The sequence below is a fragment of the Lynx canadensis genome, chromosome C1, assembly GCF_007474595.2.
Source record: "Lynx canadensis isolate LIC74 chromosome C1, mLynCan4.pri.v2, whole genome shotgun sequence".
Lineage (NCBI taxonomy): Eukaryota > Metazoa > Chordata > Mammalia > Carnivora > Felidae > Lynx > Lynx canadensis.
In genome coordinates this window covers 103,650,431-103,794,609 of record NC_044310.1, presented here as the reverse complement: position 1 = coordinate 103,794,609, position 144,179 = coordinate 103,650,431, and the positions used below count along the sequence as shown (strand labels likewise).

At 42.4% G+C, this 144,179-nt stretch overlaps 3 protein-coding genes across 10 annotated transcripts; 1 reads left to right on the top strand and 2 right to left on the bottom strand.

Annotated features, from left to right (window-relative positions):
• Positions 1-1,385: 1,385 nt before the first annotated feature.
• CD160 (CD160 molecule) lies at positions 1,386-20,507 on the bottom strand. Of its 5 annotated transcripts, none has more exons than XM_030326129.1 (5): positions 20,272-20,507; positions 10,646-10,790; positions 9,635-9,961; positions 5,049-5,183; positions 1,386-3,177 (listed from the first exon to the last, which is right to left on the bottom strand). In XM_030326129.1, the coding sequence occupies exons 1-5, from the start codon at positions 20,317-20,319 to the stop codon at positions 3,170-3,172; spliced, it is 663 nt and encodes a 220-aa protein (XP_030181989.1). In that variant the 5' UTR covers positions 20,320-20,507; the 3' UTR covers positions 1,386-3,169. The 5 variants fall into 5 exon arrangements, with proteins under 5 accessions (XP_030181989.1, XP_030181991.1, XP_030181988.1 ...); XM_030326131.1 differs by lacking the exon at positions 20,272-20,507 and adding an exon at positions 19,429-19,511; XM_030326128.1 differs by lacking the exon at positions 20,272-20,507 and adding an exon at positions 19,429-19,510 and having other exon boundaries at positions 10,646-10,915.
• Positions 20,508-32,023: 11,516 nt separating this feature from the next.
• Positions 32,024-76,987, top strand: PDZK1 (PDZ domain containing 1). 4 transcript variants are annotated; one of them, XM_030324713.2, is made up of 10 exons: positions 32,024-32,253; positions 36,900-36,965; positions 51,162-51,373; positions 52,041-52,290; positions 54,496-54,632; positions 55,461-55,656; positions 58,287-58,483; positions 65,000-65,242; positions 74,774-75,064; positions 76,377-76,985. In XM_030324713.2, the coding sequence occupies exons 3-10, from the start codon at positions 51,164-51,166 to the stop codon at positions 76,428-76,430; spliced, it is 1,578 nt and encodes a 525-aa protein (XP_030180573.1). In that variant the 5' UTR covers positions 32,024-32,253; positions 36,900-36,965; positions 51,162-51,163; the 3' UTR covers positions 76,431-76,985. The 4 variants fall into 4 exon arrangements, with proteins under 4 accessions (XP_030180573.1, XP_030180574.1, XP_030180575.1 ...); XM_030324714.2 differs by lacking the exon at positions 36,900-36,965 and having other exon boundaries at positions 32,029-32,253; positions 76,377-76,987; XM_030324715.1 differs by lacking the exons at positions 32,024-32,253; positions 36,900-36,965 and adding an exon at positions 48,116-48,198 and having other exon boundaries at positions 76,377-76,821.
• On the bottom strand, positions 76,796-138,518 carry LOC115520397 (Golgi pH regulator). The gene is made up of 14 exons (XM_030324717.2): positions 138,316-138,518; positions 128,488-128,547; positions 127,175-127,278; positions 122,815-122,921; positions 122,278-122,379; positions 115,917-116,037; positions 114,925-115,005; positions 98,015-98,124; positions 95,630-95,718; positions 94,623-94,715; positions 81,530-81,625; positions 79,342-79,431; positions 78,164-78,229; positions 76,796-78,034 (listed from the first exon to the last, which is right to left on the bottom strand). The coding sequence occupies exons 1-14, from the start codon at positions 138,355-138,357 to the stop codon at positions 77,828-77,830; spliced, it is 1,368 nt and encodes a 455-aa protein (XP_030180577.1). The 5' UTR covers positions 138,358-138,518; the 3' UTR covers positions 76,796-77,827.
• Between the last annotated feature and the right edge of the window lie 5,661 nt (positions 138,519-144,179).

Here is a 144,179-nt window from a genome sequence, read left to right as displayed (position 1 = left end):
ATTGTGAAATTGGTTTCCATACAACACCCAGTGCTCATCCCAACAGGTGCCCTCCTTGTTCAGAGTTTTTAGAGCTGATCTAGAAAGGCCACTGACATCTGTGAAGGAAGACAGATGTTAGGAGAAGGAGCAGGGCTGGTAAATAGATAGTCGGATGAGAGGGAAAGCCCTCTTTGGCTTCTGAAGTAGGGACATGGGAAGATGAGTGCTTTTTACCAGAATAAACCAACAGGGATTTGGGAGTTTGGGGACTAGCGGAAGAGCATACTCTTTTTTTTTTTTTTTTTTTTTAAATAATTCTACACTTGTTTTTTGATTTTACTTTTTAGAGAGAGTACGAGTGGGAGAGAGGGGCAGAGAAATAGAGAGAGAGAGAGAATCCTAACACTCCACACTGAGTGTGGAGCCCGAAGCAAGGCTCGATCCCATGACCCTGGCATCATGACCTGAGCCAAAATCAAGAGTCAGACACTCAACCAACTGAGCCATCCAGGCACCCCAGGAAGCATACTCATATGGAGAGTTTCCAGAATGATTCTCACGTAAGTTCTGAGGCAGGAACTTGAGGGAATATATCACAAGTGGCCATCCTGTGGGGGGAAAGTATAGCTTATAGTAATGTCAGCGTCTTAGCACTCAGCCTGGGAAGCACAGGGCTGCTCCAAGGGTTTAAAGGAGACTGTGTACAGTGGAGATATTTTCTAGGATCCACTTAGAACCCTTGTCTTATCCAAAGGACATTATGAGGTTTTGATCTCTCATACTTGCCAGATACATGGAATTATAGTCATTCAACTCTAAGATTATATACATACAAACTTTATAACGTTTTGCCAAATTGCACTTAGTTGGTATCCACGGAAGTAGAGTCTATATGTTTGTTGCCTTTCCTGTTTCAGCTGCGTATTTGTGAGTCATGGGGTGTAGGATTGTGGTTCTTTACCTTTTCTAATAAGATGTACCAATTTTAGGGTCCAAAAATTATTAGACTCCTCATAACAAGATGATTGTTGTATTTTTAGGATTTTTTAATGAAAAAATACATAACAAAAGCTGCTGTGATTTCAGTAATGCTTTTATTTTTTTTTAGTATTTTTCAGTAAATTTTTTTAAATTTAAGTAATCTCTACACGCCATGTGGGGCTTGAACTCACAACCCCGAGATCAAAAGTCATATGCTGTTCTGACCAAGCCAGCCAGACGCCCCTCGGTAATGCTTTTAAATCAGTTTGTCTTTATTAGTAACACCATAATCTATATCCAGTTGAAATATAGTATATAAATATTTGTAAGCTAGTATTATTTATTCAGACTGAAGGTAATGCTGAAGTAGATTCCTTGTAATAATTCCGTGGCCTCACAGAGGTTCACATTCCATGCATGGGTTGTGAATCACTCGTATAGATTGAGGTTAAGATGTGTGTTCAGAAAACGACCTATTCATGGATGGAAATTTGTAGGCTTATTTGAAATCAGTGGTATCAATAATTTTTGAAGGCAAGATAGAAGTATTTCACATTTCCATTTTAACCAAATCTTTAGATAAGCAGAATAAACAAAACAAATTCTTTAGAAATGAGACTTCTAACTTACTGTTGCTTTACTTATTCTGCTTAGTTCAAGTCAGAGCTAATAGTCTAATGTTCTTGAATGTCTTGACAAGCTTTTGCAGCAATCATGTATCCTTTTGCAGATATTTATGTGTGACCTATATTAGTATAGCAAAATGGGTGAAACTTTTTCCATAGCTTCTTTGTGAAATTTCCAGTGATTGTGTAATATTGAGAAATTTCAGAAGATTCTTTGAATAGTAAAAAGCAAAAGATGTCATCCATGTGAGCTTAAAATTTAGAAACACAGAACATACATAAAACCGGTAGAGAAAGATTAAAGTGAACATAATATAATGGAGAAAGCTTTGGAGACTTTGGAGTCCGTATTCAAATGGCTTTAGGTTTAAAATCCAGAATCTCATTTGAACCTCAGAGCGATCCTGTGGAAACAGAAGATAGCGTAGGCAAGATCCCATTTACAGATAAGTAAACAAACAGCATATCAAAATTTCATTGGCCCAAGGACCCAGAGCTGGTACATTGCAAAGCCAGAGTGTGAATCCAGATGTTTTGACTCCATGCCTACTCTTTTTACCTCCATAAGGCACAAAATCCAAAATCCTTACTTAGTTTGAGGGTCAAGCCATCACTAATAAGGGTTTAACCCATCTTTTTCAGCCTTTTCTCTCCCTCTTCCCACAAACCGTAGCTCCCACATTTGGCAGGTCCTGGCCAAGGATCACAGGTAAGGTGTCTGTTTGCTTTTGATGGCTTCCCATTTAGCTCCAGTTAAATTGTCTGTGTTCCTATCTGTTTATTCACAAAGTTTCTCCTGTCAGGAATATCCTGCCATCCCCCCAACTCCTTCTCTCACTCCTTGCTTAACTAGGACAAGAGGTCATCTGTCCAGAGAGAAAGACAAGAGGATTTGTGACTTTAGGAGAAAAGAGAAGGCTGCAAATATTGCTTTGGGCATTTATTTAAAAGGAAAGAGATGTGACCAAAGAGATGGACAAAAACATGGTTGAAGCTGGGCACTTATGCTCCGTGTTGCGGCTTGGCACACAGCTGTTTCTTCCTTCAGCTGCACGGGGGGGGGGGGGGGGGGTTTTGCCCAATGCCAGGGTCTCTTCATTTCCTTGGTTTCGTGCTGAGTCAGTCACTGGCTCTGGCTTTCTTCTCCTACCTATCTTTGCCTGTTTCTTCTCTCTTCTTTCTAGTGTCAAATAAAAATCTCTTCCAAAAAAGTTGGTGTTCTCATTTTGTTTGGCTTCCTTGTTTACTGTGTTGGAGGAGGGGGAAGGAAAACGTTTTTCTTGGGCACAAAACCACACATACTTATCCAATATTTGAGTGAGAACTGTACACCATCCACTTTTGTAACAGCTGTTCTTTTAACTGGTGACAGGGTGGGAAGAAAGCTTTGATCTGGTGGTGAGGAGAGCAGGTCAAGGAATATGCTCATTTGCCCCACCTTCTATTCCCCAGATTCTTGGCGTATTTAGCATCTCTTTCCCTGTGCTGTCTTCTTCTCTGTATGTGGCAATGTGAAAGGCAGCAAGCTACAGAGTCAGGCTAATCTTGCTGTAACTTTTTTTTAAGTTTCTGGCACAGGCTTACAAAGCTGTAGGAAGAAAAAAGAAAGTTGGTATTACTGCCACACAACTTAGATACCCGATGTAATTCATTATTTGGTCCTTGTGACTCAGGAGGGAATGGAAAGGAAAGAAGGAAGGGGTTATATGAGTTGTATCTTATTGCTAACATTGCACTTGCGTCCTCTAGCAAATCTGGCTGGTTTTGGTGGAAGTGGGGAGGACGCCAACCTTTGAGGTTTCTTTGCAGGAAAGTAGGGCAATCAAAGAAGAAATCAGTGCCACTCAAAAAGTTGCAGGTGGATTCTCCATGTGTAGCACCAAAGGCTGGCACAGTGTTAGGAGAGGGACACTCACTGAAGGTGGTTTCATGAGCGGAGGGAGGCCCAGAGATCCAGGGAACTCCCTCATCATCGTTTCGATCATGTGTAAGATGGTAACTTGATCTGCGTAATCTCTTTGGACCTGAGAAAACGTGTGTCCAAAAGGATGCCTCCTGAACAGTGCCTCTTCCGTAGTTCTGCTAGGTCTTGAGTTGGGGGGAGAAAGATAAAAGGCACCAACTATCAAAAGTTCATTCTTAACACCTGATTGGAAAGGGGGAAGCAGAGAGATTCTTTGCTCTAGCATAACTTGGAAGTCAAAGGTGGTAAGCGGTCATAGATTGCAATTTCCTTTTCAGAGTTTTTATTTATGAAGAAATGACATTTATTTTACTGACAGAGTAGCCTGACCATCTGAGGGAATTTAGATTCAGTAAAGAATTCGGTCTAAAGGGTCAGACTGCTTGATATTCACCAGTTTCCTCTTGACAACTGTCACAGGCTTCCATTTGGCAACTCCTTGCCAAGGATCACAGATAAGGTCTTTTGCTATTTTGCAGTTAAGGGACTGGAGTAGGGAGTTCTAGGTGGTCCTCTTTCTGGAAACGGGAGGAGGCAATCTCAGAATGGGGAGGGTGGTAAAGGAGGGAGAGAAGGTGCTTAGCATATAGTAGGTAATTACTGAGAGCACACGGTTTTAGAGTGAGAAGGTCCTGTGTTAATTCCCATGAACCGGAGAAACAATCTCTTTGTGCCTGTTTCTTGATCAGGGAATGTTTGCCCGGAAGAATGAGATGAGGTTAGAATCCCCATATGTAAAACCTAACCCATCATACGAGTTTTCTTTTAAAAAAATTTATTAAGAGCTTACTATGTGCCTGGTACTGTCTTTGTTGGGGTAAATGAGACAAAAGTCCTTGCATTTATAGAGCTTACATTCTGGCGGCACACGAACTGTGGTAGTTATTGATTTGAGGAAAGCTTAAATAAAATGGAATTAGGAATGCCAAGGACAGGCAAAATCCTGCATCAGTGCCGATTGTACAAAAATGTAATGGCAAATCATGAGTTCCAGTCTCTGTTACCTAATAGGGAAATTTGTGATCTGCAGGGGACTCAGTTCCAAGTGTTTATATACTCTGCCCATCACCCTTTGCCAAGGAGCTGCACTTCTACAACCCACCTCCAGACCCAGTCTGTCTCTTGCCTTGTTCTTCACCTAATAGGTAAATACCTCTTGCCTTTACTTGTAGCCTGCTGTTGGTCCAATGGGGAGAGGCAGCTGTATTTATTTATTTGCCTCTCCTACAAGCTTTCTTTCCTAACAGGTCTGACCTCCTATCCAGTGGAAAATGTGTTTCATCCATCTTCCTCTGGGTAATATGAAGTCTTGAGTCCCTTTGGACCAGTTTTGCCCTCGTGTTGGTTCGATGGTTTCCTGTGGATGGCCAGGGCTTGAGCAGCATTTCAGTCTCCCACTCTAGTCTCCCTTTCCACCCATCACCTCCTGGAGGATACTCCAGGTGTCAAAGGTGTAGCACCCTCATTGTAGGTGCTTCAGGCTCTTCTGAACATACCTTGAAGGGCCAGCAGGCTAGTGGCCAGCATCACCCAGACCTTTTGCAGGAAGCCTGAACTGGGAGTGCCTTGACTGTGAGTGAACTCGAGGTGTCTTCTTTGCTTCAATCCTTTGACTGTGTAGTTCCCTGCCTCTGGTTCAAAAGAGAATCAGTGGATCAGGTGAGGGTTTCAGAAATCATTAATACCTCCTTTTGCATCATCTCAGGACGGTTGGGTTTTTTTTTTGTTGGTTTTGGTTTTGGTTTTTTGTTGTTTGTTTGTTTGTTTTATCTCCAAGGATAGCTCTCAGCACAATTTATTCCCCAAATAAATATTTTTTAACATTTATGGGTAGTGATGATGATTTAATTAAGCAGCAGTGAACTGATACAGAATCTACTGTGTGTCACACTGGGGATACAAACAGGCCTACCTTAAAGGAACTTTATTATTTTGTTTCATGTTTATTTTATTTATTTTGAGAGAGAGAGAGAGAGCATGAGCAGGGGAGGGGCAGAGAGAGGGAGAGAGAAACCCAAGCAGGCTCTGTGCCGTCAGTGCACAGCCTGATGCAGGGCTCCAACTCACAAACCATTGAGATCATGACCTGAGCCAAAATCAAGAGTCAGACGTTTTTTTTTTTTTTAATTTTTTTTTTTTAACGTTTATTTATTTTTGAGACTGAGAGAGACAGAGCATGAATGGGGGAGGGGCAGAGAGAGAGGGAGACACAGAATCGGAAGCAGGCTCCAGGCTCCGAGCCATCAGCCCAGAGCCCGACGCGGGGCTCGAACTCACGGACCGCGACATCGTGACCTGAGCCGAAGTCGGACGCTCAGCCGACTGAGCCACCCAGGCGCCCCAAGAGTCAGACGTTTTTTAACTGAGCCACCCAGGTGCCCCTTGATTGTACCTTTTAAAATCTGTCTTATTTTCTTAAAAAATGTTTTAATGTTTGTTTATTTTTGAGAGAGAGAGTGCAAGCTGAAGAGGGGCAGAGAGAGAGAGGGAGACACAGGATCCGAAGCAGGCTCCAGGCCCTTAGCTGTCAGCACAGAGCCCGACATGGGGCTTGGGCTCATGAACCATGAGATCATGACCTGAGCCAAAGTCAGACGCCTAACCGACTGAGCCATGCAAGCGCCCGAGTCTTGTTAGACAGCTAACATAGCTTAGTCACCTTGGACTTGATTGCCCCCAAATCTCATTTAAAAACTATCTTCTGGAGTGTGTCAAGCAGTTTAGCAGAAGTTAAAATCTTGGGCTTTGGAATAGATCTGGGTTTTTATCTACCATTTACTAGCTGAATGAACTTACCCAGATTAGCTTTGAGCCTGACTTTTCACGTGACAAGATTAGGCCCAACCTCAAAAAGGCCATGAAGATCGAAAGAATTGATCTATCATTCAGCGCAATGCCTGGCACACAGTAAGCACTCAGTAAATGGTAGACAGTGTTTACAGACACTATGTTACCTGTCCAGCTTTGTTTCACCCTCCAAAAGGAACCTCATCTCTGCATTTGGTGAGCATCCATATGTGCTGACACTAATACTCAAATAAACCGAGAGGATGAGAAAGGCATTTTATCTCACAGCCATCACAAGTAGAAATGCTTAGGGTGTATTAGGAGAACGTGACTAGGTTATAGACTACATAGATTAGCTTCTAAGGAGAAGGGCTTTTCTGCTCCGATTGGGTTCTGCAAGCTTAGCACTGTGCCTGTGGGATGCACAATCAACAGGACAAGTATGAGAAGAACGACAGAGGAGTTTCCACTAGTAAAATCAGCTGGAACAGGATTCACATAAATGGTAAAATGAAATTGTATAGAGTGTCCAATACCAGGCAAAAGTGATTCAGACATCGTCCCGTAGACACTGGAAAGCCCTTAACACTCTGTGAATAGTGGTGTGGCATGTACAAATTAGCATTTTAGAAAGAGATCAGATGGCAATGTGGATTGAAGACAGATGGTATTTAGAGTTGATGGACTATTAGGTAACGGCTCGGTTCCAGGTCCAGAGGTAGGATGTGGGAGGAGAAATAAAGATGAACGAGACACACTCGGATTTCAAGGGGCTTGTCAGTCAGGAGACTTGGAATATTTTCAGTGTGAGATGATGAAGACTTGGAAAACCCCTTTGGGAAGAAAGGAATGAAAGTAGGAAAGAACTAGTAGTATTTAGTAACTGGATGGGGAAGAGAAAAAAGGCACCAAGATTTCAACTGTAAATCATGGGCAGAAGTAGGGTCTCAGGTTGAGTGTGAGGAGATGGCAAGCGGGACAGTTGTCAGTGAAAACATTAAATTGAAACTTAGGAAAGAAGTTAGAGCTGGAGAAATTGATTCATGGGTCGGTTTGCAGGGAGGTGCAGGTTAAAATCAGGAGGGTATGAGAACTTAGGAGACAGCACAAAGATCGAAGAGGTGAGGAGTGAGTCTGAGGGAATGAATTCACACGTTTGAGAGGTGGGAGGAGGAAATAGTGACAGACGAAGAGAGAACATACAGGTAGGAAACCTGGGAAGTACAGAGTCACAGAAGCTGATAGAGATTGGGAGTTTGGTAAGGTGGGCTGACTGGAAGCAGGGTCAGAGAGGAAGGTACCAGGAAGCAAGGAAGAAACTCTAAATTAGTCTAGACTGCAGTAGAAAATGTGGGTTAACTGCTAACCATAGGAGATGATGAAAGCATTTGTTAAAAGGTTCCAGGCTGGGTTTTTATTTGGGAGGGAAGTAATTTATTTCTATTTTTCTTAAAGTTAAAACATAAGATAGTACTTGAAAGTTCATAGAGCATAATAACAGTGTCCTTTAGTCTTCCTATGCTTATTCCCTAGAGAATAGTGGTTGCACTGTCAACTCTGAGCTGTTTCATTCACCATATTCTGAAATCGTGTGCTTATATTGCCACTTCTTGATGATAAAGTTTAGACGTTATTGATTTTCTGTTAAAGAAGATGAGGATATGTTTCTCTTAAACCTCTACCTCCTTCCCCATTTCTGCATCTTTCACAAATCATTATATTACACATTTTAGTTAAATTAATTTTTAGATGATCTGGTTTCTGTAAATGTTACCTATTACAGAGCCAAGTTGTGTGCCATGATTAGGCTTCCTTTTGTAAAATTTAGTGTTTTCCCTGGAGATAATGATGACTTTAATTTTTTTTAACCAGGCAAAATTTTCCATATCTGTGTCTTTAATCCTTCATCCAATCTATCACAGGCCTTCAGAAAGAAGACCTATCAATTCAATTTTTACCCACTATACATCTTCCAGAGTCCCCTTTCTCTTGTTCCTTTTGGACTAATTGCCTGTTTTGGCCCTTTTCCATTCCAGGGTTTCCTTATCTCTTTTCCCTATTAGAGTCCTTACTTTCCTGGATCCCATTTTATCCACTCTACCTATTTACTTTCCTGTTTTTTTGAAGCAGACCTCTGGTGGCTTCTTAAGATCACATTGATGGCTTTTTTTTTCTTTTCCAGTCATTGCATGTCTGTCTTTATTCTTTCCTCACATTTGATTGGTAGTTTGGTTGGGTATACAATTCCAATTAGAACATAATTCTCGGGGTGCCTGGGTGACTCAGTCAGTGAAGCGTCCGACTTTTGGTTTCGGTTCAGATCATGATCTCACAGTTCATGAGTTCAAGCCCTGCCTCAGACTCTGTGCTGACAGCATGGAGCCTGCTTGGGATTCTCTCCCTCTCTTTCTACCCCTCCCCTGCTTGCTCTTTCTCTCTCTCAAAATAAATAAATTTTAAAAAGAACATAATTCTCAGTTTTGAAGGCTTGCTCCTTTCGGAATATAGAAACACGGAGTCACGCACTGCGGGGTATATGAGGAAGTCATATATAAAGCTGAGGCTGGAGTAACCATATTTAGGTTTTGTCAAAGTAGTAACAGAATAGGGGAGTATGCACAAAATGAAGGAAATATGCAGAGATGAGAGGCCTTGCTGCCCCAGAGACATTGAGATCGTAACTCTTTTTAAGTTCTGTTGGATTTCTGGTGTCTGATTCCAGAAACAAAACTCATAAATGCCAGCTATGCTTCCTGTTTTATTATTTTTTTCCTTTTAACCTATGGCAGCTTGAGTGGGTTTCTGTTTCTTAAAACTAAGATCTTAAAACTAATGCTCTTAAGACAACCATCCGTTTTATCTAAAATCCATATCTATCACAGCCTGAAGGCTCAGTGCCTATATTTAGAAATAGAACCACATTTGTGAGAGATCTCTGAATCAGAACCAAGAAGCCTAAATTCCAGACCTCTATCTGCTTCTACTGGCACTGGTCAGTGAGACAAATTGAACGATTTGCTTTACCTTCTTGTGACTCAGTCTCAGCGTCACTCAAAATTGAATGGCTTACCTCAGTAAGATTTTTAAAATTAAAGACAAAATGAGACCACTTTTGTATCCATGCTTTGAGGAGAGGTGGCATTTGCTGGTGGGACTGGTGGGAAATGACCGAGTCATGGGAAAGACTCTTCCCCCAAGGAGACTCCTACCCAGGACCCGAAGTAACTACTTCTGGCTCCAGCCGCCGACCCTGCTTACTATCTCATCTGGTGGCATTTGGGAGATCAGAGCTTACCTGTGACTAAAACAGAGAAAAAGTGGCCCTGAAGGCGCATATCTGGCCTCTGGCTTGTGGCACAACACTGGTAGGTCCCGCTGTCCGATGGTGTGGCATGGTTTATGGTGAACACCAACTGAGATGATCTTTCGCTGATGCCATCTTCCCTGGGATCCCGTCGAAGTCTCAGTTGCCGCAGGCTGGTCTCAGGGAAACAGCCCGAAGACCTGTCCTTGCACAAAAACACTATAGCACCCTCAGCCTCTTCTTTTGTATGCCGCAAAGTACAGATCAAGCTTAATTGCTTTCCATCCTGGGAAAATGAGCTGAGGATGTGCAAGCACCCTGGAAGGGGAAGGGGGAGGAATTAGGCCCAGGAGGCCGGGTATACATGGCTGACTAATTCATTCACAGAGAAATGTTGAGCAGACGTGGAGGCTAACAGACATTAAATACCACCCCTTAGACGAGTAGTCTACAGCCTATACCCCTATCTGAGGGAGACCTGCAATCCCAGTTATTCATTAATTCAGAAATGACTTCTATTTTATTTCTACTCTCCAAATGGAACTTGCATAGGACCTTTACTAAAAGTACTTTTGTATACATCTAATCCTCGGTATAGCCCTAGACACATGTGTTGTTCCCATTTTATAAACTGAGGTACATGGGGGTTAAATGGGTTATATACTTGACACATATTGTAGTATCTGAGTCTCAAACCCGGGATTCATAAAGTTGGAAATGTGTAAGATGCTGAAAGAATCTTCGATTGAGGTCCAGATTACCAGGCTCTCAGCAACACATAGCAACACACAGGGGCAGAATGTCTGATGGGGTGGGCAACAGTATTCGTTTTAACAAAAAACATGAAACTATGTTTTTGCCCTTTCACTAGTGTCAAGAGGCAGTGGGTTCTTTTCTTCCCCACCAGAGAAAAAAATCTTGGGATCCATTCCTTCTCACGAGTACGGGATTTTCCCTGATGGCTGTCTCTGCTCTGGGGATCTGGGGGTGGGCTGTCCTCACCACCAAGTCGGATGTCCACCATTGCCAGCAGAATGGCCAGGACCAAGCAGCCTCTGCCAGGTGCCATCAGGGTCTGGCACGTTGTCAGCAGCTGCAGAAACTCAAAGCAAACGTTGGCTCCAGTGATGTCCTTGGCCTCGATTTCCTGAAAGCACATGGGGATTCCTAGACAAGGCCTTCCGGGCTCCAAGACCATCTCCCTGTTCCAGGCACTAGCTTAAGTTGGCTTAAGTCAGGTGGAGGAAGGCTTGGGCATGAGGGTCCAGCTGGCTGGGAAATGAGATAGTTTATCAAGTGAGGTATGCTGGAGAGGAGAGAGGACAAAAGAGGTAAGACACCTATACAGGGAGACACTAAAGGCTCTATTGTCAGAATACTTTTTTCTAAATTAAGTTGGATTACTGGGTCAACGAATATGAACATTAAAATTTTTTCTGCTGGACGCCTGGGTGGCTGAGTCGGTTGAGCGTCCAACTTCAGCTCAGGTCATGATCTCACGGTCTGTGATTTCGAGCCCTGTGTCAGGCCCTGTGCTGACAGCTCAGAGCCTGGAGCCTGCTTTGGATTCTGTGTCTTCTCTCTCTCTCTGCCCCTCCCCTGCTCATGCTCTGTCTCTTTCTCTCTCTCTGTAAAAAATAAACATTAAAAAAAATTTTTTTTTTAATTTTTTTTCTGCTATATATTATCAGATTGCTCTCCAAAGATATGGTTGAAACTCAGATGTTCAAGAATGTGCTTGTCAGCACTGGATACTGTCATATTTTTTCCAATTTGATGAATTGGATCAATTTGAGATCTAAAAAGTTAGATCTCACTGTTGTTTTATTTTGCATTTCCATATCTAGTGAGGGGGAGGATCTCCGCATACATTTATTGGTCAATAGTATTTCCTCTTCTATGAATTGCCTGTTCATTTTTTCTGCATGTTTTTCAAAATCACCTTTTTAAAAAATCAGTTTTTTCTCTGTTAGAGATAGTAACCTGACTTTTTTGTTTTAACAAATATTTTCTCCCAATTCATTGTTTATCTTCTGATATGATGTTTCTTTCCATCAGGAAAATTCACGTTTGTGTGTAGTTAAATACAGTGCATCTATCTTTTAAGTCCTCTGTTTCCTGTATTAAGAAGTTTCCCTCAGGTTGGACTTAAAGTTTTCTTCCAATATTTTTATTGTTTTACCGTTTATATCCTCTCATCCTAGCTAAGAAAAAGTATCCTCATGTCAAAAAACCCCAAACTGAACCAAAACAGTATATTGTGAAAAATTTCAGAAATGAAATTGAGGACAAGGAACAAGCCACTGTAACTGTAGGGGTCCGCGACATCATGACCTGAGCTGAAGTAGGACACTTAACTGAGCCACCCAGGTGCCCCCTATGCATTGAATCATTTTAATCTTCACAGATACCATTACCTCCTCTTTTCAGGTAAAGATACTTTGCATTTCTTTCCTTCAGAGTGTTTCTTAAATTTTCCTAAACCTAGAAAACTTGGTGGCACTCTGATCCCAACTCTTGATGATTCTGTGCTCTCGGGCTTGTCTCAGGTCCTCACCTGGCCCGTCCCTCACCTGTATAATGAGGTGGCTGTCTACTTCAAAATATTGAAAAACAAGCCTCAGCAACACAGATCTGAATGTGGCATTCTCCCCAGTTAAAAGATCTCAGTGACTCCACACAGTTGATATTTATCATTCTTCTGGCTACCCAGTAGTATCTTCTGGTGGAACCAGCCTCCCTCTCTTTTCTCCTCTCGGTACCTCCCTGTGAGTCCTCATAGAAAGTAGAGCTCCGATGCTCTCTCTTCAGGAGCCCAAAGGACCAGATACACTTTCTTCCTACCCTCCGAAAGCTGGGGTTGGGCCAATGAGGTGTTCCCATCAGGCATTTGGGTCCTGAGGACATGCTGCAAAGATGAGGTAGAGGTAGAATGACACTCCCTGGTGGGATTCCTTCCTAGTCTGGTGCTTCCTCCTCCCACCCCTGAATCACCATCCTAGCTGACCCAAGATACAATTCACTGAATACCCTAAGCTATTTCAAACCTGCAGATTTCTGCCCATTTTGTCTACTCTTTTGGAGATGCCTTCCTTTCTGTCTCTGCCTGAGAAACTCTTTTTTTCATTTCATTTTTTTTTTTAATATTTATTCATTTTTGAGAGAAGAGTACAAGTGAGGAGGGGCAGAGAGGGAGACACAGAATCTGAAGCAGGCTCCAGGCTCTGGTCAGCTCAAACTCATGAACCATGAGATCGTGACCTGAGCTGAAGTTGGATGCCCAAATGACTGAGCCACCCAGATGCCCCTCTTTTTTTTTTTTTTTAATTAAAAAAAAAAGTTTATTTATTTATTTTGAGAGACAGAGAGGAAGAGAGAGAATCCCAAGCAGGCTCCACACTGTCAGTGCAGAGCATGATCTCACAAACCATGAGCTCATGACCTGAGCCAAAACCAAAAGTCAGATGCTCAACTGACTGAGTCACCCAGCTGCCCCTCTGCCTGATAAACTCTTAATCATCCTTTAAATTCCAGCTTATAGCCCTATAAGGGGAAACCACAATAAAATAAAATGAAAATAAACTAATGGAATAAAGGGAAAATGGAGGAAAGTGAAAATTAGGAATAAGAAAGAAGAAAAAAATCATAAATGTAATTGGAACTAAAAATGAAAAGGGATATTTTTGTATTACCTTAAGCTGAAGAGTTAGAAAATCTGGTTGAAATAAATAATTTTCTATGAAAATACAAATGGCCAAATTGACTCAGAAAAATAGAGGAAACCTAAAGGGCCCAATGACCATGGAAGAAACAGAAAATTATTTGGTACTATCTTTCCAGAAAGCACTACTTTGGATAGTTTATAAATAAATTCTTTGAGATATTTTGATGTTGTTCAAACTGATAGCATAGAAAAAGAAGGAAATCTCATTTCTTGTTACTAACACCAAAACATTAAAGCCTAAAGAAGACTGCAGACCAATCTGACTTATATGAACATTCGTGTAAAATCCTAAATAAAACGTTAGCAAATCAATCAAGCAGGATATTAAAAATGTAACACACCATGACAAATGGAGTGGAATTTATCTTAGAAATTCTTGGATGATTCAATATTAGGAAATCTATTAATATCAGTTACTATGTTAATAAATCAAAGAAGAAAGTCAATATTCTGATAAAATCTCATATTCATTCCCATGAAAACTCTAAGGAAAATGGTGACAGTTGAGTATTATTCAACATAATGGAGAAATATATATCTCAAATAAAATTCTAGAATCATATTTAATGGTAAAATATAAGATCATTTCTATTAAGATTAGGAGAAAGGCAAAGGTGCTTCCTATTACCTTTATTATTTTCTATTTTTCTGGGAACATTAGTCATTGCATTTAGACAAGAGAATAAAGTTAAGGGTATAAATACTGGAAATCTTGAGGCAAAATATTTCCACTTGATGTAACTTTTTTTTAAATGTTTATTTTTGAGAGAGAGAGAGAGAGAGAGTATGAGCAGGGGAGGGGCAGAGAGAGATACACAGAATCTGAAGCAGGCTCCAGGCTCTGAGATGTCAGCACAGAACCCGATGCAGGACTCAAACCCACAAACTGGGAGATCATGACTTGAGCCAAAGTCAGACACTCGACTGACTGAGCCACCCAGGCGCCCCTGATGTGACTTGCATTTGGAAAACCCAAGAGAATTAAGAATATTAGAAACAATGAAAGAATATTAGAAACAACAGATATTCAGGGAATATCTGAATAGGCAGTTCACAAAATAGGAAATGTAATGAAAAGTTGTTCAGTCTTAATAGGGAAGTGCAAAGTTTTAAAAGTTCAGAGTCCAGGGGCACCTGGGTGGCTCAGTCGGCTGAGCATCCGACTTCAGCTCGGGTCATGATCTCACGGTCTGTGGGTTCGAGCCCTGCATCGGGCTCTGTGCTGACAGCTCAGAGCCTGGAGCCTGCTTCGAATTCTGTGTCTCCCTCTTTCTCTGCCCCTCCCCCACTCATGCTCTGTCTCTCTCTGTGTCAAAAATAAACATTAAAAAAAATAAAAAAAAAAAAGTTCAGAGTCCAGAATTTCAGAATTACCACCCAACAGATGAGCACAAATGAAAATGATCAATAAATCCAATTCAGGGTGCCTGGGTGGCTCAGTCCGTTGAACTTCCGACTCTGGCTCAGGTCGTGAACTTGTGGTTCGTGAGTTTGAGCCCTGCATTGGGCTTTCTGCTGTCAGCACAGAGCCCACTTTGGATCCTCTGTCCCCCTTCTCTCTCTGCCCCTCCCCCACTCATGTGCACGCACACGCTCGCTCTCTCTCTCTCTCTCTCTCTCTCTCTCAAAAATAGATAACCATTAAAAATAAATAAATCTGATTCTACTGAGAGTCTTAGGAAATACGTACAATAGTTCACCCTGGGTGAAAATATACCCTGGACTTTTGGCTCTGCTTATAGAAATAAAAACATGAGTGTGATGGAATATATGTTTAAGGATATTTGCTGCAATAGTATTTACAATGCCAAAAAACTAGAAAAAAGGTAAACACCCATCGGTCAGAGAATGGTTGAATAAATTATGGCATATCCATAGTATAGAGTATTATGTATTTATAATTTACATAAAATAATAAGATAAACATATAACATAAATAAAATTTAATCAGATACAAAATAAATACATAAAATTATAAATATTTCCTGGATACAACTGCTAGTCAGAAAATATGATAGAAGTAGAAATGCCACTCATAGCAACAACAACAAAAATCCCATAAAATTCCCAGGAATTTAAAATGTAGCAAGATTGTATTAGGGTCTATAGGATAAAAACTGTGAAGTGCTGTTAGCAAAAGAAAATCTAAATAAAGACAATTGTTGATTTTCTCTATACTTCTCTATTAATGTGCCACGATCCTAATAAAATCCCAGTGGTCTGGCCCCCAGTGCTGCTGCCCTAGCCCTGACCTCTTGTTCCCTGTCCTGTGTTGTTATACTTTCATGCTGTTCTATGTCTTCATCAGAATGTCTGGTTGACTCTTGAAGCAAAACATTGAAACATTTAGTGACATGCTTTTGTGTCTAGCTACAAAGTAACATCTGATTTGAAAAGGAAGATAAAGAAGGATTGCAATTACTCATTTAGCCTAGGTTTGTAGTTAAAAGCATAGACTCTGGAGGCATCTAGGTGGCTCAGTCAGTTAGGCGTCCGACTTTGGCTCAGGTCATGATCTCACAGTTTGTGGGTTCAAGCCCTGCATCAAGCTATGTGCTAACAGCTCAAAGCCTGGAGCCTGTTTTGGATTCTGTGTGTGTCTCTCTCTGCACCCCCACCCCACTCACGTGCTGTCTCTTTCTCTCTCAAAAATAAATAAACATTAAAAAAAAAAAATGCATGGGCTCTGGGGCCAGACTGCTTGTGTCTAAGACCGGATCCAAAACTTACTAGTTGTGTGACAAGCAAGTTTCTTAGGCTCCTGGGACAGGAACTGTGCTCAGCCCTTAATAAATAAATGGGCATATTTGACAAACACTGAACACCTCTGATGTGTCAGGCACCATAGAGCACAGAGAGATCATTAAAACCGAGGCAGACTGTCCTCGTGGTTCTGTGCAGCCTTTAGTCAGAAGGACAGGTCTATAATCTGGCTTTGACACTTACTAGCTAGCTGTGTGATGTTAGGCAAGTTTCTTAACCTCTCTGAAAAACAGCTTACTGAGCTATACAATGGTGCTAATATTCTCTTCCCAGGGCTGTTGTTGGGGTTAAAGGAGGCAACCATGTAAACTAGTTACCTGGTATAATGCCAGTATAGTGGCTGGCATAGAGTAAGGGCTCAGTAAATGTTAGCTATGATTATTTTTATGCTTCCTCATATTGGGGGCAATTTACAGTGTCCCATGCAACATCCACATACACAATTGTGTTCAGTTCTTCTAAAACACAGCTATTATGGTTATTTAAAAATCTGTCACTTTTACTAAGCATATGGAAGATTAGAGAGGCACTGTGAGTAGCTTAAAATCACTGCTTCTAAGTAAAGGAGCTAGGATTCTAATTCCCAAGGTATGTGAGTCTTTCTCATGTCCTTTGTCCCTCTTCTCACAGCTATCTAGCCATTCAGGAACACCTGCAATCCAAGGAGGGCTTTGATGACAATAATAAGGTCATAAAGTATATCAAGGAATAGGAAAAGAGAAATTCTGAACGAGGGGTCTGGAAAGGCTGCAAGAAGGGAGTGCAGTTAGGCCTTGACAGATGGTTGCTGACTTTGGGGAGCCGGTGGTGAGGGCTGGGGAGATTTGGCCTCCAATCCGGGCTCTGCATTAGCTGTGAGATGTTGAGAAGGTCATGTTCCTTCTCTAGGCGTGTTTCCTGAGGGACTGGTGCAGTGGGATGGGAGGGGGCAGGGTAGGGACTGCTTCCAAGAAGAGAGCTGCAGACTGGCGGGCCGGCTGGCAGGCGCCAGGCTTTTCCCTGTGGCTGGGCCTCGCGGTGCCTAGGGCCGAGCTGGAGCAGAGAGTGTAAGTCTATCGTGGGCGGTTCAAGAGGGCCGGGACGGGTGGGGGCCATGGGGGAAAGGATGCTCTTGGTGTAGGTGACCTTGGTGCCCGGAGGGGGGGCACCCCGGCGTGACGCGGGCAGGGCCCGGCGGGGTAGGCACAGCCGCTTCTGCACTCTGACCGCTAGAGGGCGCTGCTTTCCAGATGGAACAGGGAAGGCCCGTGAGCCGCCGGGGCGCGAGGCAGAGCGTGCTGCCACCCGCGGAAACCCTGAACTACTGGGAGAGGTGTAGGGGGTGCAAGGTCGCGTCCGGTGGGTCCTGGGGGCGCAGCCTGTGCTAGAACAGCAACTGGCCCTCCACAGCGGGAAGAGATGGTGGACAGGGAAATGGGACTCTCTGGGCAAGCCCCGGAATCGGCAAGGGTGACAGGTGAGGATGGCATCCTCAACTTTCAGCCTTCCCTGGGCCCCCTGAACTATGCTGGCTGCCCAGCGCAGCCAGGAGGATGCGCCTCCGGAGGTAAGCACCCTCCTGGCCCCCGACCTTGTAAGGTGGGGGCACGTGAAGTCCCAGATTCCAATCCAAGCTTCCTGTGGCCTCCGGCGCGTTACTAACCTTGCCCAGCCGCTCATTCCTCTTGTGTTTAAAACTCCCTTCTGCGAAATGTTGCGATAATTAAATGATGCATGAATCTGTGCCCGAGGTTTTCTGGGGCGTGGGGACTGTCGCTGGTGGGGACGCGACGGTAAGGAAGAGGCTCTTCTCTTTGCTGCTAAAGCCCAGATCTGACCTCTCAGAGGGGCTGGAAGGTTAGCAATCAGCCTCACAAATACTTGTTTGCAACTCTCCCACGAAGCTGAGAATGATGCCCCCAGACCCAGAGATGGGATTTCATCCACCTCAACCCCGACTTCCTTAAACTAGAAACAGATTAGTAAATACACTGAGGTTAGCATATTAGGAGGCCCTGGAGCAGTTGCCTGCTTTCTCAGGCTTGTGGCTCTTAACCTCCTGGGCACACCCAGCCGGTAACCATCAGTAACCATCATAACTTCATAGTAGTGATGAGCGTAGGCAACATTTTGAGAAATCCATGACAATTGTAATGAGATGTGAAAATATTTCTGATTTCTGTTGATGGCAAATTCTGTCGAGGCTTGTTGCCGACATTCATAATCGAAGCAAAGGCTAACTTTCAGCTAGAGACTGGTGGAAATAAATAATGTTTCTCCCAGATTCAGGAATCCCATGAATGGACCCCCCCCCCCCCCCCAGTTAAGAATTCCTGTAGAACAGGCTCCTCATTTTGCCGTTAGGGAAACTGAGGCAACCAGCTCTCCTGATTTTGGAGTGAAATGTCTTCCACTAAAGTGCATAACTCTGGAACTTGGAGGAAAAATATTTATTTATTTAATTTGAGAGAGAGAGAGAGAGAGAGAGAGAGCTCAAGCAGGGGAGAGGGTCAGAAGGAGAGAGAGAGAGAGAGAGAGAGAAAGAAAGAGAATCTTCAGCAGGTTCCATACTCAGCATGGACCCAGACTCAACTTGAGCTCACGGTCCTGGGATCATGACCTGAGCAGAAATCAAGAGTTTGATGCTCACCGACTGAGCCACCCAGGAGCCCGAAGGGAAACTGTTTCTAAACCATTATTTTCACCCTGAAATTCCCAAGTTGACTCTCCAAAACATGCCAGTTGGCCTGAAGCCCCCTCCTGTTGGTGTTACCCCCAGAGCAAACATCTGCAGTGTGAAGTTCCCTCCGGGGTGCCTTACAGGACCAAGGAGCCCAGAGGCTTGTCCTAGGCCAGGCTTTGAGGGATTCGGAGGAGAGTTGATCCAAAACTTGGTAACTTCCTCTAGTAACCACCTCCTTTTTCTTGGTGAGAACGACCCTTTGTCACTCATCACCTGTGAGCACTGAACAAAAGACAGTGGCCTAGAGGCTCCAGGACCACAGGAGAGGCTCCCTCGCGTACAGTTGCTTCAAGGAGCTCGCCCAGATTTCCCTGCCCTGAACACACAGTACGGTTCTTTCTCACTTGAGGTGCCAGAATGGGGCCCGTACCCCTGAAAGCCTGCAGGGGAAGGGCGAGCATGGTGGCCCAGCTGGCACCGAGCAACACTTCTGTTTCCCAGGCTCCCGAGGGTAAAGGACATTTCAAAAATCAGGGTTTCTCAGGGACCCCACCGGGAGCCTGTCCTTACGTGAGCAGTTCTGTCAACTGTCCCATCCCTGCTCCTGGACCCCGGGTCCCCAGCGGGCCTTATTACCTCCGGACTGACGTCCTTCTTTCTTGCTCATAGGCCGGGGGCTCTGGTGAAGGCACTTTGATGGAGCCTCAGCCCCTGACTTGCTCCTCGGGCGTCTCCCACTTCCGTCACTGCTCACACCTTCACGGCTGGTATATATGGTCTTTGAAAACCACAGCATGGGTTTTTGTAGCAGGCAGGGGTCGGCCTACTTCTCTCTCCTCCACCCCCACTGTGCCTTTTTTTTCTCTACCACCCCATCCTCTGCTCCTTTCTCCTTTTCCTCTTCCTTTCTTTGTGTGTTAGGGACAGACTCTAACTGTCTGCTGAGAGGGCTGAGAAAAAGTGCTCTTGGAAATTGCTTTCTTCACATTCGGGGACAAAGGTTTTTCACTCGGTGATTCAGAATAAAGACAAGACGGGTAATAGAATGACTAGGAGATGTAAGGACAGCCACGTGCTGTCACGTATAAAGAAGAGTAGCAAGTCTTCCTGAGAGACTTAAAGACAGAACAGAGTAGGGGCACCTGGATGGCTCAGTTGGTTGAGCGTCTGACTCTCGATTTTGGTTCAGGTCATGGTCCCAGGGTTGTGGGGTCGGACCCTGCGTCGGGCTCCGCACTGAGCATGGAGCCTGCTTGGGACTCTATCTCTCCCCTTTGCCTCTGCCCCCTCCCCCTCTCACACACTCTCTCAATCTCTCTCTCTCTAAAAAAAAAAAAAAAAAAAAAAAAAAAAAAAAGGACTGGGCAGAGTAGAGAGCAGCTCCAGGTTGAAGGGGGAGAAGGAGGGTGGGGCTATGAGGGAGGCTGGGGCGGGCACCGGAGACAGGGAGCGGGGCAGCCCAAACAGTCCTGTACGTACCGGTGAGCAGGTGGGTGGCTGACCTATGACCCCTCGAGCCATTTCCATTCTGCTCTGTTCTGTTCCTTCTTGGTCACTGGTGGCTGGAGGGATTGCTGGGATTACTCCTAAACTCTAGTGTTGTGCACTTTGGTGGGAAGAGCACCGATCTGAGTGAGAGTGAGAAGCTAACTTCTGCAAGGTCCTAACTTCTGCAAGACTGGGCCAGGCTCCGTGCCAGGGGGCACCCAGAGCAGCAGGAAGCCCCGTGGTTCTGCAACAAACACCCAGCATGATTGCTAACCAATGGCAGGCTCCCCAGGAGCCCAAGAGGTGTCATCAGAAGTGGGGTTGGGGAAATTTTTCATGACTGATCTAGAGTCACTCTCACCCGTGTGCGGCCAGGGAGTTCCTGGTCTGGGGCCCTCTGTGGTCCCCAGTAGAGTGCTCTGGGGTCTGAGGTCCTTTAAGGAGGCCCCACCAAAGTCATCGTGTTGTCAGGATGTCATCTGTCTCCTGATTCTGCTACACTGCTCAGCTTTCACAACACAATGTGCTGGTTCCTGGGGGATGGAAACCAGCGTCGGGCGTTGGGGTGGGGGGGAGGCCTTTGCTCCCATCTACGGTCTCTCACCGCCACCCGGGGCACAGGGTGGTCCACCGCAGCCCAGAGGATGCCTGGCTCCACGGACGTGAACTGCTGAATGGGGCCAGGGGTTTGCTAACCCAGTCCCCACAGCAGCGGTCACATTCGTGACTTCTCTGTTCCTTCAAATGGAGATTTGTCCATGCTTGTCTCTGTGGATACTCAGAAGGCTGGCCATGACAGCCTTCAGCCTGTCTCATCGGCCGGGAGGCTGTGCAACAGTGAGGAGGATGTTGAGGGTAAGAGGAGCTGAAGGTGAGAAAGCCGTGGATATGCGAGCTTGGGGCCCCACGGAGCACCGGCGGACACTCGTGTGCTCGCACTTAGTTGCAAACCCCGCCACTAAGTTGCACTTAGTTCCAAACCCCTCCACGTTCTGCAAAGAGCTCAGGCGTGAAACTGAACGGCAGAGGACTGCTCTCGCACCAGTCGGGGAGCGTCTGTCCATCGTGCAGACACTTGCGTACGTGATTTCCTTCAAGGGCTGCTTCTGCTCCCTCCTCACTGAAGCTGTTGTGTCCTGGGCACCGTGGGGTTGGCATGACCGAGCCCCGGCTGGCCCGTTCTCCAGCAGAGCGCGCTTTGTTGGGTCTACGTGGTGTGGGACGAGGCAGAATGTGCCCGGTGCTGTAAGCGCCCCAGAAGTGGGAGAAAACCCAGGAAGAAGAGACAGAAGGGAAGAAGAAATGGAAACGGCCCCCATGCTAGACAGGCGCTTTAGTGGACAAAGTGACATTTGAATTGAACTTTTAAAGAAGGTAGGATTTCAAAAGGCAGGGGAAGCATTTTTCAGATGTGAGAATGATAGGAACATACAAGGTGTAGGGGGCACAGCGGGCTTGTTGGGAAACCAAGGAGGCGACAGAAATGGCTGGAGTGTAGGCTGCCTGCTGCCGGTGGCTTCAGGGACAGCCCCTGGCCCACAGCCTCCCAAGTATTTATCCTGTCAGCCTTTGGATATCTAAGGTTCCTGAGGCCAATTACACAATGTAGCAACTGATACAATGTTTTCCAGGTATTACTAGTTAAGTGCTCAACATGAAGAGAAGATCCGGTTGGGTGTTAAATCATATCCCACTTCTGCAGCATTGTGAGGCCTGGCCTGGTCCCTGGCAGGGTGCAGAAACTTCGATGCCAGGGGTTCTCAAACTTGAGTGTGTATTCAAGTCACCGGGTGATTGTTAAAATACAGATGGCCGGTCCCTGCCACGGAGTTTCTGATTCAGTGGGTTTGCGGTGGGCTTCAAGAGTATGTGCCCCTAACAAGTCCCTGCCGCTGCTGAATCGCTCCTTGCAGACTCTTCTGTGCAATACCTCTTGCATCGTCTGCTTTCGTCTCCCTCGTGCTGTGTAGCTCACTGCCACCCAGAGCACCCACTCGGTACTCTTTGTTGCACACGTCCAGTTTAAAAATTCATTCTCGGGGCGCCTGGGTGGCTCAGTCGGTTGAGTGTCCGATTTCGGCTCAGGTCATGATCTCGCGATTCGTGAGTTCGAGCCTCGCGTCAGGCTCTGTGCTGACAGCTCAGAGACTGGAGCCTGCTTTGGATTCTGTGTCTCCCTCTCTGTCTGCCCCTCCCCCACTCACACTCTGTCTCTCTCTCTCTCTCTCTGTCAAAAATAAAATAAAAAATAAAAATAAAAATTCGCACTCATCGTGCCTTCAGATCTGCCTCCCCTTAACTTTCAACCATCGCTCCCAATTCTGCGGGGAGGCCTCCTCATGGAACATGTGTCCGGATGGGGGTTAAGTCACAGGCACAAGAGTCACACTTCGAGGTCCATCTCCTGACTCCACTGTTTATTATGTGACCTTGGGAAAGTCACTCAACTTTTCTTTCTTTTTTTTCAAATGTTTATTTATTTGGTTAGAGAAAGAGAGAGACAGAGAGAGGCAAGGAGGGCACAGAGAGAAAGGGAGAGAGAATCCAAGCAGACTCCATGCTGTCAGGGCAGAGCCTGAGGCGGGGCTCCAACTCACAACCCATGAGATCACGACCTGAGCCAAAATCAAGAGTCAGATGCTTAACCGACTGAGCCACCCAGGCGCCCCACTCAACTTTTCTTAATTTCCTCTTCCACAGAATGGGCCTGATAATGGCACTTTTGTCATAGGATTGATGTGCAGTTTCAATGAGAAAATGCACGTCAAATAGTGTGGTACTCGGCATGCCTGTTTTGTGACTGCTGGGACCGCCAGCATCCCAGGCGACCGTGAGGAAGTACGTCAGAAGCTGCAGATCTGCTGCCCTTCTGTGTCTGGGTCTCGGCCCCTCTTGGCTCCAGGGGCTTGGTGGGCGACCCAGTGTCTCCCCTGGGGTAGGGTGAATTGACCCTCAGGTACAGCCAACAGTTGTCTGGAAGGAAACCAAACCTCAGAGCAGGAGGGCACCAAAAGCAAAGCTGTGTAGGCATTTTGGCCCCCACCTCCAGCCGCTGTCCCCACCGGCCTGTTGCCCAGAGTCCCTGGCGATCTATGAGCAGGACGTCAGGACCGTTTCATATGGAGACGAGGTGGCAGCCTCGGGGGTTTGGTATCAAGGCGACAGAACAAGCCTTGGGAAGAATGCGTCTCTCAGTTGCAGTTTTAATTTCCAGTCTGTAGTGAGTGGTTCTCCAGCAATATCGACCTCAAGTTCTGTCTTTTTAAATTTTTTTTTTCAACGTTTATTTATTTTTGGGACAGAGAGAGACAGAGCATGAACGGGGGAGGGGCAGAGAGAGAGGGAGACACAGAATCGGAAACAGGCTCCAGGCTCCGAGCCATCAGCCCAGAGCCCGACGCGGGGCTCGAACTCGCGGACCGCGAGATCGTGACCTGGCTGAAGTCGGACGCTTAACCGACTGCGCCACCCAGGCGCCCCAAGTAAAGAGAAGGCAGAGAAAATCCACTCCGGTCACTGTGGCGTGCTGGCCAGTCTGCCTTGTCTCTCCCTGGTCACAGGGACACCAGGGGCCTTTGCAGCCAGGCCTTGTGCTGACAGGGGCCCCGGGCCTGCAGGACCGCTGGCTCACCTGCCCCACCACAGATCTGCACGGTGTGGGGGGTGGGGGTGGGGGGTCCTGACCTTCTCCAGGACATTACTGGCCTCATGCTGGAAATGGCTACAGTCACAGGTTTGTCTGTTCTCTGGGCTGGTGTGCCCTCTCTCACTGCCACTGTGGAGCCACACCGTGCCGTGTGAACAAATAGGAAAAAGGCTCCTCCTGGCAGCTCAGGGCCACACTGCCCCCTGGACCCCAAAGTCACGTAGCACGTGGGCCTGTAGCTGCGGATCCCCCATCGTCCTCGGTGTCTCGCCTCCTGGGAGCACCTGTGTGAAGCCAGTAAAGGCCGTGTGAATCCAGTGAATCCAGCCTCCCTGAGGCTCCTGCCAAGCTCTGTCTTCCACCAGAGGAGTGGAGGAAACCAGCCTCTGAAGGCAGATCTGAAGTTGGGGTAAAAATTTGGGGCTCTCAGGGATGGATCTCAGATACTGTGTGACATCTGTGCTTTCTCGGCCTCCCCACAGCCACCAGGGACCCCAGGCCTTCCTGATGCCTAGTGCTTTGAATCAGGGACTACCATTGTGTCCTCCAGGGTATTTCCAGTCTGATCTAGGGGAAAGGAAAAGATAGTGTTCAGCAGAGGATTCTTCTCAGGCCCTCGTCTGGCTGGCTGGGCACAGAGGCTGCTCTCCACCTTCAGGCAGAGCCTTGTCTTTGTCCTTGTCCTGACTTGGGCTTCTGAGAAGAAAGCATACATTCTTCAGTGGATAATGAAGGCAAGCATTGCTTTTATCTTTTTTTTTCCTGGCACGTTAGAATTCTAAACAATGGGAAACAGGAGGAGGCACACAGATGAGTTTGCCCTCCAAGCTGGGATGTCAGGAGACACTAGAACCGTCCCAGAGGAGGCCATACTTTGAGGCAGGGGTGTCTTTGAAGTCGTGCCACAGACTTGAGCCCACTAGGCTGTTACTGGTCCTGATTCTCTCTCACTGCCCTTCCCCCCCCCCCGCATAGGCTGGTCCCCAGTGTCTCTGTGAGGGGTACGGTCAGGCCGAGGCTGTGGCCTTGAGAAGCCCGGCACTTTCCTTGCTGTTCTCCTGTTCCAAAGCATGTCCCTCGGGGCCCTGAGAAGCTACTAAAAAGACAAGGTAAGACGGGTAGGCAGATCGAAGATGGGGTCCAGACTTCCCAAGGACCACTGATCTTCTGTTTCTGTGTCTCTCAGAAAGAGGCAAGTGAAGACCCCAATCCATACCCTGAGACTGCCGGGACTTCTGTTCAGGCAGGAACCCAGGGCATGGCCCTGTTCTTGCTCTGCATGTCCGTTTTCCTTTTAGGGGAAATGTATTGTGTATTCTGCCCCCTCAGCTGGGAAAGGGAAGAGGGAGAAAATGACTGCTAAAGTATCATTTGCAAAGGTTAATAATTCGCAGCTCTCCAGGGGTACTCGGGCCTCCCTTGACCTGCCCCCCGGTTGCTGAGAAAAAACACAAAAGTTCAGATCAGCAATCACGTGGGGCCCAATGTGTGAGACATGGCAGAGCCGAGTGGCCTTGCGCTGCTGTAAAACATTTATCTCAGTTCTGCATCTGGACCCTGGCCTAATAAATTCCTCCAAAGGTATGCGGACTGCCTCTTCGGGTGCAGGATGAGGCCAGGGTCACCTGGGTAGTCAAAGGAGGGGACTGTCATAAACATGGACTCAGGACAGGGACAGAAACCCACTGGAGCTTAAAATTCCAGGCTCCAAGTTAATGAGCTACTAAAAAGACAAGGTAAGACAGGGGTAGGCAGATCTGAAGTTGGAGTGAAAATTGGGGCTATCGGGGATGGGCCTCAAGTGTGAGGGAGGGAGGCTGGAAACTTGCACTGAGCCAGGCAGATGGGTGTAGTAGAAAAGGGCCTAGGCCTTGGAGACAAAAGCGTTGGGTTGTAGCCATGGCTCTGCTATGAACCTGGGGTGGCCTTGGCTGGGTCACCTCCCTTCTCTGGGTCTTTGTTTCCTAGTCAAAAAATTGAGGCCGTACAACTCAACAACACAAAATGAAATGAGCGGATTAAAAAGTGGGTAAAAGACTTGAACAGGTGTTTCTCCAAAGGAGATACGCAAGAGGTCAATAAACACATGAAAAGATGCTCAACAGCGTTCATCTTTAGAGAAACGCAAATCAAATGAGACGTCCCCTTGTGCCCATTGGGATGACCATTATCAAAAAACCCCGAGAAATAGCAAGTGACGGTGAGGATGTGGGGAAATCGGAAGCCTGCATGCTGTTGGTGGGAATGTAAAATGGTGCAGCTGCGGCCGAAAACGGTATGGTGGTTCCTGAAGAAAATTAAACATAAAACCACCATATGATCCAGCAATACCACTTCTGGGTACATGCATCCCAAAGAATTGAAAGTGGGGATTCGAACGGATACTCGGACACCCATGCTCATAACAGCATTACTCAGAAGAGTCAAAAGGTGGGAGTAACAAATTCATCACCAGATGAGTGGACAAATAAAATGTGTGTGCACACAGTGCAGTGTCACTCAGCCTTAAAAAGGAAGGGGATTCCAACACGTGCTGTACAATGTGGATGAACTTGAGGACATTCGCTGAGTGAAATAAGCCAGTCACAATAAAACATACCGTATGGTTTCACTTATCTGAGGTACCTAGAGTAATCACATTCATAAAGACAGAGAATAATGGTGGTTGTCATGGGCGGGGGGCAGGTGAAAATGTCATGGGCGGGGGACAGTTGTGGTTTAATGGGTGTGGAGTTTCCCCACGTCGGGCTCCGTGCTGACAGGTCAGAGCCTGGAGCCTGCTTTGGATTCTGTGTCTCCCTCTCTCTCTGTCCCTCCCTCACTCACGCACTGTCTCACGCTGTCTCTCAAAAATAAATACATTAAAAAAAAAAAAAAAAGATTCTGACCAGGATGTAGAGGTGATGCCAAGGTATTGATCCCTTCCAATTTTTTACAGAGCAGGCAGGACCAAGGGCAGCTGACACCCTCAGGGTAGGTCACTTGCAGCCTTGAAGAGGTTTCTCTGTTTACCCCAGTGTGCCTTACACATAACTTTTAAAATTTCTTATTTCTTAACCTTAGTGATCATGAAACATATGTATAGGAAAAATGCATAAAAGCAAAATGCAGAGCTCAATCTTTAATCATACACACCTGTGTAACCACCACTCAGTTCAAGAGCTGGAATCTTGTCAGCATCCCGGAAGTCAGGAGATTGTGTTACCACCTAAGAGACATCACCCTAAGTCCTGCCTGATATTTGGGCCTTACGTACATAAGTGGAACCCCAGGATGAAAACAAATGGACTATAGCTACACTGAGCACCATGGATAGATCTCACAAATATAGCGAAAGCAATAAATCAAAACCAAGAAGAATACACCAGAACAATTTATTGAAGACCAACCTTTCCCTCTGTTCTTTGTCATAAATCAATTGTTTTTATTTGTATTGGTCTGTGTGGAGGGTTTCTAATCAATTCCGTTGGCCCATTTGTCTATCTTGTGCCCATGCCAGATTGTAGTAATTACTGTCACTCTCCTGTCTTGTTACCCTTCCTTATTTTTATTTTTTGGAACTAGCTTGTCAACTTCCACCAAAAAACCCAATCAAACAAATAAACAAACATGCCCTGTGGGAAGTTTGATGGGAAATACATTCATGTGTAGATCGGGGCACCTGGGTGGCTCAGTTGGTTAAGCGTCTGACTCTTGGTTTCAGCTCAGGTCATGATCTCACGGTTTGTGGGATCGAGCCCCTGTACTGACAGTGTGGACCTACTTGAGATTCTTTCTCTCCCCTTCCCTCTCTGCTCCTCCCCTGCTTGTGTGTGTGCCCATGTGTGCATGCACTCTCTCTCTTTCTCTGTCTCTCTCTCTCAAAATAAATAAACTAAAAAAAAAAAAATCTGTAGATCAGTTTGGGGGGAATGAACATCTTTACAGAGTTGAAGTTTCAATCCATGAGTATGGTATGATCTTCATTCACTTAAGTTTTCTTTAGTTGCTCCCAATAATGTTTTATAGTTTCCTCATGGTGTGGCAAAGTATCAATCCCTTTAAACTTTGAGGAGTCTGGGAAGGCTTGGGGCAGCTGGCCCATTGTGAGTCACTCCAGCTTTGAAGGGCTTCATCCCCTAGTGAACTAGACAACTATTATCAATTTCTCTGTGTGATACGATGGGAAAAAGTATTGGGAAGCCCTGGAGGTCTTTGTACTTTTCTGTTTCTGACCGGTTGCACAGAATGCTGTGTTGTGGGTGGGCAAGAATGCTATCCATAATGCCCCCAAACATCATGAACTCCTGAGTTGCCCATGGTGTACTCCCAGCCCGTTTATTTGCATAAGCTCGTTTGTACAATGTGTGCCCATAAATCAAGAGGGCATAACTTACAAAAACAATAGTAATAATGTTAGTATACACTGAGTATTTACCAGGTTCTGGGTGATCTACAAATGTCTTCTTACTTAAGTCTCCAAAATATCTTATGAGGTTGTTAATATCTCGTGCTCTTTCTCTCTCCCTCAAAAATAAATAAACATTAAAAAATACATGTATCAAATTCTTTTTCAATAGATAGCTAAACTTGGAGGGAAGGAAGGAAGGAGGTCTCTAAGGTCCAGAAGTGAAGAGGAAGCTGAAACAGCAGTAAGTAAGCGGTTTGTCCTCACAGAGTCACTTTGGGATAGGAGAGAGGACCTAGGGACTGAGACCCTCAAAAGGTTACATTCTCAACGAAAGGGTGGGATACAAGCCAGTCATGCTGGCAGAATGAGATTCCATTTTTTGAAAGCTTGCTGTAATTTAGACTTCTATCCCAGGTACTTGGGATGCTGTGACAAATACAGATCCCTGACCCCGGGAATTTATATTGTGGTGGATGAGAGACAGAAAATAATTTAAAAACATAAGATATAAGTATGATGAAGAGGGACCTATTTAGAGTAAAAACAGAACAGGGAAAACCCGATCAGGGAGAGCAAGGAAACCATCTATCTTGGCCTGCACTCTGGGAAGAAGAAAGAATTTCCTCCTGTGAATTCCCAATCATAGATTTGCTTTCAGAAGGGGCTGGGGTTGTAGCTGGGGTTTTGTCGCTTTGCATGGTCTAGAAACACCAACATTGGCCCCAGGTTGTTAGCGGCTTTCTTCCTCATCCTAGCGGTATGGAGGGGTGCTGCCTCACAAAAACAAAAACAGACCCTCCACCCGGGCTGCTATCTATCTATCCGATAGATAAAGGCCAAACTTGAGCTCGCAAGAAAAAAAAATACAGAACTATTCATGGGTTCCATGCTCCATATTCCAAAGCCCACACTCACACCTCTTACCTTCATGCCCTTCTACCCACACACCAGGCTTATCCTGCACACCCTCATGACACTGTTGTCTTCGATCCATGGTGTTTAGGGTCACAGAAACTCTGAGCTGGAAGAGACCCAAGCTGGAAGACCCACGTCTACTAGCGGTCTACTCCTTCCCCCTACACCTACTCTGAGCTCCCCAGCGGTGCGGGATATCTCTCTGTAACAAGATACAGAACCATCAGCCTCCATTGGCATACCATACCCCTAGACAAGGAAAGCTCAGTCCCTCCCCGGACTGTCCCTTATCCAACAGGCGCAGTGACACTCACAGACAGGCTCCTTAGTCCTTCTGAACCGAGTCATCTTGGGCAGGATAATTGACCAGATGAGTCTAGGCTTTTCTTATCTGTTAAATGGAGACAAGTGTCTCAAAGGGTTGGGTTGAGGATTAAACAGAATCATAGATATAAAGGCTTAACAGTCACATAATAGATGTTATTTTCTCTTCTCATTAACGTCTAGATCTAAGTAATCATTAAAAAGACTGCTTTGCGTTCATCAGATCATATCCATTTACAGGCATGAGAGCTTTTAAAATTCAAGTTTTAGTGAGAGCAAACCTCATTCCGTTCAACCAACATTCCACTGGGAAAGGGTTTTGTCGCTTAAAAAAATAATTGTTTGTTTCTATTTGATTTTGAGCCAAAACTTTCTCTGCATTTCTCTGCATTTTCTATTTCCAGTCTCAAGGCTTGTGGCGATTTCTCCATAGTGCTGGGGTAAAGGGCAAGTCTGAGAAGTCTCCTGGTTAATATACATGCCACTGGGAGGGCTGTCTTTATTTTATTTTTGTCCAACTTTTTTTATTTTAGAAGTTTCAAGAATAAACATTACTGACTTAGGCTCCTTAGCAGTGAAGATATTATTTCCATGCAGTGTAATTCACCTATTTTACGTGGATAGGTTGATGAAATTTGGTAATTAAAAAAAATTAAAAAAAATTTTTTTAATGTTTTATTTATTTTTGAGACACAGAGAGACAGAGCATGAGCAGCGGAGGGGCAGAGAGAGAGGGAGACACAGAATCCCAAGCAGGCTCCAGGCTCTGAGCTGTCAGCACAGAGCCTGACGCGGGGTTCGAACTCACAAACCATGAGATCATGACCTGAGCTGAGTCGGACGCCACTCGACTGAGCCACCCAGGCGCCCCTAAAAAAAATTTTTTTTTAACATTTGTTTATTTCTGAGAGACAGAGAGAGACAGAGTGCAAGTGAGGGAGGGGCAGAGCGAGAGGGAGACACAGAATCCGAAGCAGGCTCCAGGCTCTGAGCTTTCTGCATAGAGCCTGACGCGGGGCTCACAAACCGCAAAATCATGGCGTGAGCTGAAGTATGTTGCTTAGCCGGCTGAGCCACCCAGGTGCCCCTGAAATTTGGTAATTTTAGACAATTACATAGCCACGCGCACACTCATGCTATAGAACAATTCCCTCACCTTAAAGCTTCCCTTTTAGGCCCTTGATTTTAAGAGAGACATTGACAGATTGGCTGGGGTCCAGGGTGAGAAGCCATGAAGTCATGGCCAAGGAATAAGGGGTATTCACAGAATCCCAGAGAAAAGAAGGCCTATGGAGGATGTAAGGAGCCTTTTAATACTCAAAGGGCTGCTATGTAGAATAAAGAGTAGACTTAGGGTAGCTCCGGAGGGAACCATTTGGATTTATGGGCAGAAGTAAGAGACATTTTGATTCAATAAAAAAAAGAAAATCTCTGAAAACAATATAATAACCACTATTTATGGATGATAAAGTGAGTCTCGGAGTTGGAGTGGATTACTCTAGATCAAACAGCTGGGAGATGGCAGAGTCAGCATTTGAACACAGGTGTTCCAGTCTTAAATTCAGATTTCCCCATTATGTCCTGCCTCTTGGGAAGACATCCACCCAGGAGGCCCAGGGCACATGGCAATACAGCTGAAAATGACCCGTTTTGAGTTAGCGGCTCAGATGTTTGTCGTTTTTGACCATTTACTCTGTGGCTTGGCCCCTGCCTTTGCAGGGGAAAGCCAAGGCCCAGCTGAGATCAGCAGCCCCTGCGGCTTGGGTGGAGGAGGGTTGAGGCCACCCGGTCCTCCCTGGGCTTGTGGTTTGCTTTGCCTTACTGCCTGGAGTGATTTCTTGCCCCGATTTCTAGTGTGGGTCAAGGATCCAGGTCAGTCAGCCCTCTGGCGTTGGGGCCTGCCCTTGTGGGTGCTGCTGCTAAGGGATCATCTGCTCAGGGCGGCTGGGGGGCGAGGGGCTGACGCAGGGCCCCTCCCCACCTCCCAGGCGGCCACAGCTACACTGAGGACTTGTGGTAACACCTCCCACCTTCCCCGGCTGGGCTTGCCTGAGAGACTCTCAGTGGGTGCGAGAGGAAGGCAACTGTCCGTAGTTTGGAGAATAGAAACAGAGCAGCCTCAGGTGAAAAAACTAAGGGGTGAGGAGAGGGCATCTGAGAAGAGGAAGGGAATCTGGGAAGTCGGAGCAGGGTTTGTCCTGCAGGCCTTCTACTCGGCGGGGGTTGCATGGGTTCCCCTCCCTAGGAAGGTCTCAGCATGAGGATGCCTAGGGGGTGGCCCTCAGCCCTGAGCCTGTGCTGGGGCACAGTGGACATTCTTAACACACTGCATATGGAGGTGTTGGTTGGGGTGACCATGACACCTGGCACGGAGAGGACCGAGGAAGGCAGAGGCGCCTCCTCCCCAGCTGCCCTTTCCCTCCTCCCCCTCCTCTTCTCTGGGAGGGGCGGACAAACAGTCGCATCCCCGCAGGGTTAGGCGGGCCCAGTGCTGACTGGCGTTAACACCAGCTCCGGGCCCACCAGCTGGCAGGAAGCAGGACAGAGGTCACTGGAACTCAGACCACAGGTCCCTGTTAAATACATCAGCTTTTAAATCAATCTTTGTTCAAAGTCCAGTGAGTTCCAAGACTAGAGCCGGCCAGCAGAGAGAGAATTCCCTGGTGAGCGGACCAGCTTTTCTTCTTCCCAGATCCAGGTAAGAGCTGACACTGGGTCCCCCTGCCTGAGGGCGCCGGCTGCCTGGGCCTGAGCCACCTTCTTTCTCTTCCTTTCTCCTTTTCCAAGCATTGGCTGGCTGCCAGGGCACAAGGGAGGCTCATGGGGAAGGAGCTAGGGCCCTTTCGTGGGGTGGCGGGGTATTGCCCACACTCTGAGATCCTCTCTGCTTGTGACTCCTGACCCTCGCAGGTCAGGGTCTGCTTCACAAAGGGATTGGCAAACTGATCCTCAGAAAAAGCTTTCCCAGGGTTGCCTGGGGGGGTGTTGGCGTGCACCCATAAGGGAGTGTGACAACGGAGCTCCCAGGAAGAAATGAGGAAAAACCAGGGGGTTTCTAGGCTGGCTGAGTTTTAAATCGACTTCTCCAGGCTCCACCCTTTGGAGTTTATAATTCTAGGGTCTTGTGTGGGGCTGAAAATCTTTGTTTCTTTAACACGCTTCCAGATGATTTAGGTGTGTAGCCACATTTGGGAACCACAGGCCGCTTCCTCAGCAGAAGGAAGAGTCAAGGGACTTCAGTGTGACTTCACCTAAGGGCTCACTGGCCGAGGTCGGGTCTGGGCTGGTTCCTCCCTCCTCAGCTGTCCCCGCAGGGTTGCACCCACGTGTTCTCAGGCCCGGATCCAGAAGCCACAGGGGCTGGGTGTCTAGTCACCTGTAGTCACATGTTCTTTTCCTGCAGCAAATAACTCAGGGACTTTGAGTTTGTGTGTTATGACTAAGTAAATGGTTCTTATCTTTGACTCTTTTGTATGTTCTTTGCACTATAAACTATGAAGTAGCTGGTAATGATGTCTTGTGTTCTAGACTGCTGGCTAGGCAGCTCCTTCTCCTCCAGGGAAAAGGACTTGGGACTAGAATTCAAAGAGCCTGCCCTGGGATTTGGTTGTTAGTGACAGACCGTTGGAGGAGTCAGCCAATTGGGGCTTCAATTTCATCATCTATCAGTGAGGGCCTCTCCTTTTTCCCCAGGGCTGTACTGAACATAAAATTATAAACAGGATGTGTTTGAGGAGATTTAAAGCACAAAGGTAAGGTGTGTGCATTTCCAGTGTGTGTGTCCCAAGGCTCTGTGGGAAGAAACAGGCTCGTAGTCCGTTGGGACTCCTTGTCCTGGTGTTTCATCACGAAGAGCCTCTTTACTCGTAAGTCAGGAGTCGAGAGTGGATTGCTGTTAATGACTAGCTCACCAAGTGTAAGGTGGGGCTCTAAGTATTCGGAGCTTCCCGGCTGCTTGGAAGGCTGGCTCTGTCCCGTCATCTGGGTCTGAATCCAAATGTTACCTTTCCAGGACGTGCTAAGCCTACCCGCTCACCCCCCCCCCCCCCCCCCCCGCTGTCCCACCACTGACTCCCCTCACACATAGCCTTTGTCACCAGAAATCCTCTCGTTTACCTTCTACTTGTCACCCGTGCCAGATGTCAGGCTTCAGGAGAGCAGGGATCTTGTCCTTTGTGTCACCTGCAGTAATCCCAGCTCTTAGGGTGGCTCCTGGCAGAGAGTAGACGCTTAGATATTTGGCTGAATGGAAGTTAGTGTGGCAGGGAAGGAGCTGCAAGAATAGAATCAGGATGGTTTTTTGTTGTTTATTTTTGAGAGAGAGAAAGAGAGCAAGCTGGGAGGGGCAGAGAGAGAGGCACACACAGAATCCGAAGCAGGCTCTAGGCTCTGAGCTGTCAGCACAGAGCCTGATGCGGGGCTTGAACCCATGAACTGCAAGATCATGACCTGAGCTGAAGTCGGCGGCTTGACAGGGGCTTAACCAACTGAGCCACCGGGGCGTCCCAGAATCAGGATGTTTTTGATAAACTGCTCTTAAGGAGAGGACACTTAAGGACTCTGACACTGTCCGATCATCTGAGGTCCTGGGTCTGATCACGTGGGCATGGGCATCTCTGGGTTGCATCTTGGTTAAATGATTTTCATATTTGTTGCATAGGAGTTTGAGGAGGGTAGCAAGTTCAACTGGACAAGTTTCCTCAAGATCTCAGCAACTCCTCTCCTTGGCATTTCGTGAAGGACCGTCCAGCTTTTCTTAATCTCGTTGCCTGGTTGTCCAGTGGCTGTGAAGGGTATGGGCATTGGCATTGGCAAACTGCGTGGCAGAGCAGACACATTCTTATCCTCTGAGGCTCTGTGTCCGCATCCACCAAATGGCACAACAGTACCTCATTCTAGTGTTAGGAGGATCAGAGAGGGGAAGGCACACAGGGCCTCGCACACTGTCAGTGCCGCTGTTTTGATGATCTTCGGACACCTTTGCCACAGGCAGGACCCCAGGGGAGGAAGGAGCTCAGGCCGTGGCAAGGAGTGTTGATAAACAGCAAAGATAGCCTTGAGGCAGCAATGCAGGGTTTGCTCTGGGTCTGCGATGGCCTCCGGCATCCGAGGCTCTAAGCCTCGACTGCTCTCAGCACTGATGCCCTCGCTCGCTCACTCTTCTGTAATTGACAGGACGCTCTTCTGTAATTGACAGGACGCTCTTCTGTAATTGACAGGACGCTCTTCTGTAATTGACAGGACGGATCCTAAGATTCCTCACAGTCTCACCTGACCTGCTTCCTCCTTTCAACATATACCTGTTGTCTGGGCTTGCTGAGCCATTCACGTTCCTGAACATCGCGCTCTTCACCTGCGCTGCTTTCCTCCATCCAGCCTAACTGCGTGCGTCCCCTAACACAGCATAGGCCTCATGGTGGGGAGGCTGGGGAGATGACCGAAGGAGCCCTGTCTCAAGTGGCTTTGAATCCAGGCTCTGTCGCTTATCCGAATAGCCATGGGAAACCGACCTAACTTTTCAGAATCTTTTTTTTTTTTTTTTCCCTTGTAGAATGGAGCATTTGGATTGAATGCAAACTCGTAACAGGTACTGAGGCTGGTGCTTGGTGCTTAGTAGGAACTAGATAAATATGTAAAACAGCAGCAAAGCATTTTCTTTTAAATGTTCTAGCACCTATGCCATTGTTGGGTAATTATGCTTGTGACTTTCTGCGCCTCACTAGTGGGCTCTGTGAGGGCAGAACAGTGTCTAACCTGGCTGGGGACTTGGTATCTGTCCCACAGTAGGAACTGAATGTAACTTGTTGATTATATAAATGCTACTTGAAATTTGGATGATGGAGTGATGCCTTCAGATGGTAGTGGTCAGGAAGGGATTTGTGTTTAACTTAAAATTTGAAAATTTCAAATGGGTAGGTTTTGAATTCATTGACTTGGAAAGAATGTTTGCTTAGGAGCTACTATGAATAAGTAATCAGAGTGAGGAAGGTGCTTCAGGCAGAGCAGGTAGCACGAGCGAAGGGCAGGCTGGGTGTCGGTGACCACGAGGAGGCCAGTTTGCTGTCTGCTGAGGAGCTCTGGGGAATGAGACAGGGCTGGGTTATGCTGAGCCTGAGCAAGGGGTTTGGATTCTGTTTCTTCTGTTTGTTTTTAATGTTTATTTATTTATTTACTTTTGAAACAGAACGAGAGAGAGCATGTGCATGTGAGTGGGGGAGGGACAGAGAGCGAGGGAAGGACCGAGAACTCCAAACTGTCAGCACAGAGTCCTACACGGGGCTCGAGCCCATGAACCGTGGGATCGTTTCCTGAGCCGAAATCAAGGGTTGGACATTTAACCAACTGAGCCACCCAGCTGCCCTGGATTCTGTTTCTTACACAATTCTTTTAGCGCCTGACAAGATGAGGGCAAGATCTGAAGGCAGTGACCAGGAGAGCCCGGGGGCAGGAGGACTCTGGCACACACGAAAACAGGGAAGGGGTAGAAATGCAAGGTCAAGGGGCGCCTGGGTCGCTTAGTCGGTCAAGCGTCTGGCTTCGGCTCAGGTCATGATCTCACGGTTCGTGAGTTCGAGTCCCACGTCGGGCTCTGTGCTGACAGCTCAGAGCCTGGAGCCTGCTTCGGATTCTGTGTCTCCCTCTCTCTCTGCCCCTCCCCTGCTCACACTGTCTCTCTCTCTCTCTCTCTCTCTCTCTCTCTCTCAAAAATAAACAAATGCTAAAAAATAAAAAAAAAAAAAAAGAAATGCAAGGTCAAGGGGTCTTGTGATACAAGATGCCAACTTGGGGGGGATAACCCCTGTTCCAGCTGCCCCTCAGGGCGGTCTGGCTATTTTCAGGTTTTCTCCGTTTTGCAGCAGTTTCACCCACAGCCAAGGGGTACCCTCTCGGACAGCATCTTTGTTCCTACCCGGGATCGATTCCATCCCTCTCCCAGCTTGCAGAACTCTTAGGCAAGCAAGTGGAGTATGAAAGACCCTGACCTGCAGCCCAGAGTCCTGCTGTATAGGACAAAGTATCATTCGTGGTGCCTGGAGGTTGGGGGGTGGTATTCAGCAGCAGCAGGGCCAGATGGATTTTGAGACCAGCAGATTCATTCCTTATCATAAATGAGAAGTAAGGATCACTCACTGGGCCGGGGGTCACTCTTCTCTACGTAATGCTCAATGGAATGCCCTCCATTAATTTCCTGCATTTGGAATCTGTGGCTGGCTAGGCCCAGATGGTAGCTGTGATGGTGGGAAAGTAAAGTCAGCAAATACATGTTTTAGAGCCCCGTTTATCCTTCTAGTTTTGAGACTGATTCTTTGAAATGAATACACGCGAGTGTTTGAATTTCCACAGGTCTTGCTTTTCCAAGGAGGAATCCAGGTGGCCTCATCTGTGGCGAAGACACAGGATCTGCCCCAGGTGACGTGTTTTTGAAGGAAGATTTATGTCTTTATGTCTGCTTTGCCGGAGACGTCTGTCGGTACCAGCTGAGACACAATAGGGTTCCTCCTATGCTGTTGGAAGAAATGGCACTTGTGAGGCCCTGGGGCTGGCTCTGAAGGAAGGCGGGCACGCGGGCACAGGGCAGGAGGGGGCACCAGGAGGCCCTTGGGCAGGGCCGGTGGCTGTAGGGAATTCTCGGCCCGTCTACAGTTGCTGACTTAACATCTCCGTCTCCACCAACTGTGCTTTTGCGACGGGAGTCTGGTGTTCTGTTCATCTCACAGATGCACTCCGGTGGTGTAGGAGCCCCGTGCTCCACGCGGGCCCAGTGTGCGGCCATTCTCAGCCTTGCCAGTGACGCTGTTTCCTCCTTGCTGAAGTTGCAAGGCTTTTCTAGACCAGCAAGGCGTTCAGTGCAAAGCGAGTGGCATTCGGGCTGAATGTTCTGCTGGGCCCCTGCCCTCTCTGCCCGGCCCGCCTTTGATGAAACAGACATAATTTACTCTTCGGTATCTCCTAGGTATACAATCAGATATCTATCCACAGTCACAATTCCTAGGGTTAAACATTATTCACCTGCTGTCTCGTGAAGGTGTTGTTGTTTAGTTTTTTCTTGGCTCCGGCGTTGGTTACGTAAGTGCCTTGCGAAGAGAGGCTGTGTTTTGTACTCGCTGCACCACTGGTTCCCAACTAGGAGAGAGGGCGGCACTAGACCCATGGTGCTCGTGGCTGGCGGTTGCAGGGTACCCTGTTTGTGGAATAACCCAATTGTATCCTCTGCAGAAGACAGTCCCGGGGCCCCTTCTTTGCTCCTGAAGTCACTGCACCTGGCTGTCACCAGTGACAGCCCTCTTCTGTTTTTCTGCCTCCAAACAGAATGCAGCTCCCCCTACATCCTTTCTGTAATCTTCTGGAAAGTCAGTGATGCTACGTGGCCAGTGGGCCTTAATCACTGGTTACTCCTTGGCTACGGATGATCCACACCCGGACCAGCTTTCTGTATACTGGGTCGTGCCTCCCTCATTCCATCTTCTCTACCCTCGTCTGTCCCTTGGTCCCTGTGCTGGTTACCTCGTGTGCATGTCTGTTAGAGCTCATCTGCCTCAGGTGCCGGGACCCCCTGGCCCACTTAGCCTTGAAGTTTTATAAAGGCTCCCTGGCACTTTTTTTTTTTCTTAAATGTTTTATTTATTTTTGAGACAGAGACAGAGAGCAAGCAGGGGAGGGGCAGAGTGAGAGGAAGACACAGAATCCAAAGCAGGCTCCAGGCTCTGAGCTGTCAGCACAGAGCCCGACAGGGGCTCAAACCCACGGACTGCAAGGTCATGACCTGAGCTGAAGCTGGACGCTTAACTGAGCCACCCAGGCACCCCATCCCTGGCACTTTATACTTCCTTGATAGGTGGTATTTGGTTCTATTTTTGTAATTCCCTGGCTATCAGACTTACATGAAACTTCTGGGTTCTGAGGAATCTGAATTCATTAAGTTCATTATTTGCACTTTATTCCGTGAGGAACAAAATCCTCAGCCCTGACTTCCTAACAGCTAAAGCTGACTTTACAGAGATGGCATTCAGGCCACGGATGGAAAATTGCCAACCTTCTAATCAAGGGGCCTGCCTACCCCCCAGCCCATCCCTCCTTGTCTGCTTCAAAAAGAAAATGGGGAACACTGTTCAAATATTCTCACAGAGGAGGGGGTCCCCAGGGCATCGGGGCTCCCACCAGAGGACAGGGAAGATGACGCAGTGGCCTTCTGTGCTCCAGACACTGTGCTTAGATGCTCCACAGGTTCTGTCTTAAGCAGTCTTCACAGTGCCCATATGCATCTCTGATTTCAGGCACACTTCTGTCTTTCAAAATTAGGGAAGTCACCCATATTCTTGGTGCTAGTAAGTGCCAACACTGGGATTAAGAACTGGGTTATTTTTTAAAACTCTTTTTCTTACTGATATCCTTTACCCAGACTCGAGTGATGTGGGAAGATGGAAATAAAACTACAACTTCCTGGGGCACCTGGGTGTCTCAGTCGGTTGAGTGTTCGACTTCGGCTCAGGTCACGATCCTGTGGTCCTCGAGTTTGAGCCCCGTGTCGGGCTCTGTGCTGACAGCTCGGAGCCTGGAGCCTGCTTCTGATCCTGTGTCTCCTTCTGTCTCTGTCCCTCCCCTGCTCATGCTCTGTTTCTCTCTCTTTCTGAAGAATAAATAAACATTAAAAAAAAATTTAAAGTATAAATTTCCTTTCTATCACCTGCATACCTAGACATTTCTTTTAGACTTTTCATGACTAGAAATTACTCTGTTTTAAAGATCTTAAAAAAAAAAGTTTACTTCTTTACTTTGAAAGAGAGAGAGAGAGAGCAGGGGAGGGGTAGAGGGGAGGGAGGGAGAGAATCCCAAGCAGGCCCCAAGTTCAGCGCAGAGCCCAACATGGGTTTCGATCTCATGACTGAGATCATGACCTGAGCTGAAGTTGAGAGTCAGACGCTTAACCAATTGAGCCACCCAGGCGTCCCTGTTCTGAAGATCTTTTAAGATGACTTTTCCAGGTCGATCCCTTATTTTTTTGGAACTACTCCTTCAGTACCTCCTTCCTTCTCCTCATTCACCCTGCTGAGTCAGTCCCTGACCGCTCCTCTCTCTAGCCCTACACTGGTCTCCCGTTCCTGCTCTGTGCTCATCCTAAGTATAGAAATCCTCATCTTCTAGCCTTCTGTTTTTTATATAGGTCAAACCCCACCTTAGGGTAAAAGTTACCACTTTCTCCTATTTTTTTTTTTTAATTTTTTAAAATCCAAGTTAGTTAACGTATAGTGTAATAAGGGCTTCAGGAGTAGAATTTAGTGTCTCCTTCTCTTGTTGATGGACCCAATGGTGAGAAGAAGCCATGAGAAACCATCCTGATTGGTCCGCTATAAATTAGTAAGATCGACCTAACTATCTGAGGGGAAAAATTTTAACTGAAGTTGTTTCTTAGAACATTGTATTCAATTTGTTGACTCATTTTAGTGAAACAATGCTGTGGCTACTGGAAATCCTTTTGGCCAGTGGTTAATAAACTGCCAGCTTGATTCTGTTGCGTTTACATGGAGTTTCTTAAAAAACTGGAAATAGCTGTCATTTTTTTTTACAATGGGGACATTCTGCATACATCCAGATTTCCAGATTCTCTTGAGAAGTCGGCAGATCCAGCTTTCTGGGTTCCTATTTCCTCACTGCAGCTGTCTTTTCCTGCCAAATACCAGCTAATTCACAGGCCTCTCCCGGCCAGCCTCTGCTATTTGTCAGTTTGAGCCCATGGACACTTGGTCCGTGTTCCCAAAGATCCTCATTTGTCTCAGCTACTTTGCAGGAGGGATTGAAGGTCAGGTGAGTGGCCTTATTTTCCTCTTTCTCTCATTTTGTTTTTAACTTCTGCCCCAGTGGAAATATTTCATCCCATGGAGGTTAAACCCATTTCCTATCCTGCCTTGATGGCAACATGCTGCTCATTTTCTTCACGTTGAAAATAAAACCATCATCTCTGCTTTCCCCTATCCCGATGCTGCTATCCCGATGCTCTCCATCATCCCCCTTTTTTTTTTTAATTTTCTTTAATGTTTATTTTTGAGAGAGAGACAGAGTGTGAGTGGAGGAGGGGCAGAGAGAGAGGGAGACACAGAATCCGAAACAGGCTCCAGACTCTGAGCTGTCAGCACAGAGCCCGATGCAGGGCTTGAACTCATAAACCTCGAGATCGTGACCTGAGCTGGAGTCAGACGCTCAACCGACTGAGCCACCCAGGCGCCCCGTCTCCATCATCCCTTTCAAGATGAGTCTATATTCATTGCCTCTGTTATTTACTATTCTTTTGCTTCTCAGGCCCACTCCATCCTGGGCTCCTGCAATTTTTTTTTTTAATGTTTATTTTTGAGACAGAGTGAGAGTGTGAATGGGGGAGGGTCAGAGAGAGGGAGACACAGAATCTGAAGTAGGCTCCAGGCTCTGAGCTGTCAGCACAGAGCCTGATGCAGGGCTCGAACTCACGGAGTGTGAGATCTGACCTGAGCCAAAGTCGGATGCTTAACCGACGAGCCACCCAGGCACCCCTGGGCTTCCATGCTATTTATGTATTTATTTTATTTTATTTATATTAAGTTTATTTATTTATTTTGAGAGAGAGCATGCACGTGTGGGTGGGTGAGGGGCAGGGAGAGAGAGGGAGACAGAGAATTCCCAAGCAGGCTCCGTGCTGTCAGCACAGAGCCCAACGTGGGGTTTGAACTCCTGAACTGCGAGATCGTGACCTGAGCTGAAATCAAGAGTCAGATGCTTAACCGACTGAGTCATCCGGGCGCCCCTTAGACTTCCATGTCCTAAGCTTAGTGACATTTTCCGTTCTCCTTCTCTCTACCTCTTGCCATCATTTCCCACTGTTAATTACCTGATCTTGAGATTCTTCTATTAGTTTTGACTACGCTGTAAAATCTTGGCCTTCTGATTGTTCTTTCTCTGCTTCCTCTTCTGGTTGCCCAGATATAGGATTACCCCAGGCTTTATCCTGCGTCCTCGTCCTTTCGTGTTCCCACTCAAGGAGCTTCACCTTGCTCTGCCGTGCACACCCAGGCCACCGTCTTTGAGCCCACACTCCTATCTACCTGCAGATGTGCTGTCCAGTCCTCTGATCTAAGCCCATCACAAACTGACTTTGCCATAGCATTCGTTACCATGACACCATCTTTTTAAAAACATTTTTTAAAGTGTTTATTTATTTTTGAGAGACAGAGGCAGAGCACGAATGAGGGAGGGGCAGAGAGAGAGGGAGACACAGAATCTGGAGCAGGTTCCAGGCTCTGAGCTGTCAGCACAGAGCCCGATGAGATCATGACCCGAGCTGAAGTCAGATGCTCAAACAACTGAGCCACCCAGGCGCCCCACCATGACACCATCTTTTAATGGTATCGCTTTTCTGTCAGTCACCAAGGCATGAGCTTGGTTTTCTCTGACACCTTCCCTTTGCAACACTGAACTCAAGCAGAAGCCTTGTGAGTCTCCCCACTGCCATAGTAAGAATACCATAAACTGGGCGGTGGAGTGTGTGTGTGCTTAAACAATAGAAATTCATTTCTTCACAGTTCCAGAGGCTGAGAGTCTGAGGTGAAGGCATCAGCAGGGTTGGTTTTTCTGAGGTCTCTCTACTTGGCTTGCAGACGGCCACCTTCTTAGTGTGGGCTCACCTGGCCTTTCTGTGGGTTGCACTCCCTGTGTCTCTTCATCATCTTGTAAGGATTATTGGATTATTTCCCTACCCTGTGACCTTATTTAACCTTAATGATCTCTTTGTAAAGTCCAGTCTCCAAATATCATCACCTTGAGGGTTAAGGCTTCAACAGAAGAATTTGGGGAGGGACACAGTTCAGTGCATAAGAGAGGGGAGTCTGGGGCTTGAAGCAGGAAAGGCATCACAGTTGGATAGTAGGAAAAACTGAGCTAAAGTAATAAATCTGGGAAACAAACGGCCTTCCTGGAGCAGCAGGTAGAAGGAGACGGTGATGGCAGAATTAGAGCGATCTTGCAGCTCAGAACTGCGAGGAGCCAAAAGCACCCTGTGCGGGAGCCGGCTGTTCCTTGTGAGGGCAAACCACAACCCAGCTGCGTGTGAGAGAGGTCAGATTAGGGGGAGGAACAGGGGCCATGACACCCCTGGGGACTGCCAACCTGTTGCACCTGTCCTCTGGTCACAGTGGGTGTAAATGAGTATTGTGGACACGGGTGCTGTCGAAACGGCCCTGGCTGTGGCCACCTCTGCCTCCGGAAATCTGAGGGAACAGGACTGAAGGATTGATATAATCTGTCGCTTTACTGCTGTTGCCTCCACTCTGTTCTCACAGCTGCCGTGCCGGGTCAGGGCCTGACCGTCTGTGAGTAGGATTATCACAACAGCCTGTGACCTGGCCGCCCCACGGGGCTTCTTGGCTCCAGTGCATCCCGCCTGCCATTCTCGTGGAGCTCAGCTCTGAGCCTGCCCTTCCTCTGCCTGTAGTGGCGTCTGCTGACCACGAAACTCAGGCCAGATCCTCGGGCTGGAGTTCAAGGCCAAGATTTTACAGTGTAGTCAAAACTAATAGAAGAATCTCAAGATCGGGTAATTAAATTTTTTTTTTTTCAACGTTTGTTTATTTTTGGGACAGAGAGAGACAGAGCATGAACAGGGGAGGGGCAGAGAGAGAGGGAGACACAGAATTGGAAACAGGCTCCAGGCTCTGAGCCATCAGCCCAGAGCCCGACGCGGGGCTCGAACTCACGGACCGCGAGATCGTGACCTGGCTGAAGTCGGACGCTTAACCGACTGCGCCACCCAGGCGCCCCAAGATCGGGTAATTAACAGTGGGAAATGATGGCAAGAGGTAGAGAGAAGGAGAACAGAAAATGTCACTAAGCTTAGGACACGGAAGTCCAAGGGCCCGGGTGGCTCAGTCAGTTGAGCATCTGACTCTTGATTTCAGAAAGGCAAATTGGCCGTCCTTTTTGTCGTGTTGGGCCTTTAACTCTTCTCTGACCACACCCAAGCACGTTCCCACTTCCACACCTGACGTCCACATCGTTCTCAGTGTTTAGAACATTCTCTTCCTACTTCCGTACCTATTGAAGTCCTACCTATCTGTTGTCAAGATCTACATCAAGTCCTACCTAATCTGTGAAGTCTTCCTGAATTTGCCCCACGTTGTAGGTCTTATGGCGTTTAGATTGTGCTCATAGAGGTAGCTCTTTTTTTTTTTTTTTTTTTAACGTTTATTTATTTTTGGGACAGAGAGAGACAGAGCATGAACGGGGGAGGGGCAGAGAGAGAGGGAGACACAGAATCGGAAACAGGCTCCAGGCTCCGAGCCATCAGCCCAGAGCCTGACGTGGGGCTCGAACTCACGGACCGCGAGATCGTGACCTGACTGAAGTCGGACGCTTAACCGACTGCGCCACCCAGGCGCCCCGAGGTAGCTCTTTTTGTACTGAAACTTTTCCTTTGCCCCTATTCAACTATAAAAGTCCCTTGAGAATAGAGGTGGTGTTTAACTTTATCCCATCAACCATTTAAGAGTATTTTGCATTTTTAAAAATGTTTATTTCTGGGGGGTGGTGGGAGAGAGAGAGCACATGCCTGCATGAGCGGGGGAAGGGCAGAGAGAGAGGAAGAGAGAGAATCGCAAGCAGGTTCCTCACCGTCGGCATGAAGCCCGACATGTGGTTCAAACACATGAAATGTAAGATCATGACCTGAGCCAAAATCAAGAGCCAGACGTTTAACCCACTGAGCCACCCAGGTGCCCCAAGAGTATTCTGCATTCAAGTCAGGGTGAACATGGGTGGCCTGGACAAATGAAACCAGGGTCATATGTCTTCTTCTTGATGTTCAGTAGAAAGTGGAAGAATCTTTGATCACGATCCTAGGTGGCCTTCACCCACTCCAGTATGCTAACTGAGGAAGCTAAGGAGGGGGAAAGTGCTTGGAAGGGAACAAGAAGCTGAAGTAGAGCTGTCACGCACTCCTCTTGCCCAGGGGCTCACAGGATGACTGGAAGAACCACAGGATAACTGGTAGGGCCTCAGACAGGAATGGAGCTTAAGACTCCACCCACAGGGTGCTGGGGGAGGAGGCATGGCTTCTGCTTTTAAGGTTGGTTAGATTTAGGGGGTGGACAGTGGCCCCACAGACTTAACCCATAGAGTGAAGACCACATGGGAGCCGTTCAAGGTTGTTTTCACCTGCTTGATCCTGTTTGCCTGGCTCAGAACTGGAACTTGGGGAGGGAGGCATGAGGCACAGGCTTCAGGTCACCATGCACTCCTATACTGTTGGCCAAGGCATTGACTGGTCAGAGCTGGATCCCGAGGACCGCACATGGTGGCCAGGGCCTCTCCTATCCCAGCTGCCCCCTTGGTTTCTCATGTTGGGTAAAGGTGAGCTTAAGGTGGCTGTTAATAGTTCACCCAACCTTGACATTCTTTTCTGATCCATGAGGGTGTTATCCCAAGACTGAGGAGAATAAGTGGGAGTTAGGAACAACAAAGGGTGGTTTTAAGCACTAGTTTCTTAAGTTAGTGGGGCGTTCTAAAAAGGCTCCTGTTCAGGTTTCAAGCCTGGAGCCTGAGTCAGTAGATCTGGGGTGAGGCGTAGGCATCGATTTCTAGAAATCTCTATAGGTGATTCTGGGGGCCAGCTAGGGTTGAGAATCCAATCTGTAAGGTGCTCGGGAGGTTCAGTGAGGTTGTGTACATGCCTGGCACACAGAGAGTTTTCAAATGGCAATGTGATTTATTATTGCATCACCTGAAGGTCTATAGATGTATACTCTTTTGACGAAGTATATCTGTTCACTCAGATGAAAGCGGATGGGGCCTTTGGGCATGAGTGGACAACTCCCAGGATTGAGGAGATGAACGAAGATCTTATAATTCTTGCTTTACTTCACTTTGCTAGGAGCTGTCCTTTCTTTTCCTTCCTTAGAAGAATTTGATCTCCTGACTTGTGTTTTATCTGATCTTTAGCAACTTCAGGATTCCTTTATGAAATACCTGGAGGCTCACAGGAGTTACACAAATAACTCTGCTTTGGAGTAGGGCACGTTTCAGAGAACCCCATGTTCACTTTTGTATTGGGAAATGCTTTGTGTTCTTGTCAGGCTCCTACTGACTTTGAGACTCTCAAATATTTCTTAGGAGATCATGGAGTTTTCATGAGCTAAGTGGCTTTAAGATCCCTTCACTCCCACCCATTTCCTGCACTGGGTAGGCTTATGAGCATTCATGTCTATGATAGTTTTCTTTTCTTTTCTTTTCTTTTCTTTTCTTTTCTTTTCTTTTCTTTTCTTTTCGTTTCTTTCCTTTTCTCTTCTCTTCTCTTCTCTTCTCTTCTCTTCTCTTCTCTTCTCTTCTCTTTTAATTTTTTAGAGCATGAGTAGGGGAGAGGGGCAGAGAGAGAGAAACAGAGAGAGAGCAAGCAAATCTTAAAGCAGGTTCCACGCTTAGCACAGAACCTGATGTGGGGCTCGATCCCACGACCCTGGGATCATGACCTGAGGCAAAATCAAGAGTTGGACGCTTAGCAGACTGAGCCACCCAGATGCCCCTGTGATAGTTTTAAATTAGAAATTTCCACATATAACAATATTCTTAGAACAGAGAATGTTTTATTTTTAATTTTTGTCTTTTTTGTAGTTGGCACACAATGTTATATTTTTTTCCGGTGAATATAGTGATTTGACAACTTTATACTTTACGCTATGTTCAAGTGTAGCTACCGTCTCTCACCATACAACACTATTACAGTACCATTGGCTGTATTCCCTATGCTATACCTTTTATCCCCATGACTGATTCATTCCATAACTGGAAGCCAGTATCTCCCACTCCCTTTCCTCCCTTTTGCCCATTCACCAACCCCTCCCATCTGGCAACTCTCAGTTAGTTCTCTGTATTTATGGGCCTGCTTCTGCCTTGTTCACTTTTTTAGATTCTATGTATAACTGAAATCATATTGTATTTGTCTTTCTCTGGCTTATTCACTTAGCATTATACCCTCTGTGTCCATTCATGTTGCTACTAATGGCAAGATCTGATTCTTTTTAGTATATGTGCTGCCAAAGCGAGCACAAGATCTCATTCCTTTTTATGGCTGAGTAATATTCCATTATATAATATAGTTAATATATTACATATTAATATATTAACAATAAATATATATTTGTACATTATATATTAATATATCATAATATATCAGCATTAATTTATTAATATTATATATTAATATAATGTAATTAAATTATATATAATATATATATTTCCATCTTCTTTATCCATTTGTCTATTGGTAGGCACTTGGGCTGCTTCCATATCTTGGCTATTGTAAATAATTCTGCCATACACAGGGGTGGACGTATCTCTTTGAATGAGTGTTTTTGTTTTCCTTGGGTAAATACCCAATAGTGAGATTACTGGACCGTATGGTAGTTCTCTTTGTAATTTTTTGAGGAACCTCCATACTGTTTCCCACAGTGGCTGTACTAATTTACATTCCCACCGGTAGTGCACGAGGGCTCCTTTTTCTCCATATCCTTGCCAGCACTTTTTATTTCTTTTTGTTACTGGCCGTTCTGGCAGGTGTAATGTGACACCTCTGTGGCTCTGACTTGTGTTTTCCTGATGATGAGTGATGCTGAGCATCTTTTCACGTGTCCTGTTGGCCATCTGAATGTCTTCTTTGGAAAAATGTTTATTCAGGTCCTCTGCCTATTTAAAAAGCAATCAGATTATTATTATTATTATTATTATTATTATTATTTTGTTTTGTTTTTGTTTGTTTTTTGTTTTGGTAGAACAGGGAAATTTCTGATGTGCAGGGTGACAGGTAAGGCACACTTCACTACAAGTCCTGTCGCCTTCAGGATCAACTGAGTGGAGTCTCACTGCTTCCCCAGCCAGCCCTGCCGAGGAAAGTCCGGCAGCTTCCAGACCCAGACACACAAACTGAGGGGAAAATGAGCCGACTTCTGGGCCTCGGCCAACCAAATCGGACTCTCTTGGCTTTTTGGGCCTGGTTTTTGTAGATCATGAACCCTTAGGAACAGCTCCTGGCTCAGACTTCTCTGTGTGCAGGCTGGTGGTGAGGGGGTGTTGACTCGGGGTCAGAGATGGGCCCATGTTGATGGTTGTCTGAGAGGTTAGAACCCTTGGCCGGCTTGGAGCTCAGAAGAGTCCTCTGGGTCCCACCAGCTATTTCTTTCGTGTGGTAAATAGCCCAGTGGCTTCAATTCTTTCTTCTCTGGCCACATCCAGAGGTCCTGTGTGCCCTCCTCTGTCGTCATTGCCTTGCCTTCCCAACTTCTAAAATGTGCCGCGTTTTTCTTCTGGGCCATGGGCATATTATTCTCTTTCCTCGTAGCAATAATCTACTCCTTTTGGAAGAAGCTGGGGTCTAAAGGTAAGATTAATAATTAAGATTGATTAGAAAAAATATCTGGCTCTCAGCCCTGAGTCTCTCCTGTCCACCAGCCAGCACTTTGTTCTCTTTCCCACAGACAAGCAACTTGGTTGCCAAGAATTGACTTTCTTCCCAGAGCTCAGAAATGGTTACAGCTTTCTTTCATTTCTAGGGTTTTATTTTGGCAATGTGAACTGGGGGAATAACGCCTGTTGAAGATTTAATGGGCTCCAGCACTGGATGATTGCTGATACGGTATTATAGAAATCCATATGCTTTCGCTAGTTAAACACTTGTCCACCATAGGGATCTGGGCTGGATTTTCTCAGGAAGCAGAAGACGGAGATTGGGGCTGAAGAAACAGGGAATGAGCACCCTTAAATACAAAGATCCTTCCTATTAGGCCCTGTGTTCCAGAGTCCCAGGCATCCTCATCACAAAGCAGCAGGTCGTCGTGGATCCCAGCCCCTATTTTGGGGCCAGTGTAACACCAGGATGCGGATTAGATGGACCCAGGCCTGGGGGTGGACTGGAGCCCAGCCCCTTTGACTCCTAGCTGAATTGTCTCTCAGCAAGATGGCCAAGGAAATAGTTCTAGGGCTCTGAGGGTCCAATGGAAGGCCCGGCTTTGGGGTTTCGATATGTTTTTCTCTGCTGCTGTGGTGGAAGGAGTTACATATTTATTTCATCAGTGTGGCGTGGGCACTGGCATTAATCCTTCAGCGGCTGACCAGTGGGGAGGGCTGACGGGTGGGAAGGGCTGACAGGTGGCAGGAGGATGTAGGGGGCCAGCGCCCAGGTTTCAAAGACACAAGTGCGGATCTGAGTGATTGCTGTCTGGCTGTTGGAAAACTTTCATCAAACAAACAATTTGGGATTTTGCCAAGAAGCAGTGATCTGTCTTTTCTTGTGTGTTGAGCTTTTGGGTCTCTACTGAGACCCAGGAAAACATTGCCTCTTCCCCCCTCCCCAAACACAGGACTAGTCTCCTAGCAAGGTGGTTTCACGTTCTATCCTCCCAGACCTGCAGAGAAAGAGATTTTGATCCTGTGGCTGACTCCCAGGGTGGGAGATCGCTGAATTTTAGGGGTGAGGGCCTGAGAAATGGCCTTTATTTTGATTATAAGGGCTTGTTGCAGATTTTGCAGGATTTGGTTGAGGCTTGTTTACAATTGCTCCCAAATTTCGGAGGGCTCTGGGTTTTTTCTAGCTTTTCAGCTCTATGAAATTGCAAGTTGAGAGGGATCTAGAGGTGAGTGGACAGTGATGTGGACTCAAGCTGGAAAATGGGAGTGATACTTGCAGGCCAGATGCTCAGCAGAAAGAAAAAGTAAAGGCCCAGGGAGCCCGGGTGCCTGCATGCAAGGAAGCCCTGCTCTGGTGATGCCCAGTCCCTCCTAATGCCCTCCCCTGTCTCCTCCCAAAGCGGTGCTTTCCTGGTGATGGGTCATGCTAGGAGGGCTGCGAAGCTCCCCCACGGGTGGGTGATGACCTCACGATTGTGGCTCTATTTTTCTCTTCGTGGGAGACACAGCGGGGAGGGCTCAGCCCCGGGCCCTCGGTGAGAGATCACTTGGAACAGTGTCTGTTTGTTTGTTTTCTTGGCCGCTTAGTCATTCAGGCCGCTGGTGGCGTGGCCGCCAGACTCCGCTGAGACTGTCTGTAATGGCCAAGTTGTCAGGCAGCGGGAGGCTTTCTGCCAGGTTTGAACTGTATGTCTCTGTGGGCATGAAGGTCAGAGATGGCTATCTGGGATCACCATGGGGTGGCTTCTAAGGAGCCTGGAGCACTTTGCTGTCTCTCCTCCACGCCCCACCCCCCATACCCCACACGGTCATCTGTTCCTGTCCCTCCAGGAGGGAAGGGACAGACGGTTTATTCTCTGATTTACTGGTAGGGAACTGTGATGAGCTGAGCACGAGGCTTGCGCAGCAGGCAGCGTGACCTCAGAGTCCAGACTTCTGCTCCTGGACCTCTGCCCGGCACCAGCCGATCTGGCTTCTGTTCTCACTCTCCTGTGGAAGAAGATGCTTACGCTAGGAGGGATCGATGATGCTGGCAGGAGCCTTCCCCGTACGAACCGAGTGCCAAAGTCCCAGCTGGTGGTTTTCATACTTGTCCTTGCTTCCTCCTGTGGCCCGGGGCCCTGCTCTGGCAATGGGGCAAGAGGAAGGGCAGGATGGATGGGAACAGAAGCTGCTTCAGACAGGAGAATCTGACCCGGCCACAGGAGTCCTTTCTCTGTTGGGTATCCCTACTTTGCTCTAAAACTTCAGGGTCCTGGTTCTCTGTCTCCTCTCCAATAGGCCAGGCCAGCTCTGAGGCCTGGCTTCTCTGGTTTTTAGTTGTTTGAGGTCTTCCTGATCCTGTCCTACCTTACCTGCCTCCCACTAGTCCTTCAGGTCTTGGGAAAGGCGTTTTCCCAGGAAGCCATTCTTACTTCTGCCTGTCCCAGTCCCTGCTCCCAGCGCCCTCTGTTATAGTCTGCCTTATCACTGTGTTCTTTCCTAGCATATCCCTCACCACGTGTTGTTGTAAAAATGTGTGCTCCTCTGTATGAGAGGTGAAGTAAAGGTCCGTGTTGTCCACAGATTTATCCTCAAGGCCTACTACTTGGGAGGCTCTTTAAATATTTGAATGAAAGTGGGCTTGTATCTTTCTTTCTTTCTTTTTTTTAAAGTTTATTTATTTATTTTGAGAGAGAGAGAGAGAGCATGAGCATGAGCAGAGGAGGGACGGAGAAAGAGGGAGAGAGAGAATCCCAGGCAGGCTCCATGCCATCAGCACAGAGCCCAGCATGTGGCTCGATCTCACGAACCATGAGATCATGACCTGAGATCAAGAGTTGGACGCTTAACTGACTAAGCCACTCAGGTGTCCTGGGCTGGTATTTCCTTAAAATATTTAGGTCAGGTGTTAAACCTACTTTCTTTAGGAAACAAAGAGGAATTTGGGTTTGGAGCTATTGAAACTGAAAAATCTATGTCTGGGACCCAGCCAAATACATGGGTCTGAAACTCAAGTAAAAAGGTCATCCTTTGGGAAATAGATTTGGAAATCCTTGGCAGGTCCTGGAAGGCGGCCTCCTAAACCTCAGTGTTGCTACAGTCTAGATTTGGTGTGATTAGAAGAAGAGAATTATGGGAGATGGAACACACGGGTTCTTTCTCCAAGGGGATTTTCTGTCCCCTGGGTTTATCCGATTTTTTTCATCACAGAAATGGCCTCCACCTTCCACCCACGAGAATGTGTGCTGTCTAAACAAGAAGGGCAAAGCTATGGCTTCTTCCTGCGAATTGAGAAGGACACTGATGGCCACCTGGTCCGGGTGGTTGAGAAGGGTAGCCCAGCGGAGAAGGCGGGCCTCAAGGACGGAGATCGAGTTCTTAGGATCAATGGTGTCTTTGTGGACAAGGAGGAACATATGCAGGTGAAAGGGACATTTGGGGTTCTTCTAGGATCTCTTTGGCTCCCACATATCTGCTGATTAGTGTTTGGGGTCAGCAGAGGTCTCCCAGCTGCCACTGGCAAGGCAGACGCCCTATGGCTGTACTTTCTGCCAGTTAATCGTCTCCTCCAAATTAACTGAGAACCACAAAATGGTTCTTAGATTGAATAGTGTCAGAGCTAATAGGCATTGTGCTTGCTCTAGGCTAGGAACTCTGCTGGGCGACTTCATAATCATTATTTTGTTGAACCTTTGTCACAACCCATGAGGTACGTATTACCATTCTGCAGATGAGGGCTCAGAGGCTCCGATGACTTACTAATGTCTTGATGCAGTGAACATGTGGGACGGTCTGACCTCACCCCACTTCTGCCTGCCTCCCCATGCACGCCCTTTCCACCACACCATGCTGTTTCCATGAGCCCAGCTGGGATCGGGGCGCTCTAAGTTCTAACAGTGCTAGAGCCCCGCCCCCTCCAGCCCGCACCTGGTTCTTGGGAGGGGTGGGGTGGAGACGGCTGGACACTGTGCTGACTGTTTGGGCTTCAGAGACCAGCATTCGGAATCCTCTGGATCCAGAGACTGAGCCAGATGGTGAGCATCCCCTGGAATCGTTTCTTGGTTCAAGTTATCTTTTTCTTCCTCCTAGGTTGTGGATCTGGTCAGAAAGAGTGGGAACTCCGTGACTTTACTAGTCCTGGATGGGGATTCCTATGAGAAGGCCATGAAAAAACGGGTAGACCTGAAAGAGTTGGGTCAAAGTCGGAAGGAGCCGAGTTTGAATGATAAGAAACTGCCCCCTGTGGTGAAGGAAGGAGCAGAGACTTGGACGCAGCCACGACTCTGCTACCTGGTGAAGGAGGGGAGCAGCTATGGCTTCTCTCTGAAAACTGTCCAAGGTGGGCTTGAGGGCAGGATTTCCAGAAGAAAGATACTGTTATTGGCTAATGGCTTCTTTGACCACCTTTTCAGATGCTATGGCTGTCTAATTGTAGCTTCTCCCTCCCCTCTCCCTCCTTCCCTGACCCTTCCCTTGCTTTGACTATTGTGCAACAAGGGATCAAGACACTGGACCCATCATGGGGTGACGAGGGGCCACTGGGCACTCCTGTCCCCTAGTGTTAGGCTGAGCTTTGAGATCAGAGTGTTAGAGGGCTGATGCTTCTTTGTTATTCTTTCCTAGCTTCTTTAGGGTGAGGGTGGAGGGGAGAAGGGGGAATAAAAGGCAAGAAAAAGGAAATTTTTCATAATAGCTACTTTTGAGTAAGGATGCTGTCTTCCCACTTCAAGTGCCCAGGTGATCACACATTCAACAAATTCTTGAGGGCCTGTTGATGTGCCAGACACCATTCTAGTGGCTGAGGATGCTATTAAAAATCCCACCCTCCTGGGGTGCCTGGGTGGCTCGGTCGGTTGAGCGTCCAACTTCGGCTCAGGTCACGATCTCGCGGTCTGTGAGTTCGAGCCCCACGTCAGGCTCTGGGCTGACAGCTCAGAGCCTGGAGCCTGCTTCGGATTCTGTGTCTCCCTCCCTCTGCCCCTTCCCCGCTCATGCTCTGTCTCTCTCTGTCTCTCAAAAATGAATAAACGTTTAAAAAAAATTTTTTTTAATAAAAAAAAAATCCCACCCTCCTATGACATTTAAATAGTACCTTCTCAGCTGTGGCCCAGCCTCAACTGCTCTGAGGTACATCCCTGACCTCTGAGAGGTACATAGTGATTTGAAAACTCCTGACCACCAGAAAGTACTAGAAGCTCTGTTTGTAGAGTTTCAGAGATACAGACTATGCAATTGACTGGTTCCGTAATGGTGTCTCTGGGATTTAGAGCCATAGAGGCTACTGGTTCCACCTTGAATTTGCTCCTGCCATGTTCCTTCTGATACTGGAGAGGCACTGGTCATAATTGGGTAAGTGATAAAGAACAGACCAATAGTAAACATAAAACTTGTTTCCAAGGCCTATTTAACCTATAGCAAGAGATATAAACTAGGTAGAAGAGGCATTTCTCAAGTTTGTCCACTATTAAACATAGTGGTGTAGGTGGTCAAGGGAAGCCTGGCATTTCTTAGAAGTCCATTATCAGCAAAATGGTAAAAAAATTATCATAATTCAGATTCAATCCATTTGGCCCTTGTGTTAGTGAACATAATGCATGGTTTAAATGAGCTTTATGAAGAAAATGTTTTCTACATGACAAATATATAACAAGAGAAATTGTAATGGGAGAAATTTTAAGACAGCAGTTTCTACTGTTATTCCTTACAAGTGATTTATTTTGTCATTATGAAGCTGCCCTTTGCCTAGGTTGAAATATTAATATCTTGAAAGAATTGATATCATTTCTCTATCTCTATCTCTATCTCTATCTCTATCTCTATCTCTATCATCTCTATCTCTATCTCTGTCTCTATTTGTATCATTTCTATATCTAGCTGCCTTCTGTGGCTCTGTCCTCCTAGGCTTGCGTCAGTGAGATTTGGTGACCTCATTGGTACATGACAGTTGGTGATAGAACTAATTAAAGAGGACAGGGGGCACCTGGTGGCTCAGTCAGTTGACTGTCCGTCCGACTTCGGCCCAGGTCATGATCTCACGGTCTGTGCGTTGGAACCCCACGTCGGACTCTGAGCCCTGACAGCTCAGAGCCTGGAGCCCACTTCCGACTCTATGTCTCCCTCTCTCTCTGCCCTTCCCCTGCTCACGCTCTGTTCTCTCTCTCAAAAATGAATAAACGTTAAAAAGAATTAAAAAAAAAAAATAAAAGGACAGAATGGAACAGATGCTTTCTAATTCCACAAATGCGAAGAATGGGAGTGTGACAGCGATACAGCCCGGGCACAGCTCGGTGCTTTTCCGGTTCAAAAAGCCAGTGCCACCTGAGATTCCTTCCTTGCATTTAGTTGGGGTCAGAAGTTCTATTAGAATCAACAAAACCCAACAAAGCTCCTAGCACAAAGCCAGGAGCTGTAATTATAATTCTAGATCAGAAGGCAAAGTTAGCCTTAAAATTGGAGGTTGTAATTTTTACGTTATTGGGAGGAAATCCCTTATTGTTGGACTTTCTGTGTGATGGAGTTGTGATGCTGGTCCACTCCCTTTCAGGCAAAAAGGGAGTGTACATGACTGATATAACACCTCAAGGTGTGGCTATGAAAGCTGGTGTCCTGGCCGGTGATCACTTGATTGAAGTAAATGGAGAGAATGTAGAAGATGCCAGCCATGAGGAAGTCGTTGCAAAGGTATAGCCCAAAGGGGCACTTTTCTTACCTTTCACTCTCCTCCTATTGGAAGTGACAGGAAGACAGGAGTGGTAGTTTATGATGGAAGGAATATAATGATGGGAAGCTAATCCTTTGTTTTCAGAGTGAATAGACTCACTAGTGGTGTCAGCAGGGTTAGCATAGGGTTTTGGAACAAGGCTAATTTCGTGTTATTTCAAAGAAAAGTGTTCTAAAGAACTGTCAACTTTATCTTTTGGATCTTTTTGTACCTGATTGGGAGCTCCGTCTGAATTTATAACAAATTGAGTGTTTCACTAAAATGTTTTAGCTCAAACTGGCAGATAAGCAATGTGATGATGAATATAGAGCTACGTGTAGGAGGTGTTGGAAGACCTGTTACCCCAGGTCTTATGTCCTGGGTCCATGACACATGGATTACGCTCTCAGGTTTTCCTTTGAGGTCACGTGGAACCATGAAAACTGACCAACTTCTCCTGGTAGAATAATTTTTCACAGTAGACCTTTACCTTCTTTTCCAAACTCCTTCTCTAGACGTAAGTACTTCGCTTAAGTACCTTTCTGGGTTTTCTGAATCCCAGCTCTCACTTGGGTTCAGTTAGCATCTGTGTGGGTGAGGTCATACTTAACAAAGGGGAAAACAGCTGTAGAAGTGGGGATCGAGAAATCCCAGGGAGATCAGGAGGTAGTGTTATAGTTCAAACTCAGGCCTCACACTGCATATTTTCTGTCGAACCTAGAGACTGTGTGCCTCTGCGCAGAAGCTCTCCTCCTCCCCCGTGCTGTTCTTGGAGACCGCTGTCAGTCTTATTGTGTGTGCTGTTCCAGGTGAAGAGTTCTGGAGGCCACGTCATGTTCCTGCTGGTGGACGAGGAGACTGACAAGCTCCACACCGAGCAGAAGACCAGATTCAGGAGAGAGACGGCCAGTTTGAAACTGCTACCCCACCAGCCCCGGCTCGTGGAGATGAAGAAGGGGAGCAATGGCTATGGTTTCTACCTGAGGGCAGGCCCGGAGCAGAAAGGTGAGGCGCTAGACGAGCAGAAAGCGTGGCAGTGGAACCAATTGAACAATGAAGTCCAATTCTTCATCCTAGTTCGACTCCAGAGTTCTGTTAAGCCCCCAACTTCCTAGCTGCTGCACGAGGAGATAGTAAGAGACTAGAAGGCATAGCCGGGTCATTTTCCATGGGAGCCTGACAACGGGTCTCTCAGGTTTTCCTTAGCAGAATGATAAAGCAGAATTTTAGATCTGGGCGGTAGTGTGCTGTAAATTTGCTCTCCGGGGGGAAAAATTCCACCTAATTTGTAGCATTTGTTGATCTATTTTATTTTATTTTATTTTATTTTGGTGGTACAAATACTCCCATTACATCTGATTTCAAGCTACCAATGTGCTGTCACAGAGTGCAATGTTGAGAAGTATTGGCGAGAAAGGGTTCTCACGAGCTTGGACGAGCCAGCTCCAGTATGCCACCAGATCCGAGGCAGAGGTGTGGGCTGGGGCCTGGGAATCCAATAGAACCAGGAATCTTTCTGATTCCTTGCAACTCAACAAGAAAAGAACTACAGTCCTTCTAGGGAAGCTGAATATGTAAAAGAACGCAGCTTCAGGCCATTTTGCAAACTGTTATTCTCCTAGAAGTTGCTATGTTCTGTTCATTATGTATATTTGAATTAATCAAATGTTAATTTGATTCATATTATATAAAAGCATCCTCAGGGCCTTCTAGAATATCACGTGGATCAAATAGGAGTTCTTCAGTCAAGGAGCCTCCTGTTTAGTAGAGGAGATGCAATACTTATGTCCGTAACTGAAGGTAGTTGTGAGGAGAACCTTAATATGGGTTAGATAAAATACTGTTGGAATTCAAGGTTGGAACACATTTTCCTTACTAAAAAAGTACAGGAAGACCTCATTGTAGAGATGGTACCTGAGCTCAGGCTTTGAAGTATGAATAGAATTTGGACAAACAGATGGTGTGGGAACAACGCAGGCCATTCCATTAGGATGGGATTGTGTGAATAAAGCAGGGAAATATGGGCACAGTTTGGCATCTGAGGTGTAGCACAGGAAACCATGTTAGAAAGGTAGGTTGGAAAGAGATGATGAAGGGCCTTTAATACCAGGTTGAAGAGTTTAGACTTGGCTCTGTGGTCGATGGGGAGTTAAAAGTTTTTTCAACAGTGTGATAAGAAAAAATTAAGCCTATAGCACCTTGGGGGCTTACACATCTCAAACACAATCCTAATAATTCTGCAAGAAGAATTTCTGAACTTAAGGGCTTGGAGAAGATACAGTAATTATTATAAAGTCAAATAGTTGTGGTTTAACTGGGACCAAACTCAGGTCTGTTCTGTTCTTTTTTTTTTTTTTTAATTTATTTTTATTTTTTAATGTTTTTATTTATTTTTGAGACAGAGACAGAGCATGAGCTCTGGGGGGGGGGGGTGGGTGGCAGAGAGAGAGGGAGACACAGAATCCAAAGCAGGCTCCAGGCTCTGAGCTGTTAGCACAGAGCCCGATGCGGGGCTCTAACTCATGCACTGTGAGATCATGACCTGAGCCGAAGTCGGATGCTTAACCGACTGAGCCACCCAGGCGCCCAGGTCTGTTCCGTTCTAAAGCCCACACTTGGGAATGACTTGGTCTGACATTGCATCAAGAAGAATCTGAAGGCAGATCTGTATTGGAGAAGGCAGAGATCAGGGACAGGGAGAGCAATTCATAACTGAAGGTAGGTAGAGTTTAAGGCAGGAACTAATACCACCTGCATTGAGGGTAGAGGAATAGGCTCCAGAGAAGAGGAGATGTGTCAAATATTAAGGCAGCAACAAAGGACCTAGGAGTTGATTGGAATATGGGGAGTGGACACTGAGGAGGAATTGTTCCTACGTGTCAGTGACTGGAGTGATGGTGCTCCCATGAACAGGTGACCTAGAGGAGGAGCTTTGGGATGGGGGTGATGGGCAGAGATGGCTTTTGGTTTGAGTATGTTACATTTGAAGGATCTACGGGATACCTAGTTGGAGATGCCCAGCAGCCAGCTGGAAAAGTGAAACTGGAGCTTGTTACAAAAGTGGGAGGGACAACAAAAAAGACAGTGTGGGAGATCTGAAGGCATCTGGTAAAGACAGTTCAAGTCGGGAGAGGAAGGCGGAAGACACATTGTCGAGGCACGCCCACAAACACATTCACAGTCAAATACACCTAGTGGCTACTAAAATGCCAGCATGGGTTTCCTAGGCTCTGTCTTCTTTGGTTTTGTTCTTCTTTCTTCTTTCAACTCCCCTTTTAATGGCTTAGCTTCTCCATAAGATGTATGGGTTATAAGAGCTTCCTGGGAACTAGCTGACTCCTAACACTTAGCATGTTATTTTGTCAAGATTGAGCCTCAGACACTTTTAGTAACATGATTTTTTTTCCTTAAGGTCCTTTCATAGGTAATGGCTAAGTTTGTTCCTGGAGTAAGTTCTGGGCAGGGAATGAGGCTGGATAGGGTGCTCACAGGCTTTCTCTGATGCCAGTGGGAGGGGCAGTAGTATTCAGCATGCCTTTTACATTTATTTATCAGATCCTTGGGCTCCAGCAGAAATGCCACAGTTTAATTTAGGGATCTTTCTGATAATTTTATTTAATTTTTTGGGAGGGTAGGTCAAGTCGTCAAGGACATAGATTCCGGAAGTCCAGCAGAGGAGGCCGGCTTGAAGAACAACGACTTGGTAGTCGCTGTCAATGGCGAGTCTGTGGAATCCCTGGATCATGACAGTGTGGTGGAAATGATTAGAAAGGGCGGAGATCAGACTTCACTGCTGGTGGTGGACAAAGAGACGGACCACATGTATAGACTGGTAAATAATTCAAGGCCATGCATTCGTGCATTAAGGTTGGGTCCATTCCCTCAAGTCCTCAACCTTTGGCTAAGTTACCACTTTGATTTTCAAACTGGAAGGGGTGTAACGGTCATCATTAAGGCTGCACTGAAGGTCAAGTTGGTAGTGACAATAGAATGCCAAGTGATTGGTACATGAGTTTTAAATCCTTAGATTCAAGATTTTGAAAGAATTTGCGAATGTAACTACAGAATTACTCTTGCTGATCTGAGAAAAATCTACGAACATTACCCTGGAAATAGGCAGATATAGCCCTAACTGTGCCAAATAGCAAACAACTGGATTTTAAACTATAGACCAATAAATGCCATTAACCCTGCATAAAAGCCTAGAAAGGATTATTAAATAGCTCCTGAGCCCTTAGCAAGGGAATAGAAACATGGATTCACCAAGACTAACATTAGTGTCACATTAACCTTATTTGCTCTTAACTTTAATCACAACAGGTGTTACCTGCATGTCTTTTTTTTTTTTTTTTAATAATCTTAATTTTATCACGAGAACTGAGGTTCAGTCTAGTTTAAGAGACATTCAGGGGCCTTCGATGTACCATCCGCCTTGCTAGGTGGTGGTCACACAGATGAACAAAGATGAACTTATTCTATGTGATACACAATAATGGCAGCATCCGAAGGTACATAAATGATAGAGAGCGAGGAATATGATAGGGGTGGAATTAGCCCCTTTTTACAGATTTGCAATTTCTTAGTCTCTCTAAACTTCATTTTTTTAAGTCACCCATCCCAGCCGGTATTTGAACCCAAGTTGTTTTGCTGAGTGCAGGGCTTGAACTCAACGACCCTGAGATCAAGACCTGAGCTGAGATCAAGAGTCGGATGCATAGCTGACTGAGCCACCCAGACACCCCTGAACCTAAGTTCTTAATTCATTCCACCATATTCCCTCTCAGCACATCTTGATTAGGTATTTCAAGATACTTGTGTAAAGAAAATTGAAGAGTAAACTGGATGATAGAAGGATTTGTGGGTTTTTAGCTAGTTTACAGCCATACTTGAAGGAAAAATTGATATTGGAACAATGTCGTTCTGCATAGATGTCTCCAATGGTATTCTGCGTATCCTAAGCTGTTTATAATCCAATTTGGAAACATGGAAAACGTTTAAGATACTTTAGTCATACAGATGGCTTAATGTGTTGATGGGTAATTAATTTACTAGAGATTATAATATTCAAAATATCCAGTCAGGATAGAAAGAAGCATAAAAACTAGTAAGTTTAACTTTAAACAGGAATAAATTTCACATACTAATTTAAAACTAAATTGTATGGATATCAAATGGTGAGACCTGATTTGAGGACTATAAAAAAAAAAAAGGGGCGCCTGGGTGGCGCAGTCGGTTAAGCGTCCGACTTCAGCCAGGTCACGATCTCGCGGTCCGGGAGTTCGAGCCCCGCGTCAGGCTCTGGGCTGATGGCTCAGAGCCTGGAGCCTGTTTCCGATTCTGTGTCTCCCTCTCTCTCTGCCCCTCCCCCATTCATGCTCTGTCTCTCTCTGTCCCAAAATAAATAAACGTTGAAAAAAAAAATTAAAAAAAAAAAAAAAAAGAACAGAAACCTGATGATACCCTACATAGCTGCCCCCACCCCAAAAAGGCAATTTAAACGGACACTTGGCTTTTGGAGAGGACAGTTGGTCAGACCGTACTTAAAATGACTAGTAAGTAATGTATGCTTGGGCAAGTTACCCTGGCTGTACTTGTTTCCTTAGTTGTAAAGTGGGGATAGCTACTGTGCAGTGTTATATGAGCTAATATTTAGAACATTCAGAATAATGTGTGGCATATAGAAATGTTGTTTCAGTCAACATCGTGTCCAGTTCTGAGAACATGACTATAAGAAGTCCAGTATCAAGAAAGGTAATTGGAGCAGAGGTTCTAGAAGTCACAATGTGAGTATTTAGCTTGAATAAGCATAGACTTTTGGGGAGGAAAGGAGAGTATCTTCAAGAATTCTAAAAGCAGGGGTTCCTGGGTGGCTCGGTTGGTTAAGCTTCCAACTTTGGCTCAGGTCATGATCTCAGGTCTGTGAGTTTGAGCCCTACATCGGGCTCTGCACTGACAGCTCAGAGCCTGGAGCCTGCTTCCGATTCTGTGTCTCCCTCTCTCTCTGCCTCTCCCCTGCTCACGCTCTGTCTCTCTCTCTCTCTCAAAAATAAACATTAAAAAAAAAAATTCAAAAGACTAAATGATAACATGATGACTGTGTAAGGGGACAGATATGTTAATTAACTTGATTGTGGTGATCACAATGTGTATGTATATCAAATCACACTGTACATACACCTTGAATATATACAGTTTGTCAATTACACATTAATAAATCTGGAAAAACCATGAATCACAAATTGACAAACTTGGAAGTGGAAATAGACAATTCCACAATAATAGTTGGGAGATTCCTCGTTCTTAATCACGGATCGAGCCACCAGACAGAAGATAAGGAACTCAAGGACTTGAACAAAATTAACTAGATCTAACAAATATAGAGCACACTCTACCCAACAACAGCCCCAACTGAAGCTGCCAGGAATAGGGTGAGCCATTTTTGCTGAGTGGTGACCTCCCAGCTTGTGGAAAAGTTCAGACAGAAGTCAGGAAGTCACTTCTCAGGCTGCTATAAAGGGGATTCTAGCATTAATTCTTTTCCACTCCCTCCTAATTCTATGACAATGATTTAACCATAATGTTTTGGTTAATACAAGAGAGAATTTTGAAAAACATGTTTTCCCCATCTTCTTCCTCCCCCTCCCTTCAGCCCCTCTAAAGCAGGTTCCACACAGGGGTGGGTGGATCTTTGAGATATAACCGTGAATGAAACAAACACCTAAACAAGTTCCTGGCACGTACTAGGCACCGAGATATCTGAAAGTGAATGAAAACTCACTAAGTGTTTAATGTTACTATGCTTGTCCTCAAGATTAGCTGCTGTGATCACATACAGTTGATTTGCCCTTTGGGTAGTGATGTTGGAGGTATTTTTGTATGTAACAAGTCACTGATAACTTTCCACATTTCATTTTATTTTATTTTTTGTTATCATTTTCAAAATAGAATTCATTGTCAAATTGACTAACATACAGTGTGTGAAGTGGGCTCTTGGTTTTGGGGGTAGATTCCCGTGGTTCACTGCTTACATACAACACCCAGTGCTCATCCCAGCAAGTGCCCTCCTCAATACCCATCACCCACTTTCCCCTCTCCTCCACCCCGCCATCCACCCTCAGTTTGTTTTTTCTCTGTATTTAAGAGTCTTGTGGTTTGCCTCCCTGCCTCTCTGTTTGTAACTAGTTTTTCCGCCTTCCTTCCCCCATGGTCTTCTGTTAAGTTTCTCAAGTTCCACATATGAGTGAAAACATGATACCTGTCTTTCTCTGACTTATTTCACTTAGCTTAATACCTTCCAGTCCCATCCATGTTGCTGCAAATGGCATGATTTTATTCTTTCTCATGCCAAGTAGTATTCCATTGAATATATAAACCACATCTTCTTTATCCATTCATCAGTTGATGGACATTTAGGCTCTTTCCATAATTTGGCCTTTGTTGAAAGTGCTGCTATAAACATTGGGGTACATGTACCCTATGAATCAGCACTCCTGTATCCTTTGGATAAATTCCTGGTAGTGCTATTGCTGGGTTGTAGGGTAGTTCTATTTTTAATTTTTTGAGGAACCTCCACACTGTTTTCCAGAGTGGCTGCACCAGTTTGCATTCCCACCAACTGCAAGAGGGTTCCTGTTTCTCCACATCTGCACCAGTATCTGTTGTTTCCTGAGTTGTTTATTTTAGCCACTCTGACCAGTGTGAGGTGGTATCTCAGTGTGGTTTTGATTTGTATTTCCCTGATGATGAGTGACGTTAAGCACCCTTTCATGTGTCTGTTGGCCACCTCGATGTCGTCTTTGGAGAAGTGTCTATTCATGCCTTTTGCCAATTTCTTCACTGGATTATTTGTTTTTTGGGTGTTGAGTTTGATAAGTTCTTTATAGATTTTGGATACTAACCCTATATCCAATATGTCACTTGAAAGTATCTTCTCTCATTCCATTGGTTGCTTTTCAGTTTTGTTGATTGTTTCCTTCAGTGTGCAGAAGTTTTTTTATCTTGATGTGGTCCCAATAATTCATTTTTGCTTTTAATTCCCTTGCCTTTGGAGACATGTCGAGCAAGAAATTGCTGTAGCTGAGGTCAAAGAGATTGTTGCCTGTTTTCTCCTCTAGGGTTTTGATGGTTTCCTGTCTCACATTTAGGTCTTTCATCCATTTTGAGTTTATTTTTGTGTATGGTGTAAGAAAGTGGTCTAGTTTCATTCTTCTGCATGTTGCTGTCCAGTTCTCCCAGCACCATTTGCTAAAGAGATTGTCTTTTTTCCATGGGATGCTCTTTCCTGCTTTGTCAAAGATTACTTGGCCATCCATTTGGGCCCAATTCTGGGTTCTCTATTTTATTCCATTGGTCTATGTGTCTGTTTTTAGGCCAATATCATACTCTCTTGATGATTACAGCTTTGTAGTAGAGGCTAAAGTCTAGGATTGTGATGTCTCCCGCTTTGGTTTTCTTTTTCAACATCACTTTGGCTATTCAGGGTCTTTTGTGGTTCCGTACAAATTTTAGGATTGTTTGTTCTGGCTTTGAGAAGAATGCTGGTGTAATTTTGATTGGGATTGCACTGAATGTGTAGATTGTTTGGGTAGTATTGACATTTTAACAATATTCTTCCAATCCATGAGCATGGAATGTTTTTCCATTCTTTGTGTGTTCTTCAATTTTCTTCATAAGTTTTCTATAGTTCTCAGCATGTGGATCTTTCACATCTTTGGTTAGGCTTATTTCTAGGTTTTTTATGGTTCTTCGTACAATTGTAAATGGGATTGACTTCTTGATTTCTCTTTATGTTGCTTCATTGTTGGTATATAGAAATGCAACCAACTTCTGTACACTGATTTTGTATCCTGCAACTTTGCTGAATTCATGTGTCAGTTCTAGCAGCCTTTTTGGTGGAGTCTTGCAGGTTTTTCATGTAGAGTATCATGTCATCTGCGAAAAGTGAAAGTTTGACTTCTTCTTTGTCAATTTTGATGCCATTTATTTCATTTTGTTGTCTGATTGCTGATGCTAGGACTTCCAACACTATGTTAAACAACAGTGGTGACAGTGGACATCCCTGTCATGTTCCTGATCTCAGGGGGAAAGCTCTCAGGTTTTCCCCATTGAGGATGATATTAGCTGTGGGCTTTTCATATATGGCTTTTATGTTGTTAAGGTATGTTCTTTCTATCCCGACTTTCTTGAGGGTTTTTATTAGGAAAGGATGCTGTATTTTGTCAAATGCTTTTTCTGCATCTGTTGACAAGATCATATGGTTCTTATCCTTTCCTTTATTAATGTGATGTATCACATTGGTTGATTTGCAAATATTGAACCAGCCCTGCAGCCCAGAAATGAATCCCACTTGATCACGGTGAATAATTCTTTTTATATGCTCTTGAATTCAATTTACTAGTATCTTGTTGATAATTTTTGCATCTGTGTTTGTCAGGGATATTGGCCTGTAATTCTCCTTTTTTGTGGGATCTCTGTCTAGTTTGGGAATCAAAGTAATGCTGGTTTAACTTTCCATATTTTAAAGACAGAAAGAAATGTGGAACATTTGCAAGTATATAACTGAAAGGTCTGAAATGTAGTTGAATTGGGTAACTATGAGGTTCTTGGCTATTCTTGTTTAGAAAGGAAGATGTGGTCTTGTGGTTAGTCAGAGAATTGATAACCAGAGGACCCCAATCTAATTTTAGCCAGGCTGCTGAACAGCACAATTTGGGGCAGAGCACACATTGTACTCACTTTCAGTTGCCTGATTTTGTACTCATTGCCTAATAAAAGTCCTGGACACTCGTGGGCAGCAATTTAACTGCTGGTCCAGGATCTTGCCATACTCAAATCTACCTTTTTGATTCTCTCAATTAAAACCCACAGTCTAAGCTGTTAATTCTATTTAAAAAAACCAGTCATATGTTTCCTGTTCTATGCCTCTTTTGTATTCAAGACCATCACACTCTTCTTCACATGGATGGTCTGGGAGTTGAGATGATTAGAAGTATTTAAAGATGAGTTTGGCATAACAGAAGTTTCAACTAATGGTTACAACAATAAAGAATAAAAACGAGTATAACAAATTAGTACGTGTACTTCAGATGGTGATAACAGCTTTTATTTTATGTATATGCGTATTTGGTTACATGTTTATACACATTACTCATGACCAAGCTCAATATTTCTTTATACCTTTTCTGGTCAGGGTGGTAGAGAAATTTTACTGCCCCCAGTCAGACGTATCTGCAAGAGCTGTGGACCATGTATGACACCTTGTAAATTAAGCCAGCACATTTAATAAAATATAACTACTCATACTTACAATTCATGGTTTTTTTTTTTCCCTTTCCTTTCCTTTCCAAAGGCTCACTTTTCTCCATTTCTCTACTATCAAAGCCAAGAACTGCCTAATGGTTCTGTCAAGGAGGCTCTGGCTCCCGCTCCGGCTCCCGCTCCAGCTCCCGCTCCTGTGGAGGTTTCAAGTCCAGATACTACAGAGGAAGTAGGAGATCATAAGCCTAAACTCTGCAGGCTGGTTAAAGGTGAAAATGGCTATGGCTTTCACTTAAACACCATTCAGGGTCGGCCAGGCTCGTTCGTCAAAGAGGTATGGTAATCTGGTTCTAGCAGCCCAATGAACTCGCCACAGTTAGGAGGGTCCTAGTCTCTCCCACTCATTGATGGCTTAGGTTACATTGAAGGCCTACATTGATGGTTTCACTTGGGTTTAAATAAATGCTGTCATGGTCCCGTACCCTTTAAGGTAGTAACGAGTACATCCTAAGCTCACATCTTTTATTTTTCTTAAACATCTAATTGTCTTTAGGCACTTTCAAGTCAAATAGAGTGAATCGACATGACTGTAGTTGACAGTCACTACCAAGTCTGACTGGGAGTGATACTTGTTTACTCCTGTGCATTTGGCGTAATGCCCCCAGCCTATAGGGAGTGACAGCGAGACTATCCCCATAGCTCTCAAGTTGGGAATGAAGAAGGGGAACCTATGAAATCTAATTAATGCTCCAACTCAGAAGACCTACAATATGGTACTCAACCACTGTAATGCTACTTATTTTCTTCTGATGATCTTCATGATTTTTTAAAAATTGAAGTATAGTTGACATACAATGTTCTATTAATTTCAGGTGTACAATGTAGCATTTTCACAATTATATGCATTACGAATTCTCATCATTGGTGAGTGTAGTTACCACTGTCACCATACGGTTATTAAATATTATTGACTATATTCCCTAAGCTGTACTTTTAATTCCTGTGATTTACTTATTTTACAACTGGAAGCTTGTACTTCTTAATCCCCTTTGCCTATTTTGCCCATATCCCTCCCCCATCTGCCTCTGCTTTGGCAACCACCAATTTTTTCTCTAGATTTGAATGTTTGTTTTGTTTCTTGGATTCTACATATAAGTGAAATAATAAGGCTGATTTCTGTCTGCCTTTGGTCCATCCATGTTGTTGTGAATGGCAAGATTCCATTCTTTGTTATGGCTGAGTAATATTCCATTGTGGACCCCTCCCTCCCCCATCTTCGTTATCCTTTCATCTATTGGTGGACACTTAGGTGGCTTCCATATCTTCGCTATTGTAAATAATGCTGCTGTAAACAAAGGGGTGCATAGATAGTTTCAAATTGGTGTTTTTGTTTTCTTTGGGTAAATACTGAGAAGTGAAATTGCTGGATCTTATGGTATTTCTATTTTCAATTTTTTGAGGAATCTCCATACTGTTTTCCATAGTGGCTGCACCAATTTACATTCCCACCCACAGTGCACAGGGGTTTGTTCCCTTTTCTGCACATCCTTGCTGATACTTGTCATTTCTTATCTTTTTGATACTAGCTTTTTTGATAGGTGTGAGGTGACATCTCATTGTGGTTTTGATTTGCACTTTCCTGATTAATAATGGTGAGCATCTTTTTATGTGTCTCTTGGCATGTGTATGTGTTTGGAAAAATGCCTATTCAGGTCTTCTGCGCATTTCTTTTTTTTATTTTTTATTAAAAAAATTTTTTTTAACGTTTATTTTTGACAGAGAGAGACAGAGCATGAGCGGGGGAGGGGCAGAGAGAGAGGGAGACACAGAATCTGAAGCAGGCTCCGGGCTCTGAGCTGTCAGCACAGAGCCCGACGCAGGGCTTGAACTCACAGACCACGAGATCATGATCTGAGCCGAAGTTGGACGCTCAACCGACTGAGCCACCCAGACGCCCATTCTGTGCATTTCTTAATTGGATTATTTGTTGTTGTATAAGTTCTTTATATATTTTGGATATTAACCTGTCATTGGATGTATCTTCTCCATTCAGCAAGTTGCCCTTTCGTTTTGTTGATGCTTTACTCTGCAAAACCTTTTTAGTTTGATGTAGTCTGAGTGGTTTCTTTTTGCTTTTTTCCCCTTGTCTGAAGAGACAGATCTACAAAAATGTTGCTAAGGTTGATGCCGAAGTAATTACTGCCTGTGTTTTCTTCTAGGAGTCTTATGATTTCAGGTCTCCCATTTAGGTCTTTAATCCATTTTGAGCTTATTTTTGTGTATGGTATGAGGAAGTGGTCCAGTTTCTCCAGCACCATTTATCGAAGAGACCGTCTTTTCCCCACTGTATATTCTTCCCTCCTTTGTTGTAGGTTAATTGACCATAGAAGTGTGGGTTTATTTCTGGGCTCTCTGTTCTGTTCGTTGATCTATGTGTCTGTTTTTGTGCCAGTACTACACTGCTTTGATTACTGTAGCTTTGAGGATACCTTAAAATCTGGGATTGTGAGACCCCCAGCTTTGTTCTTCTTAAGATTGTTTACCTATTTGGGATCTTTGTGGTTCCACACAAATTTAGAATCTTTTGTTCTAGTTTGGAGAAAACCACTATTGGAATTTTGATAGGGATTGTATGGGATCTGTAGATTGCTTTGGGTATTATGAACATTTTAACGCTATTCTCCCAATCTATAAGCATGGAATGTCTTCCCATTTAAGTGTGCCATCTCCACTTTCATCAATGTCTTACAGTTTTCAGAGTACAGGTCTTTCAAAACTCTTTCTTAACTTCCTTGGTTAAATTTATTCCTATGTATTTTATTCTCTTTGATGGAATTGTAAATGGGATTGTTTTCTAAATTTCTCTTTCTGCTACTTTGTTATTAGTGTATAGGAACACAACAGATTTTTGTATATTAATGTTTTCACTTTTGCAACTTCATTGAATTCATTTACTCTAATAGTTTTTGGTGGAGTCTTTAGGGTTTTCTACATATAGTCTCATGTCATCTGCAAATAGTGACAGATTTACTTTTTCCTTGCCAATTTGGATGTCTTTTATTTCTTTTCCTTTTCCAATTTTTGCAGCTAGAACGTCCAGTACAATGTCAAATAAAGGCGGCAAGAGTGGACATCCTTGTCTTCCTCCTGATCTTAGTGGAAAAGCTTTCAGCTTTTCACCGGCTACGTTAACCAAGGGTTTGTCATATAGGGTCTTAATTATGTTGAGGTATGTTCCCTCTAAGTCCACTTTGTTAAGTTTTTATCATGCTGAATTTTGTCAAATATTTTTTCTGCATCTATTGAGCTGGTCATTAGATTTTTAACTCTCATTTTGTTAATGTGGTGTATCACATTGATTTGTGGATATTGAACCATTCTTGCATCCTTGGAATAAATCCCACTTGATTGTGGTTAATGATCCTTTTAGTGTGTTGTAGAATTTGGCCAGTTAATATTTTGAGGATTTTTGCATCTATGTTCATCAGGAATATTGGTGTGTAATTTTGTGTATGTGTGTGGTGTGTTTGTCAGGTTTTGGTATCAGGGTAATGCTGGCCTTGTAGAATGAATTTGGAAGCTTTCCTTCCTCTTTGCTTCTTTGGAATACTTTGAGAAGGATAGGTATTAATTCTTCTTGAAATGTTTGGTGGACTTCACCTGTGAAGCCATCTTATCCTGGACTTTGGTTGGTTGAGAGTTTATGATTCCTGATTTTGTTACCTGTAATCAGTCTGCTCAGATTTTCTATTTTTTCCTGACTCAGTCTTAGACGATTCTGTTTTTAGAAATTTATCTATTTCTTCTAGGTTGTCCAATTTATTTATTTTCATTGAAGTATAGTTGACACATGTTCTATTAGGTGTACAACATAGTGCTTCAACAACTCTAAATGTTATGCTGTGCTCAACCACAAGTATAACTACCATCTGTCCCTGTACAACACTATTACAATATCAATGACCATAGTCCTGCTGTAACTTGTTCTGTTACTTGTTCATTCTATAATTGGAATCCTGTATCTCCTACTCTCCTTCACCCATTCTGTCCATCACCCCAATCCCTTCCCCTTTGGCAACCATCAGTTTATTCTCTATTTATGGATCGATTTCTGCTTTTTTTTTTTTTTTTTTTTTAGATCCTACATATAAGTGAAACTATATGGTATTTGTTTTCTCTTATTTTACGTCTAGATCCATCCATGTTGTCTCAAATGGCAGATTTCATTTTTTTTTTTTTTAATGGCTGAGTAATGGACACTTAGGTTGTTTCCATATTTTGGTTATTGTAGATGATGGTGCTATAAACATAGGGGTGCATGTATCTTTTCAAATTAGTGTTTCCAGTTTCTTTGGGTAAAATACCTAGTAGTGGAATTATTGGAACCTATGGTATTTCTATTTTTTTTTAAATTTTTATTTATTAATATTTAATTTATATCCAAGTTAGCTTATAGTGCAACAATGATTTCAGGGGTAGATTCCTTAATGCCCCTTTTAGCCCATCCCCCATTTAGCCCATCCCCCCTCCTACAACCCCTCCAGTAACCCTCTGTTTATTCTCCATATTTAAGAGTCTCTTACGTTTTGTCTCCCTCTCTTTTTTTATATTATTTTTGCTTTCCTTCCCTTGTGTTCATCTGTTCTGTGTCTTAAAGTCCTCATATGAGTGATGATATTTCTATTTTCAATTTTTTGAAGAACCTCCATACTATTTTCCATAGTGGCTGCACCAGTTTACAGTCTCACCAACAATGCATGAGTGTTCCTTTTTCTTTTTTTTTTTTTTTTTTTAATTTTTTTTTTTCAACGTTTATTTATTTTTGGGACAGAGAGAGACAGAGCATGAACGGGGGAGGGGCAGAGAGAGAGGGAGACACAGAATCGGAAACAGGCTCCAGGCTCTGAGCCATCAGCCCAGAGCCTGACGCGGGGCTCGAACTCACGGACCGCGAGATCGTGACCTGGCTGAAGTCGGACGCTTAACCGACTGCGCCACCCAGGCGCCCCGAGTGTTCCTTTTTCTTCACATCCTTGCCAACACTTGTTATCTCTTGTTGTTTTGATGTTAACCATTCTGACAGGTGTGAGGATATCTCATTGTGGTTTTAATTTGTGTTTCCCTGATCATCAGTGGTGTTGAGTATCTTTTCATGTGCCTGTCAGTTATATACATGTCTTTGGAAAAATGTCTATTTAGGGCCTCTGCCCAATTCTTAATCAACTTATTTGTGCTGGTGTTATCATTTGCAAATATCTTCTCTCATTTAGTAGGTTGCTCTTTCATTTTACTGATGCTTTCTCTGCTGTGTAAATTTGTTTTATTTTGGTATAGTCCCAATAATTTAGTTTTGCTTTTATTTCTCTTGCCTGAGAGCATGTATCTAGAAAAATGTTGCTAAGGCCAATGTCAAAGGCATTACTGCTTACATTTTCTTCTAGGATTTTTATGGTTTCAGGTTTCTCACTTAGGTCTTTAATTCATTTTGAGTTTATTTTTGTGTATGGTGTGAGAAAGTGGTCCAGTTTCGTTGTTTTGCATGTAGCTGTCCAGTTTTCACAGCCCCATTCATTGAAGAGGCTGTCTTTTCTCCACTGTATATTCTTGCCTCCTTTGTTGTAGATTAATTGACCAAATAAGCATGGGATCATTTCTCGCCTCTCTATTCTGTTCTATTGATCTATGTGTCTATTGTTTGTGCCAGTACAACACTGTTTTGATTACTGTAGCTTTGTACTATATCTTAAAAAAAATTTTTTTTAATGTTTATTTATTTTTGAGAGAGGGAAAGAGTGTGAGCAGGGGAGAGGCAGAGAAAGGGAGACACAGAATCTGAAGCAGGCTCCAGGCTCTGAGCTGTCAGCACAGAGCCCGACACAGGGCTTGAACCCACGAATAGTGATAGTTTCTTTGGTGGAGTCTGTAGGGTTTTCTATGTATAGTATGTCATCTGCAAATAATAATTTTACTTTTGCCTTATCAATTTGGATGCATTGATTTCTTTTTCTTGTCTGATTCTTGTGCCTAGGTTTTCCAGTGTTGTGTTGGATAAAAGTGGCAAGAGGGAAGGTTGTCCCATTTATTGGCTTCTAACTTTTCATAATAGTCTCTTATAATCCTTTGTATTTCTATGCTGTTGCTGGTAAGTTCTTTCATTTCTCATTTTGAGTCCTTTCTTGATGAGTCTGCCTACAGGTACACAATTTTGTTTATATTTCAGAGAAGTAGGTCTTGATTTCATTGATCTTTTCTATTTTTGTCATCTCTATTTCCACTCAGATCTTTATTTCCTTCCTTCTACTAACTTTGGGTTTTGGTCCTTTTCTAGCTTTTTCAGGTAGAAGGCTAAATTGAGAATTTTCTTATTTCTTAGGGCAGTATCTCTATAAGCTTCTTAGCACTGCTTTTACTACATCCTGAAGGCTTTGAATTGTGTCTTTATTTTCATTTGTCTCCATGTTTTTGTTATTTTCCCCCCTTCTTGATTTCTTGGTTGACCCATTCATTGTTTAGTAGCTACATGGAGTAGCAAACTCCATATTGGTGTTTTATATATTTTTTTTTTTTGTGATTTCTAGTTTCATACTGTTGTGGTTGGAAAAGATGTAGGATATGATTTCAGTCTTAAATTTATTGAGACTTGTCTTGTGGCCTAACATGCGATCCTGGGGAATGTTCAATATATACTTGAAAAGAATGTGTATTTAGCAGCTTTTGGATGGAATGTTCTGTATATGCCTGTTAAGTCTGTCTGGTCTAATGTGTTGTTCAAAGCCCCCATTTTCTTATTGATTTCTGTCTGGATGATTATATCCACTGATCTAAGTGGAGTGTTATAAATCACCTACTGTTATTGTATTACGGTCAATTTCTCCTTTTATGTATATTAAAAATTGCTTTATGTATTTTGGTGCTATGTTGGGTGCATAGATATTTATAATTGTTACATGTTGGATTGTTCCTTTTATCATTATGTAGTGCCTTTCTTTGTCTCTAGCTATAGTCTGTTTTAAAGTCTATTTTATTAGGGTTCCTGGGTGGCTCAGTTGGTTAAGTGTCCAACTTCAGCTCAGGTCATGATCTCATGTAGTTTTGAGCCCCATGTTGGGCTCAGTGCTGACAGCTCAGAGCCTGGAGCCTACTTTGGATTCTGTGTCTTCTTCTCTCTCTGCCTCTCTCAAAAGTCAATCAACATTAAAAATTAAAAAAAAAAAACAAAAACATTAAAAAAAGTCTATTTTATCTAATGTAAGTATTGCTACTCTGGCTTCTCCCCCAGCCCCCTGCTTCATTTGCATGGTATATGTTTTCTAGCCCTTCACTTTCAGCCTGTGTCTTTAGGCCTGAAGTGAGTCTCCTAGAGGCAGCATATAGATGGGTCTTGTTTTTATATCCCTTCAGTTACCCTCTTTTGATTGGAGCATTTAGACCATTTACATTTAAAGTAATTATTGATAGGCATGTACCTACTGACATTTTGTTACTTGTCTTCTGGCTATTTTTGTAGTTCTTCTGTTTCTTTTGTTCTCTTCCCTTGTGATTGATGACTTTTGTGTTATGCTTGGATTCCTTTCTAAGTTTTTGTGTATCAATTATAGTTTTTGGTTTATGGTTACCATGAAGTCCCTACATAACATCCTAAATATATAGAAGTGTATATTAAGTTGATGGTCACTTAAATTCAAGTATATTCTTTTTTTTTTTTTTTTAACGTTTATTTATTTTTGAGACAGAGAGAGACAGAGCATGAACGGGGGAGGGGCAGAGAGAGAGGGAGACACAGAATCGGAAACAGGCTCCAGGCTCTGAGCCATCAGCCCAGAGCCCGACGCGGGGCTCGAACTCACGGACTTACGGACGGTGAGATCGTGACCTGAGCTAAAGTCGGACGCTCAACCGACTGAGCCACCCAGGCGCCCCTAAATTCAAGTATATTCTAAAAGCACGTTTATTCCCTCCTCTCTGCATTTAACGCATGTCTTATTTTACACATCTTTTTATTTTGTAAATTCCTTATTTTTTTTTTTAAAGATATGATTGATTTTACTACTTTTGTGTTTCAACTTTCATATTAGGTTTAAAAGTGACTGATTACCACCTTTACTATAGGTTTGCTTTTATTGGTGAAATTTTTTCCTTTCATAATTTTCTTCTAGTTATGGCCTTTTCTGCTTAGACAAGGTCCTTCAACATTTCTTACAAGGCTAATTTAAGGGTTGTGATTTCCTTAACTTTTGTATGGGAAACTCTTTCCCCTTCAATTCTGAAAATAATCTTGGTTGGTAGAACATTCTTGCATGTAGGTTTTTTCCTTTGAGCCCTTTACAGGCCCGAGGGAGAGTGGTATCTAGCTCAAAGTTTCTACTGAAAAATCAGTTGAGAGCCTCACGGCATTTCCCTTGTATGTAGCTAGCTGCCTTTAAGATTCTCTATCTTTAATCTTTGAGATTTAAATTATTATGGGTCTTGGTGTTCCTCCTTGGGTCCATCTTGTTTGGGGCTCTCCTGGACCTGAGTGTCTCCCCAGGTTTTAGGGAGGTTTTCAGCTATTATTTCTTCAAATAGGCTCTCTGTCCCTTTCTGACAGGAATGACATGAGTGTTACTATGCTTGAGATTTTCCCAGAGATTCCTTAACCTAAACTCAATTACAACTTTTTCTTTTTGTTGCTCAGTTTGGGTGCTTTCCACATTACCTGTCTTTGCAGATCACTTACCTGATTCTTCTGTATCATCTGTTGATTCCCTCTGGTGTATTTTTTCCAGTTATTTTAAGAAAAAACCAATCAGAGTTAAAGAGATAGAAAATATATTCTGTAAGTTCTGAGTTCATCCACTCAGCAGGTTGATTGCTCATCTCCATTTTGTTCAGTTCTTTTAAGTTTTGTCTTCTTTCCATTTGGAGCATATTTTTTGTTCTCATTTTGTTTGACTTTTGGTGTTTGTTTCTATGAATTAGGCAAGACAGCCACCTCTCTCTGTCTTAAAGGAGTGGCCTTGTGTAGAAATGTCCCCAGTGCAGACTGTGTGTGCCTGGTGGCTTTGGTTGGAGCCAGCGTCGGTGGCATGGCTGAAGCAGGCCTGGGCTGGGGGCGGGGGATGGTATTTTGGGGTGCTTTGTGCCCTGGCAGCACAGCTGGAGCTGTAGCAGGCAAAGGCTGAGGGTGTCCTGGTGGGTGCCATCCTGGGGCTACCTTGCGCTGGTGTGGGCTAAGGTCCAAGGGCTTGCCGAGGTGGCAGGATGGCTAGAGTGCCTGGCCCTGGGCCCGTCTGCACTATCAAGGTGGAGACAGAATGTAAACAGTGGTACCTGCCAGTAGCTGTGACGCTGGAGAAGTTCAGCAGTTTCCCTCCCATTTGGTGGATGCTCTAGGGTTAGTGAGTTGGTTCCCTTTAGTTAGTCTAGCTGCTCTTTAAACTGCTTTTTTGCTGCACCCCAGTCTGTGTGCAGACCCCTCCGTGCTCTGTCGCTCGTGCAGCGCGGTTTTCTTCATGACCGTGTCTCCATGTCTCCTGCCGTTCCTTATGTGGTCTCTCTGTCCTTTATTGTGCAGATACTGTTCAATCAGCCCTCAGTTCTTTAGGAAGAATTGCTCTGTATGTAGGTATAGATTTGGTGTCCGTGAGGTGGGGTGAGTTCAGAGTCTTGTGCTATCATCTTGGACCCCTCCAATGGTATTCATTTGAGTATGGAAGTTGAAGCTTTGAGAAGCAGAAAAGCATTAGAGCGCCTTTCTTCTGTACCTCAAGGAGAAATAACATGGTTAAGAAGAAATTCTCAAAGCCCTCTCTCCTCTGAAGGGAAGCCAATCTAACATTCCCTTATCTGTGCCTGGAAGTGATAATTCAGAACCTCTTTTTCACAGGTACAGAAGGGCAGCCCTGCCGAAGTGGCAGGGCTGGAGGATGAGGATATCATCATCGAAGTGAATGGAGGGAAGGTGCTGGAAGAACCCTATGAGAAAGTGGTGGACAGAATCCAGAATAGTGGGAAGAATGTCACACTCTTAGTCTGTGGAAAGAAGGCCTATGATTATTTCCAGGCTAAGAAAATCCCTATCGTTTCCTCTATGGCTGATCCACTGGATGCCCCCCCTGATTCCAAAGAAGGAACATTGGCAGAACCAGAGCACGACTCACACGTGGCAAAAGAACGGGTGAGTGGTGATAGGTTTCTCTCAGTGATCTAACCTATCAGAGTATGATAAAGTCTTTCATAAGTACACCTCAGGTCTATGTTTGCCACAGATTTCCTAGAATACGAGAAAATTGCAATGTAAAGATAAGTCATTTTGGTGGAGAGGAAGTGGTATGAGGACAAGTTTCTTTTTCATAGCATGGAGTTGACAGTAACTGTCCAGAGAAGGTAAGTTTATCAAAATTATAATGGAACCACCAGAAGAACCTGAATCAGACTAGCTATGTACAAATTCTGGTTCTGTCACTTAACGTCCTTGGGCAAATGGATTTATTCTCTCTTTGCCTCATTATCCCCACCTGTAAAACAAGGAGGATTTGTAGGACTGTTATTAGGATTATATTATCTAAGACTACTAAAGCACTTCAAACAGGGCCTGGTTAATGGTAAGCATGAAAATGAACTGTGGTGTTTAGGGACATGTTGTTTTTAAGATCATTGGCGGTGTATTATTGCTAGGGAGGAATAAGCATGACTCTGTATTTGGATTAAATTCCTTGATAAGTCTTTTGCATCATTCTTCTTTCTATTACCTTTAATTCTACTCTATTTACAATTAATTATTGGTAATATAAATTAAATACTATTTGTTAATGAATACCCACTTAGTCTGGAGGGCTATAATAAAAGACCATACACTGGATGGCTTATAAACAACACAGATTTATTTCTTACAGTTCTGAAGGCTGGCAAATCCAAGATCAGGGCACTGACAGCTTTCGGGTCCGGAGAAGGCCCTCTTCCAGGCTGCAAACTGCCAACTTCTTGCTATGTCCTCACATGGTAGAAGGGGATAGGGAGCTCTGGGGGTGGGGGGTGGGGGCTCTCTTATAAGACATTAAACCCAACCACAAGGGCTCTGCCCTCATGACTTAATCACCGCCCAAAGGTCCTACCTCCTAATATCATCACCCGACCTCAGGATTAGTATTTCAATAGACGAATTTTGGAGACATACAGTCAGACCACAGCACACATAATAGCCACTGACCTTGCATTCGTGACTGCTTCACGAAGAAAGCATTCTAGTTGTCTTTAAAAAATTCAGTGATAGCTCTATAGCAAGTCAATTATAGGACTGTGCTAGCTTTATAGAAAAGATATATAGACATTAAGAAATTTGTTAGTGTCAAACAGCAAGCTGGAAACAAAGCCAAATGTAAAATCCAGATTACCTGGCTTCTAGTGAGGGACTCTACTCCCTGCCTCAAGTCATGCAACTGCTGACATTCATACTCGCACTTACAGATCTTTTGTTCTCTTTTGCACAGGCGCACAGTACAGCCTCACATTCTTCTTCCAATTCTGAAGACACAGAGATGTGATGAGAGCAAATAATGGCTTTGGCTGACAGCTGTTTCTGGGCGTTCAGTAAGAATCCTTTCCTAAGGAATGAGCTGCCACCCATTTACTGTCTCTGTTAGAGAAGAGCTCCTCTGGGAACCAGTTCATCACGTGTGACTGTCTTCTGTTGTCATTTGCCTTGGGGGCAGATACCGCAATAGATGGCTTATTTATGGTCAACTTAAGGCAGGAACCAGATTCTATTCAAGTGATCTCTTTCAAGCTTCAACTTAACTACATTTCTTTGTATGATGCTATCTCTTAATTCTATAGGCTCCTTGAGCACCAAAGATGATTCACAAATCTGTACACGTGAGAGCTCATTATAGTATCTGAGCAGATAAGCCTATTAAAATTATGGTTTTGTAAGAATGTTGTGGTTGCTAAAACAGATGCCATTAAGAATGCCTTTAGAGTCTTCCTTGTTAGCTGATCAAACCTTAATAGTGCTTTTGTTTTTGGTAAACTTGCTTTTATGCTTTAACTTTCATTTTGCCTCTGGAAGTCCCAGCACAATAAAATTCAGGATTTCCTTAAATTGCATTTCTGAATATTCTATAAACTTTCCAACATTTTCCTTTCACAGATGGAGAAAAGTAGGGTCTACAATAGGAAAACTTATTCCAGTTAACAGTTATTCATTGTTTTACCCCACAGCATGAGGGAGCAGATGGAAAGAAAAAAAAAAACTGAGACATCATCACCAACTTGAATGCACAGTAATTCACTCTCAAATACGGACTTAAAAGGAAATCAATAAAGATGATATACCTGACCTCTCTCGGTAGAATCTATTTCAGTAGCACACCATTCCATCCCCGGACAAGAACAGATAACCTGTTGGTAATTTTTATGGGGCGGGGGTTGGCTGGGGGATGCCAACTCACGTTAGATCACACAAGCACACTACCAAGCTATCCTTGATAAAATGAAGCTAAGGCCAAAGGGTTCCAATCTGATTTTAATGATTGTCAATCTTAAGGGAAAGCCAGAACCTCCTCCGTGTGAGCCTTGACAGAGATCCTGTGTGTTTGGCCCAGCTACCTCAGACTTCCTCTTACCCTAGGGCTCCAGTGTATTCTCCCAGACTAGTTTCTTGGCTCTTTTCCACCCCTCTTCCGCCATGCTGCATCGGCCTCAAACCCACGTGGGATGCGCTCCGCTGAGGGCTAGCTTGAGTTTACTTCACGCTCATGTTCTAGCTAATGCTACATGATCACAGTATCAGCTGAGGAGGAAGGCATAAGCTGGAGGTAGAATCTGCTACCTCAGTGTTTTGATTGTTTAAAAAATATTAGGCCCTGGTCCCCTCCATTGTTTTCTCTTAAATCCAAATTCTGACGCTACTGGCCCGTAGCAGTCTGTAACAGGCATGAGTTCAAGGTGCCATATGCTTCTCTGGTGCCTGTTTGTGAGCCAAATAGAGGAACAGTATGCTGGAGAGAGCACTGACCAGGAAGATCACATCAAACCAACGGTGATAGAAGTTGAACTGTAGCTCCCCCAGGACTTCGGTGATTATGGTACGATATTCTAGAGGCATGCTCATTCGAATCAGCAGCACAGAGGAGACAAAGTACATGCCCTAGAAGTTAAATTAACCCAGAGGTCACTTTGTGGTCAGGGATCAAAGGGAATTGTTAAAATATTCAGAAGTACAAAGCACTTCTGGTATTTTACAGTTGTAATCATAAAGCTAGTTCGTGAAACTTACCATTATCTGTGCTAACAGCAGGACAATGACGTTGGAGGACTTACTGCTAGAGATGGCATAAAAGAACTGTCAAGAAAGGGAGGAGAATTTATGCGGTACTGCTACACACTTGTGTCAAGAGCATTAAGTAGCATAATTAAAAATGTCTCTTCCGGGGTGCCTGGGTGACTCAGTCGGTTAAGTGTCCGACTTTAGCTCAGGTCTTGATCTCATAGTTCATGGGTCTGAGCCCCGCGTCGGGCTCTGTGCTGACAGCTCGGAGCCTGGAGCCTGCTTCCGATTCTGTGTCTCCCTCTCTCTCTGCCCCTCCCCTGCTCATGCTCATGCTCTGTCTCTCGAAAATGAATAAACGTTAAAAAAAATAAAGTCTCTTCCATGCAGCAATCCCATAAGGGAATGACTGATACAGTTAACGCCATGAAGGGAAACAGACTGCTTGCTATGTTGTGCTCAGAGGGATATTTGGGGGTTTTAAGAATTACGTTATGACATGAAGGGATTCCAATCTGTATCAAGTTTGTCAGAAACTATGTGACACATATGACTTTCATATCATTATGAAATATTAGAGCAGATTACCTCAGGCCACTCCAAGCTCTTATAATTATTACTAGGCTCCTGAGCTCTTCCCAAAATTGTGCGAGATGCCTGTAGATCCATCCTTCCTCCTCCCCTCCCAACCTCTTCACTCGTTTCATTCAAACCCTTCTTGGATTTCGAGATTCCCCACCTCGTCTCCAAGAGAAAATTTACCTTCTGCCTCCATGAAGCTTTCCTGTGTTGATCAGAAAATAGCCAAACATTCTGCTTCTCCTACTCCCATGTCCTCCTTATAAGGGACCCTCACAGTTATTCTAACCTCAAACACCTCAAATACTCAAATTCTAACCCAAATACCTCCAATCTTCTTCATCCATTCCAAGTATCCCTGGAACACCTACTGCATGCCAGCTTCTGTTCCCAGATGCTGGTGCCGTATCAGTGAACGCAACGGACCATGATCTCGTTCTATGACCTTTGGTAAAAGTACGCATCTGATGGGCGTGGGATGTAAATCCAACTATTTGTGACTGTTGTTTAAGATCTCAGAAGGCAGAAATCTTAATTAGGTAAAATTATCTTGTGGTGCCACGTGTAATTAAGCAAATAAGAAATTTAAACTCAATGATACAACCTACCTTGGTAAGAGTGATCAGCAGTCCTCGGATAGATGTAACGATGATGATTCCAACCAGAATGAAGGAAATGTGTTGAGACCAGAACTTCACCTGGCACCATGGAAAGAAGGAAAAGTATCTGTGAAATCTCTGTTGAGAGACACGTGAAGGCTATTCTCCTGATACATTCTGATTGCTTATGTGACTGTGAGAGGGTACTTCATTGGGCCCTACCTGATTAAAAAAAATTTTTTTTAGGAAGGGAGAAGAGTAAGGTGCAACTAACAACACCTAGGAAGGTGGCAGTGCAAATCTTTTTTTTTTTTTTAATGTTTATTTGAGCAAGAGAAAAGGAGCATGAGTGGGGGAGGGCAGAGAGAGGGAGAGAATTTCAAGCAGGCTCTGCACTGTTAGCGCAGAGCAGGCCCAACGCGGGGCTTGAACTCACCAACTATGAGATCATGACCTGAGCTGAAATCAAGAGTCAGACACTTAACTGAGTCACATAGGCATCCCTGCAGTGGATATCTTAATGAGACTTAATCAAGACAGGACAGAAGCAAGTGCAGTGGAGTGATGAAAATAACACTAGTCAGTCTGAGGAAACAGAGATGGAGCTAATGATGCAGCTTCAATGTATTACGTGAAAAGCACGGATTAAAAGGAAATTAAATAGCAGCTAAATTACTTTTAACATCTGTGAAGGATAGTCCCCTCATTGCCCATAACTTTAAGAAATTATTCTTTTTATAATAAAAGAATATGTAAACATTCTCAGCTACAGTCTAGGACATAATTGACCTTCACTTGAATTACACGAGGGTACCTTTTTCTCCTCTTGGACTGCTTCATAGTGGCAGGCAGCTTTGGAACCCTGTGCTTGACTCGGGTCTGAAAAGTAGCTGCCAGGGAAGTGCTATTACTAACATCTAAAGGTGTTACTCAGAATTCTGAAACGTGGAGTATGCAGATGAATTGTAGATTAAATATATATATACACACACAGCAACTAAGTAGCCTCACAAAGCACTGATAAGGAAGAACACTTCTAATAACTGAGCCCAGGAAAAAATGAAAAGAGGAGAAGAAAACACATATGTAACAGTGAAGCATGGGTTATGGGATATTTTATAAACTACTTGAACGAAAGGTACCATGTTCCTTCATGTGAAAAAGTTTACACCATTGGTTTATCATCAAAAAACGTGCTTTGGGGTGCCTGGGTGGCTCAGTCAGTTACGTGTCCAACTTCGGCTCAGGTCATGATCTCACAGTTCGTGGGTTCAAGCCCCACGTCGGGCTCTGTGCTGACAGCTCAGAGCCTGGAGCCTGCTCCGGATTCTGTGTCTCCCTCTCTCTCTGTTCCTCCCCCGCTCATGGTCTTGTCTCTCTCTCTCTCCTTCAAAAATAAATAAAAACATTAAAAACAAAAACAAAAACATGTGCTTTGAATTGTTTCTCAAGGACTGGAGCTCATTTTGCTCTGGTTCATTTTCATTTTATCCAGCATCTAGCTACCAGGAGCATGTCCAGCTGAGACGGATGGCTGGGGGTAGCATGCAGTCTGTCACTAGGATCCTAGCCCAGCTAAATGGTCCTCACAGGGACTAAGAGCATGACTCTGGGCTTACTATCAAAGTGCTAATCAACTAGAATCATTGGCTATATATGTGTGTGTGTGTGTGTGTGTGTATACATATATATATACATATATATATATATATTTTTTAAATATACTCTTCTATTAATAAAGACAGAAAACATAAATTGGGACAAGAGTGTTTAATGATAGTGGTATCATAAAACAGGTAGAAAGAGAATTAAAACTGCACAGGTTACACTTACCATCTTTAGCTCAAAGTCCACATTAATTGATAAAGATAAATTTTTTACAGCAGACATAATTTCACTTCTAACGTGGAACGCTAATTAGTAGTTAATTTTCTACTAGAGGAATCAAAGGTGAGTTTTGGATTTGAAGATCTCATTATATATCACAGAGAGAAGTATCTAATTTTTGGTGGGGAGAAACTGGTGAGGAGCAGTCAGCTACAGAAAAGCAGAAGACGAACTATAGAAATAATCGGCATCTAAGTCAGTAATAAGTACCAGCCATCACTTACGGTTTTATGCCCTTTACAAATTTGCTATAAGAATATGTCAAAAAACAATGGAGAATGGGAAGAACAAAAACAGACTTAATTCTTACATCAAATTGGATCCCCAGATAATTCACAGTGATCTCAATGCCTCTTGTGACAGGATCAGTTTTCCCAACCCGGTCAAAAACGATATTAATCGTTGCCTGTAAAGACACAGACCTTTATATATTAGAGCATCTCAATAATCACTATTTCAAAAAGTGACTCAAAATAATGAATTAATCAATATAACATCCTACAGGTAGATGTTCCATCCTACCTATCCTATAGGTAGATGTTCTTAAAAATTCAATTCTACTCTCAATCTAAATCACATATAAAACATCTATTATAGTTATTCACATATAGGCAAACAAAAGTCCTTATGTACCCTATCTTTTCTGTAAAGAATAAAGAGAAAAAAAGGCTATGGCATATGGCATGTATACCTTCGGTTAACAGAAGTCAGAAAGGTAACATTCTGGTGATACAGTTAGAGTGAAATCAAGGAATTCCAGGGTCATTCCCTCTGGTTATTTTCTGAATGCTCTAAGAGCAATCACTAAAATAATGAAAAGAGAGTTACAGCTGACAAGGCAATAAGAGATCAGATGGAATTATGAAAAATATCCAATTAATCCAAAAGAAGGCAGAAAAAAAGAAAAAATGGAAAAAAGAACAGATGGGACAAATAAAAAACATAATAACAACATGGCTGTTTTCAACCCAACCATATTAATAATTGCATTAAATGTAAATGGTCTAAACCAGGGTTGGTAAACTCTGACACTGTACTGATAGTAGCCACAGATGATACGTAGATGAATGGCCTTGGCTGTCTTTCCAGTAAAACTTTATTTACAAAGGCAGGTGGTGGTTGGATTTGATCTGTGAGCTATAGATGGCTGACTCCTGGTCTAAACATGCCAATTAAATGGCAGAGACTGTAAGACTGGATAAAAAAGCAAGACCCAACTGTATGTTGTTTATAAAAATCCACTTTAAATATAAATATACAAATAGGTTAAAAGTAAAAGAATGGAAGAAGATATACTAACACTAATAAAGAGAAAGAGAAGTCTGTATTAATATCAAAGTAGATTTCATAGCAGAAAATACTGCCAGGGATTAAAAGGGTCATTTCAATAAGGGGTTCAAAATGACCCAGAAGGTGCATGTACCAAATAACAGAGCTTTAAAATACGTGAAGCAGAGGTGTCAGGAAGATGGTAGAGTAGGATACTGAGCTCACTGTGTCTCAAACACATCAAGATAACAGCTATATCTGTGCAACTAACTCTACTCTGAAAACCACCGGAAGATTGGCAGAACAGACCATCCATAGTTAAGTGTTGGGAGGCCACATTGAAAAGGGTAGGAGGGGCTGAGACACGGTTGGGAACCAACCCCCACCCGTCTGTGAGACTAACCACAAACAGGAGGGACACCACAAGCACAGAGGAGAGGATCAGACCCCACCCTAGGCACCCCAGGCAGTGGGATGAGGAATTCCGGTAACATGTGGCTTTGAAAACCAGTGGGGCTTAACTTGGGGAGCTTGTAAAATCAGCAGGGCTAAACTCCAGGTACTTTAAAAATTAGCAAGGCCTAACTCTGGAAGAGCCAGAGGGCAACAGGAAACGAAGTCCCTGCCCTTGAAGAGCTAGAATAAATAACTTGGCCTGAGAGACAGCAAAGAAGCAGCAGTTTGAAAAGTGCCCAGGGTATATGTGAAGAATATTCATTTATTAATCTCAGTATGTGCTGGAGGTGCAGGGAGACTTCAAGAACAAAACTGCTGGGCACCATTTCTCTGCTCCTCCCCCAGCCTAGATAGCCAGACACCTGTGGGCACCAGGGCTAATACTCCCTACCTATCTCGCTAGCACCAAGTGCCCTGGCCCCATGTTCACCTGGGGACCTGCCTGCCTCGGCAGGTGGCCCTCTAGCACAGCTCCTGCCCTACTACAAGCAGCCTTAGCAGGGACCAGCACCACTCCAGAGGGACTGCTGTCTTGGGGAAGGGGAGAGATTACATCAGTGTGCCCATAGTTCCAGCAGCTGAGCCTCTTAGTTGGCTGTGCAGGGACCAAACCCTGCCCAGTGTGCCCAGAGCAGGCAGAGCAGGTCACTGCAGCCATCTGGGCTGAAGGCAAATGCACTCAGCCACAGCAGTAGGGTGCATGTTTCCCACAGAGGAGACACCCTTGGAGCACCTGGTTTTGGTGACCAGGGACACTGCACTACAGGGCCCCACCGGGTCTCTTCTACACAAGGCCATTACTATCAAGACCAGGAGTCACAGCTGGCCCCCAATACACAGAAACAAACAGAGAGCTAGATAAAATGAGGAGACAGAGGAATATGTCCCAAATGAAAGCACAGGACAAAATCATAGTAAAAGAGCTAATCAAACTGAGAAAGGCAATATACCTAGATAAAGAACTCAAAGCAATGGTCATAAAGATACTCATTGGACTTGAGAAAAAGTGGATGAACTCAAGGAGAACTTCAACAAAAACATAAAAAAGAACTAGAGATGAAGAATGCAATGACTAAAATTAAAAAAAGCACACTAGAGGGAAGGGCAGATTAGAGGATGCAGAATGGATCAGCAATCTGGAAGACAGGGTAATGGAAAGCAACAAAGCTAAACAGCAAAAAGGAAAAAAAAGGAATAAAAAATGAGAAAAAGTTAAAGGAACTCAGCAACTCCATCAAGTGTAATAACATTCGTATTATAGGGATCCCAGAAGGAGAAGAGAGAGAGAGAAGGGGGCAGAAAATGTCTTTGAAGAAATAACAGCTAAAAACTTGTCTAATCTGGGGAACGAAACAGACATCCGAATCCAGAAAGCACAGAGAGCCCCTAACAAGATTAACCCAAAGAGGTCCACACCAAGATGTTAATAATGAAAATAGCAGGAAGTAATGATAAAGAGAGAATTTTAAAAGCAGCAAGAGGGGTGCCTGGGTGGCTCAGTCAGTTGAGCGTCCGACTTCGGCTCAGGTCATGATCTCACAGTTCATGGGTTCGAGCCCCGCGTTGGGCTCTGTGCTGACAGCTCAGAGCCCAGAGCCTGCTTCCGATTCTGTGTCACCCTCTCTCTCTGCCCCTCCCCCACTCACACTCTGTCTTTCTCTCCTTCAAAAATAAATAAACATTAAAAAAAAATTTAAAAAAAAGCAGCAAGAGAAAAATAAAACCAGTTACTACAGAAGGGGAACCCTACAAAGCTATTAGTTGATTTTTCACCAGAAACTTTGTAGGCCAGAAAGCAGTGGCATGATACATTCAAAGTACTGGAAGGAAGACCTGGAACCAAGAATACTCTACAAGCAAGATTATCATTCAGAATAAAAAAAGATACAAAAAATCTCCCAGACAAAAGTTCAAGGATGAAATCACCACTAAATAAGCCTTACAAGAAATGTCAAAGGGAATTCTTTGAGTGGAAAGAAAAGGCCATAATTAGGAGAAAATTATGAAAGGAAAAACTTTCACAGGTAAAAGCAAACATATAATAGACAGTAGAGGGGCGCCTGGGTGGCTCAGTTGGTTGAGTGTCCAACTCTTGATCTCAGCTCACACCATGATCTCACGTTCATGGGACTGACCCCTGCATTGGGCTCTGAGCTGACAATGAAAGCTTGCTTGGGATTCTCTCTCCCCCATTGCCACCCCCCCACCCCCCCGCTTCTCCCCTGCCCGTGTGCACTCTCAAAATAAATAAATAAACTTAAAAAAATTATACACATAATTGATTAATCACTTGTAAAGCCAGTATGGAGCAAAAGTAATAAAATCAATTATCTCTACAAAAACCAGTCAAGGAATACACAAAATAAAGAGATGTAAAATATGACATCATCTACATAAAATGTGGAGAGGGAATAAAAATGTACTTTTAGAGTGTGTGTGAACTTAAGCTTGATCTTAAGTTTGATCAACTTTACAGACTGCTATACACCTAAGATGTTATATATAAACCTAATGCCAATCATAAATCAAAATCCTACAATAGATACATAAAGTAAAAAGAAAGGAATCCAAGCATAACACTAAAGAAAACCAACAAAACACAAGGGAAGAGAGTAACAGAAGAAGAAAGGAGCAGAGTACTACAAAAACAACCAGAAACAATGAACAAAATGGCAAGAAGTACATAAGCATCTATCTATCTATCTATCTATCTATCTATCTATCTTTATTTAGAGACAGACAGACAGACACAGACAGTGCATGCTCATAGCATGCACATGAGTGGGGGGAGAAGGGCAGAAGAAGAGAGAGAGAGAATCTTAAGCAGGCTCCATTCTCAGCGTGGAGCCCGATATGGGCTTGATCCCATAACCCTGGGATCATGACCTGAGCTGAAATCAAGTGACATTCAACCAACTGAGCCACTCAGGCGCCCCTCAATAATTACTTTGAATGTAAATGGTCTAAATTCTCTAATCAAAAGACAGAGGGTGACTGAATGGATAAAGAAACAAGACCCATCTATATGCTCCGTTAAGAGGCTCACTTCAGACCTAAAGACACATACAGACTGAACATGAAGGGCTGGAAAAAATGCACCATGCAAAAGGTAGAAATAAAAGGTAGAGTAGCAATACTTACATTAGATAAAGTAGACTTTAAAACAAAGACTATAGCAAGAGACAAAGAAAGCCACTACGTAATCATAAAGGGGTCAATCAAATAAGAGTATATAACAACTAAATATCTATGACCTCAACACAGGAGTACCTAAATACATAAATAATAACAGACAACTAACACTCCACCTATATCAATGTAGATTATCCAGACAGAAATCAATAAGGAAACAGTGGCTTTGAACAACATATTAGACCAAATGGACTTAAAAAAGATATACAGAAAATCCCATCCAAAAAACCATTGAATACACATTCTTTTCAAGTACCCATTGAACAGTCCCCAGGATAGATAACATGTTAGGCCACAAACAATCTCAATAAATTTAAGAAGACTAGATCATATCATGCATCTTTTCCAACCACAATGATATGAAACTAAAAATTGATCACAAGAAAAAAATCTAAAAAGAATACCAATACATGGAGGCTAAATAGCATGCTCCTACACAATGAATGGGTCAACCAAGGAATCAAGGAGGAAATAAAAAAGAATACAAGGAGACAAATGAAAATGAAAACACGATGGTTCCAAGTCTTTGAGATGCAGTAAAGAAAGCCATTCTAAGAGGGAATTTCATAGCAATACAAAACTAACTCAAGAAACAAAAAAATCTCAAATAATCTAACCTCACACCTAAAAGAGCTAGACTTTGAAAGAACAAAGCCCAAAGCTAGCAGAAGGAAGGAAGCAATAAAGATTAGAGCAGAAATAAATGAAATAGAGGGAAAAAAAAAAACCCACACAAAACCAAAACCCCACAAATCCAATGAAACCAGAACCTGTTTCTTTGAAAAGATCAACAAAATTGATAAACCTTTAGCCAGACTCATCAAGAGAGAAGACTCAAACTCAGAAATAAAGGAGGAGAAATAACCATTGACACGACAGAAATACAAAGGATTAGAAGAGACTATAATGGGGGTGCCTGGGTGGCTCAGTTGGTTGAGCCACCGACTTCGGCTCGGGTCCTGATCTCACAGCTCGTGAGTTTGAGCCCCGCATCGGGCTCTGTGCTGACAGCCTGGAGCCTGGAGTCTGCTTTGGATTCTGTCTCCCTCTCTCTCTGCCCCTAACCCACTCGCATTCTGTCTCTGTCTCTCTCAAAAATAAAGAAGCATTAAAAAATTTTTTTTAGAAAGAAGAGACTATAATGAAAAACTATGCCAAAAAACTGGACAACCTAGAAGAAATGGATAAATTCCTAGAAACATATAATCCTCCAAAACTGAATCAGGAAGAAAGAGAAAATCTAAACAGAGCAATTAGTAGCAATGAAATTCAATCAGTAATAATAATAAAACAACAACAACAACAGAAGCCCAGGATCAGATTGTCCCACAGGTGAATTCTACCAAACATTTAACAAAGACTTAACACCAAAGAGGCGAAAGACCTACACTGTGAAAACTATAAAGCACTGATGAAAAAAAGTGAAGATGAATCAAATGGAAAGATATTCCATGCTTGTTGTACACCTTAAACTAATGTAACATTATCTACAGAAAGAAAGAAAGAGACTTAATACCTATTCTTCTCAAACGATTTCAAAAAATAGAAGAGGAGGGAAACTTCTAAATTCACTCTATGAGGCCAGCATTTAAAATCCCTGATACCAAGACCAGACAGACACTACAAAAACAAACAAAAAAGCTACGGGCCAATATATTTTTTTTTTTTTGAGACAGAGAGAGACAGAGCATGAACAGGGGAGGGTCAGAGAGAGAGAGACACACAGAATCTGAAACAGGCTCCAGGCTCTGAGCTGTCAGCACAGAGCTTGACGCGGGGCTTGAACTCACTGACCACGAGATTATGACCTGAGCCGAAGTCGGCCACTTAACCGACTGAGCCACCCAGGCGCCCCTACAGGCCAATATTTCTGATCTACATATATACAAAATTCCTTAACAAATTTTAGCAGACTGAATTCAGTAATACTCTTAAAAAAAAATGTCCACCATGATCAAGAAGAATTTATTCCAGGAATACCAGGGTGATCCAGTATTTACAAATCAAACATGATAAACCAAATCAACAAAATAAAGGATAAAAACCATATGCTCATCTCAATAGATGCAGAAAAAGCATTTGAGAAAATACAACATCCATTCATGATAAAGTGGTTTTAGAGGGAACAAAGTGGGGTTAGAGGAACAAACGTCAGCATAATAAAGGCCATATATGAAAAATGTACACCTAACACCATACTCAATGGTGAAACACAGAGCTTTTCCTCTAAGACTGGGAAGAAGACAAGGATGTCCACTTTCACCACTTTTATTCAACATTAATATTGAAGTCCTAGTTCCAGCAGTCAGATAAGAAAAAGAAATAGAAAGCATTCAGAATAAGGAAGACGTTAAACTGACTGCAGATGACATAATAATATATACAGAAACCCTCAGAGACGCCACCAAAAACTATTAGAACTTATAAATAAATTCAGTAAAGTTGCAGGTACAAAATTAATATACAGAAATTGGTTGCATTCCTATACACTAATAATGAAGTACCAGAAAGAAAAATTAAGAAAACAATCCTATTTACAACTGCACCAAAAAAGATGATCTACGAATAAACTTAAACAAGGAGATAAAGACCTGTACTCTGAAAACTATAAAATATTGATGAAAGAAATTGAAGGCAACAAAAACAAATGGAAAGTTATTCTGTGCTCAAGGACTGAAAGAATCAGCATTATTAAAACGTCCATGCTACCCATAGCAATCTACAGATTCAAGCAATCCCTGTCTAAGTACCAACTGTATTTTTCACAGAACTAGAACGAATAATCCTAACATCTGTATGGAACCACGGAACACCCTGAACAGCCAAAGCAATCGTGAAAAAGAACAACGCTGGAGGTCTCACAATCCTGGAGTTCAAGATATGCTACTAAACTGTAGTAATCAAAACAGTATGGTAATGGCACATAAACAGACAGCTAGATCAACAGAACTAAATAGAGAGCTGAGAAACAAACCCATGCTTATATGGTCAATTAATCTATGACAAAGGAGGCAAGAATATACAGTGGAGAAAAGACTGTCTCTTCAATAAATGGTGTTGGGAAAACTGGACAGCTATATGCAAAAGAATGAAACTGGACCACTTTCCTATACTACATACAAAAATAAACTAAAAGTGGATTACGTATCTAAATGTGAGATCTGAAACCGTAAAACTCCTAGAAGAAAACATAGGCAGTAATTACTCTGACACTGACCATAGCAACATTTTTGTAAATATGTCTTGCAAGGCAAGCGAAACAAAAACAAACATTAACTACTAGGACTACACCAAAGTAAGAAGCTTTTGCACCGTGAAAGAAATCATTAACTAAACGAAAAGGCAACCTACTGAATGGGAAAACGTATTTGCAAATGATGTATCTGATAAGGGATTAATATCCAAAATATATAAAGAACTTATACAACTCAACACCCCAAACACAATCCAATTAAAAAGTGGGCAGAGGAACTAAAGAGGTATTTTTCCAAAGAAGACAAAGAGATGGCCCGCAAACACTTGAAAAGATGTTCAACATCACTAGTCATCAGGGAACTGCAAATCAAAACCACAATAAGACATCACCTTACACCTGCCAGAATGCCTAGAATAAAAAAGACAAGAAATAACAAGTGTTGGTGAGGATGTAAAGTAAAAGGAACCCTTATGCAGTGTTGGTGGGAACGTTAATTGGTATAGCCACTGTGGAAAACAGTATGGAGGTTTTTCAAAAAATTAAAAATAAAAATACCATATGATCCAGTAATCCTGCTACTGGGTATTTACAGAAAGAGTATGAAAATGCTAATTCGAAAAACTATAGGCACCCCTATATTTACTGCAGCATTATTTACAACAGCGGAGATATAGAAGCAACCCAAGTGCCCATCAATAGATGAATGGATAAAAAAGATATGATGTATTTATACAATGGAATATTACTCAGCCACAAAAAAGAATATGGTCTAGCCATTTGCAACAACGTGGATGGTCCTAGAGGGTATGATGCTAAGTGAAATAAGTCAGACAAGGAAAGAAAGAACACCTGATTTTACTTACATGCAGAATCTTAAAATAAATGAACAAAGAAATAAACAGACTCTTAAATACATATAACAAACTGGCGGTTGCCAGAAGGTAGGTAAGTAAAGGAATGTGTGAAATGGATAAAGGGGATTAAGAGGCACAATTTCTTAGTTATAAAATAAATAAGTCACGGAGATGCAATGCACAGCATAGAGAATATGGTCTATAATATTGTATAACATCGTATGGTGACAGACGGTGACCACACTTATAGTGGTGAGCACTCAGCAATGTATTGAATTGTTGAATCAAATATATTGTACACCTGAAACATTGTATGTTAATTATAAGTAAAAAAAAAAAGAACGCACAAAGCACAGAGAACTAAAAAGAGAAATAGACAAATCCATAACAATGGTTTGAAATGTCATCACCTCCTCTCAATAACTGAGAAGATAGAAAAATCGGCAAGGATATAGAAAACTAACAATACTACCAACCAACTTGATCTAATTGAGATTTATACAACATTCTAACCAGCAAGAGCAAAATACACATTCTACTCAAGTGCACATGGGATGGATATTAGCCATGGTTGAAAATATTCTGGGCAGAAAACAAGTCTCAATAAATTTGAAGAGATCAAATTTAAGACAAATCAAAGTACGTTCTCAGATCACATGGTTTAAACTTGAAATCAATTACAGGATGATATTCCTCTGATCACCAAATATTGGATAACATACTTCTAAATAACCCATGAGTCAAGGAAAAGGAATTATACATATTTTGAACTGAATGAAATAAAAATACAACACACATCTGAAATGCTACATTTTGAATCAATGTAATATACTATACCAGCCAACTAAAAAGAAAAAATATCATATGGTCCTCTCAATAGATGCAGAAAAAGCATTTGACAAAATCAAACACGTGTTCATGATTAAAAACACTCAAGAAACTATGAATAGAAGGGACTTCCTCAACCTGATAAAGGGCATCTAGGAAAAGCCAACAGCTAACACCATACTTCATGGCATAAGACTGGATGCTTTCCCCCTAAGATGAAGAACAAGATTAGGATGACTGCTCTTACCACTTGTTTAATTTTGTACTTTGGTGTGATATGGCTGAAGGAGAAGAAAGATGAGATAGAATGGGATGGGATGGGATGGGACGGGAGGGAAGGGAAGGGGAGGGGAGGGAGGGGAAGGGTAGGGAAGGGAAGGGAATGGAGGGGAGGGGAGAGGAAGGGGAGGGGAGGGGAAGGGGAGGGGAGTAGAAGGGGAAGGGAAGGGAAGGGAAGGGAAGGGAAGGGAAGGGAAGGGAAGGGAAGGGAAGAAAAGAAATAAAAGCCATCCAGAAAAGAAACAAGGGAGCAAAACTGTATTTGCAGAGAACAGATTGTCTATGTAGAAAAAATCCTATGAAATCTACAAAAAACTTTAAAAATAAGCGGGTTTAGCAAGGTTGCAGGATATGAAATCAACAGACAAGAATCAACTGTAAATACATAATTATACTAGATACAATTGTGTATCTAGTAACACTCAGAAACTGAAATTATAAAAACATTCCCATTTATAATAGCATCAAAAATATATTTGAGATAAATCTGAAAAATGTAAAAGATCTATACACTAAAAACTATAAACAATGCTGAGTGAAACTACAGAAGATCTAAATAAATGGTTACACCGTGTTCATGAATTGTAAGACTCAATATTAAGTCAAAATTAAGTCAAATTGATCTGAAGATCCAATGGCATTCTAATACATATTTCAGCAGGTATTTTTGTATTCAGCAGTAATTAAAAACTGATTCTAAAATTCATATGGAAATGCAAAGGGCACAGAATGGCCAAAACAAATTTTAAAAAAGGAGAAAAAAAGAGTATTATTTATTTCAAGACTTATTAACATATATATCAATAGGAAAAAACAAATAGAAAAAATATATGGTCAATTAATTTTTGACAAAATTGCAAAGTCAATTCAATGGAGAAAGGATAATCTTTTCCACAAATGGTGCTACAACAAGTAGATATCGATGCGAAAAAAATGAACTTGGATCCACACTCCAACATCATATGAGAAAATTAATACCAGATGGATCATGGACCTAAATGTAAAAACCTCAAACTATAAAATGTATAGAATAAGACAAGAAAAATATCTTTGTGACCTTGGGTTAGGCCAAGATTTCTTAGATACAACACCAAAAGCATAACCCATAACAGAAAACAAAAGATACAGCAGACTTCATCGAAATTAAGAACTTCAATTCTTTGAAAGATACTACTAAGAGAATGACAAGCCAAGCCAGTGACTGGGAGAGAATATGTGAAAATCACATTTGATAAAGGGTTTCCAGAATGCAGTGAAAAAATATGCAAAACCCAATAAAAAAGAAGCCTAATTTAAAAGATGGCAAATAGTTACCCCACCCTCTCACATATACAGGTGGCAAATCAACACATGAAAAAGTTGTTCAACATCATTAGGCATTAGGAAAATACAAATTAAACAATTCAATGCCACCTCATACCTATTAGAATGTCTAAAAGACTGACTACAAAGTGTCAGCACGGATGTGGAGTAAACGAAATTCTCAAACACTGCAGGTGGGAATGTAATAGGGTACAACCTCTTTGGAAAAGTTTGGCCATTTCATACATTTGCCATGTGACCTAGCCTAAGTGTTTCCTCATAACAGGAAAGAGAGCACATGTCCACATACAAACTTGTACACAGATGTTCATAGCAGCTTTATTTGTAACATCCCCAAAGTGGAAACAAATACCCATCAGCAGGTGAACAGATAAACAGACTGTGGTACAATAACACAACGGAATACTACTCAGCAATGAGAAGGAATAAACTATTGACCACACGATAACATGAATGAAACATAAAGTAATTATGCTGAGTAAAAGCTGCCAGACAGAAAAAGGGTACATAATTTAAGACTCTATATACATAAAATTCTAGAAAATATAAGTGGTTACCTGGGGACACATGAGAGAGACATTACAAGGGGTACAAGGAAGATTTTGGAAGTGATGGATGGGTATGTTCTCTCCAAAGTGTGGTGATAGTTGTTGGACAGGTGTCTACATAGGTCAAAACTTACCCAACTATACCCTTTAAATATGTGCAGTTTACTGAATGTCAATTACACCTCCATAAAGCTGTTAAAAATGATATGCTCCTCTAAAGGCTATGTCTTGGGAAAAACTTTTTAGTAGCTTAGTTAATTGAACATACTATCTTCATTTATCTTCTCCACTGAATGAATCAGGATTTAAAAAGGTCCTCTGAATAGGCATTGACATCAATTTATTATAACATTAGATCCATTAAAATCCAGAATCTTCCATTTATCTATACTGATCAAAATTAACAAGCTGACAAAGCTCCTCTTTGTGCAAACACAGCCCCAGTAGGAAAGTCACCAAAACAGAAAGTCCAATCAGCCTTTTCTGTAATCACACTGAAATCCACGAATACCTACAGATGAGACACAAAATGAATGTACACAAAATGCACATAAAGAATATGGCATTGAGAGTGCCACATAAGATGAATTTATCTGTAGACATAATGTTTTGGAATTTACTTTGTATTTAATTTTTTTAGGTATATACAGATGATTAAAAAGGAGAAGTAGTTTCTGTTCTGAGCTGAAGGTAGGGATTGTATTACATAGATATACTCATGGGTAATATGGAAAGCAGAGTGTAAAATAAAAAAAACCTTTGTATTCCTTTCATGTAGTTTATAAACTAAGACCTTACTAATGATTTCTGACTGAAGAAAAATACAATTCCTCTTTTCTATGTGACATAAAAATGAGATGTGGGGGGAGGGGCACCTGGGTGTGGCTCAGTCCCTTAAGCATCCAACTCTTGATTTCGGCTCAGGTCATGATCTCATGGTCCATGAGATTGCACCCTGCTTCGAGCTCAGAATTGACAACGTGGAGGCTGTTGAGGATTCTCTCTCCCTCCCTCTCTGCCCCTCCCCTGCTCATTCTCCCTCCCTCTCTCTCAAAATAAATAAACATTAAATTAAAAAAAATTTTTTTTAATGTTTATTTATTTTTGAGAGAGAACGTGCACAAGCATGAGAGGGGTAGAGAGACAGGGAGACCCAGAATCTGAAGGAGGCTCCAGCCTCTGAGCTGTCAGCACAGAGCTCAACGTGGGGCTCAAACCTATGAACCATGAAATCATGACCTGAGCAGAAGTTGGACGCTTAACTGGCCGAGCCACCCACGCATCCCAAACATTAAAAAAATTTTTTTAAAAAGAAAAGGGGGAGAGTCAGGCTCGGGGATGTGAAAGATATCATTCTCTGTTGACTCCTTTGGATTTAGAATTTACAAACCTACTTTTCTCTCTGCCATTACCAGGGAAAATAACCTAAACCCTGACAGTTAAAACTAATATACTTACCATGAAAATTTTCCAAACACAGTAAATAGAGAAAAAGTAACCCAGAAAATTGAAGTATTTTCCCTTAAATGTTTTGGAATATTCTATTCTCTCCTGAGGGAAAACAAATACAGAACATGGTTAGTCTCAGCAAAATGTAAACTTTATACTCAGCTAAAACATTCCTGCCTCTATGAATCACTGTTTTGCCAGAGCGAAAAACCCACACATGGCTTCATAATATTAATACTAGTGGGAAACATTTATTGAATGCTTACTTTAAGCACCAAACTGGGATAAACACCTTACATACATTATCTCCTTTAATTTTTATAACAACTCTTCTATGTTCTATTATCTTAATCTTACACAGGAGAAAACTGAGGCTTACAGGGTGGGGGGGGGGGGGGTGTTAGATAACTTGCCCAAGGTCACACAGAGAGTGAGTAGGGGAATTGAAGCTCAAGTTGGTCTTCAAAGCCTATGCTACCTCTATATTATGGCTATTCCAATGAAGTGATCCTTAAAAAGGATAAAAATAGTTTGAATGACCTTAGCTAATAGATTTTACATACTTAAATTATATGGCATTTTTACATAAATTATATGGCATTTTAACTTGAGGAAAGTTAGGTCACTTCTTGGTCTGGATCCTTTAAAACATGGCTAGATCATGGCATCACTCTTGGAATATTATTAACTTCTATAGGAATAAAAAGCAACCAGAGGAGCTACCATCTTGACCCTGAATCAGTAGGGGGTGGTGTGAGCCATCTTCCCAGATGTTGAAAAAACCTCGCCCGACTATCCCACTAATTTTTATTATTGAGAGCGTTCCATTAAGAATTTTGCTAGGGGGTAGGAACAATGTCATGAAGAACAGACTCTTAATGCTTCATGGCTGATACTGGAGGTATGAGGTCTCTCTTGTGCTGGGTGGCCATAGAGGATGCTACAAAGCTATTTAGTCTTGTTCTGCCTTCAATCGTACTGATTAAAAACCACACTTCCGTTTCCTTTCTCTGTACCTTGGTAGCATACAGATCAGCTGTTTCCAGAAAAAGCTGCCTGCTTAGTTCTTCCAAAGCGTCCACTTCCTGTTGGATAAGAGTGAGATCTGGCACAAAATGGGCATCAAGGTTTAAATCACATAGAAGTTTCAAGAAATAGCAATGAAGAAATCATATGCTTTTGGTTTCTCCTAGCCTGGATATTCAATTTCCTGCTTCATGGCCAGCAGTACTCCTTCAGAGCAGTTTTCCCAACCTCCAACACAGGTGTGAAAAAGCTTCTCCCCCAAGAGCATTACCAAATACCTACCATTCAGTTTCTCACTAGTTCAAGTGGCTAAGACAGATGGTTTTGTTGTTGCTTTTCTTTATCTAATTAGAGTAAGTCAAATGTAATCTTGAAATCTCAAATAGTTACATAGTAAAACTCCTATAATATAGCGTAATTTCCCCCTAAATTATCTGAATAAATATAATGTTAGGAAAGGGAATTAATACTACTGAGTTTAATACAGGCTGGGATTTATAAACATTCCCTTCTTTAGTTCTTTATAGACAATATCTTCTATTATTCTCATAAAGTCCCATGAGATAGGTGTTATTACCCATTTTGCAGATAAGGAAAGTAAAGCTCAGATATGCCTTCCTCCAAGGTCTGCTCTTTCCATTACACTATGCTACTTTCCAAGAACTCAGTGAGGGCCTGTTATTGTCTCCATTGAGGAAACAGGGGCTCAGAGAGGAAAATAACTTTAATCCTGATACTTTTGCCGATTTGACTTACTATCACTAAGATAGCTTAAACCTAAACTTTAGCTTTTATGGACTTTAAAGTCATAAAAAATAGTGAAATAGCCCAAGTCAAAAGATTCACTTTGGTCCAGAGCCTCCCTAAGTCTATGACTTTTCCTGCTAGAGGCAGGCATTCTACTGCCTTCTGCAGATACTGCCCCCTTCACCCCCTCCCTTTTTTTTTTTTTTTTAAACAAATGGAAGGTTGTGGCAACCCTGCATTGGACAAGTCTATGGGCACCATTTGTGTCTCTACCAAAATGTATCACATTTTGGTAATTTTCACCGTAGTTCAAGCTTTTTCATTATTATTACATTTGTTATGGTGATTTGTGATCAGCGATTACCACTCACTTAAAGTTCAGGTAATGATTAGCATTTTTTAGCGATAGTTTAAACTAAGGTATGTACATTTTTTTTAAGAATGCTATTGCACACTCAATAGGATACAGTATAGTGTGAACAAAACTTTTATATGTACTGGGAAACCGAAATATTCATCTGACTCACTTTATGGCGATATTTGCTTTATTGCGATGTTCTGGACCCACACCTGTAACATCTCTGAGGTATGCCTGTACTGCTCAAATCACCATAGTGCCCTTCGGCTCCTTCTTCAGTAGTGGCTGCTACTGGGATGGTCCAGGCCACCAAACAACAGGGTTTAACTAGTTACATGTCTGCCTCTCCCATGATTAGATGGTCAGCTTCTTGAGGAGAGAGGGTACATACTCTGTTCATCATTTTATCCCTTAGGACTCTGCCTGGAAATAGAAGATATGAAATAAATGTCTCCAGGGTAAATGAATTCAATGTAATCCTTTTTTTCTTCTCTCATGGTCATCCTGCCTTTCTTCGGTCCAATTCTTACCTACATTTGACACCGGAAGGATATGTCACAATTTATAGCAAGGACAGATTACATCCTTTTCCTCCAATTGAAGCAAAAGGGAATTTGTACTTCCCTCAGGCTGGAGAAGGAAGGAGGAACATGCTATCTCACCCCAGGCCCCCCCCCCCCCCACAATTTTGACTTAATAGCCTGGTAGACACAAAGAGATTTTGTTGCTCAATCTGGGAATCAAACACTGCAACCAACTGGGCCAAGAACAACCCATTAAACCCAATATCCTTGATCCTTCAAACTAAAAGTCAATGAAGATACAGTGCTGCTTAAAAGTTGTTTAGCAATACCGATCGCTTTAGAAATGGGCCCTTACCAGCTCATATACATACAAACCATCCATTTTCGGGAGTCACTGTGTTTTATGCTAGTTTTTCAGACCTGGGAAATAGAATAGTGTAGAGGAAAGAACTAAAAGGAGGTCCTATCTTTGCCACAAACCACAGTGTGACTTAACCTCTCTGGGTCTATTTTCTCATCTGTAAAATGGAAAGAGTGACTTTTAGGATTTCTTGAGCTCAAAGACAATGGTTTTATGATCTTTTAGGGGCACTGGAGAGATGACTCTGTATTTCCTAAGCCTAGCCCTGGCCAGCTGGACTCTGATGCAGTCAGGTACCTTAGAGAAGACCATCCCAACACTACTTTTTTCTTCTGGCCTTGGTCCAGAGTTGAGAAAAAGAATCAGGCAGAGGGATAAAGGATACTTTCACTTCCTGGTGCTGAAGTGGTAACACTTTTTATCATTCCCCAGAATCCTGATGGTTTGTTATGCACCTCCCCCTTCTGGAACATAGTTCTCCGTGTCATTGCCATCCTGAAAGGAAAGAAAAGATAAAACCTCAGCAGGGAGCTTTAATCCTCATAGTCGGTATTCATCCACCTTCTAGTCTCATAACTGCCCTTTTCCCTTGCTGAGCTGTTCAGGAAAGAATGCAAACTCCGGAGTCCCGCTTTGCCACTACTCACAACCAAGGGGAAACTATACACTCCCAAGAAGCAATGTGGCCTACACAAAGGAGCACAGAATTTGGCGAAGGCAAGAAATGTGAAGATAGGCTCTAACTGCGAAACTAGAAGACTGCAGAGTTTTCATTTCCTCATCTCTGGCCAGGTGTGAAGATCACTGAAACCGTATATAAGAACTCATGCCGTCAACTACAAAGCTCTATACTTATATTAGTAATTTTTACCATTATCATTTAAGGACAAAATAGTTAACACACCTGAAGGGCCAGGTTCAGGGTAAGAACTAAAAAGTTTCTTTCCTTCCTTTTTGAAAGCAGACAAAGAACAAAAACTAAATGCAGGAAAATCACATAAATCTAGCCTCTTCTTTTTTTTTTAAAGTTTATTAATTTTGAGAGAGACAGAGACAGCATGAGTTGGGGAGGAGCAGAGACAGAGGGACAGAGAGAGAGAATCCCAAGCAGGCTCCGTGCTGGCAGCACAGAGCCAGATGCCGGGCTTGAACCCACAAAACCATGAGATCATGACCTGAGCCAAAACCAAGAGTCAGACACTTTAACCGACTGAGCCACCCAGGTGGCCCTCTGTGGGCTAGATTCTTTAAGACAGTGATTAAAGGTATTAACAATAAGAATATGAGGTATATTGGGTCATGCTGACTTAATTTTCTTCTCAAAATGACCTTTGCCTGGATATCGAGTGAATGGGATATAGCTCCAAGTTTTAGCTCTTTAATTACACATGTTCACTATAACTTAGCATTGTTGGAAGAGGTCATTAACAACCAAGAAGAGGCTCACTAGGAAGATTTTGACTTGGGAGAACTAAGGGTTATGAGTCTTGCCATTTTCATAGATGGAAAAGCTGGAGCAAGTGTATGAAGAAGGAAGACGTTCTATCTTACTCATTTGAAAGTTCACTTCAGTTTACTGGGCCAGATTAAAAGAGAGGCAGTGGGGAGAGAGGGAGCACTGAGGCCCATTTCTATTGTCCTTAGTTTCGATGCCTACAGCACGACAAATGCAACGACTGGCTGTGGAGTGGAACTGGTTGATGATGTCAAGGTGACCGACACTGTATTGTGGCCCCGGAATAGGCAGGGAGGCACAATCACTGGAAGAAGTGAAGGCTGGCTGCACACAACAAGCGTGACCTTGTTTTAAATGACTCACTTTCACTTTTAATTTTATCACTTTAGCCTAAACCAATTTTGCTCTTTCTTACCGTAAGTTGCAGATGAGAAATAAACATGTATTTTTAAAAGAAATGGTTAACATTATCAGACTTCCGGAGATGTGGTAAAAAAGAAAGAAATAGTATGAGGTACTTGTACTTTTATCTTGAACTTTTTGTCACTATCATCAACACCACATCCTGTGACCATCATCATTATTGCCTCTTTATGATAAGGGCAGTCCAGAACGAGAAATTATTTTTTCATTATTAGCTGGATGCCATTAAAAAACCCCACAGTCCGGAAAAACATGCGCCTGGCTGAGGTTTGGTGGTAGTTTGCAAGTCAAGAGGCTGAAAAGTGTCTACTGTGGTTTAAATATACCATTCCACTATTCTTCTGGTACAAACTAGAAAGGTGGGAAGAAAGCAATTACTTTTCCTTTCTAATTAAACATTTTGAGGTATTGTAGATTCACATGTGGTATAAGAAATTACAGAGACATCCCACGCACCCTTTCCCCAGCTTTCCCCAATGGAAACATCTTGCAAATTTATAGTACAATAGCACAACCAGGGTATTGACACTGATACGGTCAAGATACAGAATATTTCCATCACTATAAGAATCCCTCACAATGCCCTTGTACAGCCCACTTCCCCCCTCTCCCCTCTGACTCCTCTTTACCAACCTAGCAACCACAAATCTGTTTTCCGTTTCCATTCTGTCAGTTCAAAAATGTAATAGAAATAGAATCAGATAGTATGGAACCTTTGCAGATTGGCTTTTTTCACTCAGCATAATTTTCTGGAGATTCACCCAGGCTGTTTTAGCGACAGTTCATTCATTTCATTCATTTTTATTACTCAGTAGTATTCTGTACATGTGCGACCCCGTAACCATTCATTCACTAACGGGTATCTGGGTTATTTCCAATTTGGGCCACTATGAATAAAACTGCTACAAACGTCAGTGTACAAGTTTTCTGTGAACCCAACTCTTCTTTTCTCTGGCATGAATGCCGAGGAAGGCAGTTGCTGGGTTGTGTGGTCGTTGCAGGTTTAGTTTTTAAAGAAAGTGCTAAATGTGTTCCCGAATTACTATTCTACATTTTAACCAGCAATGTATGAGTAATCTAACTTCTCTGCATCCTTGCTAGGATTTGGTGTCGCTTATTTATGTTAGCCATTCTAATACGTGTATAGTGGTATCTCATAGTTTTAATTGCATTTGTCTCACGTTTTAGGATGTTAAAACATCTTTCCACCTACTTCATAGCAATCTACATATGCTCTGCAATGAACATCTCCATGTCTTTTGCCTATTTTCTAATTGGACTTTTTTTTTTTTAACTCTGTTTTGAAAGTTTTTATATTTTAGATACTAGTTTTTTCTCAGATCTGTGGTTTACAAATATTTTCCCCCAGTCTGTAATTTGTCTTTTCACCCTGAGCAGGGTCTTTCCCAGAGCAGAAGTTTGTGGTGTGGATGAAGTCTAATTTATCAATTTTTCCTTTTATATGTTTGGTGTCAAATCCATGAACTCTTTGCTTAGCCCTAGAGCCCTCCTAAGACTTCCTGTTTCTTTCTTCCTAAGTTGTAAAGTTGTACCGTTTAATTTTTGTGTAAGATGTGAGATTTATATTGAGATTCATTTTTTAAAAAATCTATGAAGGGGTGCCTGGGTGGCTCAGTCAGTTAAGTGGCTGACTTTGGCTCAGGTCACGATCTTGTGGTTCCTGAGTTCAAGCCCCACACTGGGCTCTGTGCTGACAGCTCAGAGCCTGGAGTCTGCTTCAGATTCTGTGTCTCCCTCTCTCTCTCTCTGCCCCTCCCCTGCTCTGTCTCTGTCTCTCTCTCAAAAATAAACATTAAAAAAATGTTTTTTAAATCTATGGATATCCGATTGCTCTAGAACTATTTGTTGAAAAAGTGATCTTTGCTGACGTGGTCTTGGATCTTTGTAAAAAAATTACTTGGGCATATTTGTGTTGGTCTATGTCTGAGTTTTCTGCTCTTTTCTATTGATATGTGTCTATACCTCTGCCCATACCACACAGTCTTGGTTAGTATAGCTACATAATAAACTTTGAAATCAGACTGATTCTTTCCATTTTATTCTTTTTCAAAATTGTTTTAGCTATTCTAAGTACTTTTGCCTTTCCATATAAAATCTACAAAAAATCTTGTTGGGATATATGTTAAAGCTGTGTATCAGTGTGGAGAGAACTGACATATCTACTATTTTGAGTCTTCTAATCTATAAACTTGGTATGCCTCTCTATGTAGATATTTGATTTCTTTGATTAGCATTTTATAGTTTTCAGCATGTAAGACCTATATATGTTTTGTTAGACTTACATCTAAGTATTTCATTTTTTGAGTGATTGTAATTGGTATTGTATTTCTAAATGTCAGTTTAAAGAAATACTTTAAGTCTCTGTGTTTATTATGTACCTGCAACCCTGTTAAACGACCATTATTTTGCATTGTTCCCCTGTGGAAAATAAGCTTAAGAATTCTGTACACTTGCACCAGTGGGTTAACAAGGCTTAGGGCAGAAAGCCACTATGGGGCAAAAGTGCCCAAGGTTAGTCACTAAGTAAAACAAGGCTTAGGGAGAAAAGCCACCTCCACAGGACAGAAGCCTCTGAGAATAGAGGGACAAAGCCGCTACGGGGCGAAAGTGCCCAAGGTTAGCTAGTAGAAAGGTGCCTTGTTAGCCTTGAGGCAGCGCGCTCCAGCAATCTTACACTTTGGAGAGAACAGCTACGTGGCTGTATCGCCCACAGAGAAACACTGTCCATCTGGCATCTGGCGCCAATATATCATTGTGCTTGAATCTCAACTTCTACTGCCACTTGCCCCCCAAACCCTTTGCTTCTTACAAATTAATGGTCACTATCTTATTGTTTGTTTCTGCACATTCACCATGTATGTAAAACCTTGAGAGATCAATACATACAGAGGCAAAACCCCTGTTCGGGGCTCTTGTCTCCTCCTGGACATTAGCTTCTCTCATATTCAATTCTGCATCCAATCTCTTGCTGGACAAGAGAGAGCTCCAGATTCAAAGTCTGCAACATTCCCCTGTATCATTTTTCTCTTGCTGCTTTCAAGATTTTTTCATCTTCATCTTTTAGTAGTTTGATGATATGAACCTCAGTAGTGTTTACCCTACTTGGGGTTAAGCTTCTTGGATCTGTAAATTAACATTTTCCACCAAATTTGGGAAGTTTCTGGCCATTAGTTCTTTAAATGCACCCCCGCCCCCTTCTTTGAGAGAGAGCGAGCACGCAAGCGCGCGCACGTGCATGCACCTGAGCATGGGAAGGGCAGAGAGAGACAGACTCTTAAGCAGGCTCCACGCCCAGTATGGAGCCTGATGCAGGGGCTTGATCTCACGACCCTGGGATCATGACCTGACCCGAAATCAAGAGTTGGATGCTTAACCAACTGAGCCACCCAGGCACCCATCTTTAAATACTCTCTTTCTCTCTCTTTAGGACCCCAACTACATTTTGAACTGCTTGATATTGTTTTATACTTAAATACCCTACATTTTTTCCAGTCTTTTCTCTATTCTTCAACTGACTAATTTCTTTTTTTTTTAATTTTTTTTTTTTTAACATTTATTTAGAGAGACAGAGAGAGACAGAGCATGAGCAGGGGAGGAGCAGAGAGAGGGACACACAGAATCTAAAGCAGGCTCCAGGCTCTGAGCTGTCAGCACAGAGACCAATGTGGGGCTTGAACTCACGAATCATGAGATCATGACCTAGGCAGAAGTTGGACACTTAACCAACTGAGCCACCCAGGCGCCCCTCCAACTGAATAATTTCTATTGATCTATCTTCAACTTGATTCTTCCACCTCTCAATTCAATTCTGCTAGGCCTACCTAGTGACATTTTCATTTCAGTTATTTGAATTTTCAGTTTTTGAATTTGTTTTCTTTTTATTTATTTATTTATTTTTTTTTTTTTTAAATTTTTTTTTCAACGTTTATTTATTTGTGGGACAGAGAGAGACAGAGCATGAACGGGGGAGGGGCAGAGAGAGAGGGAGACACAGAATCGGAAACAGGCTCCAGGCTCCGAGCCATCAGCCCAGAGCCCGACGCGGGGCTCGAACTCCCGGACCGTGAGATCGTGACCTGGCTGAAGTCGGACGCTCAACCGACTGCGCCACCCAGGCGCCCCATGAATTTGTTTTCTTTTTAAAATACAGTTTCCATTTCTCTTTTGGGATGCTTTATCTGTTCACTGATATTATGTTCTCCTTCATTTCTTAGAATTCATAATAGATTTCACAAAAAGACTTAAAGGCTATTATTTGGGCCCACTTGAAGTTAAGTGTCTTATTATCTGCTTTTTATCTTGAACATAGATTGCTTGGTCCCATTTCTTTGTATGTTGAGTAAGTTTTGGCTGAAAACTTAACACTGCAGATAGTATGTTGCAGTAACTTGGGAATCTATCACCCCCCTCCCCCGAGGACTCTTTTTTTTTTTTTTTTTTTTTTTTGGTTGGTTGTTGTTCTATTAAGCAGTTAGCTTACCTGGGCTCAAACTGTGAAGCCATCATACCTACTGCATGCAGCAACTACTATCTTTGCTTAGTTTTTCAGCATCCAGCTGCTCTCTTTGTAGCTGACTCTGGTGGTCTCTGCTGAGCCTGAGCAGGTTAGTTAGTGGTTGACAAAGAATCTGAACAGATTTTATACTTTAAGGCCTATCCTTTCTCTGGTCCCTTTGTTTCTAGGGGTTCCTCTAAAATTTCTAATTGCACCTTGCCAGTCCTGAGTTCTATCTTGTGACACCTTAAACCAGTTAAGAATTTCACTTTCTGTCATTCAAGCTGTGTGCCCATCTTACACACAGTTCAGGCAATGCACGCAGCCAAAGGCACCAACACCTGCAAAAGAGGGAATTATGTCTTTCAAGGGTAGACCCCCTTCTAGTTTCTCCCTACTTTTTCTCAGGCTCTCTGGTATCTACTCTGCAAATGTATTGTTTAGTGATGAGGCAGGGACTTGGATAGTTTATACCTCGATTCTATTATCTTAGTACTTCTACATGTCTCTTGCCTCCAAAATTTCACTTCCAAGTTCAAACCAGAGTAATTGGAAATTTATCAGTCTGAGTGGATGCTAGGATAGTGGGCAGTGGCTGAAGAGCAACCGCGAGCAAGAAAGCCACAAAACGTGAGGTAATGTGATACTCTTCAAAATTTTTACCTCTGTTCGTTTTCCAGTGTCTTTGAATAATATCTTTTATGATTTTTTTCTAGTTTTTATGATTCTCTATAGAAGGATTTACGTAAACTCTTTGCAGTACCATGGTTTGAAGGCAGTTGTGGCTGGTGCTGAAATTTCACCAGTGAATGTGTTTTTTCCCCTATCGCTACAAGTTTTCAAGAGAGCCTAAAAACAAACAAATAAATAAATAAACCAACTCAAGAGTATAGGTTAAGATTTTTTTCTTTATAGTAATAGCTTGCATTAAACTTTTACATATTATAATACTCTAGTTTTTTTTTAGTCACAAACAAAAATTAGAAATTCAGAATTTGTGGTTGGAAAGGGATCCTAGAGACCCTTTAGCCAACCCTGTCATTTTCCAAATGAGGAAACTAAGTCTAGCATTTGCTCAAGATCACTTAGCATGTTTACTGTAAAGTGACTGACTCAAATTCTTTTCATTATACTATGGGAGAGTTGCATAGCTGTATTTTCTATCTTCCACAAAACCACAATTTCAAAGTTGTATTAATACTGTTTGTGAGTACAGACTATAATTTAGCTATATCCTAGATTACCAAAACAAAAACTTTGACATCTAAGTCAAAAGAAAAAGAAAATAACAGATCACTTAATTCTTTTAACCTGAAAAAAGCTGAAGGCTTTGATCACTAAACCAGCGTGTTCATACTAATTGAAGTAGGTTTAAAAAAAATTATTTTTGAAGTTTATTTATTTATTTTGAGGGAGACATCAAGCAGGGTAGGGGCAGAGAGACACAGAAAGAGAGAGGGAAGGAGGGAGGGAGGGAGGGAGGGAGGGAGGGAGAGAGAGAGAGAGAGAGAGAGAGAATCCCAAGCAGGCTCCGCACTGTCAGCAGAGCCTGATGAGGGGCTCGAACCCACGAAATGTGAGATCATGACCTGAGCTGAAATCAAGAGTCATATACTTAAACAACTGAACCACCCAGGCACCCCTGAACTAGGTTTTTGATGAATGTTTTCCAAATACTATAAATCTCATCTTCTCTTTAGTGTTCCCAGGGAGAACACAGTGTGCCTCTTTCCTACCCCCATTTTTAACCATTAATTCTTTTGTACATAACAGATGTTATATTTCTTGTAGGTCATCTCACTATGGCTCTCTCCTGGTAAATTAAAAGATGGTTTTCTGGTCACTACTACTGCCCAACTAGGAGTATTTGTGAAAACAGTGTTTCTAGTATGAATCCCAAGGGCCCCAGTGTTGTCATGTTAGCTTATTTGCCCTGATAGCTCCACTGCGGTGATAATTAGGCCAAGTTAGGAGGCTGACTCTTCTGAGAGCCACTCAAATTAATAAGATCCACTAGAGGATCACAAACCATCCCAGATTCTGACTAGACAAAACCTGTAGGGGTACATGTAGGGATCAGGGTCAATTCCTAACCACGACTTATGATGAAATGGCTTAAAAGTACACATCCAAGGAAAAGGTGTCAAAGATGGTAATGTAGGAAGACCCTGAACTCACCTCCTCCACTGACACCCCAAATCTACAGCTATTTATAGAGCAATTCCTCCTGAAAAATAACTGAGGGCTGGGGTGCCTGGGTGGCTCAGTCAGTACGTGTCTGATTCTTGATTTTGACTCAAGGTCATGCTCTCAAGGTTTGTGAGTTCGAGCTGACAGTGCAGAGCCTGCTTGGGATTCTCTCTCTGCCCCTCCCCAGCTCTCCCTCTCTCTCTCTCTCTCCCTCAATATAAACATTAAAAAAAAATGACTGAGGGCTGACTGAACAGCTTCTGCACAACAAAAGGTAGACAGACCACAGAGAATGGCAAAATAGTGGAGACTCAGTATTAAAGGGAAGCTCCCCCTCCCTCCCCCCGCCAATGCTATACAATGCAGGGGGCGCGGGGGAGAGGAATTGTACTGAGGGACCATGAACAGATTTGTCTGGCCTGAGGCACAGAAAAAAAGGCATGGTTTACAAGAACGACTTGAATATAAAGGAACCAGCTCTACAAGCCTACCAGACAGCTGGGGAGCTGCTGGAACTCTCTCTAGCTGGCCAGGGCTGGCAGGTACCACAGTTTTTGTTCCCCCTCCACCTTAATAGTACAGACAGGAGCAGGATCTGAGCACCCTGTCAGACTACCACCTCAGTGAGCCCCGAGCCCCTGGACCGCATCAGTCCAGCTGTCCCACCAAAGCAGCCCCAGAACTGTACACGCTGGGGCACCCCTGGTCAGCGTTCACTACAGCTCCAGCCATCTCACCATGTGACACAGGCACAAAGCACCCTGGAACACTCTAGGCTGACACCACTTCAGCTACAGATAGCTTGCTAGGGCACCCCTAGTGCAGATCGCACTGGGACCTCCTGGCTCACGTGTGTTTCAGCTCTAGCCACTTTGCTAGGGCACCCTGTGTCTGGAGCCTCTCGAGAACCTCTGGCCTGTGCCCACTTTAGCTCCAGCTGTCTTGCCAGGGCACCCCCTGAGTGGAATACCCTGGGAACCCTGGCCCATTCCCCACCTCAGCTCCAGCCATCCCCCAACTGGGTGCCCCTGGAGTGGAGCATCTTGGCCTGTGCCAGCCTTGGCTCTAGCCACCCAGTCAGGGTGCTTCCTGCATGGAGTGCCCTGGGACACCGTAGCTTGCACACATTTCAGCTTCGGCTATCTTGCCAGGGTGCCCTCTGCACAGAGAGGCCCAGGACCATCCTGGCCCACACCCACTTCAGCTCTAAACATCCCACCAGGGCAGACCCAGAATGGAGTGCTCCAAGGCCCCCAGCCTCTGCCAGTCAACAAAAATTACCAGTCACATACAGTCTACACAGAAGATGATGATACCCGGAGCATTTCCTCAAGTTTGGAAGTAGCTGTTTCACCAAATTCGTAGAATAAAAACAGAAAGGCAAAATGAGGAGGCAGAGGAAGATGTTCCAAACTAAAGAGTAGGACAAAACCTCAGAAAAAGAACCAAATGAAATGGAGATAAGCAATATGCCTGATAAAGAGTTTAAAGTAATGATCATAAAGATGCTCATGAAACTGGAGAGAAGGGTAAGAAGCCAGTGAGAACTTCAACAAAAAGACAGAAAATATAAAAAGAGCCAATCAGAGTTGAGGAATACAATAACTGAAAAGGAAAATACACTAGAGGGAATCAACAGATTAGTGGATACAGAAGAATGGATTAGTGATCTAGAAGAAGGGTAATGGGAACTACCTAAGCTGAACAGCAAAAAGAAAAAAGAATTAAAAAAAAATAAGACTAAGGGTTCTTTTGTATCACATCAAGCAAGTAAACATTAACATTATAGGGATCCTAGAAGAGAAAGAAAGGGGGAGAAAACTTATTTGAAGAAATAACAGAAACTTTCCTAGCCTGGGGACGGAAATAGACATCCAGGTCTAGGAAGCAAAGAGTTCCAAACAAGACGAACCCAAGGAGGTCATACCAAGATACATCGTAATTAAAATGTCAAATGTCAAAATCTTAAAAGCAGCAAGAAGCAAATAGTTACATACAAGAGAAACCCCATAAGGCTATCAGCTGATTTTTCAGCAGAAACTGCAGAACAAAAAGGAATGGTAACATATATTCAAAGTGCTGAAAGGAAAAAAAACCTACATCCAAGAATACTCTACCCAGCAACGTTATCATTCAGAATTGAAGGAGAGTTTGTCCCAGACATCCAAAACTCAAAGGAGTTCATCACCACTAAACAGGCCTTAGAAGAGATGTTACAGGGACTTCCTTAAGTAAAAAGAAAAGGCCATAAGTAGAAGAAAACAATGAATATAAAGATGTAAAATATGACAATATATATATATATATATATATATATATATATATATATATATAATGGGGGGAGGGGAGTGAAAAAAGTTCTTTCAGAATGTGTTTGATCTTAGGTGACTATCAGCTTAATATACACCGTTTCATACTTAGGATGTTATATCTGAACCTCATGGTAACCATAAACAAATATGTATAATAGATACACAAAAAATAAAGAGCAAGAAAGCCAAGCATACACTAGAGAAAGTCATCAATTGCAAGACAAGACAGCAAGAGAAGAAAAAAGGAACAGAAGCACTACAAAAACAATCAGAAAACAATGAACAAAATGGTAATAAGTACAAACCTATCAATGATTAAATGTAAACAGTCTAAATGCTCCAATCAAACAACTTAGAATGACCGAACGGATAAAAAAACAAGACCCATCTGTATGCTGCCTAGCACAGACTCACTTCAGACCCAAAGACACACACAGACTGAAAATGAAGGGCTTAGAAAACATATTCCATGCAGAAGAAAGCAGGGGTGAGAGGTGGGGAAGCCAGGGTAGCAGTACTTACATCAAACAAAATAGACTTTAAAACAAAGACTTTATTTATTTATTACTTTAAAAATTTTTTTTAAATGTTTACTTATTTTTTGAGAGACAGAGAGAGGTGAGAGAGACACAGAGCACAAGGTGGGGAGGGGCAGAAAGAGAGGGAGACACAGAATCCGAAGCAGGCTCCAAGCTCTGAGCCATCAGCACAGAGCGTGACGTGGGGCTCGAGCCCACAAACTGTGAGATCGTGACCTGAGCTGAAGCTGGTCACTCAACCAACTGAGCCACCCAGGTGCCCCTAAAACAAAGACTTTAACAAGAGACACAGAAGGGCATTACATAAAGATAAAGAAAGCAGTCCAATAAGAGGACAGAACAACTGTAAACATCTTTTCATGCAACCGCTGAATCATCCAAATACGTAAAGCAAATGTTAAGAACATAAATGGAAAAACTGACAGTAATACAGCAATAGTTGAGAACTTTAACATCACACTTACATCAATGCATGAATGGAATATACAGGCAGAAAAATCAGTAAGGAAACTGGATTTTTTTAAAGGAAACTTCATCTTTGAATGACACATTAGCCCAGATGGACTTAAAAGATATATACAGGACATTACATCCCAAAACAACTGAATACACATTCTTTTCAAGTACACATGGAACATTCTCCAGGACAGATCATATGCTGGCCACAAAACAAGTCTCAATAAATTTTAAAACACTGAAATCATATCATGCATCTTTTCTGACAACAATGGTATGAAACAAGATATCCATCACAAGAAAGCAACTGGAAAAAACACAAACAAACACATGGAGGCTAAACATGCTACCAGGCAAACCAATAGGTCAGTTAAGAAATCAAAGAGGAAATTAAAAATACATGGAGACAAATGAAAGTGGAGAAACAATCATCCAAAATCTTTTGCATACAGCAAAAGCAGTTCTAAGGGGGACACTTACAGCAACACAGGCCTACATCAAGGAATCAGAAAAATCTCAAACAATTCAGTTTTACACCTAAATTAGGAACCAGAGAAAGAACAAACAAAGCTCAAAGTTAGAAGGAAGAAAATAATAAAGATCTTATTATTATAAGGCAGAAATTATAAATGAAATAGACTCTAAAAACAAGTAGAAAGATCAATGAAATCAAGAATTGGTTCTTTGAAAAGGTAACAAAATTGACAAAACTTTAGCCAGATTCATTATGAAAAAGAGACAGGACCCAAATAAATAGAACCAGAAATAAAAATGAAACAACTGACACCACAGAAATACAAAGGATTGTAAGAGACTACCACAAAAAGTTATATGTCAACAAACTAGACAACCTAGAAGAAATGGATGAATTCCTAGAAACATAGAATCTTCTGAAATTGAATCAGGAAGAAATAGGATATCTCTGAACAGACCAGCTACTAGTAACAAAATTGAATCAGTAATCAAAAAACTCCCAATAAACAAAAGTCCAGGACCAGAAGGAATTACAGGTGAATTCTACCAAACATTTAAAGAAGAGTTAATATTGGGGCGCCTGGGTGGCTCAGTCGGTTGAGCTTCCGACTTCGGCTCAGGTCATGATCTCACCCTCTGTGAGTTCGAGCCCCGCGTCAGGCTCTGTGCTGACAGCTCAGAGCCTGGAGCCTGCTTCGGATTCTGTGTCTCCCCCTCTCTCTAACCCTCCCCCGCTCATGCTCTGTCTCTCTCTGTCTCAAAAATAAAATAAAACATTAAAAAAAAATTAAAAAAAAAAATAAAGAAGAGTTAATACTTATTCTCCTCAAACCACCCCCCAAAAAAGAGAAAGGCTTCCAAATTCATTCTTCGCGGCCAGCATTACCGATCCCAAATCCATCCAAAGACACTACAAAAAAAACTACAATACCCTTGATGAACATAGATGCAAAAATCCTCAACAAAATACTAGCAAACTGAATTCAATAGCACTTTAAAAGGATCATTCAGCACGATCCAAGTGAGTTTTACTCCAGGGATGCAAGGATGGCTCAATATTGACACATCACACATTAATGTGACACATCACATTAACAAAACAAAGGATAAAAATCATATAATCACCTCAATAGATACAGAAAAATCATTTGACAAAATTCAACACTGGATCATAAAAACTCAACAAAGTAGATTCAGAAGGAACATATCTCAACATAAAAGGGACATACATGAAAAACCCACAGCTAACGTCATACTCAATGATGAAAAACAGTTTTTCCTCTAACATCAGGAAAAAAGAATGTCCACTCTTACCACTTTTATTCAACACAGTACTGTAAGTCCTAGTTGCAACAATCAGACAAGAAATAAAAGGCATCCAAATTCATAAGAAAGAAGTAAAACTGAAACTAATTATAGAAAGACAAATTTGGAAAACAATCCCATTTACAACTACACCAAAAATAATAAAATACCTAGGAAGTAAAAGACTTGTACACTGAAAACTATAAAGTATTGATCAAAGACACTGCAGCTAACAAATTAATGGAAAGACAGACCACGTTCATGGATTGCAAGAATTTATATTATGAAAATGTCCATACTATCCAAAGCAATCTACAGATTGAATACAATCCCCATCAAAATACCAACAGCCTTTTTCACAGAACTAGAAAAAATAATACTAAAATTTGTATGGAGCCACAAAAGACTCTAGAAACCAAAGGAATATTGAGAAAGAAGAACAAAACTGGAGGTATCACTAACCTGGAGTTAAAGATATACTACAATGCTATAGTAATCAAAGTAGTATGGATCAGTGGAACAGAATAGAAAGCCCGGAAATAAATCCACACCTATACAACAATCTATAACAAAGGAGGCAAGAATATACAATGGGAAAAAAAGTCCTTTCAATAAAAGGTGCTGGGAAAACTGCACAGCTACATGCAAAGAATGAAACTGGACCACTTTCTCACACTATATATAAAAATAAACTCAAAATGGATTAAGAACTAAATGTGAGACCTGAAACCACAAAATTCCTAGAAGAAAACACAGGTGGTAATCTCTTGGATATTAATCTTAGAAATATTTTTCTGGATATGACTTCTCTGTTGAGGGAAACAAAAGCAAAAAGAAACTATTGGGACATCAAAATAAAAAGCTTTTGCACAGTGAAAAAAACCATTAATAAAATAAAAAGACAACCTACTGAATGGTAGAAGCTACTTGCAAATGATGTATCCAATAAGAGGTTAGTATCCAAAATATATAAAGAACTTATACAACTCAACATCAAAAAGGCAGTCTGATTAAAAATGGGCAGAGGACCTGAATAGACATTTTTCTAAAGACGACATACAGATGGATAGCAGACACATGAAAAGATGCTTAACATCACCAATCAGGTAAATGCAAATCAAAATCACAATGACATATCACCTCACACCAGTCAGAATGGATAAAATAAGAATTAACAAGTGTTGGCAAGGGTGTGGAGGTAAAGGGAACCCTTGTGCACTGTGGACAGGAATGTAAACTGGTACAACTGTGGAAAACGGTACGGAGGTTCCTCAAAAAATTAAAAACAGAACTATAGAACTACCATAGGATCCAGTAATTCAACTACTGGGTATTTACCCAAAGAAAAAAAAAACACAATAATTTTAAAGCTACATGTACCCCTAGGTTTACTACAGCATTACTTATAATAGCCAAGATACGGAAGCAACCTAAATGTTGGGCGCGTGCGCACACATGCACACACAGAGAATATTACATGGCCAAAAAAAAAAAAAAGGATGATACCTTGCCATCTGCAACAACATGGATGAATATAGAAGTTATTATGCCAAGGCAGACAGAAAGATATCATATGATTTCACTTATATGTGGAATCTAAAAATAAACACAAAACAGAAACACTCAAATACACAGAAATGATGGTTGGCAGAGGGGAAGGTGGTGGGGGATTGATTTATCTCTATATGAATAAAATATAGTAAAAAGGAGAACAATCATGGGAATCAAGATAGTATTATTCCTTTATAATTATCTTTCAATACTGAATAATGTTGCTCTTACTGTTATATTTTTTAAATCTACATTCATATTCATTCATGTAAAATAAACTGTATAAAATGAATGTGGACAAAACCCAGAGAACAAATGTATATCCATGTGTATCTACTTTCAATACCCTTGGACAGATGTACAGAAATAGAGACAAATAATTAGCTGGTAAATCTCATCCTCTTTATCATTGTAAAGTCTGTGGTCATATCTTACATTAAAGCCTTCTTTGACTTTGACTTGATGGGTCTTACTATAGAAAAATGTTGAAGGACGAAACATGAAATGCAGAAACACTCATGCAGTTTAAAACCTCTATGTCACAGTTTTTATTTGGGTAACAGGACTTTAATAAAGACAGACTAAGTAGCTTCATGAAGACAATAACTTACTATCTTGTTCCTCATTCTATCTCTATGACCGTTCAGCAATTAGGAAAGTGCCTAGCAGAAACTGGGCTTCCTATATTAAGAGAATGAAAATACACGAATGCATAAATGAAGACAAAGCACTAAAACCTAATGACTGTCCTCCAAGACTATTAATAAGTTCAATAGTTTTCCTTAGCTATGTATGGTTCACTGTTCTAGAGTTCTACATGTCAACTCATTCTTATTATTTCCATTTTACAGTTGAGGAAACCAAGACATGAAGTAACGCTCAAGGCCACACTGTGAACTCTACGGCAAGGATTCAAATTCCGAAAGTCTGAGTCTAGAGCCTAGGCTTTAACCCACCGTGATACAGATTTCTAGAAATGCCACTTTAAAAACACACACTGTAAGTCTACTTCTTAAAAATGACAAAAAGGACAATAGCTAGAAGACTTGAAGGATTTTTCAAAGTAGTTGGAGAAAAGGAAGTTGAAAAGATTGAAATCAGGCATGCAGATTTTGTAAAAATGTAGGACAAAAGACTTTTAAAGCATCCAATCAATGTAGAATACCTTCAACTATAGAAGTTATTTTAACAACTTATCTCAAGAGAATTAAAGTCAGGAAATAAATGGAATTTGAAAATTTCATTCACACAAGACTAAACATTAAGTCTTTGTTTTTGTTTTTTTAAGTTTATTTTTGAGAGTGAGCGAGTTGAGGAGGGGCAGAGAGAGAGGGAGAGAGAGAATTCCAAGCAGGCTCTGCACTGTCAGTGCGTGGAGCCCAATGCGGGGCTTGAGCTTATGAACCATGAGATCACGACCTGAGCTGAAATCAGAGTCGGATGCTTAACTGACTGAGCCACCAAGGAACCTCAAAATCTTTGATGGTATCTTATTGTAAAAATGAATATGATGAAACTCCCTGTTATCAATTCACAGTCACATTTTCTTGTTGAGAAATTCTAAGAGTACATGTTTTTTAACGTTTATTTATTTACTTTTATTTATTTTTTTTTTTTAAATTTTTTTTTTTTCAACGTTTATTTATTTTTGGGACAGAGAGAGACAGAGCATGAACGGGGGAGGGGCAGAGAGAGAGGGAGACACAGAATCGGAAACAGGCTCCAGGCTCTGAGCCATCAGCCCAGAGCCCGACGCGGGGCTCGAACTCACGGACCGCGAGATCGTGACCTGGCTGAAGTCGGACGCTTAACCGACTGCGCCACCCAGGCGCCCCTATTTACTTTTATTTTTGAGACAGAGAGAGACAGAGCATGAACGGGGGAGGGGCAGAGAGAGAGGGAGACACAGAATCGGAAGCAGGCTCCAGGTTCTGAGCCATCAGCCCAGAGCCCGACGCGGGGCTTGAACCCATGGACCGCGAGATCATGACCTGAGCTGAAGTCAGACACTTAACCGACTGAGCCACCGAGGCACCCCAAGAGTACAGGTTTTTTAATGTGCTGGTATCTTACCTTTTCTTTTTGCTGATAATCATGTCCATGGTTTGGAGCAGTCGCCGTTCCAGGGCGAGGATATCTGCATCAGTCACATTTCTATAATAAGCACAAACTGTTAGCAATGTTTTGGGACCCCATCCTTGGGCACAATAAATACAAGGCCGCTGACAAACACATAAACCTCAATTGTTACCCAGTAATTGAAGGACCTCTTTCTAGAGAATATTAACATGATTATAATAAACAGAAGTCTTTTTGTTGCCATGTTTTATAGCTAATATTTTTTGCAGTCTCAGGGTAGTGGAAGGTAAGTGGCTCTCTTATATAGTCTTTCTTAGCTCTGATCCAATGACATTTTTTAAAAATATTTTTAATGTTTGTTTATTTTTGAGAGAGAGAGAGACATTCATGAGCGAGGGAGGGGCAGAGAGACAGAGGGAGACAGAGAATCTGAAGCAGGCTCCAGGCTCCGAGCTGTCAGCACAGAGACTGACATGGGGCTTGAACTTGGGAACGGTGAGATCATGACCTGAGCTGACGTCAGAAGCCCAACTGACTGAGCCACCCAGGCGCCCCTGATCCAGTGACATTTATGAGGTATTCGTAAGCACGCCTGCAGCTTGGCAAAGCTTTGTGCAAGGGCAGTCTTATAGCCAATGAGGTTTATCCGAGGCACAATTAGTGCTACTTTTGGGAGGAAGCGATTGACTGAAGTTGGGATTAGCTTGCACTGCTGTCCACAAGAAATGTGCCTTTAAGAGGAGGTAGAGGGTCTGAGTGAAACAACCATTTTAAAAATAAGTGAATGTAGGACAAATAAGGACAAACAATATAAGTGATAAGACTTATTCAGGAAGACTCCTAGGATAATGCCCATAAGGGCAGAGGGAAAGAATAAAAAGTCCGTGTCACAGATCTAATACTTAAGTATTAATGATGGCAGCATGATATCACGTACGTATGCATGAAGTCATAGGAAGAAAGAAAAGAGACGAAGTTCTCTTTACCTGAGGAAGTAGGACATGTACGTGTATGGGCAGTTGACAGCACCAAATCCAGAAAGAAGAGCCATGAGAGTCACACCGATCACACCTACCCGGCTGATGAGCTGTTCTATGGACAAAATCCCTAAAAACATCAAAGCACCTTAATGTCAGCTGATAAAGATCAAATGTACTGTGAGAGGAAACATCACGAAAAACATCAACTGTTACATACAGCTTATGTAAGCCAAATTTTAATTATCAATATGTATATCTTCCATAATAAATGTATAAAAGTCTGTTGATTTTCGTCATATCTCACATGCTTCTAGAATCATCTCCTACTGGGTGATGGTAACAGTAATAATTATAAGTAACACTCACTGATTGCTTACTCAAGGTAGTGTGAACACTAACAGAGCAATGCACTTTCAGTAAAAGCTTTGGTAAAAAAAAATATATGTATCAGCAAAGTAAGTCTGCTGGAGATTTACTTTGCAAAGTAACACTTTGCACTATAGTTACTGTCAATATATATATATGTATATATATATATATATATACACACACATCCATACATATATATATATATATACACATATATACATATATATACACACACATTTCCTCCTTAGGTCATAAGCTCTTTAGGTCTCAGGAGCTTATGTTTTATTCATTTGTGCCAATAAACACATAAGGCATCTAACAAACGGGCTGAATTTATACGTGAATGAGTACTTCAAACGCAAATATGTGAGTTTTTGATGATCAGTTGCATTCTAATTATCAACTGTTTCCTATGATTTGAGAATGCTGAAAGTCTGTAGGTAAAATAAATGCTGTTGAGATCTTGGATAAATGAGAGAAGGCAATGCTGAAGAACAAGCCAGGAAGTTTGGAAGCACCCGACAAAACTAGCTTTGTTTTCACTCCTGTTTCTAGGATGGGATCCACTTCAGCATTATCTACCCCTATGGCCTAACATCAGAGCTGCCATGCAGGAATTCTGTTGGCTTTGGAACTGAAATTCCAATAATCATGTTCTCTTGCTCTTGTGTTTCCACTACACCATTTTAGAGCTCTTTGTGACCTCTGGTCTCTTGTCCTTTGCTTCCCCCTACCTTCCATTTCCTTCTTCACTGAGCCTGACCTCCAAGCTTGCTTGCTTTAACTTCTCTCACTAGGACTCTGTCCCCACTGTCCTTCTGAAGTGCTGATCCTGAAAACTCCCAATCCTGGATCAATCTGACACTCGGTCTTCCCTGTGCCCGTGCCTGAGATGCTAAAACTGCTAAAACGCGTCCCGACGTTGGTGCCATTACAGATTTAGGTCTCCAGTCTTAACATGGCTTACACTACTACTGAGGGATCCTTTTCTTGCCCTTGGTCAACCATCTCTCCCCACCCCCCTTAGCAGATAATCTTTAATCCATTTTCTCAATCCTTGTTCTCCTTAGCCAATGCCCTCATTACAGAAGTTATTGGTTATACCACCTTCACTCTACTATATTCACATCTGCAATCATCCTCCCACCTTGTCTCCCTCAAACAAGACAGTGTCCAAAGCTAAGACTTCTCTATGTGCTGTGATCTTATTCCCTTTCTACCTCCTCCAGAATCCTATTCCATCTCCTGTCATCTCTCTCATCTTCAATCTTTCCTTCTTTGCTGGTTCTTTCCCTGCAGGCCTTGAGTTTACCTCTAGTTACCAATCCTCTATTTTTCCTTTAATGGCCATGCTTTTTGAAAGGAGTTTACACTTCCTATTACCTCTTCTTCACTTCCACTTATTCCTCAACTGGCTGCAATTCAGCTTTCATTCCATTCTCCTACCCTAAAGGAAACTGCTTTCACTAATAATTGTAATGGCAATAAAAAATTGGCAACATTCATCAAACACCTGTTACGCACCAGGCACCGTGGAAGCATTCTACTTGTATTAATTCATTTGCTCCTCATTACAGCTCTATGAGGCAAACAGTATCGAAAACCTCATTTTACAGATAAGGAAATGGAAGCACCTAGGAGGTAAATTTTGTCAAGGCCACACAGCTAGCAAGAGGCAGAGTGAGGCTTCAAACCCAAGCAGTGTAGCTCCACAGTCTATGCTCTTAACCATTACTATAATATGGTCATGAATTTTCTTCTGGTTGCAAAACCCAATGACATTTCCAATCCTGCCTTAATTTGATCTTTTATGACACTGAATCATTGCTACTCAAAATTATTTTCCTTTCTTGGCTTTCATACCATTTTCCTCAGTTATCCCTTTTACTTCTCTCGTATTTTCTTGGTCTTTCTCTGTTCATAATGGGCCAAAATAATCTTTCATTTCAGTCTATACATTTTTCCATGGGTGGTACTGCGCTTTTCCCCAGATTCATCTAACGACATTTAGCCGATTGTGCCTGATTTTTTTAGATTCCTGGAGTTATCTCCCTGAGGACTCCTAAATCCATTCTTTGTCCTAAATTGCTGACCCCCTGTATCCAACTGCCTACTGAACATCACTTTGGATGTGCACAGGCACTTCAAATTCAACATACCTCAAGTTCAACTTATCTTCCCCTTTCTGCATTACTTATCCTAGAAAATGACATCATCAAGTATCTAGTCACCATGACAGAAAAATCTACACCACTAGTTTCCATTCTGTCTCTTACTCTCCAATGACTCCACCAGGCTTTTTTTACCTCAGGGCGTTACACGATGTCTCTGGCACCTTCCTGCTGGGTCTACCTTTGTCTTGTCCTTTAAATCTCAGTTTAAATAATTCCTCAGAAAAGCTGACTCTAACCGCTTACATGTAATTTGACATCTTTATTTGCATTGTTGTCTACCATAGCAACCTGTTTGCTCTTTGATAATGATCACGATCAGCAATCACTCGTTTATATATTTATTGTTTAGTCCTTCCTGCCAGAGGGTAAGTTGCTGGAGGGCAGAAACCTAGTTAGTTTGTTCATGGTTGAATCTCCAGCACTAACAATAAACTAGGTGCTCAGAAAATATTTGTGGAATGTTAAATGAATGACTAAATCCTCATCCAAATTCTGTTGATTCTACTTCCCACATAACTCTTTACATCCTCTATTTTTTTAATGTTTATTGATTTTTGAGAGACCGAGAGAAAGAGAGACAGAGACAGAGATGGTGTGAGCTGAGGAGGGGCAGAAGGAGGGGCAGAAAGAGAGGGAGACATAGAATCCGAAGCAGGCTCCAGGCTCTGAGCTGTCAGCACAGAGCCCGATGCGGGCCTCGAACCCATGAACTGTAAAATCATGATCTGAGCCGAAGTCAGATGCTTAACTAACTGAGCCACCCAGGCGCCCCTACATCCCCTTTATAGGAAGGAATCCTGCCTTATTGATCTTTGTTTTTCTTACTGCCTGTCACATGGAAGGTGTTCAGTAGATGTTTATTGACTACGGGTACATAATTATCATCTGGTATCATAAAAAAGTCCAAGGAATTAATATAGGTTACTAAATGTAAAAAAACTAGAAAAATGTCCCCTCTACTTTTATTCCCTTTAAGGTAGTGCCCCTTTATTAAATATCTTTTTCTGGTCTAAATTACTGTTTAGATACTACCGACTTCATCCTAGCATTTCTATGAAGTAAAGGTCAATCATTATTTGTTTTCTAGCTACTAGATGGAAAGTCTGATGGATGAAGTGACATGCACAAGGCCACCTAACTGTTGCCATTTGCTCACACAGACTCCTTTTAGCTTCATGTACTTTCTTAGCCTCTCTTACCCTTTCTTACTGTTGAATGCCTTCCACCTTTCCTAGGTACAGGTACTGCATGAAGGAGTATTTTCACGGACATCTTTTCATGATAGGCAAGGCCTGGGTCTTGCAGTCTTCTGTGGTCTCCACAACAATGAACCATACTGGTTGTTGGGGCAGTCCTGGACAAGCTCTACGATGGCAGGGTAAGCCTGGCTGCTTTCCATCCATTGCCTAAACTTTGCTTCCTATTTACTTCTCTTAGTCAAATGAATTAGACACCTGAATATTCAGACATAAAACCAAAATGCTTATTTCCTGGAGGAAATACTAAGGAAAGACTAAAAGTGAAACTCTCTCTCTAGCGCTTTCCCCCAGTAGCTTCTTTAGGATATCCCTATAGGATTTAGAAATAAGGACAGATGAAGATCCAAAAGATGTGGTGGTCTTCATATTCCCTCAGGCATGGTCTGGCTGTACAGGTCATGTGAACTGACTGCTCACAAGGAGAAAGCTGGAGACAGGCATCAGAGTCTCTCTGTGGTGTACGTGACGTGTGCTATCATTGTAAGCATTGGGGTCCTTTTAGAATTCTTGTCCCTCTTGGGTTTATTTGAAACCATTTATATGAGATCTGTATTATCAGGGCCTCTCTACTCCAAAATCCTTCCCTACACGGACATGTACATGTTAATCATATTAGCAAATCCTAAATTCCTACCCAGAATGTCATATTCTTAAACTCATCTACTACCTTGGAGAGGCAGAAATTGCTTTTCTCATTCAGTAATGCAATAAACACGCATTAAACACTTTATGTGCTAGGTTTCATGCTAGACACCAGGGATGCAAAGACCAGTAAGATGGAGTTTTTGACCTCAGGCTCCTCAGGGAACTCACAAGTTAAAGAGGAAGTCAGAAAAGGTAACAAGTAATTATAATCTTTATAGGTGATACAAGTATATTGAGGTGGGAGCAATTAATACCTTGTAATGATGGCCAGAAAAATCTTAAGAGGAATGAACTGAGAGGAATTCAATACTGAAAGAAAAGGCATTTTCCACAAGGAATGTTGAGGCTGACAGAACAGCTCTAAAAACTTCAAGTAATTTGGTAGGACTGGAGACAGGCACAGAGAAAGACAGCAATAGTCAGGCCATAGAAGGTCTTGTATGCCATGCTAAGAATCTGAATGCTTTTGGTAGCCCATCCTGCTTTCCTATAAATAGTACAAACTCCCTAATACTCCATAATAAATCACTTTCTGCTTTAAACTAGTTAGATTCTGTTTTCTGCTAGAAGAACCCTGATACAATAGGAGAGTGAAATGAATAGATGTGTATTTTTTTAAAACCTCTGGTATCAAAGTGCCAGTATATTTATTATAGGTGGGCTTGCTAATCTATTTTAGATAGATTCATATATATATATTTCTGAAGTACTAGGACTTTTAGCTGAGAGACTATTGTTCATGGTTTTTAGCACAGAAATTATGGCTATATAATCTGCTCTTATATTTAAAGAGGTTTTTTTTAAGTTTTTATTTATTTATTTAAGTAAGCCCTACACCCAACTTGGGGCTCAAGCTCATGACCCCAAGATCAAGAGTCACATACTCTATCCACTGAGCCAGCCAAATGCCCCTGCTCTTGTATTTGAAATGAACTTTGTGTAAGAAGAGACACTGATTCCTAGAAAGCTTTTCTTTACCTACCAATTTTGAATGTTTATGTCACCATTCTTTCCCAAAATGCATATATTCCCTAAAGACAATATTTATCATCATCTGAGCAGTGGTCATTTATCTTTTGGGTCATAGACCCCTTTGGGAATCTAATAAAATATTATGGGTACTTCACCTCCAAACACACACATAAATGTTTCCCCGTACTTCTGCATACGATATCAGGAGTTTTCCAAAAAAATTTTTTTAATGTTTTATTTATTTTTGAGATCGAGAGAGACAGAGCATGAGCAGGGGAGGGGCAGAGAGAGAGTGAGACACAGAATCCGAAGCAGGCTCCAGGCTCTGAGCTGTCAGCACAGAGCCCGACGCGGGGCTCAAACTCACAAACCACAAAATCATGATCTGAGCCGAAGTTGGACGCTTAACCGACTGAGCCACCCAGTCGCCCCATGGAGTTTTAAGTTAAAGACAAATTTTCCTACCCCTTACTCTCTTGAAGTTCATTCACCAACCTAAGGTCAAAAACTCCTACTCTAAAATCATAGAGGTAGTTTCTTTCCAAAGCCAGCACTGAGACTTCCTAGGACGAAGGGAAGTTCAGTTTAAAAGCAGATCATTTTTAGAGAAATAACTTGCTATATTTCCCATAATCAGAACTTTTTAAAAAAAATTTTTTTTTAATGTTTATTTATTTTTGAGACAGAGAGAGACAGAGCATAAACGGGGGAGGGTCAGAGAGAGAGGGAGACACAGAATCTGAAGCAGGCTCCAGGCTCTGAGCTGTCAGCACACAGCCTGACGCGGGGCTCGAACTCACGGACCGTGAGATCATGACCTGAGCCAAAGTTGGACGCTTAACTGACTGAGCCACCCAGGCGCCCCAGAACTTTTAAAAAAGTTATTGTTTTTCAAAATTAGAAAATGGTAAACAATTATTTCCCTCTCCCTGTCACACATTCACTCACCATGTTTCGGGCTGAGAATGGGAAATGGGTCTCCTAGTTTCCAGAAGAAGTACATGAAGGTCAACCACAGGAGACAGGAGAAGAGCAGTCGCTGCCTATGCACTAAGAAGGAGGAGAAAGACTAAGGTTAAATGGATCCACATTAGAGAGCTTGCTCTACTTCCAGATATGGAATCATGCTAACTACTATTTGACTGGCTTGTCCACTTGGCAAAGGAATGATGGAATAATACCATTTTTAGAGAAAGCGTATTTATTGTCGCAAGAGGAATTTGGCTGAATTAAGATGTGGGTTAGGGGAGACAGAACAGTAGAAACAGAAAGATAGTTGTGGCCACACAGGTGGCTTAATTATTCATTCAACATTGATTTTATGCCTACTTTTTAAAGATGCTGGTGTGGGGCACCCCCAAACAACAGTAGTTACTGAGAGTAATACAGAAATGAAACTCTCCACAGCCTCAGTCCCCACGAATCCTTGTCTCAATCGACGTGCTGACATGAGCAGGTAAAATACTCACGTTTACAAATACTCACATAGTCGGATGTTGCTCACAATAAAATAGCCAATGTAAAAAGGCACCATGAACACCAGGATCAGAAGGATTACGCACAGGTTCATTTTCCAGTGAAAATAACGGGAACTGAAATGAGTATCAAAGAATATGGCTAAGAGGGGAAGGAGGCAGCAACTTCCACTCTCTTTAGTCTTCCGAAAGATCTCTTGCTCTTTGAATTCAATACCAGATATATCCCATCCAATTAGTCAAGTAGGCTGTTACGGTCTGCTTGTTTATAGAGGTTAAAGAATAGATTATAAAGTTCTGAAAGGTATATATGACCATCCTAACTTCCTAAGAATTTTACCTATTCAAATGAGAATGTTAATGCTCTAGTTATATTCATAGGCAGTGTATAATAACCTATTAACATATACCATCACTGGTAGAATGGCTATTGTTTCTCTTACCACTGGGAGGCTCATAAGAATTAAGAGAAAATAAATATTAATGGCAATATGTGCTATAAAGACATAAACATTTCTTACGTATCTTCAATATAAATAAACATTTGATTTTCATGACTACTTTAATGCTTATAAACTGTATTTTATTAACTAAAATATTTTTAGGACTTTTCTAATGCTATGCCTTGTATTCCCATGACTTACACATTCCATAATCAGAAGCCTGTATCTGCCACTCCCCTTCACCCATTTTGCCCAATCCTCTACTGTGGACATTTTTTAAATGACAAATTTATTGAGATATAATTCACCCCTTTAAGATATAACTCACCCATTAATAATCCAATGGTTTTAGGATACTCACAGAGTTGGCAGCCATCACAACACACTTTAGAACATTTCATCACTCCATAATGAAACTCTGTTCCCATTAACTCTCCTTTCCTCTCAACTGCCCCAGCCTTAGGAAACCACCAATCTACTTTAAGTCGCTATGGATTTACCTATTCTGGAAATTTCACATAAATGGAATCATACGTATATGGTCTTGTGTCTGGTTTCTTTCACTTTGCATGTTATGCCATCTATCAATACTTCATTTCTGTTTATGGCTAAATAACATTCATTCAACTGTATGGATATGCCACATTTTGTTTTTTCATTCATTAGTTGCGGGACATTTGGATTGTTTTACTTGTAAGCTATTTTTTTCTAAAATTTTTAACATTTATTTATTTCTGAGAGACACTGAGAGACAGAGCACAAGCGGGGGAGGGGCAGAGAGAGAGAGAGACACAGAATCCAAAGCAGGCTCTAGGCTCTGTGCTCACAGCATAGCTCTGTGAGCACAGAGCCTGACATGGGGCTCAAACCCACGAACGGTGAGATCATGACCTGAGCCAAAGTTAGTCGTTTAACCGATTGAGCCTCCCAGGCGCCCCATTATTATAAACAGTGATGCTATGATCGTTTGTGTACAAACTTTTGTGTGGACATGTTTCATTTCTTTTTATATTTATACTGAGGAGTGGAATTGCTGGGTCATATGATTACTATTTAATTTTTTGAGGACTGCCACTATTTTCCAGAGTGGCTGCACCATTTTACATTCTCCCCAGGAAGAATGCTAGGGTTCTCCACAAATTCTCCACAGCCTCGCCCACACTTATTACTGTCTTTTTGATTATAGCCACCCTGATGGGTGTTAAGTGGTAGCTCATTGTGGTTTTGATTGGCATTTCCTCTCAAATGGCTAATGACGTTGAGTGTCTTTTCACGTGCTTATTGGGCATCTGTATCTTATTTGGAGAAATGCCTATTTAGATCCTTTGTTCTTCATCAATGTGTCTTTTTATTATTAAACTATTAACAGTTCTTTATATATACTAGATTAAAGTCTCCTTCCCGTGATTTATAAAAAATTTTTCCTCATTCTTGGGTTGTCTGTTTACTTTCTTGATAGTGTCTTTTGTATTTATTGATTTTGAACTTACACTTGGGCCTTGTTTCAAAAAGTTTAGTGGTTTATGAGGATATATAAAATACAGAATGATGAAATAAACTGTAAGTAGGAAAAGAAAGGAAAAACATGGGAAAATATAGGTAAAAAAGCAGGCTAGGCCTGATGACAGTTTTGAGAATGCAAACCATAGGATTCTGGAAACTTATATGAGTGGATCATAAATTTAGCTTTAAGCTTTCTAATGGTCGACATCAAATAGAAAATTTGATCAGTTAAACAAGTGACAGTGCTACGGGAAAAAACAATTGCTTCAAGGAAGCATAACTATTACTGAAATTATTACCAAGACTGTAATGAAATGTCTCCAAAGATTTCCTAAAGAAGAAAATGTGAGGGCAATTAACAATGTGTTCAACAACATCCTTTCAAGAGAAAGGTCAAAATGAGTTTCACTGGGCTGTTCCTTACCATTTCTCCTTAGTACAGAGGGCAGGTATCATAAAATAAAGAGCTATTCATTAAAAGCTACACTACAAAATGCCAATATCATTTAGTCTATATATACAGACAGCTTTTTCCTGCTCTGGATTAACCCACTGTTACAGCATCTAGAGAAACAAAGACGCTGCACATTCTCTGGGCAATTGTACTTAGTATTTCAGCTCAACTTCTAAAAGCATCGGGAGACAGTTTGAAATGACAAGGGTGACACATATTGCCAATTAAAAGTGAACCACATGTTTTAACTGTTATATGAGCCAAGAGTAAAATGACATTCTCTTGGAAAAATTGAGGATCCTAACAAGATTATATATTTGAATAGGAGACAATACCACTTCTGCTCAGAGGGGAGTCAAAAAATACTCTTGGTTAGGGCCAAGACTTTCCTTTGAAAACTTCTGAACGCAGTCAACACACCAATATAATACATAATCAAGGCCCATATTTCTGTGACATAGTAGGGCCAAATGTTAGCATGAAAGAAATAGGGGTAACTGAACATGTCTTAGTTTACACAAACCCAACCCCCCCAAAAGCACCCAAAGAACAACCAGATTTTAGCAATGCAACTTCCTATACTCTTTAAGATAAACTATTTAAGAACTATACATCAAAGTAACTGAGTTAAAGGTCTTCCTGTATGGATTAATTATAAATGAGTTAAAAGTGGGGACATCATCTACCAAAAACAATTTTGGTTTTAGAAAATATCTGAGGCACAGTCTTTTCTTTTGGCACTTAGATCAGTAGTCAGCAAACTATGGCCTGCCAGACACCTGCTTTTGTAAGTAAGATTTTATTGGAACACAGCCATACTACACAGCCATGAACACAGCCATGAATTTGTTTATTCATCGCCTATGGGTGCTCTCATTCCACAGCAGCAGAGCTGAGGAGTTGTGATGGAAACCACATAAGCTGTGGAGCCTAAAATATTATCTGGTCCATTATAGAACAACTTACCAGCCTCTAGTTAGAGAGCAGTGAAAGTTCCAGCTTGTGATAATGAAATTTAGTAATTTTTAAGTTAAAGAACACTGGTCTATTCTTGATAGTCACAGGATCTATATCTTGCTCATCCAAAAAAGGTTTGAAGAACTAGTTTAATAGAAGAGGCAGAACATACTCTTGTTTTATCATACGATAAGCTTTTAATTTACCTATCAAGAGACATTAATTATCAACTCTGATTCTCAAAGGAATCTGAGAATACAGTCTAAGTCTCAAGTGTCAGGAGTCTGAAACAAGTTATACAGCTTAGCTCAGCACCGATTCCTGACTACAGAGTCAAATGCCACCTTATTCTTGAAAGATTTTTCCATGCAGTGATAAAAACTACACAGGTCAACACAGAATAGCTGATGTACTCTACACACAACGGCCTAAAAAACCCCAAGCTTCCTGTTTAACAAGAAATACTTTGGACTATAACAAACAACATGTCTGTTATTTGGAGAGGAATAGGAGTTGCTTTTTAAAAACGCTTTAAAGAAGACTTTAAATTCAATCAGACTTGACCAGGTCTGTGAAATCAACAAAGGTAGTGAGAGCTGGAGTTCAGACTTCAGAGAAGCCCATACAGAACTAACTGAGGAATTCTGATCTTTTCAGGTAGAGATTTTTTTTCATTAGCACAGCAATGTGAAAGGCCATTAGGAGGATTCAAAGAGCAGCCTCAGAACAATAAAAGCTCTAGGAGTGTAGCCTGGGACCTAGGCTCTCTCTCACAGCCTCATTCTCAATGAGCTCAGAGCTAATGGTCAGATTTCTTTTTCCCTATTTCTCACGGTCTGTGTCAAACCAGCTACCAGGTGGCTGGGACCCATATTTGCTAGGATTCTTATAGTTACTGAGACTAAACTAACTGCATGGTAGAATTTTTTCAGCTATGGGATTCAGGTAAGTCTTCTACCATAAAGAAATCTTATAGGTCTCTTCATGAGAAGAGCTAATTTGTACTCACTCACCTGCTATTCAATACTTTTAAGATTTCAAAGATGATGAGCTCAAACATGGTGCACGAAAATGCGAAAGTCACAGAGAAGATCACCTGTACCACATATTGACGTACCTATTAAAAGTCAAATACAGAATACAAGTCATGTCCTTGTGCGAAATATTGAATTGATAATCTTCTGGTTACAAGTCTGACAAAGAAGAAATTCTTAAATCACTGGAAACAGGGCAATAGCAACTTTCTTGGAGCTAAAGAAACAGATGGAAGTAGGTAGTATTTCTAAATCATGACGCACTTTTATCATCTTGTGGATGGAGAATTTAAAGCACGAGATGAAGTGACAGGGTCAGAAGTAGCACTTGGAATTCATGATGCACACTGATCAAAAAAATGGACAGATGTACACATATATGTAGGTTCATACTAAAAGGGTTTCTTCAACACTCTGCAGGCCTTGGACCAGTTTTGGAACCTCCCCTGGGAGGCCTTCTTGAGCAGAGCAGAATCTCTAGAATCCTGGGCTCTTTCAGACAACAACCCCAAACTCCCTGGGGAAGGTTTAACGGTGAACATCCTAGAAATGATCTAAAAGTAGTCCACAGCCATTGAGCTTACTACTAAATGAGGATTAATTAGGAAATGTCCAGTCTAAGCTGGTGCTTCTATGAATTCAAGACTTAAGAACCAGATCAGCCTTAGCATTTTGGTATTAACTTAGGATGTAAGATTGGTCATTAACACTGAAGGTCAGATACCCAACCTAATGGGAACATTTATGAGACGGAAGTTAAATTCTCTTCCAAAAAATATCTGCCATTGTTCTGTATACTGATATTACTAAGACATGACAGTTCTTGCTCCTAGGCTACATATGACTTGCTTTAAAAAAAAAAAAAAATCAACTGAACTTAAATCATATTCTCCAATTTAAGAATTATATAGTACTCATTTGGCCCAAACTCCCTATCTTGGAAGTGAACATGACCTTTCTTTTTTTTTTTTTTTTTTTTTAATTTTTTTTTTCAACGTTTTTTATTTATTTTTGGGACAGAGAGAGACAGAGCATGAACGGGGGAGGGGCAGAGAGAGAGGGAGACACAGAATCGGAAACAGCCTCCAGGCTCTGAGCCATCAGCCCAGAGCCTGACGCGGGGCTCGAACTCCCGGACCGCGAGATCGTGACCTGGCTGAGGTCGGATGCTTAACTGACTGCGCCACCCAGGCGCCCCGAACATGACCTTTCTTGAACAGAGGCATTTTACTCGCCCACTTTAAAACAATCTAAATACATAGAGTAGTATAACCAAAATGATATCTTCTTACTTCATAGTCCTTAAACAGTTGGCGCATGAAGAAAAGCCATCCAAATCCAAAGAAAAGTATCTGGAGGAGAAAGAAAATCGAATTGTCAATATATGTCATCTTTTGAGAAATGCCTAATACAGACAATTTTATGATAAAAGGTCTGCTAAACAATTAACTTATCTCAGAGATTAAAGACAAGATCCACTTATGTCAAGTCCATAACATTGGGAGAGGATGTTAAAATGCTCTTCAATTTTTGAAGTTATCCATGTTTTAGAACATTGTTTAAGTCAGGCAAAAATAAAATATTTTTTCCTGTAATCCTATGATTATCATTTTAGCCAGAGATGCTAGCAAACAAAAACAGAAACCAGTGATACTTGCTTCTTATATTAGATCCCTGTTTGCAAGTATCTCGAAAAACCAAAACTTTATGGAAAAGGAGTTAAAATTAAAAAAAAAAAAAGGTAGAAAAACTGATTTAAAAAAAATTTTTTTAACAGTCTCTTATGCTTTGGCTCTCTCCCACTCTAACATCTTTTTTTTTTTTTTTTTTCTTCCCCTCCCCCATGGGTTCCTGTTAAGTTTCTCAGGATCCACCTAAGAGTGAAACCATATGGTATCTGTCTTTCTCTGTATGGCTTATTTCACTTAGCATTACACTCTCCAGTTCCATCCACGTTGCTACAAAGGGCCATATTTCATTTTTTCTCATTGCCACGTAGTATTCCATTGTGTATATAAACCACAATTTCTTTATCCATTCATCAGTTGATGGACATTTAGGCTCTTTCCATAATTTGGCTATTGTTGAGAGTGCTGCTATGAACATTGGGGTACAAGTGCCCCTATGCATCAGTACTCCTGTATCCCTTGGATAAATTCCTAGCAGTGCTATTGCTGGGTCATAGGGTAGGTCTATTTTTAATTTTCTGAGGAACCTCCACACTGCTTTCCAGAGCGGCTGCACCAATTTGCATTCCCACCAACAGTGCGAGAGGGTTCCCGTTTCTCCACATCCTCTCCAGCATCTATAGTCTCCTGATTTGTTCATTTTGGCCACTCTGACTGGCGTGAGGTGATACCTGAGTGTGGTTTTGATTTGTATTTCCCTGATAAGGAGCGACGCTGAACATCTTTTCATGTGCCTGTTGGCCATCTGGATGTCTTCTTTAGAGAAGTGTCTATTCATGTTTTCTGCCCATTTCTTCACTGAGAACAAACTGAGGGTTGATGGGGGGTGGGAGGGAGGGGAGGGTGGGTGATGGGTATTGAGGAGGGCACCTTTTGGGATGAGCACTGGGTGTTGTATGGAAACCAATTTGTCAATAAATTTCATATATATAAAAAATAAATAAATAAATAAAAACAATAAATAAATAAATAAATATTTAACACATATAAAAAATAAATAAATAAATAAATAAAATTTTTTTTTCAACGTTTATTTATTTTTGGGACAGAGAGAGACAGAGCATGAACGGGGGAGGGGCAGAGAGAGAGGGAGACACAGAATCGGAAACAGGCTCCAGGCTCTGAGCTATCAGCCCAGAGCCTGACGCAGGGCTCGAACTCACGGACCGCGAGATCGTGACCTGGCTGAAGTCGGACGCTTAACCGACTGCGCCACCCAGGCGCCCCGAAAAACTGATTTTTTAATGTCTTTTCTTTCGTGGAGCTTTCTTAGCCTCTCCACAATCCTGCCTAATCCACATAAAGTGGTTTTCATCTCAGTATAAAGCCAAGAGATTGAAGGATCCCACTTCAATGGTTTCAGTTTTGGTTCAAGCTGGCATCAGAGATCGTAGCCACAAGACAGCCCTGTTCAGTGCTCCAAAAGCTGGTCTGTTTTTCACTGGTGAACAGAACCTTTGCTACATACACACACTGATACAACTCCTTTTTTTTTTTTTTTTTTTAAACAGTTTATTTTTCTTAAAGTGATCTTTACATCCTACAAGGGGCTTGAACTCACGACCCAGATACCAAGAGTCAGATGCTCTACTGGCTTAGCCAACAGGTGCCCCATAACTCCTCTTATATGGGTTAAGAACTTTAAGAATAAAATTCTTTTATGCCTCCCCACCAACTTCAGAAGGAAGTGTGAACTCTTGAGCATGGTTTAGAAGACTCCTCCAGCCTCTTGTTGTGTCCCTCCTACCCACCAAACTCACATTTTCAGCCACATTAAACTTCTTATGGCTCTTTAGACACAATATTCTTCTTTCATATCAAGATTTCTATGGACATTGTCCTCTGACAGGAACTTCTCTCTAGTCCTTACAGGTCTTAATTCTTAGAACCTCTGGAAGGCTGGCTCTGACCTCTTAAAGGTAAGTTGCTCTTTTTATATAATCCTATTCTACCCTGTATTTCCAAAGGACTTGCCACACAGTTTTGTAATGTCTAATTTAATCACACTTTCTTAGACATTAGACTGTAAGCTCTGTGACGACAAGGATGTTTGAATGTCAATCTGTATTTCCAGCACCCTGTACAATGCCTGGCACATGGCAGACTCTCCATTAAAGTCTGATGAACGGATAGATGGTCCATAGCGAAAGGTGGTTTGTTCTTGAACACTAAGCCTCAATTTTTTGGTGACAACTTCAATGTGCTGCGCTAAGTGCTGGGGATACAAAGATGAGTCAGACAGTCACCACCCTCAAGGAGCTTGAAGTATAAGTGGTGAAGACACTAAGTAATTATAATGTCACATGGGACGTGTGAGGAAAGAAATATACACATATGTAAAAGAATATGGAAGAGGGAGATCATGTAGGGAGTTAGGGTGGATTTTCTGGAGAATATCTTAGTTGAAGAAGGTTTTAATTCAGGGTTAAAACCTGTATCATGTGCAAATTTGGGGATTATATGTATTTTTCTAGGCAGAGGTTCTAAGGTATTTATCACATAGTCCAAGGTTTCTACCACCCCTAAACTATTAAACGACTACTCTCTTAAAGGATGAAAAAAAGCAATACGCAGGTAAAAGACAGGGGATGGAGGTAGGAAGACTGGGCTTTCCTTCCACGTAGGAAAGAATAGGAGGACAGGCACAGAAGTGAGAAAATAGCATGGTATATACATGGGGGAGTATCCTGGGAATATACATGGGTATATACAACACATGATTGGGTGCTGCTGGAAGATAAAATTCAGAGAAGGAAGCAGTTAAAAATGAGACTTAGGAGGAGCAGGAGACCAATGAGTCAGAGTCCTAAAGGCCACCCAAAGGAGCTTGTAGTCTATAGGTGATGAGTCCTATTTTAATAGGGCAAAGACATGGCCCGGTTTGTTTTATATGGAGCACTTTGGTGGCCACGTGGATTTGAAGGAAACAACACTGTAGAAAGAGAAAGTTTATAGAAGGTTGCTGCAGCAGTCCAGATGATAGATGATAAAGGCCTGAATGAAGACACTGGTTGCTGGAGAGGAGGCAATCGATTTGAGTACTTAGAAGGTTAAATCTGCAGGGAGGAATAAAGCTTGACTGGAATACACAATGAAGATTGAGGCCACCCAACTTATATAAAGAATATTGGATAAATAAAAGGTCTGGGAACTAGGCTGGGATATTAAGAGAGGAGTTCACTTGCTAAGTGCCTGAGGGCCATCCAGGTCAACACAGAAGAGATTATGAAGGCAGAGCTCAGATACACCTGAGTTAAAACCATCTAAGTATGTGAGATCACCCAGGAATAGTATGTAGAGTGAGAAGAGCAACATGGCAAGAAGAAACAGTGGAGGGTAGGAATGGGGGAGAAGAGAGCAGGAGGGAGACAGAGAAAGAGTGGACACAGACTAGACCCCAGGAGAGTGGAGTATCCTGAAACCAAGGGAACAGAGTTTGAGGGAGTGTTAAATGAAGCAGAGGGACAATAAAACCAGGACTGAATATTGTTCAAAGGATTTGCTTAACTTGAACGTCAATGCTGACCTTAAGGAAAACAGTTTGAATAGTGAAATGGGGGCAGGAACCAGACTGCAGGTGGGCTGGGGGTGAAAAGGGTAAGGCAAGGGAAACAATGAACACAAATTAACCTAGCGAGAGCCAAGAATGAGAAATACCAACAGCATTTTTCACAAAACCAGAATAATACTAAAATTTGTTTGGAATCACAAAAGACCGTGAACAGCCAAAACAATCTTGAGAAAGAAGAACAAAGCTAGAGGTATCACAATTCCATGTTTCAAGATAGACTACAAAGCTGTAGTAATCAACACGGTATGGTACCGGTACGAAAACAGACATATAGATCAATGGAACAGAATACAGAGCCCTGAAATAAACCCTAGCTTATATGGTCAATTAATCTACAACATAGGAGGCAAGAATATACAGTGGGGAAAAGCCAGACTCTTCAATAAACGGTGCTGGGAAAACTGGACAGCCATATGCAAAAGAATGAAACTGGACCACTTTCATATACCCTACACAAAAATAAACTCAAAATGGATTAAAGACCTAAATTTGAGACTGAGATTATTATTATTTTTTTTAATCTTTATTTTTGAGAGACAGAGAGACAGAGCACGAGCAGGGGAGGGGCAGAGAGAGAGAGAGGGAGACACAGAATCCGAAGCAGGCTCCAGGCTCTGAGCTGTCAGCACAGAGCCTGACGCGAGGCTCGAACTCACGGACTGTGAGATCATGACCTGAGCTGAAGTCGGACACTCAACCGACTGAGCCACCCAGGCTCCCCAAGACTGAGATTATTAAACTCCTAGAAGAAAACACAGGCCGTAATCTTTGACATTGGCCTTAGCAACATTTATCTAGATAGGTCTCCTCAGGCAAAGGAAACAAAAATCAAAATAAACTATTGGGACCACATCAAAAAAAGATTTTGGACAGCAAAGGAAACCGCAAACAAAACAAAAAGACAACCTACTGAATGGGAGCAGATATTTGCAAATGATAAATCTGATAAGGGGTTGATATCCAAAATATGTAAGTAATTTATACAACATCCGAAAGGCAAATAATCCAATTAAAAATGGGCAGAAGACCTGAATGGACATTTTCCCAAAGAAAACATACAGACATGTGCCAACAGACACATGAAAAAATGCTCAACCTCACTAATCATCAAGGAAATGCAATTTTTTTAAGGGAAATGCAAATTAAAACCACAACAAGATATCACCTTATACTTGTAAGAATGGCTACTGTTAAAAAGACAAGAAATAACAAGTGATGGCAAGGATGTGGAGGAAAAGGAGCCCTTCTTGTGCACTGTTGGTGGGAAAGTAAATTGTGTAAAATGGTATGGAGGTTCCTTAAAAAATGAAAAACAGAAATTCCATAGGATCCATTAATTCTACTATTGGGTATTTACCCAAAGAAAACAAAAACACTAATTCAAAAAGATATATGCACTCCCATGTTTATTGCAGCATTATTTACAAACCCCAGGATCCACAGATAGATGAATGGATAAAGAAGATGTGGTGGGCGCGCGCGCGCACGCGCACACACACACACACACACACACACACACACACTGTGGAATGTTATGCAGCCATAAAAAGGACGAGATCTTGCCATTTGCAACAACACATATAGACCTAGAGGGTATGAGGCTAAGTGAAATTAAGTCAGAGAAAGACAAATACCATAGTATTTCACTTATATGTGGAATCCGAAAAAACAAGACAAACAAAAAGCAGAAACAGACCCATAAATTCATAGAAAAAACTAAAGCCTGCCAGATAGGAGGGAGTGGGGGGATGCACTGGATGGGTGACAGGGAATGGGAAATACAGGCTTCCGGTTATGGAACGACTGTCACAGGGATGAAGATACGGCCGAGGGAATATAGCCAATGGTATTGTGATAGCAATGCATGGTGACAGAGGGTAGCACAGCAGAACTCCCAGACTGGTGCAATCACCATGCTCTCTTTTGTACACCTGAAACCAAAGTAACATTATGTATCAACTATACTTCAATTAAAAAAACAACACAAAAAAAATTCTGACTGCTCAAAAAAGGCTGGAAAAGAGAAAACATTAGATAGTAGCCTAAGGACAAATGTGGGGAAAGAGAAAGTTTATAGGTCAAGGGGAAGAGAGGAGTAGAGTAAGGGGATAAACACGCGAGAAGGAACTGATGGGGCACTAGAGGAGGAGTTGTTGCATCTAGTATTTCCACGGTAACCATCTTGGCCACAAGCAGTTTTGCTGCAAACATTCTGCTGTGTAACTAATATGCCATAAGGCAGTTTTGCTGTAAAAGATAACAGCAAGTTATCAGTTTGGCTCATTTCTCCATCGATGCAATACATCCATTTTTATATTATATATAAATATATATAATTTATATATATATATAGCCCTCAGAATGGTCTATACAGTGACACAGTTTTGTACCCACACTGACTGTAGAACCTTGACCCATCCATCGGCGGACATGTGGCCGTGCACCAAGAACAAACAACAGTGAGGAAGGCATTCAGGGTTCAATGAAAAGATCAGTTATAAATATACATCCCGGTATTTGGAAACTGACACATCTCTTAATGAAAGAAGAAATTTTAGAGGAAAAACAAAAATATGTAATACCAAATGAGGAGACAAATCAACAAGCAAAAAAAAAAAAAAAAACACCAAAAAACACGTATAACGCTATGAATGAAATACTGAAGATAGTGCTTAGGGTACAATCCACGAAATGAAATCATTTATTTGCCTAGTATTGCCAAGTGTGCTATGTTACACATTTTGGATGTATTCAAATATTTTATATCTCACAATAAGGTCTATTTAATTTTGTTATCCATTTTTCATGTTTTATGATGTCCTTTTATTTTTTTATTTTTTTTTATGATGTCCTTTTAAATGAATGTCCCGTTTTATTTTTGTAAGTTTATCTTTTACAGCAAAATTGCCTTATGGTCAATCAATTATGTGGTGAAAATACTTGTGGCAAAGATGCATACAGGGAAACTGAATTGAAGGTATTAATGATTTATTATGATTAGTGGCAACTATCCTTTATTGACCATGTACTATATTCCAGGACCTCTAAATACTTAGCATTGTAATGTCATGAAATCATAAAAACCTACGGTATGTGTCATTATCCTCATTTCAGAGAAAGCTGAGGTTTACAGAAGTTAATTCATTTAGTAATTGTCAAAATCAGGATTGAACCTGAAGTCTGTGACTGATTCCAAAGCTTGTGCTTTTAACCACAATAAAGCTGCTCTAAGATCAAAGGCACAGGTAGAGAGGATGTCCTTAAAAAGGAGCAGCGGGCACCTTTTTTTCTGACCAGGGAGGAAAGCAGCTGGAAATGGTTGTAGACATACATTAACTGCTTAGATTAAGACCTACGGTGTAGAAGGAGATCAGATCTTTTTTCCTCACTTTTATTGATACAGTGGGAGGCAAGGTTATCTGCCAAGAGTTTAAGAGATGAGGCTGGAAAAGGGGCTTTGAGGACTGATACAGATTCAGAAATGATGAGGGGAATAGAACAAACACCTGGTTAAAGTCAAGAAAAAGAACTATTTCAGACTTCATGTTATCATTTATTTAAGTAGGCTCCACACCCAACATGGGACTCGAACTCACGACCCTGAGATCAAGAGTTGCATGCTCTATCGACTGAGCTAGTCAGGCTCCCCGAAACTTCATTTTAAATAAATCTTTCAGGTCATACAAAACAGGAAAAAAATGAGGAAGAGGTATTTCTAAGGTAACTAATATTTACTAGGCCTCTATGCGTCAGCAGCTGATTTAGATGCTGGGGAATACAGCATAGAACAAGAAAGAGAAAATCCAGAACCTCAAGAAGTTTATATCTAACAAACACACAAATAATAGTGATAGAGGCTAAGAAGAAAATAAACAGGAAAATGAGACAGAAGGTGGCTGGAATGGGTGATATTGTGACGGGGTAGGGAGTCAGGAAAAGCCTCTCTAAGTGACATTTTTACTGATACCAAAATAATGAAGTAGCCACATAAAAAATGGACAGACAACAGTCTACACAAATGATTCTTTGGTCTTAGTTCCTTGTTTATAAAGAGCATTAAATATTTAATATTGCATATGAATGCATGTGTGAAAGTTAAAGTATATGATGTAAAATACCAGAAAGCCACTTTCTTGCTTCCATTTATCAATTATATCCGTGTTAAAAATCTTAAAGGCTACAATACAATGCCAATTTCTCCATTCACATTTTTAAAAAATTGAGTAAAAAAAAATTGAGTAAAGAAAAAAAAATGCTACTGAAATATTGTCATTTTTCTTGAGTTGGTAGTAGAGCTAAAAATAAACCTGAACTGTCACAAAGGGACAATTAGAAAAGCCCTAAGAAAAGTTAGAAAAGAGAATTATGGGTCCAGATTTTTGTGCATCAATGTATTTGAATATTATGCAACCAATAAACCAATTATGAAAACCATATAAAGGATAGTGAATTTTAAAATAAAAAGTTATAGTGGGGCGCCTGGGTGGCTCAGTCGGTTGAGCATCCAACTTCAGCTCAGGTCATGATCTCATGGTCCGTGAGTTCGAGCCCCGTGTAGGGCTCTGTGCTGTCAGTTCAGAGCCTGGAGCCTGCTTCAGATTCTGTGTCTCCCTCTCTCTCTGCCCCACCCCCACTCGCGTTCTGTCGCTATCAAAAAAATGAATAAACGTTAAAAAAATTTTTTTAAATAAAAAGTTATCTTATTAGGGCATTCCTCATTTCATAATTTCCGAAATGTTGTAATTAAAGTTTTTCAAGAGACAAGGACGATGCTCCATTCCAAAGACAGAAGCATTAGGATGAAGCAATAGGAAAACTGGATCAAAGATTCAGTTTCCCTTAAACCCTCAAAAGGAACTGTTTCTGTCGTTTGCCACTTGAAAAAAAAAAAAAAAGAAAATATACTCTAAACGCTGGGAGATGACGGGGGTGGGGTGGGGTGGGAATCAATAATTAAGATAATCTGAGCTTCTACAAATATTAACAGCTGGCCGGCAAATGTTTAGTGCTTGCACTTAGAGGGAAAGGGAATTCAGCTTTGAACAAGACAGGACCTCAAAAATTAAATTAATAAACAAAACATAAATATCAGTGCTACGAAGAAAACAGAGTGGCTTAGCGAATGAAAGCTGGTAAAAGCTAGAGACCCCCTAGACACAGCTTCTATAGAGCAGGAGTTAGTGTTTTATTTGTGTTTGTACCCTCGGAGCTTTATACAATGGTCAAGTCTGCTGACTGTACAAATGAAGGTGCCCGATCGGTAAGAAAGGAGCGTCGGGAAAAGATCCGAAGAGCGTGTGCAGCAGAAAGAGGATTAAACGATGAGGTGTTGGTGCACAAACGAAACCTTCCACAGTACTTTTAAGATCTCTTAGCTGACCGCGGCAAATTCCTCCAAACCCGGATTCAGGATTTGACAACTAACCAGCAAGGTCCCCACGTGTCCCCAGAAACCGGCTCCAATTGGCTTGCTGCGCACTCCGCGCCCGGAACCACACTCTTCCCCGAGCCATGGGTCAGCAGCGCGGTCCAGAAGCTTCGGGGCGCTTTGGGGACCGCTCCTTTCTCGCGGCACCGGCTCGGAGCACCGAAGCCGCCTAACTCCCTCCAAAAGTGGACGAGGAAGCGGGGAGATGGAGGCTGGGTGGGGGCACGGACGGCCGCAGGACGCCTCCCCACTACGAGGGCGAGGGAACCGGACGCAGCAAATCCCACACCCTCCCGGAGCTCTGAGAACCGATGAGGCGGGCCCAGGCCGCGGAAGAGGAGAGCGAGACCCCGGGCCAAGTCGGCATCACCGAAGCCCCGAGAAGATTCGCAAAAGAGGCTCGAGGGTCCCGGGGCGGGAGGCAGTAGCTCACCTGGGAGGTAATCATGATACTGGAGTCGATCAGGAAACTCATGGCGAAGTGTAGGGAGGCCTAGTGCCCCCGATTCCCCCTCCCCGTGTCCGCAGCGAGCTTGGGCCACTGGCCCTCTCACACAGGCGGCCTTCGCCCCGGGTCCACCCGCGGGACCGCAGCTCGCCAGCCCGACGCCATCAAGCTGCGCCCCAGTCAGCCAATCCGTGGCTCTACCCAGAGCTTCCCGCCCCGGGCCGAGGGCGGGCGGGGCGAACGCGAGGCGCTTGGAAGCCAAGGGGGCGGGGCCAGGGAGGGGCCGTTCTGGGGGCGGGGCTTAATAGAGAGGGCCTGGCTAAAAGGAGCGAGATAGAATTAGGAGGTCTGAAAACCCAAAAGCTGATGTATTGCAAGGTAACATTTAATTTGTGAGGCTGAAGATGGGGGCGGGGGGGGGGCCTGAGCTAACATCTTTTTTTAAGTGGTAATTCCATTTTCTAATGGTCATGGCTAATAAGATGAAGTTAATGATTATAATGAGTTAGGTGATAATTCAGGCATCGTGTTTTAGATGTTACAACTTATACTTGGCTATACAAACAACTGCATCATTACAAGTGAGGAAGAGTGGAAAGGCAGATGATATTTTTAGCATATATAATTAGCCAAGTAATTTCTGATGTAATAACAAAAAAAAAAGCACACCGTGTATAACAAGAGAGTGATAATCTCCTTGTACTTGGTACCCATCAGCCCACACATTGAGTACTACGCTCTTTGTACCACTCTTTAAGTGGAACAGAAATGAATCGGAGCATGCTCAGAGGTGAGCCTGATGGAAGGAACTGAAGTAAGGAGACTCAGGAACATGATAGCTGTCTTCTTGTGAAAAGAATGGGTAGAATTGATATGGCCCCTGGAGATAGATGTAAGACAAAGGACTGGAAGTTAAATGAAGCTTGATTTAATTCAAAACAAGGAATAATTCTTTAAGGGTCTGAAGATGAGTTATTTCGGGAAATGGCTTGAAGTTGCTCAACTATAGACTGAATCACTGCTTCATCCATCCAATACTCATTTCATGAAGGCCTCACTGCTGTGAGGCTTATCCTATCCCACTAGGGCTCTAGCTAGTTCTCGTAGTTCTTGTAGTCTCCTAGCACTAGAAGCGGGCTCCAGCTGATGGCAATGGCCCGCTGTGGGAAGAGCTACAGTCAATACCCTGAAGCAGTCTTGAGTACACCTGGCATTGAGGACCTGAGCGTTTAGAGTACTGTAATCTGAGTAGCCGAGACTCACACATTTATTACACACGGGGGAAGGTGTCTCTCTTTCTTGGAGTTGAACTCTGCCTTTCTAAGCAGCCCAAACTACCTGTCAAACGTCCAATCCCTTATCCAGAAGGCTAGGGAACAGTGGGAGTAGCCCTACTATGGGAGAGTCAAACCAGATACCTTTGTGTCCTTGGCTACAGCTCTCAGGGATGCAGGTAGATACCAGCACAGAGGCTACTGTGTAGGCATTTACCTTACACGTGATAAATTGGAATCTCACCTCACCGAGATTCAAGGCAGTGTAATAGTGCAGAATTCTGGGAGAGTATATTAAGGCAAACAGTTTACCTTGGTGGCTTACTGGGATGTATGGTGGGGATCAGGGTCTCAGTGAACTTGGCATAGCAGAGAAAGGTATGCAGTCCCACTGGCCCCAGCCCTGTGCAAAGCTTTGAATGGCACCATTCAGGATTTTCTCCCTTGTAATACCTGTTTCCAGGTCAAGGACGGGCCTGGGTGACCCAGAGAACTACTACCCCTTGCTTTTGATTGCAGAATGTCTCCAGAAACCTTCATACTAGATTAATATCCACTTGACTCACCTCTCAAAGCATTGGGAGGGATGGCTGAAACTGAGAGGCATGAGTTTTTGCTTTCTTGTCCTCACCTTAGCTTCTCTTTCCCATTAGAGCTATTACCAATCCCCATGACCAACAGTGACCTCTGAGAGGGAGGGAGAGCTCTCCTCTCAACCCCTCAAGACCAAGTGCACAAACCCTTCCCTTCTCTGTATCTCAGTGGAGTCTAAGGTACAGCGTTTAACAATAAAACTATGCTAGTCATATGTCACAAGATGATGACAATAATTATATCACATAGAATAATATATTTATCATGGTGATAATAACCAATACTTACCAAGTGTTTACTATGTGCCAGATACTATTATTAGATCTGATAATAACTCATTCACTCCCTGACTTACTCCTGACTTGCCTCTATATGGCAGACACCATTGTTCTGTTTCTTTGGAAGCATATTGAGCACATTGGCACTTATTGGATACCGGGCCTAAGAGAGTGAGGCTCAGGCAGAGAAAGGAGTTCCTTTTTCTTTCTATTCCAAGCAAGAATCTTTCTCTTTTCAGCATTTGACATTGAAATATCCATTTTCTTCACAGGAAGCCTCACCTCCTATGGACAGGGTGGGATCCTGCCTAATGTCCACAACTGGACAAGAATATGGAAACGTAACCGTTCATTAGCAGTACACAAACAACAGCAGGAATTGTTTTCTTATACTTCTAAATTTGTAGGATTATGTCTTTATACTTGCAAATCAAAATTTGTCTAGATTTTTTTCCCCCCTGGTACATGATGAATTCCTTTCAATTTGTGTTTTCAGGTCTTTTATCAGCTTATTAAGGAAGTTTCCTCCCATTACATCTTTGATGCTTATGGTTCTCTTGTCCTGACTCTCCTTCAGGAGGATGCATATTTATGTGTTGGATTTCTGTTGCCTTCTCTCCACATCTATTATCTCCTCTGTGATAATTTTCATGCCTTTGTTCCTTCTCTTGGCATTCTGGGAGAATTCCTGGTATCGATTCTTTACAATACTGATTTGGCTTTATGTGTTGCTAATTCTGTTCTTTATTCTTAAATCCTATTGTGGCTTTGCTTACTGACCGACAGCTCCTTTTCCAATTCAATGTACTATCTTATTATCTTCTGTTTCATCTCTTGCTTTACAGAGCCCATGTTTTCTTTAATTTTTTTGAGAGCACAAAACAGATTTTAAGCTTACTTTTATTTTTTAAGTAAATTGAAATTACACTATTCTTTTACTCTTGGTGTCCACTGTTGGTTTTCTTCTCGTGTCTCTGAGACCTTTCATAGACTCCAGGTGGTTAGCCATCTCTTTATTGTTATTTTCCTTGTCTCTTACTCATCTGTAAAGATGAGAGTCCCATCTGGCCCAGTATACACGTAGAACTTAACTAGACACAGTAATTAGCTCAATTTTTAAAAAGTCAAGAAGAAGGGTCTTTGACTACTGGATAAGTATCTAAAAAATATTTAAAGGGGAGCTCCTGGGTGGCTCAGTAGGTGGGGCATCCGACTCCGGCTCTGGTCATGATCTCACAGTTTGTGAGTTCAAGCCCCACATTGGGCTCTGTGCTGACAGCTCAGAGCCTGGAGCCTGCTTCAGATTCTGTGTCTCCCTCTCTCTATCCCCCTCTCCTGCTCATGCTCTGTCTCTATCTCTCCCTCAAAAATAAATAAACATTAAAAAATTTTTTAAAAATATTTAAAGGAAAGGCAATTAGTTGGTAATGAAGAAAAGATACAAAGTTGTCCTAGAAATTACGGCTTCAGTCTGATACAATCATGAAAAAAGATATTGGAGAAAGTTGAAGTTCTGATCTGAGAGACATTAAAGATGTCCATATTTATCATAATCCCATAAGAAAATCCCTTGTCAACTGTGTCTGCCTTCAAGACATGATTGAGGATTTTTGGGTCACATTATATTCTTTTGGTTTGGCTCACTTATATTTATCTGATCTCATCCATTTTCTGGAGGTTTTATTAGTCTAACTCAATTCTGGAGATGCTTTGTTCTTTCTTCTATCTATATAGGTCCAGCCATATAGGTTCTTTCTTCCAGCTATATAGGTCATCTATAAAGATGATAACTATAGTAAGTGAGAAAGATAGAAAAAATGCCCCTGGAAAACCTGGATGAATTAGAAAAACTGAACAGTGTTCAGAAAAGCTGAGCATTAGAGAGCGGAAAAGCCCCTCAAAACTCTGTCCTAGCCAAAGGAGTCATGACCAGACACTATCATTGGCTAAGGGCTTCCCTCATGGTGCAATCCGGAATTAGCATTTTTGTTACCGTCTATTCAAATCCTACCTACTTCCAAGAGCATTTGGAGGAGATTAAACCACATATCATTTGTACAATGAAAGCATTAAAACAAAGGAAAAGGAACCACACTTGGTGTCTTTACCTCAAATCTTGCTCCTCTCTAGTTCATTCTTTCCACAGGAGTTGGAACGGTCTGAGGGAAAGTGACCAATAAAAATATGGTGGAAGTAAAGGAATGTGTCTTCTAAGGTTAGGTCATAAAAGACGTGGAAATGTTTGCCTTGATCTCTTGGTTCACTTGCCCAAGGGGAAATCAGCCACCAACTCACAAGACCCTCAAGTAGACCCAAGAGCAACCAACCCGCCAGCACTAACTTGCTAGTCATGTAATCATGTGAGTGAGTGCGTCTGACCACCCCAACCGCAGGCCCCATCAAATTCTGACTGCAACATCATGAGAGACCCCAAGCTGCTCCAGAATTCCTGACCCGCAGAAACTGTGAGAGATGATAGATGGTCATCGTTGTTATAAGGCACTAAGTTCTGGAAAGATTTGTCGCTCAGCAACAGATAACTGATACATAAATCATCACAGGTGACATTTTTACTAAATATGTGCATGGCATAGCCTGGAGTTCTATCCTTGTAGCCTTTGATTTTCATTTCTTTACCACTCACCGTTCAACTGATAAGCCAAAGCAACAGATTTTAGATTTTTGTTATAACTGCATCTAACCTCAGTTTCTATAAATCTACAAGGTATTGCTAGATCCTATATGAGATAAATCTTGAGCTATCAGAGGACTAACACAATAAAGTTTATTTTTATTTAACTCAAAGTTCAAAAGTCCAAATAGAAACTGGTAGGGATGGGAGGCCCTCTGATCTACAATCATTCAAAGACTCTGACTGCCATCTTCAACATAAGGCTTCCAAGTTTGCTCTGGGTGATGATATCCAGCAATTCATATGAAAATCTCCACCACCACCCCCCTTCCTTTATTTATGATAAAGCAAGCCTGCCTGCCTTCAAGCCTGGAACTCCTGGAACCTTTAGGGAATCTTTCTCAGATATATTCCTATGTAGTGTCAACTTCCAGTACATCCCTTTGGTGATGGAAGCATTTGCCAATTATTTCCTTCCTGCCTCGGGAGATGTCTCAGTCCTCATTCATGTGTTCACCAAACATTACTATGTTCTAGGCCCCGTGCTAAGTACTAATATTCAGAGATCCAAAGGATGAAATCTCTATCCTAAAGTTGCTTGCAGTTAGAAGAGAGAAAAGCAAGAGAGAAAACAACTTGATAAATGCTATGGTAGAAGTGCACACAGGTATCAAGGGATCACAGACAAGGGAGCAACTAACACTGTCTTGGGAAGTTTGTGGAATTTGATAAAGAAGGAGACAACTGAGCTGAATGTTGAAGGGTGAGAAGGAGCTGACCATGGAGAAAAAGGTAGGCCAGGACAGAGTCCTGAAACATCACGGAATTCATTCGTCACCATGGGCTAGGCCTGTCTGTACTGGGAACTGGCCAATGGTTCCAGAAGGCTAGGACACAAACACATGGGTGGATGTGGGAGATGAGGCTACCAAGGTGGTATTGACTGCAAGCAATAGAGATAATTTTGGCCATGTTAAATGAAACAAACAAACAAACAAACAAAACTCTGGGGTAGTTCTGCAAACTAAAGGAAGGCTAACGAACAGGATCTGGAAAAAGTGGAACCAAGCA

Bases quoted from the DNA above. Each gene is read 5' to 3' on its own strand.
- CD160 (XM_030326128.1), bottom strand. From the start codon at position 10,841: ATGGTCTTGGAGCCCGGAAGGCCTTGTCTAGGAATCCCCATGTGCTTT. The intron at 9,962-10,645 runs GTGAGGACAGCC...TTCCCCTTCCAG, and splicing joins GGTGGACATCCGACTTGGTG to GGTGCTTGCACATCCTCAGC. The intron at 5,184-9,634 runs GTAAGCTCTGAT...CTTTTGAACCAG, and splicing joins TTTCTCTGTTTTAGTCACAG to AGGCAGGGAACTACACAGTC.
- PDZK1 (XM_030324714.2), top strand. From the start codon at position 51,164: ATGGCCTCCACCTTCCACCCACGAGAATGTGTGCTGTCTAAACAAGAA. The intron at 51,374-52,040 runs GTGAAAGGGACA...TCTTCCTCCTAG, and splicing joins ACAAGGAGGAACATATGCAG to GTTGTGGATCTGGTCAGAAA. The intron at 58,484-64,999 runs GTAAATAATTCA...TCCTTTCCAAAG, and splicing joins CGGACCACATGTATAGACTG to GCTCACTTTTCTCCATTTCT.
- LOC115520397 (XM_030324717.2), bottom strand. From the start codon at position 138,357: ATGAGTTTCCTGATCGACTCCAGTATCATGATTACCTCCCAG. The intron at 116,038-122,277 runs GTGAGTGAATGT...TGATGTTTTTAG, and splicing joins CATTCTCAGCCCGAAACATG to GGATTTTGTCCATAGAACAG. The intron at 98,125-114,924 runs GTAAGATACCAG...CTTTCCTTTCAG, and splicing joins ATTATCAGCAAAAAGAAAAG to GATGGCAATGACACGGAGAA.